Here is a 144179-nt window from a genome sequence, read left to right on the forward strand (position 1 = left end):
CTAACTGATCCTTAACACAATCATAAAATTATATTACATACTGATTAGTTAACACAACTTCAGTAGTTAACAGACTTAAGTGTTAATAAAGAATTACCTATTAGTTCTTCATTAATTCCTTATTAGTTATGCAGTAAGTAAGATACAGTATTCTAAAGTGTTACCCATTTTTCTTATACTCATTATGTATTATTATGGACAAATGTATTTATCATTTACACAACCATGACATCTATTCTAATGCCCAGGTTGCATATACAATTATAGAAAAGCAGGCATATAGTTCACATGGACATATAGATTTAGTAAAATAAAATAAATCCTGTTTTCCATGTTAAAGACTGTAATTTTTTAAAATAATATTTGTGATATTTTTCTAATAAAGGGACTGATGAGATGACCTTCAAGTTTATTCAGCTCCGTCTGAGCACAAAAATATGATTGCTCCGCATGGAAGGACATCTTGCAAAAACAATTGCAAACAAACTTTTTCAATTGAACTTAGGATAAAACTGATCTTGAATATATTTAATTGATCTTGACTATATCAGGATGAAAATCTCTTACTCCTGGCCTTGGCCTGTACATACTCTTCAGTTTTATACCCAAAGAGTAAAGAAAGAAAATACATAATTAGTAATACTGCATTCGGCTGGTTAACAGCATAAAGCATTAATTCTATTACAGAGGTTCTAAATCCTGATCCTTATGACCCACTCTGCACATTTTGTATCCCTGCATCCATATGTCCATACTATCACTGTTAAATAGCATGTGAGATTAGAATAAGTGAAAAAAAACCTCTTTTTATTTTATTCTGTCTGAATAAAAATGCTTTAGCCTACAAAGAAAAAAAGTATTTGAATTCCATAAGTAATAAATTCATGATTTATTGTTGGTACCATATTCCACAGATATAATAAATTGGTACGGGTTCATGCTGAAAGCACATAAATGATGAATAAACACATTTGTATTTTTCGCTATCGTTGATTGCATCCGTTCCTGCCATAGGATATGCTAAAATAAACCGAGCCATACAACAGTAATGTGGTCTATAATATGGAAACAATTTCATCTACTTTGTATTGACGCATGTTAAAGGGGCGTGTATACTTATTGAAATTTCTGCAATCACCCAAATCGTGTACGCGCGTTCATGGGGAGCTCTGACTGAACCAGAGCCGTTTTGAACATCACCAAGCGTGTGCGCGCTGCAAAAATAGCCAACGGGAAAACGGAGACGCGGTGGTTTTGATTAAACCGGGAAACGAAGTGCTCTTCTGAATGAAAATCAGATGTTTGTTTTTTTAGGTTATTTTTACGACAATGTGCGACGCCGACGCCTCTTGCTGATGTTCCAGCTTTCATTTGATCTGCTCTCGCTCGTCTGCGGAAGATCCGTAATTGAGATCTTGACAGCATTACAGCCGATGAGAGGTGCACCGGATATGCTATTTATACCCAGACACATTGAGCAGCAATAATGCGAATTGTCGATATTGTCATAGACATTTACTTTGCCATGTAATCTCAGTCGTTTCGCCTGCATTCTTGCACGGAGAGCGGAGGTGGAAAGGAACAGAACGGGGTTTTTTTTCATTCACCGAATGCATTATCAAAACGCTCCAATCAATGATTTTTGTTTTTTGATCCTTGTTTCATGATAAATTCTGATGTGACAAGGACGTACTGTATCTGGTAGGCTAAACAAATCAAGGAAGGACACCGTTTACCTCTTTACTACTTCAATCAGACAAATCTTTATTTATCTCCAGTGAGTGGACTCGCGGCAGAAGCGCATTTCTGAGGGTACCGGTGGGGGAGATAGGGGGAGATAGAGACGCCGGAAATAGCAGAAACAAATCACAGGAGAGAGTAGACGGTTGGGAGCAAGCGAGAAAAAAAAAATGCTACCTTCGCAAGAAGCCTCAAAGATTTACCATGACAACTATATGCGTAACTCTCGAGCCATCGGTGTACTGTGGGCCATCTTCACCATCTGCTTCGCTACCATCAACGTGGTAGTCTTCATCCAACCATACTGGATCGGGGACAGCGTGAGTACACCACATGCCGGTTATTTCGGGTTGTTCCATTACTGCGTGGGCGACGGTAACTCGAACCGGGAGCTGATTTGCCAGGGAACATTTTCCGACTTCAGTTCCATCCCGTCCGGCGCGTTTAAGGCGGCCTCTTTCTTCGTGCTGCTGTCCATGGTGCTCATTTTGAGCTGCATCGGCTGTATGGCGCTCTTCTTCTTCTGCAACACCGCCACCGTCTACAAAACCTGCGCTTGGATGCAGTTGCTTTGCGGTGAGTATTTTTTTTTTATTACTGACGGTTTTTGTTGGGAATAGATACATCTTGGATACGGCATGTATATTTTCCTCAAACCTGATGTAAACGGTTGTTGTAAGAAATGATATGCTTGTTTATTTGCATTGAGCTCATTGTGGGAGCCTGTGTTTTCATGAGGTTCAATAAAGCTGCCTTCTAGATCATGCCTTCTAGATCTGAGCTAGAGCAGAGGGAAATGTTGTGTGTGTGTGTGTGTGTGTGTGTGTGTGTGTGTGTGTGTGTGTGTGTGTGTGTGTGTGTGATATTAATATTACAATATGTACTGTTGGTTATTTCTCACCTTTCTCCCAACAAAACAAACAAAAATCAATAAATCACTGTGTTTTTTTAATTTTTAATAATTTCAATAATTAATAATTAATTTCTGTTAATTTCCACATGGCAGTGTTATAATTTGCTCTAAGACAATAAATCTTCTATTACTATTTTATGTTCCATGGAATTGGTCATTTAACATTGTGAAAAAAAGTATAAGCCTGTGCACCATGCTGATTGTCGTGTTCTGAACATTTGTTGTGTTAAGCTATTTCAATTACTTTTATTTGAGTTGGTCATTGCAAACAGCTGAAAGTCTGTACAATAGGGTTTCAGCATCAGCCATAAGTATATTCATCTGATCTGGGTCCAAGGTTTTGTTTGAAGAACATCACTTAAACAAACCGATTTGAACAAATCGATCCTGTGGATGAAGTGGATAGCTGTTTTGGTGTTAGTATCCAACTTCCTTGATCATCAGAGTAAATTGATTTTTTAAGCTATGGCAAATAATTCAAGATATAACATTTTAATTGACAGCAGTGGTCCTTAAGGCAAAGTTGTTCAGAGTGAGGATGCAAATCATATGGTATTAATTATGTGTGACAAATGCTTTGTCACATGTTGCATGTATAACAGTGGCAAATACATACATTTATATATACAGTACATATGCATGTATAACATGATATGGTATTGACTTGCACATTAGTTGTTCTTGAATGTACCATCTGAACCATCAGTTTGTCCTACTCTTTAGGTCATATAACAGTAAGATTAAAGCATTTAAAAATGGTATATTCTTTACTCCAATTATTTAACACCACAGTTTGACATTTAGATTTCCCCCCAAACTGATTAGAAATACATCATGTGAAAGTTTCTGACTATACAAATCATGTGAATATTTTTTGAGGCAAGGGACATTCCAACTTATTGGTCAATTCTTTGTTGCTAAACAATTATATTCAGCTTTCAGAAAAGGTAGTTAAGGTACTTTTTAATGTACTTTTTATCCCACAATTCTAACATTTTTCCAAGTTTAGTTCTCACTATTCAGACTCCCATAGTTTATCAATAAATAATAAAAGGTAATTGTGACATTTTAATCTCACAATTATGACTTTTTTTTCTCGCAGTGAGTTTATAACTTGAAATCCAGACTTTTTGTATCTCAGAATTGTTAGATATTAACTTGCAATTATTTTGTGGCAGAAACAAGCTTCCATACTCCCAGGTGACTTTGGTTCCTACCGATATAAACTTGCAATTATTTTTTATTTTGTGGTGGAAACAAGCTTCCAGACTCTCAGGTGACTTTGGTTCATACCAAGGATTTTTTCCTCAAAAAAAATCCTGTTGCATTTGGTAGCTGTTTGATCACTGGGGTAACTTGAGTTGAGATGCAACTTCATGAATGTAAAATCTTCATGAAACTGATCAGGGTGAGTAAGAACTAAGCCTGATCTTGAATTATCTGAGAAATAGGTCTGACTGTCAAATGGGTAGCCCAAGGCAATTCTGTAGTGTAGTACATATTGTCATGTACGTAGTTATATTGTCAAGCTACATCATTCTAAGCATATCAATAAATATTAAATAAACCTAAATAAACCAAAAAATCAATAAACCTTTATTTCTAAAGACTATTAAACACTGAAAATGGAAAACATTTTAAATGAACAAAACAACCAAAAACAATAAAAGCAATTGACTCTCTGTTAGCAAAAAATGCACTTGAATAAATACCAAAAACAATAAATAAAATGGATGAAAACAAAACCCAACCTCACCCTATGATAAATGATTTGTTATTAAAGTAATAGCACACCAACCACTGTTAATTTAACATAAAAGCAAGCAGGCTACATGCCATGGTTTGGCATGACTGAATGTGTGCAAAGTGCGCTCCCTTAATAATTCCTAAAAAGCTGACAGTTCGTCACAATCTCACACATCTCTGTTATTATCAATGAAGCTGACTGCACAATGAATCTTTCATAATATCCACACTTTGTTTGTTATAATTCGAGGATTTGCCAGCATACAGAATTCAGCACTGAACAAAAATTCAGTTTTGAGCGGTGACGGAAGTCTATCTTAAATGCTTCTGATTGGCCTTTGTGTTCCTAGAAATCAACATGTATGTCTGTGATTGGCTACATCGCTCAATGCTGCAAACATGTTATGAATAGAAACTCTGGCCTGTAAATAGTTTCTATTTTGTTTTAGTTGTTCTTGTTGCTTTTCAGCAATAGATTAACACAAATCAATTAGTTTGTATATGTTTTATTCCTATATATTTCTAGTTTGCAGGAGTCCCGCAAATTGTTTTATTCTCCCGCATTTTGCACAGTGTGCACCCACAGAGTGCATATACCGCCCGCACTCACACTCGACCATCAAATCTAGTGCCGCATCACACTCTATTGCGTTGTGAGTGCACGTCTCTAGATCAAGGGTCCAGCCCGGCCCGGCCAGAGTATAGTGTCGGAAAATATCGGCCCGCGGGTCGGGTCAAGTTCAGAGAATCTAAGCTCTAGTTCATGCTAAGGAACCGAGAGTTGTTATCCAGTCTCTTTGGTAGAGAGAGAGATGAGGAAAACAAACAAGCATGCAAATGGAAATTATCGCACCAGAAAAATGATCAAGCTTTTATATTTACATTTAAGAGTCATTAAATCATGTTTAATTTTGACTCCTCTGTGCATGCTCTTTGAGGTGAACTGAGGATGGACCCCCTAAACCTGCATTATATGACTGATAGACAACAACAACGGTTTGACCAAAAAATATAAAAATTGAAAATACTGTGGAAACAAAGACACCTACATCTTGGATGCCCTTGAGGTAAGCTAAAACATATCAAAAATTAATTTCAAAGTGAACTATCCCTTTAACGCAGACATTTTCCCACTCTAGCAAACGCACTCCGAACAGTAATATATAAGATTAACAGCTTTTCCAACATCACCGGTTGGCTTTGTAAACTGTTCAGCAGTAAATACAATAATAATGTGTCAGCGAGTACAGCTACCACAATCTTCACGGGGAAGAAAGTGAGAATGATGTAGCAGTGGGCTGCAGCGAGTTATCGCTGTAACGATTGGTGGTGCTGCACGGTCTGTCATCCCTGCTCCCATAGTGAGATACCGAACGGTTGTTAGAAAGAGAACTGCGATTCTATGTATACATTTTTTTTTCACAATACATATTGCTTTACAGCAACTTTACTAAAATTAATTATGTTTTTGCTTTTATCAATCATGTGATATGAATTATTTGTGACAAACACGTAGGAGTATAGAGCTATATACACTCCTCACTGCTGTGTGTGTGTGCACAAATCCCGAGTACACGTACAATATTGGCTACACTTCACGTCACTTCACCTCCCTGGGTAGTTTCTCTGGCTGTTAATTAGATCCATATCAGTCAGTCATGTTCAGTATTACATCAGAGTGAACTGACGAATTGGGATCTCAAATCTCAATCACATTTGAGTGTAAAAGAAACAAGCCAATGTACATTGGGGAGTGAGATTTGCATCGCAAACCATGCTCTGTGAAGCAAGTGTGAATAGAAGTGTGCTGAACTCACCCATTCAGCTTTTGCTTGGGAGCCGAGCGTTTCGCTGGATTCTGCTCTGCAATCATTGTTCAATCATCAAGTGTGTACAATGAACCAGGAAGAAGCGCTTTAGAGAGTGTTGGTGTGTCGGCGGTGGTTGCTTCTAATTGAGCTTAATTTTAATCCATTGCAGTTATCCTAAAAGACTATTTCACATGCTGCAGTGCTGACTGCCTTAAGTGGGTCTTGCACGCCATGTAGCGACCGTGCCTGCAGTGCGCTTCAGCACTTAGAGAGCTTTTTCCCAAAAAAGAGCAAGTTGATGGCGAGCGTCTTTTTAAAGGCACGGGTTGTCACTGCAACCTAGCGCATCATTCACCACTCTGGATAGCCATGCTTTGCTCGGGCAGAAGTACCCCGTGGCTAAACCTTGCAGAGGTGCAAGATGTCGACAAAGTGCGCTTTCTTTATAGACCCCTTTTCAGTTGGTAAACATGGTGATGTTTTTTTGTGGGGGGAGCTTAGGTGGAGGCAGAACGATCCCTCTGGCTGCTTCACTAACGCTAGTTAGCAAGGATTGTTAGCTTGTTTTTTAACAATGACTGGAGAAAATCTGATATTATCTTAATGTGTAAGGTCACTCAGTGTCCAGGACCGCGATTGTTATTTCCAAAAGTTTTCTTTAATAGACGGAACCAGATTGGCTGACCTGTAGCCGCCTACACACTCACTCAATGCATGGATGATCTGACAGGATTGACGTACGTTACCTCGGTTGAGTGGCCTGACTTCTACACCTACCTTATAGAGAAACCGATCGTAAAGAGAAACTGAGGGCATTTAAATCTTTAGATGCCTATATGGTCCTGTACAAGACTTGTGTGTATGATCCGCAGTTCTGCAGAGCCAGCGCCGAGACCATGATGATGTAAACAGTGACATTACAGTGCGATTTTAATAATGTGAAAATTTCTAGAAATAAAAGTTCCAGATACAGCATATTCATTTTTCATCAATTCTTGCACCAAACAACACAACAAGATGACATAATAGATAATAATAGTAACAATAATTTAAGCTCCTTATTATGTAGCCGAATCTGTGCTGTTTTGTATTGGCCGTCTCCAGTTTTCACTTTGTTTTGCCTCCAGCTAGCGCCATGACGTAACTGTGACGTCGGCGCAAAAAGGGTCTATATTCCCATCTCACAAGGTGGTCTTTTAGCAACACTGTCGGACATGCCAAGGGCGTCCGTCTCCCTGTGGTAAAAAAAAGCAAGTGTTCAGAGTCACGCCAGTGACTGTTTTGTCGATGAGGCCTTCACAGGGCTCTATTTGGTGTCTAGTTGAGACAATCTCTGCTGACACTTCAGGGATGCATTGTGGTCATGTTAAGATAACTACCTAGGGTTGTCTTTGTTTTCTTCTTAGAGAGTTGAAAAATAAGCAGATCTAGCAGTTTTTAAGGCTTTTCAGTACGCAATTGTGCTCTCTCTCCATGATATTCGAAAAACATTTTGTTTTCTTCCAGTAGCTGTCCATTTTCTGGCTGTTCTCTCAAGGGCCAGAGCTCTTGCAGCTCTTTGTACCACAGTATCGGACTATTTTCTTTAATCTTCTTTAAGCGCAAAGGAACAACTGTGCCTAAAGTGCTGGAAAGGAGAGAGTCTGAAGTTTCTGTCGCAATATTGAGTTCTTCTAAGCTATATGGGATGCTGAGGAGATCAAACTGATCAGATTCAGTAATATTATTAGTGGCAGAAGTGATAGTTCTAACATATTTGTAACATGGAGTCGGCTTTGCAGCCTTGGCTAAATTAAGTATACACAAGACTAAATAATGATCTGAGATGTCATCACTGTGCTGCAGAATTTTAACGCATTGACATTGATTCCATGTGACAATATTAGATCTAATGTATGACAATGAGTGGGTCCTGACTCCTGACACGATGTCAAACTCCAGTAGAGTTCAGAAGGTCTCTAAATGCTTTTTAATGTTTTGTTTTTTTTAATGTATATTAAAATCACCAACAAATAGGACAAAAAAAAAACTCAGCAAAGATAAAAAATCTGAAAATTCTTTGCTAAAATCTGTATGGTGCCCTGCTGGTGCAGTACCTAGCACAAATGTCAAGCGTGATTTATCATGTACACTAGCTAGTGTTAAATTAAGCACCAACACTTCAAAATAATTATATTTGAAACTAGACTTGAGTAATTTTGAAGATTACAGCAACAACACCCCCTTTTCCTTTCAGACGTGGCTAGTTTTTATAACAGTAATCTTGGGGGTGGACTCATTTAAAGTAATGTAATTAGCCAGGTTTCTGTCAAACACAACACATCTAGATTATAATCTGTAATTATATAATTAACAATAAGTGCTTTTGAAGTAAGGGATTGAATATTCTGCAGCCTGAGCTTTGTAGTTTGTTCATCTGTATTATATCTATTTTTTGTTTGTTCTTTTTTAACATCAATAACATTTTTACCGTTAAATGGGTTTGTGAGTTTTTTGTATTTCCTAATTCGGGGAACAGACACAGTCTCTGTATAATGATATCTAGGTGAATGAGTCTCTCTGTTTTGGGATTTATCTGACCTCAGTGATGTGAGACAGCTGGCAGACGATCAGTTTAGCCAGTCTTTCTGCTTCCTGACCTGAGCCCCAATCATGTTTGAGCTCTAAGATGTGCCATATCACTAGAAGAGCGGCACCATCCCAGGGGGGATGAATACTATCTCTTTTCATCAGGTCAGGTCAGGTCTGCCCCAAAAACTTTTCCAATTGTCTTTGAATTCTATATTATTTTGCGGACACCACTTAGACAGCCAGCCACTGAGTGAGGACAGTTTACTAAGTATCTCATCACTACGGCGAACAGGAAGGGGGCTAGAGCAAATTACAGTGCCTGAAATCGTACTTAAGAGTTGGGATGCAGCGATTACCAGATTTCACAATTAACCGTGCTTTAAAACGTCACAGTTAATTAATCGTAAAGACTATGCTACACCGAGTGTTCTGCACAGAACGGAAATTTTGCAACTAACACAAAACGAAAACAAAGTTACACCAGCTGCATGTGCACCAGTGCCGTGCTCATAGTCACTATGGCAGAGGGACTAAGCAGTGACGTTCTGTTTCCTCTTTTTCCTTCTATAGATCTGAATAAGAGTGACGATGCAAAAAAGAGCTCTATTCGGTACGGTTTTCTGTGCGCACACACCCGACCCGACGCGTGCAGCTGTGCACAATAGACACATACAGCGCGCGAGTATTGAATTGAGCTCTCTTTCGTGTCTGAATAGACAAATACACACAACATTATGGGCTCTATCTTGCACCCGGCACAAATGACTTTAGACACTGACGCATTTATCATTCCTAATTTTCACCCGCGCAAAGCAGGTTCTTCTCCTCCACAGACGCACGTCGGAAATGAACTTGCGCTCCCTGGGCGGGTCGGCACAAAAAGGAGGCGTGTTTCGGCGCAAACAACCCCTGGTGCTATTTTGCAGTTCTAGAAAACAATTGCGCCAATGACCAGAAAAACTTGGTCTAAAGTCATTGGCGCGTTGCACTGTCCGTTTTGGACAGTATTCATGTAAACTATGTCGGTAATGTCTTAACCCATTTGTGACGGAAGCTGCGCGCCGCAACATTACATCTACCGCCGGTTACTGCGTTGCGCAACTCTGAAACTCCCGCCGGCTGCTGCGTCACGCAGCATTTTGTATTCGTCAAACTTTTCATGACACGTGCAGCATAAAACGCACAGTCATTGGTTAAAATACACATGAGGTGGGTCTTGTCGATTGGTCTCTCATAAAATGAATTGTTCAGTGTTGGCATGTTTTAAAATATTATTTGTGATATTTTATATAATTGATTTATATTTTTTATTAAATTTATTTTTTGAGAATTTTTAGAAAAAATGTTTTGTTATACGAGTTCCAAGGAAGCATGTTTAAATAAAAGCTGTGATTCTTACCTTTAAAATGTATTTTATTTCATATTTCTAAGTGCTACAGAGGCTTAGATATTAAGGTTTTAGTAGACGTTGACAATTCTTAGTATTTTTTCAGAAAACCCTCAGGAGATAAGGACATTTATCCTAGAACAACATAGGTTTTTATAGGCGCTTTTAGCTGACGTTTTAGGAGTAAATGGGTTAAACAGTTGTGAGTGTATCATGTGCATCAGTGCAGTTGGATCCGCATGTCACTGGAAATGATCCAACATCTTAAAGTGATAGTGGAGAATAAACCTAATGCGGTCTGTGTCCTTAATATTGATCAAGCAACAAAAGAAAAAGAGAAAATCATTATATATCATTCATTGAAATGTAGACTGTTTTACTAGGAAAAGTGGTTTTAATTTGTTTTCTTTTAAAAGAAATACATGGTTAATATTTATCTTACATTTAATTCAATAGATTCAAAGACTTTGTTTATTCTTATTTTCATTGTAATTTATTATCCCTTTACAGTATTATTTATGTTTTTAAAGGGTACATATCATGCTTTTAAATCATTAATTTTTACTTATAAATCATACATTTGTGGTCTATATAAAGCATAACTGCAATGCTTGGGTCTGAATTCCTCATTATTATAGCTCCACAGGCCCCTTTTCTGACCCTTTTCTAATGTGCTTCTGTGAGCAAGTCGTTTTAAAGCGGCCCCTTTAAATAAAAAGGAGTTGCGTCTTTTTTGTTGCGTGAGTTCACAGTCGGTTCAACTCCCTGCGCTCGGCCATTATTGTAGTTTGATAAGAGATATACGATTACTATAGCTTCAAAGAACATTTTTATTCACACGTTAACAAAATGTCAACAACGGAAGACTTGTACATCAAGCCTTACATATTCGAGCCAAAGCGAGCGAGTTGAAAAAGACGACGACGAACCTGCTGAACAACGTCTTCATATGGATGTATGTATTGCAGTGGTATGTAACTTAAGTTAACTATTTTGTGTTATTAGTGAAAGTCGACTATTTCAATTGTTAAAATAAGCACACTGACAAGAAAAATGACTACGGTCTAATCTTACCACTAAAAATCTGTATTGATAATGATAACTTGTAGCATTTAGAAAAGCATCAGAAAACACAGCAGCTAAAATGACCCCTCATTCAGACGAAGTCGAGGGATTCTTGAAGTGTTTCAGGTCACTACATCCAACGACCGAACATTTTGACTTGCCCTGTCGTAGCTTCTGCATCATTGAGTTCGGAGAAAATCGGAGCGAGAAATAATAATGGCGGATTGCTAGAAGTGTTGGACCGGTAGTCGATGTCCTTATTTGGCAATTCCGCTGCAAATACTGTGACGTAATTGTTCAAAAAACGTAATAGAGAACAGAAAAATCTGAACAGGTTGAAAAATTTGACCAAAACAGAATATAAAGATATAAACGAAGCACCTGGAGAGAATAATTTAATCTTTTCTGTACTCCAAATATACAACAAAATGCATTTAAGGGCTAAAATGGATTTTGCATGATATGTCCCCTTTAAGTCAAATACCAACAAGATAGTGTTTTATTGTTTTACCTCAGGTTGAAAATAAATTTAGAACAAACTAAACTCTTAATCATTTTGCGATCTATTTAAATCAAAGAGTTCTGCAGCCTTTGACTTAATTTGTTATTTTTAAAAGGAAAATACTGAATGTTTACAAAGCACTTCTCTATAATTCCAAAGAAAGAGATTGATTATTGTTTGTCATTTTATAATTTTGTACCATGTTGTGGCAGCAATAAATAGCACAATAAAATAAATAATAAAGAAAATCTAGTGTTGAGTGTTCATGTGATATTATACATTCGTAGTGTTGTGAAATTAATTGACGCATAATAATCGTGATAATCGTTAAATCATGATTATTTCTCAGACAATAATCGTACTTACAAAATCTGTAATCGTTGCATCCCTACTTGCGAGTTCACACACCTCTTTAACATTAATTTTAGTGATTTCTGATTGGCGAATTCGAACATCATTAGTGCCGACGTGAATAATAATCTTAGAGAATTTACGATTAGCATTAGCCAACAAATTTAAATTTGCTTTGATGTCAGGAGCTCTGGCTCCCGATAAACATGTAACTATGGTGGCTGGTGTCTCTATTTTCACGTTCTGTGTAATAGAATCACCAATAACAAGGACACATTCAGCAGAATTAGAGCGTCTCATGGTCACCCAGTTGCCCTGCTGCACGGGCTCTACAGCCGGAACCGAGCATTGTACAGAGTTCACTAAGCTATTCGCATCCAAAGCAGTATCTAAAGCCCTTGCATTCTTACTATCCTCGATTAAAGTTTGGATGCGTATAAAAGATAAAATATATTTTATTGTCACCGAAGGAAAATTCGTTTTGGACTCTGTACCTTCCGCAGTTTTTACATAGACAATACAAAATACAGAAAAAAAACAGACGTCTCTCAACACATCCTCTCACAAACATGTTCTCATATACATTAGATAGGTATGTATATAGTAGGCACATTAACACCTTTCATTGGCAGGTTAAAAAAAAAGAAAAAAATTACAACCATTATTGATCACAGCTCCCATATCGCACATCCCCGGTGGTATACATATTGCACATCCCAAATAGTATACATATTGCACGTCTCAATGGTATACACATGGTATACATATTGCGCAATAAGGTATGATGGTATATTGCACAATAAGATAATGCACAACCCCCCCTACCCTACAAAATGCACAACTGACATATTGCACAAACCCAATAAAATACAATACATATTACACAGATGACCTAATGCACAGCTCCACAAATGACCTACAGATTGCACAACTGACATATTGCACATCCCAATAGCCTACAAAATTGCACAGATGACACATTCCACTTAACCTAACCATTACCTAATGACATAATGAACAATCCAACAGCCAATGCATTTACCCCTAGCATATTACATCACCCCCAACCTACTTATTGCACATAGCCTACGTATTAATATTAAGAAGTTTAACGGACATAGGCAAAAGCGCGTTTTTATATCGGTTTAGCCTGCATTTAGGAACTCTGAATCTTCTGCCATAGGGTAAAAGTTAGAATTCTGGGTGAAGAGTGGGTTGATGTGGGTTGGATCGGGTTACCATAACAGGTTGTAATGCCATATTTTAAAATACTCTCTAAAATTGCATGATAGAACAACAATATACATGTTTGTTCCATTCCATACAATCTAAGTCTTTGTAAAAAAAATGCATCCTCTGCTGGAGTCTGGAACAGACAGTATTTACATGGACCTTCCAGGTCAATGCATTATCAATATGTACACCAAGGTTTTTTATAAGAGCTAACCAGAGTAATGGGTACGTTTTTGATCACTATGGACTAGGGGTGTAACGGTACACAAAAATCACGGTTCGGTACGTACCTCGGTTTTAAAGTCACGGTTCGGTACGTTTTCGATACAGCAAAAAGAAAGAAATGCCAGAGAAATTTCCTATTTTTTTAAGAAAATATATATTTTTAAATAAGTGAGTTTTCCTAGATCTTGAAACTTTCAGGTTTATAAATGGGGGTCATCTTTGAAGGATGAACAAATAATGTTTTGGTCATCACATTAAAAATAACATTTAAATATATATTTATTTATATAAAATTTGAATTTTGAAGTGCTGGAAAAAGATGTGTGAAGTACTTGAAAGCATTTCACCATTCCAGCCAAACTGGTTCCAGTTAGTGTTCCTATATTAAATCCATGGTGAATGTTGCTGGTCTGTGGACGTAAAGTACTAGTTCATTCACGGGTCAATGTTTCTCCTGGTTTCCATGACAGCGCTATTTGATCTAATAGAGATCTACGGTTAATAACGGAGAAATGTGAATGCTTCTCACTAGATCTCGCAGCGATGTTATTACCTCAGTGGCGAATTCAAATTTTTTCTTTACCGGATCTCTTAGCGCTGTGTAGTAACAGTGTTGCTTGATGGAGATCGGCTCGTGCTGCACAGATGTTGCTGGTCCGAACCGATGAACGATCCGTGAAGCACATAACGAGGAGCGCAGTTTCGTTCTGCTTTCATTACGCTTGCCATTTGATGTTGCGTTGGCCGCGTCAGCACGAATTTTGCCGGCAGGAAAAATGGTCCAAGCAATCGTTCGGTTTGTATGCGTACCGAACCGGAAGCCTCGAACCGAAACGGTTCAATACAAATACATGTACCGTTACACCCCTACTATGGACCTATTATTGCCTATGGCTTTTGGGTCAAACTCCCCTGCATTTATCATATGTGTAGTACTCACTGCTGACAGAGAAGGCTATACTATACATGTGAAATGAAGTGCAAGTGACAATAACAGAAGACATTACTCACCGTGTTTGTTCACTGATCCTACTCGCCACAGTTGTTTGATGGACCCGTAAAATTAGGCACTGAAAGGGCAATTGTGGTGCTTTGGCAGGGATCCCAATTCGTCAGGTCACTTCTGACGCAACGTCGAACTTGACTGACTAATAGGGAACCTATAGGTTACTAATGTAACCCCTGTTCCCTGAAGGAGGGAACAGAGACATTAAGTTCCATCACCACAATTGCTGTACCACCACTTAAATGGCTGGGACACCATCTCAGAGCAAAGGTTGAAGGCGTGGGTTTTAGCACGATTGCATTCATACCTTTGCAGGGGTATGGTTTGCGATGTAAATCTCAATCGTCAATGTCCATTGACTTGTTTTGTTTACACTCAAAGGTGATGGGCTCTCAGACGAGATCTGCAGTTTACTTCTGACGTAACGTCTCTGTTCCCTCCTTCAGGGAACGGTGGTTAGATTAGCAATCTAGACATTTTCATACACCTATTACTGTTCTCCCTGATTACATTCCCTTTGTATTTAAGGTTCGAGTTCATTCTGTTCAATGTCAAGTGTCTCTAATGTGGCTGTGTTCGAATTGTTTTCCTGTTATCTTCTCTGTGTTCCTGGTTTGATTAATAATTTAAGACTTAGTGATATTCATTTGTTGTGCGCTTTTTACAGCCACTTCTTGACAGTATTGGGCATAACCCTAATTGTGTGGACATGTCTAATTGTCCACAATAAGCAGTTTAAAGCTGGGCAATAGCATAGTAAAAAAAAAAGTGGAACTTTCTAGAAAAACCTTTCTAGAAAACCTAACAATAATAAATATTTATTATTTTGTTTTTGTTGTTGTTGTTGTTGTTGTTGTTTGTTATTTCCACTTAGTTTCTGGTCCTTTGTTTGAAATGTTAAATCTTTTAATTTAAGACTTCAGTGTGATGCCTACTGTCATGCCTACTGTACAGTTACAGCGCTGTTGCTGTTGAGTTTCTTTATTTCTTTCTTATTTTTGTTTAAGATTTTCTTTATTTTTTTCTGTTTTAAGATTTCTTCAGTTTCTCCCGGTGGATTCTCAGGCTGCCATCTCACACAACCATACTGAGCAGCTGGTCCTTGTCCCACTGTCTTCTGCTGGTGAACTTGAAACCCTTTTTTGCTTTCTGTCTTGAGATAGAGGTGCTATTATTAACATGCTTATCTAATGTTCACTTAAGCAAAGCTTTGAGGCGTATCCGTCATCATTTAATTCTGTAAGTCAATCTCATTGATCTCATCAATGTCAATCTGTTTGTAGATTTTAGAATGGCATGTTCCTGTAACATTATATAAATCAATGAGCATTACAATAGTGAATTTAACTTCAAGTGCCTTCAAAACAGTAATTATTTTGAATAACCATATTAAAGACACCATTAAATAAAAATTGACAAATCGTAATATATATATATATATATATATATATATATTGAGCTATTAATTATAAATAATTTATCCTTCACATTATTTTTTTTACTTATCTGTGCACATGGCGGAGGTTGCTGCAGATGAACTGTACGCACAGGCAGTGTTGTAGTACTCGAGACTCGATTTTAATGGTCTTGGTCTTGTCATGGACTCGTGTCCATTTGGACTCGGAATTGACTCGTACTCGAACATTTTTTTTTTAGGACTCGGAATTATTCCCGAGTCCACTCGAGTTCAATTAAAAATATTTTTCATGATTATTAATGTATGTTAATAAAATATTTCTTTAAATTGATTGACACGCCCAGTGATTGGTGATTTTCTAGTGCGCAACTGCGCATGACAAATTGTAATAAAATTACTTTTAACACCACCTACTATGTGGTCTTTTTAGCCTAAACTGATCAAATTTTTTAAACTCTAAGTAAATTCAGTAAAAAAAAAAAAAAAGATTTCTCTAAGTAAATAGAAGTAAATTAGGTAATCAAACCTCACTGGTCTCGGTCTCGACTCGGACTCGACCGTCTCTGGTCTCGGACTCGACTCGGACTGACTCTCTATGGACTCGGTCTTGACTCGGACTCGACTCTCTCTGGTCTCGGTGTCGACTCGGACTCGAGTGAGGTGGTCTCGACTACAACACTGCGCACAGGTTACTGTTGACTGTTGATCGCACAACGGCTGTTCTGTACTCGAGTGCTGAAGTTCAAAGCGGAAGTCCAAAACTGAATATAAATCAAACAGGCAAAAGTTAAATTTAAGAATGACCACACTGCTGATGTGATCTTATTTCTAGCACTCCTTGTACATGTGAGTTACCGCAGGCACATAATCAACACGGTATCTTAACGGTAGACATATGCATAATTTTATGCTGCTGGTGACTAAGATTAACAACAAACTCTTGCTTGAATATAATTTTGTGTACTGTATATTTATTTTTGTTCTTCCTTGTCATTAATTCAATCATTGCTTTATTTTATTTTTAAGCATTATTTTGCTTCGCTTCAGCTATCCTATGATAAAGAGACATCTACTCTTGCATGTTTGTGCATATTGGGGGCCGAGAAATAATGGGAGAGTTGTGTTTGTTTGGGATGAAACGAAAATCGCAGTGTATGGCCACCAGCATGATGTTATGTTCACTGAAATAAACTTACGTATACTTTCAGTAAACAACTAGCTTAGTAGTTGTATACTGCGAGCATACTTCAAAGTGTACTTTAAAGCTAAAATTGTGCTTCAAGTATTTGACAAGTAAACATCAATAGGTGAGCGCGAGGTACAACGTAACGCGGGGCTAGTTGTAACACACTTGTTTTAATACTTCCACACATGCTAGCATGACGAAACTTGGTGTATTTACCAGTTTCCATTTCAACACTATATAGAGAAAAAATTGCTCCAAAATTCAGAAATCTTTGTAAGACATCACTGAACATTTATTAAACCATAGCAAAAGTACATTTCTTACTTAATTTTACAAGTACAAGTTAATTTTTTAATCTCTATTTTTTGTGTTTATTTAAAATGAGACAAATCTGATATTATTTTAATCTCCAATCTGTTGTTTAACAGTTGATATAGTTCTTTAATGCTTCACTAACTTGCAGAAGACACTAGCAGGGTTTAAACCCCAGTTGTGTTGTTGGGGCATTTTCTAACACTGTGCTACAATGTGCCCCTATTAGAAATATGCTATTGTATTCTATACTTTTATGAATTCTGTTGAGAAAACAAGAAACATGTAAATAAGGACTGAGAGTCAATGTTCAGAAATTATTAATTATTATTTTGTTTTGAACTATGCTGTATAGTTGTGTTTTCCGGTGTGTTTGTTGTCAAACTCAATTTTTAAACTTTTTTTAATTATTAGAAAATGCCATTATTTTATATGACTAAGTTAATAATTGTATTTTATTAAGAAAATATTTTGGTTTGACTTGTATTCATTCGGTTCACGTGACGTCACTGTAGCTTTGCGGCGCCATCCTTGCGACCGATGGTCACCGTCTCATTAATGCCCAGCCGAAAGAGGAACCCTGAACTGGTATTTTAATCTATAGGCTACTAAAAGAAGAGAGAAGAGAAAATCATTTATTTAAAAGATTTGAAGTCTCATGTTGCTGGTTTGTGGTTAATTATATTTCTTTTAGGCGATAGCCTAGCCTACTCTCAGTTGCCAACATCGACAGAATGTTTTTCTTCATTTTATTTGTTGAATCTGTTTAAATGCACTTTATCATGGTAAGTTATTAGATTTGGGGTTATTTTGAACATACTGTAACTGTCTGTCTGTCTACCTACCTAAATCTAATAAATATTTTCTGAAGTTCATAAAGATTTTGTCTTCGTCACATGTGTTTTAGATGCTATATTTTGTGTAAGTAATGTTAGCTCTGGAGACGATCTCAGCCTTGAAATGCATATTAAAGGACGAACGTTGGTTCTTCCAAAAATGATAATTCTAAAAATGATAAAAATGTGCAAATCCTTAGTTTACTTTCCGTGGAAGACAAAGGGACATTTTTGAATATGTAGCCTAATGGAGACTCATGTCGATGTAATGAAAGTGAATGAGTATCATTAGCCGACTGGGGGCTGTCACGCAAAAAAATAATAATAATAAAAGACAAAAAAAACATAACAAAAGTACCATAAAAGTGATCTAATATGACTCGTCCATTATATTAATATCGTTATTTATTAATATGATAGCTTTATGTGACTAACAAACTGCAATTTAAGTCGTTATATTATAATCACTGAAGAGCTTTACCTCTATGGATTTTAATCGCAGCTAAATCTTTCAAAAAGATTCGACTCGGAAGACTCTTTCATTTCGATATCTGTGATTATTAAACCTTCTCTGTAACTGAACTTCTGTTCTTTCGGACAGATATGGCAGTCTTGACTGATGTCTCTGACTGTGCTGATGCAGGTCTCTCTCTCAGTGCTGCTGATCTGTTTCGACCTCACTCTGACCGTCACTACGGTCTAATAGGATGATAACCTTCGTTCCGCCTTCTCTCGAGACCATATGTAAACAAAGTCATGCACATGACCCCGGAAGCGGAACGTCACGCACTATAAAAGGCGATTTAACTTCCGGCTCGTTCTTTTACCTTTCTCGCCTAGAGACTCAGTACAGGTAGGAACCGATTTAATATGTATTCACCATTCAATTCATCACCCAAGTGGCGCAGGTGCCTTGTGCCCCTGTGAATTGTGGTTTTTTATATTTGTATATTTATATATGCTATATCACCTGTTCTTGCTGTTTGTGCTTGAATTGTGATTAGTTTATTATTGATATTGATGCTAGTTCTACATACTAGCCAGTCAGTATTTCAGTGCAAGCACTCAATTCATGCTATACATTTGTGCTTATGAATTGAGAATTATAATGTATATTATACATTAGAATATTCATATATTATGAAACTAGTTTCTAAAACATACTAGCATTCAATATTATGGGTTATTTCTGTTGTTTTTTTTTCAGAGTATCCATCAATAAACTAGTGAATACACTTCATTACAAATGAGTATTGTTGCCTTGGAGCCCTATATCACTGTTCACAGCTGTTGGGGTTTGATAAAGGCCTGCTAAATACGTTCGCGTACTATTGCGGGTATTTTTAGCTTTGAGTGTGCTTGATATATCCTTCACTACTGTGCGCAGTCAGTGGGATTGTGCATGGCATGGCCTCTCATTGCTGCCGATATTGCCAATCATCAATGGACCCTCGTGATGGGCATAGGGAATACCCTTCATGTCTGGAGATGGCTCATTTAAGAGAGGATGGGGATAATCCCTGCAGTGCGGCTTGTGACCTGCCCAGAGGGAAACGACTTCACCGCGCTAATACAGTACGCAGTTCTGTACCTGAGCGTGGTAGGGAAAGGGAACGCTCATCGGACAGGCATCGGACAGGCATAGTCGTAAGCGCTCCCAAAGTTTAGCACAGAGGATGGACAGAGTTGAAGCCTGTCACTCATTTTCACCATCACTACCTCCTAGTCAGGAAGGCGTTCCTCCAGCTGCACGGCAGGGTAATCCTGATAGTGACATAGAAGATGCTGATATATTATCTCTCCGTGCTCCCCACTCGCTGGTTGATGATGCACAGCAAGCAGAAGAAGGGAGCCAAGGAGAGGAACCCCACTCCGAAGTGGATGGCGAATCAACAGGGAGGAATGATTTTCCAGCAAATACTCTTGTTGCTAGGGTGTTTAGTGCAGCAAAAATACAGGCAATGCTTTGGCTATCCTCTTAGCAGCCTTACGGAAAACAGTAAGTGCGGAGGACCAGGATTCTAAGAACCTTGTTGATTCTGCTCTGGCTGCCCACTCACAATTGACCCATGATGTGGGGGATGCTATGTCCTCGTCTGTTTTATGTCGTAGACAGATATGGCTGGCACAAACCTCTTTGCCAGAGACCATACGAAGCGAACTAATGAACTTGCCAGTAGTTCCCGGTCATGTTTTTAATTCAAATTCTCAGGAGGTGCTGGATAAGGCGGAGCGCTCCATTGCAACCAGAGAAGCTGTTCAGCGGGCTTGTCATAAACCAGCTCCAGTCTTCAGACCAAGGGCTCGAGAAACACAAAGACCGCAACAACCTGCCTGGTCTAGACATGGGAGTGGCAGTCTGGCTAGTGTTCAAGGGCAGAGCTTTCGTCCCCAAAGACAAAATTCTGCCACTTATCCCCAGAGGAGATTTCAGTCCCGTGGGGGAGCCCAACAGAGAGGTTCACGAAAGGTCACGGGACGTGATGGTGGACCTGCATAGGGGTCAGGGGCTGGCCGTCGACTGTGCCTCTCAACTTTCATGGGCCAGTTGGGAGAAAGTGATATCAGACCAGTGGGTTTTATCAACAATAACTCACGGGTATCGGCTACAGTTTCGACGGCGCCCCCCACCGTTTTCAAGGGTCAGAATGACTATTGTCAAGGACCCACTATTGGAGCCCGTATTGAGGGAAGAGGTGCAAGCTCTTTTGCAAAAAGGAGCAATCACAAAGGTGCCCTTCAACGCACAGCAAACTGGGTTTTATTCAACCTATTTCATAATCTCAAAAAAAGAGAGTGGTCATCGTCCCATTCTGGATCTCAGGCACCTCAATGAGTACTTAAAAATTCTTCCATTGAAAATGATTCATACAAAGATGGTAATGCAAGCCATACGTGCAGGAGAATGGTTCACGTCCCTGGATTTAAAAGACGCATATTTCCATGTTCCAATTTGTCCAGAGCACAGGCCTTTTCTCCGCTTTGGTTTTCAAGGCCAGGTCTTTCAGTTCCAGGTTCTGCCATTTGGCCTGTCTTTGGCACCGAGAGTTTTTACTCGGGTGATCTCAGCTGCCTTAGCTCCCCTTCAGCTGCGTGGTATCAAAATTCTGCCATATCTGGACGATTGGTTAATTTGTGCTCCCTCTCGAGAGCAGGTGATCAGGAACACAGAGGAGGTACTAGCTCACATTCAGTCCCTGGGGTTCACAGTGAACTGAAAGAAGAGCAGCCTCCAGCCTCAACAGCAGGTGAAATTCCTGTGGCTATATTTCAACTCTAAGACAATGGAAGCATGTCTCCCTCCCCAGAGAATAGACAGCCTGGAGAAGGTGTTGGGTCACTTCCAGAAGGGGAGGCTTGTGACAGCCCACAGGGTTCAGAAGCTGGTAGGACTGATGGCGGCAGTATCAGTGGTGATTCCTTTAGGCCTACTGAGGACACGGCCGATATAGAGATGGCTCAATTCTTTTTGTCTTCATTCAAAAAAGGACAGAAGAACAAGACTGTTGGTGACAAAGGCCTGCATGTAGGCCTTACTTCCTTGGAGGGACAAGGACTTTCTCAGCAGGGGCTCTTCACTGGGCAATCTTCCTCACTGAAGATCAGTGATAACAACAGATGCATCACTGACAGGCTGGGCAGCCGTTTGGGAAGGCAGATCAGTAAGGGGCAAATGGGATCCCCCTTGGTCATCAGAACACATAAATGTGCTCGAACTGCGAGCTGTTCATCTCGCTCTCAAGGGTCTGTTACCATTTTTTCGCCACAAGCATGTGCTAGTGAGAACAGACAGTACCTCAGCGGTTTACCACATGAATCACCAAGGAGGGACGAAATCATTACGCTGTATCCAGGTGGCAACGAACCTGCTGACATGGACTGGCCACGGCTGTCCTCACTGAGAGCAATCCACATCCCGGGGGTGACAAACAGAGCAGCCGACATTTTGTCCAGAACAGGGCCTCTCCCAGGGGAGTGGCGGTTGCACACAGAGGTAGTAGCCCAAATTTGGACCCGATACGGGACAGCTCAGGTAGATCTCCTTGCTTCCAAGGAGACGTCCCATTGCCTGGGATGGTACTCCCTCACGGTCCAGGAGGGCAGTTTGGGCCTGGATGCTCTGTCACAAGACTGGCCGAGAAGCTTATTATATGCTTTTCCCCCCTTTCCTCTGATTTCTCTGGTCCTCCAGAGGATCAAGGAGGGTCATTGCACAGTTCTAGTTGCTCCACGCTGGCCGGGAAGACCATTGTTCCCGGACCTAGTTCAGCTGGTTCAGGGTCCTCCGTGGCAACTTCCATCACAGGCAGATCTCCTATCCCAAATAGACGGGCAGATTTGGCATCCAAACCCGATAGCACTTCATCTGTGGGTATGGCCTCTGCAGAGTCCATCCCTCAGCAGCTAGATGAAACGGTACGTGAGACACTGAATAATGCCAAAGCTCCATCTACTCGGGCTAATTACTCCATAAAGTGGAGAATTTTTGCTGAGTGGTGTTTAGGCTTGAATGTTGATCTAATAACCTGCTCCGTCCCACTTGTCCTTAGATTCCTGCAGGCTCAACTGGATCAGGGAAAAGCGGCATCAGGGTTTATTCTGCATCTATTTCAGCATCTCATCGGGGAGTGGATGGCCAGCCATTAGGCCGACATCCTTTGGTAAGCCAGTTCCTGAAGGGAGCTGGTCGTTTGTGTCCAAATCGCACTTTACGGGTACCCAATTGGGATTTGCCTTTGGTACTAGACTCTCTCACTAAGCCCCCGTACGAGCCTATGGCAGATGCAGATTTTAAAGCTTGGTCTCTCAAGACAGCTTTTATCCTGGCTATATGCTCTGCTAAAAGGGTAGGAGAATTGTGTGCACTATCTATTAGTGAGGATTGTTTACGTTGGAGGCCGGATGGCACAGGGGCCCAACCCTGCATTTTTACCAAAAGTACTTAATTCTCAGTTCAGGAATCAAGTCCTGGAGGTAGTACAATTTCAACCCCCTTCACAGGCAGATCAGCAGAATTTGCTAACCCTTTGTCCAGTAAGGGCATTACGCACATATGTTAATTTGATTCAGGCCTTGAGGAAGTCTCATTCTCAGCTTTTTGTTTGCTATGGAAAGGCCAGACTAGGGTGTCCACTTTCTAAGCAACGTTTGTCACATTGGTTGGTTGAGGTTATTTCCCAGGCTTATACAGGCAGTGGGTTACCAGTTCCTATGGGAATACGGGCCCACTCAACTAGAAGTGTAGCTACTTCTTGGGCTGCACTAAAAGGAGTCTCAGTGGGGGAGATTTTTTTTGCGGCAGCATCATGGTCTACACCATGTACATTTGCAAAATTTTACAGAGTTGACGTAACTAGCACAGCCCCTGTAGGCAATGCAGTTTTGATGTCTGTAGCCCAGCGAGGGTTGAATAGTTCAGAGTCTGTAGTTCCTCGCGACCCTGTTGACATGAGTCATCCTATTAGACCGTAGTGACGGTCAGAGTGAGGTAGAAACGCATCGTAAGTTATGAATATAACTATGGATCTGTGAGACCGAAGGATGACGTCACTATCCTTGTCGCTCGGAACACTAGGGCGTTCAAGGTTAGAGAACGAGCCGGAAGTTAAATCGCCTTTTATAGTGCGTGACGTTCCGCTTCCGGGGTCATGGGCATGACTTTGTTTACATAAGGTCTCGAGAGAAGGCGGAACAAAGGTTATCATCCTATTAGACCGTAGTGACGGTCATCCTTCGGTCTCACAGATCCATAGTTATATTCATAACTTACGTTCGGATTAGAAAGATTCATTCATGCCAGCCGAACTGCTGCAGAAGATTCATTCATGACATCGCCTCGACTCTCATGAACGCATGCGCTCTATGACTTATGTATTTCTATATCATGAAAGGCCAATTGAGGCAAGCCTGGGCCCTGGGGCAGATAATAATGGACTAAAGAAAACTGGGGGTAACAAATAAGGATCGGAGCCTAAAATTGAAATTTTCTCCAGGTATCTCTGTCTCTCTCTCTCTCATTCAAATAGGCAGTTTGGGCAGCCGTACCGGGCGAGTCGGTCGCAAATATGGCGGCGTTCTATTTGTAGTGACGTAGGTGGCATCTTTTTGTGATTAGATCAGATAGCATTTTAAGCTGTCAAATGGTGATGTTACAATGTGCCCCTCACACGTTACAACCTATGGGGCATTTCACTTCCATTCTTTCAGGCTAAATTACGAAAAAAGTATACACTGTATTAATAAAACAAAACCACATAATTGTACTAGACATGTGGGAAAAAAAATATACCCTAAACCCTAAGTAGATTTACACAAACTGAGAAAGTCAAAAAGCGTTACGTTGTGCCCCGCTCTCCCCTACCTATGTTAAAGGGGAAATGAAGCAGTCAGTCAAGTTTACATGATTTACAAGATGGATTTCCACCATAATCAACAATTATATAAGAAACATGACAAATGTAAACATATAAAATAAAAAAATAAAAAATGTTATATCTTTCGCCGCCAGAGCGCCGCCATTATGCAGTATTCGAACATGTGACGTCACAGGGTTGGTTGACTTTAGTTAACAGGCTCTGGGCAGTGAATATCCCGACATCAAACTGTTTACACCACAGTGTTTTGACCGCGAACAACTAATGCTAGGTACAGTCATTATTAGCTAACAGCTGTAAGCATGAACTAGCTAAAGCTAACTTAGTGTTTAGCTAACTTAGTGAAGTTTATTAGTACCGGACAAAAATACGATGTCTAATGTTATATGTTAACAAACTGTACATAGAAACATTGTTCATGATGTCTGCCATCATATTCCCGTCTCGTCAACACCATGTAAGTTAGCATGTATTTGTTAAAGGGCAAATGAAATGTCCCTGCTTTCACACTGGTAGTAGCTACATATATTAGGAAAAAGTGTCTCCGCTCTGATATCCTTCAGGGAAAGCATTGTCGCTTCCAACACATCTACCTCCCGGCACAGCATGGTAAACGTGCGCGCCATGGTGATGCAGAATTGACCACGCAATACAATGGTCAAGATCACCTCTTGACAGGAGATGGACTCTGACAGGGTGAGCATCACAGTAGCCTACAACAGCCACACTGACACCTGGTAGCATTGCCCGCTCTTCGCCCCAAACCACCACCGGCTGTTCTACACAGCAACATAACTTGCATGGTGTCGACGAGACGGGAATATGATGGCAGATATCATCATGACGGCAGATATCAGATATGATGGCTTTTTGTCTGATACTAATAAACTTCACTAAGTTAGCTAAACACTAAGTTAGCACTAGCTTGTTCATGCTTACAGCTGTTAGCTAATAATGACTGTACCTAACATGTTTGCAGTCAAAACACTGTGCGGTAAACAGTTTGATGTCGGGATATTCACTGCCCAGAGCCTGTTAACTAAAGCCAACCAACCAAGTCACATGTTAGAATACTGCACAATGGCGGCGAAAGATATAGCGTTTTTCTTTTTTTCTTTTATATGTTTACATATGACATGTTTCTTATATAATTGTTGATTATAATGGAAAATCCATCTTATAAATCATGTAAATTTGATGGTCTGCTTCATTTCCCCTTTACCTTGTAGTATAGTTGCAGTACAATTGAAAAACTTATTTGTAAACTGATTAAAAAGTGATTCAATTAGTATTGAATCAGTACACCTACAAGTATATCTCTAGTACACTGATATTTGTATACTTATTACATAAAATATACTTAAAAATATACTTTACTAATAATCCTTTTAATATAGGGGTGAGCAGGACACAACCTAAAATGGAGTTAGTTGTAACACACATGGTTAAAAAGTTTCCACACATGCCATCATGACAAACGTTTACAAAGGCTATTTACTAGTTGCTATATCAATATTATACAGAGAAAAAAATTGCGCTAAAATTAAAAATCTTTGGAAAATATCACTGAACATTTATTTAACCATTTTTGCTGATCGAACCAGCAGAAGACACTAACAAGGTTTAAATCCCAGTTGTATGGGTGAAGCACATTGTAACACTGCGTCACGCTAGAACTATGCTCTTTTATGATGTTGGTGATGTAATTCACATTAACAACTTATGAATTCTATTGAGAAACAAAGAAAAATCTATTGAGAAACCATGAGAAAGAGGTGAATAAAGAATGAGAATCAATGTTCAGATATTATTTGCTTTGATTATATTTTAACTATGCTGTATAGTTGTTTTGCAGTGTTTATTGTAAAAAAAAAAAAGTTTTTTAAAGGTGTGATAAATGGCCTTTTTCACAAGATGTAAAATAAATCTTTTAGTAAAATAAAAGTTTTAGCCCAAAGTACCCCACAGATATTTGTATAAACAGCATGTTAAAATTGTCACTTTTTGAGTGTGAGCAAAAACGCACTTTTCCCTTTCGAAAAGTAACTTGCACTACATCAAAGCACTACGGGAAATGTCTCAGCGTGACTGATGACCGAAACACTGTATAATCACGACAACCTTGTTGGCCGGAGTTAGCCATGAAGTCATGCTCTAGCACGACCAGGAAGTATAAAAGGGTACCTAGAGAACATGTCATCCTCTTTTCGTCTTCAGGGACACTGTGAGTAAATCGAAACTATGGCAATCAAGCGGTTTAGGAAGTGTTCTGACCATAGACTGTAAAAATAGATGGACGACGCTCCTCCGCTCTTTTCCATCAGAGAGAACTGAAGCCGCCAATGTCCCAATATGGCGCTGACATCTTGGGACTTGAGTCTGCGCACTTGCGTTTTCGGGACCAGTCATGCGCAGTCGTGAGCAGGAAGAAATCAAGGCCGCGCCTTCACTCTCACTGAATCTTTTGCAAGCACACGCCCTGCACTTTTCTTAAGTGGCCTGCTCTCCAAAGATGTTTCCTGATTGCAGTACCTCGTTAAAATAAGGTAAATACAACTACTACGTGCACCGTTTTTATAGCATCAAATAACGAACTAAATACAAACTTATTTTAAAAACAAACATTTGAAATTGCATCAGCGTTAAATAAACTACAGTAAATGACAGAAACTATCTTTGGGAAAAGGTTATGTGAAGTGTATTTTAATTGTTTAGTGGTCTCATGTCCCGTTGAATAACATGGGGAGGCGGGGGTTAAACGATCGAGACGTTTTGGCTTCACTTTTGAGGGCTTGTGCGGCACGCTTGGTTCCGACCTATGTAAGAGGTTTCTCACACCTGGTGACACTCACTACCTTTATGTGCTTGGTTTGGGTGAGGAGCACTGTGACTGTTTCTCAATAATAATGCTCCATTGTCTGTCTGTTTTTCTTCTCGAGAGAGAAGAGGGACAGTCATCTTTGCTCCGCGGTTCCAGTCCCACTTGTGCCGAGGCAGAGAGGAGACTCAGATCATGGGGATCTCAGAGCGAGCTCGCCGATGAGTTTAAGAGAGGAGAGAATCTCTCAAACCCGTCGGAGGGTGACGAGAATATGCTATTGGGCGGGGATGCGTTCTCTGAAGCATCCTCTGGTCCAACAGCCAGTTCTCTATTGATGAGCATTTTCTATTGATGGGGCTGAAGCAGGTAAAGATACGGAAATGGCTGAACCTGCCAAGCCCCTCTGCCCCGCGTATGCGGAGCTGGTGGAGGTGATAGAGTGCTCCACCGCTAGGCTTGAGTTGCCATGGCAGCGTGTCACAGGAGAAGCTGCTCGGAGAAAAAAATGTAGCCCCACAGTGCTGTTAGCAGGGTAGTTGGCAGTAGGTGCCTCCTCCAGTTAAAACGAGTGTAGACAGCCTCTTCCCCCCAAAAAAATAAAAAATAAATAAAACATACGTTTTATTTGCTGGGTAATTCGGCCTCCATTCCTCTCCTGGATAAGATGGGTTTCCCTTACGGTGTGGTGAGTTTGTTACAAAGCCTTTGTTGCTTATTGTTTACTAAGTTTCTGGTAGCCCTGATCTGAAGTCGGCTAGTATTGCAGCAGTGATAACCACAGGTAGCAGGTTCACTCCCTGTGGGCTCAGAGGCATGGTTAGGCTTCCTCTCACTCCAGAGAACCTGCGTGAAGTTGGCCCCCCACCCAACGCAAAACGTCGTCAAAATATGCTCAATCGTTTGTGCTCCGTTTGTGCTGTAAAAAGTTTCGTTTGTGCCGCTTCGGTTTTTTAGATAGTAAAATAATATTTTTAGGTCATTCTGAGGTCACTCAGCCCCCCCACATGATCAAAATTCACCCAAAATAGTCTCATTCGTTTGTGCTGGATTGTGCCGGTAAAATTTTCGTTTGTGCTGCGTCGCGTTTTAAAATAACAGACTTTGAATTATAGGCGATGACGTCACTCAGTCCCCCCACATGCTTCGAATTCATCCAAAATAGTCTCGTTCGTTTGTGCTCCGTTTGTGCTGGTTTGTGCTGTAAAACGTTTCGTTTCAGCTGCTTCGGTTTTTTAGATATTAAAATATTTTTATGTAGGTCATCTGAGGTCACTTAGCCCCCCACAATTCACCCAAAATAGCCTCGTTCGTGTGTGCTTCGTTTGTGCTGGATTGTGCCGGTAAAAGATTCATTTGTGCTGCGTCGGGTTTTAAAATATTAGACATTAGCCTACATTATTATTGATGACGTCACCAGCCCCCCACATGATCCAAATTCACCCAAAATAGTCTTGTTCGTTTGTGCCTCGTTTGTGCTAGATTGTGCTAAAATTTTACTGTGTGCTTGTGCTAAAATTTTACCGTGGCGTTGGGTTTTAAAATATTAGACTGAATGAGAGCGAATTATAGACAGTAGCTTAACTTCTCCAGTCCAGATATTTTTTTTATAGCTAGCAACAGTTAAAGGAAGACCGAAACGGCAAACCAAATCACACTATTTTGTTACCTGTGTGTAGCCTATTCAACTCTTAACGGACACTGAGGATTGGATGTGTGGAATGTAACACAAACTCCAAGGTAGCCTAAGTGTTTTTACATATTATGATGTTTTGTTAATAGCCTAACATAAAATGAACATTGTCAAAAATACATGCACCATAATCTGTTTTGTTGTGCCCTACAAAGGCAAAGCGCAGTAAACACATTTAGTCAAAAATGAGTTAAGACTTGTAAAGGGCTTTATGACATGCGTTCTGTCTTGTGAAAAAATATCTGGATTAAATTATGTCCCGTTTCGGAGATGCATTACCACTAATCTACCCATAACATGTTTGACTGGCTGGTATAAAAACTTTAAAGGCTTTTTTCTCCGTTTCTTTGTTTGCGTATTTACTGCACTTTGCCTTTGTAGGGCAGCGTGTATGTAGGCTATAGATCTATTATAGGCTATACAGTACAGGTCAAAAGTTTGGATATTTTTTTAAAGATCTCTTAAGCTCACCAAGCCTGATTTTTGACAAACCAAGATAGTTGACTCTGTCTTGTGGTACCCTTGCCCTTGAGCTGGCAAGCCCTTCATGTGATTCACGGAGTTCCCGCCTTGCTTAGCATGGAGGTTGGGCAGTGCTACTGTTAGCCTGACATGTAAGCATTAAGGGGCTTTAACTTTGAGTTAATGTGTTTTTGCTTGTAGCCGTAGTTGGTAAAGCATCCCCTCAGCATGGCAGCGTGTGTAGATCATTCCCCTAGCGCTAATTGACGTAGTGAGAGTTCCTTTTCGAAAGGGAATGTCTCAGGTTATGACTGAGGACAGGGAATGAGACACTGCATCTCTTCGCCATGCATCAGGGGTGCTTCTCATTTCTTATTTGTGCATCCTCGTTTCCTTTCCTTGTTTCCTTTCCTTGCGTTTCAGCTCCACCCCCTGTAGGACGCGAGGGAAGGAAGCGAGGAAAGGAAAGGAGGACAGAGGAATCGAATAAAAGCTTTTTTATATCCATTGGAGTACTTGATCACTCGAGCGTCACTCCACAGTGTCATCAGCAGCGCTAAAAGGATCTGCCCTTATGATGTTGAAGTTTGGTTATTTAATAAATTCATAATAAATAATAATAAAGATAGGCTATACTGTTGAAATATCTGAGATGTGTGGTTTATATAAACTGCAAAGGTAAAGTATAAATTAAAATGATTGTGACCGATGTGAAGGGGGAGGAGAATTGACACGTGCATCACGTTTAGTCAATATAACAGTTCCGCGTAGGATGCACCTGTGTATCCTCGCTTATGACTCCTCAGGAAGCCTCCTATCTCCTCGATCCTCGACTCCTCACGGTGCAATTAGAGAATTGAGATGTCCTTCAAGATGGCTGAGCTCGATCGGTTTCCGGGTCATAGGAGGGAGGACGGAGGAGCGAGGAGACGAGGAGGGATATTGAGAAGCACCCCTGGTCTGCTTTTACAGTCCCTTCAGATGAAGAAGTGAATGACATGTTCTCTTGGTGCCCTTTTATACTTCCTGGTCACACTAGAGCATGACGTCGTGGCTGACGCCGGCCAACAATGTTGTCGTAAATGAGCTGCTGCTCCCAGCACAGGGGGCAGAGCAACAACAGCTCGTGTCCTGAAAATTTCTAAAACTTTTAGCCTTTTATGTTCAAACCGGAGTCAGACAAAGATGAAAAGACTCAAGAAGAAGTGGCAACATTTAGACAACATTTCTGAATTGTAACTAGTGGTTAGTTCTGAATTCATGTAGCTTATGTGTAGATATCTTCTAGTCATTGATTAGCATATTCTGTCATAATAAACTATAAATCGAGTTCCCGGGGGTGGGGTTTATGTAAATTTTAGGGTTTGTGATGTCACTAACCAGGGAGGATTTTTTTATTTGACCTTTATTTAACCAGGATAATGTCTCTGAGATTAAAAATATCGTTGACTGGAGTGTCCTGGCCAAGAATGGACAGCAGTTACAATCACAAACTTAAAAATCAAAACAACAAGTATAAAATTAAAACAATTGCACATCATTGAGTCTTCTTCAAGTGACCGAATAATAGATTAAAAATGTTCCATAGGCACCGGAGTTTGTAATTTCAGTTTTGTTTGGAGTAGCCTGCTCTCCCCTACTTTAGAACTTTACTTAAGTATACTTAAAAAAAACTTTTTTGTAGAGGTTCAGAGGTCCATGTTTGTGGACTCTTTTCTTCAGCCCAACCCACAGTTTTTTTTATTATTATTTTTTTTTTATGGAGTTTGGGTCAGGGGAAACCTTCATTCGTTGTCTGTGGACCTTTCTGTTGTTGTTGGTGGTTTTTTTTAATGTGCTTTGGATCTTTGTCCACTGATCACGCTGGAAGATCCAACCACTGCCTAGTTTAAGCTTCCTGACAGGGTCAGTCAGGTCGTGATATGCTATCTGGTGGTTATTAATGGAGTTTATGATGCAGTGTATCCTAACAAGTTGTCCAAGAAAATTAGCTGTTTCTGTCTATTCCAAATCCTCCTCTGGGCCCTGATGTATAAATGTTGCGTATGCACAACAAATGCATTGAAATGTGTGTAAGCAATTTTCCATGCACATATCAGGATTAAAAAAAACGTAGAGTAAATATGTGCGCACTGTACGAACACTAGACCGTGCAAACACACTATTTTACTGGAGTGAGGAAAGTAATGAAGGAAACAGAATGATTCAGATTCTGTTTTACATCCCTCTGACCTTTACATCTTAATATTCCACTCTCATTAATGGAGTTAAAGGAGTCATAACCTAGTATTACCTTGGATACCCACGCTCTATTATAGTCTTTCAGGCCCTTCTAAAAAAGAAAAGTGGAAAAAAAATAAACACAGAGCTCCTCTGACCTTTATTTCTGAATGCATTATTGTCTCGCGAGATCTGATGCGATATTTTGGCTGTCGTGGACGGTCATTTTAATAATGCAAATGAGGGGCGCGTTGATTGGTGGCAGGAAGGAGGGGGCTTGACACTGCAGGTAACTTCAACATATCATTCCAAAATAACATCATGGCGCAAGTTGTGAATGAACCTGACTTTTTTTTTTTTTGTGCTTTGGCAGATACAGACTTTAACAGTTTGTGGCCTGTGAGCCTATCGTGATCTGCAGCTACTCAGATCTAAGAATATGGAATAAGTGACAATAAGCATCAAGATATCACAGTTTTTTTGCTAAGGAGATGTTTGTTTAGTCTCTTCTTGAAGGCCTGAATACTCTTTGAGGTGATTTCATCTACTACATTAGAGGGGAGGCAGTTCCAAGTTGTTACAGCTGAATGAAGAAAGCTCCTTCCCAAGCATTTTGTGTTAGACTTGGGGAATTTTAGACTTGCTCGTACTCTTCGAGTGGTTCGGCAGACGAGATCTGGTGGGGGTAACAGAGCTTTGAGATCCTCTGGACAGTTTTCAGTGTGCATTTTGAAAAGCACAGTTGTTGCTGCAACTGTTCACCAATGGCTGAACTGATTGATTTGTTTATTTCCTTAGGGCAGTTTCCTCATCCACCCCAATGATTTTCAGTGCCTTTTTCTGGATGTTGTCAATCTGCCCGAGGGTGGTCTGTGATGCGTTCATCCAGGCAAGGCAAGAGTACTCCAAGGTACTCCTGACTTGTGCCTTGTAGACATTGGCCCTACCTTTGACATCAAGCTTGTTGGCCAGCCTGCGCAGAGCTCCAAGACACTGTCCAGCATGCTTACAGATGTTTGACAGGTGACTAGTCCATAGCAACTTCTTATCAATACATAGTCCCAAAATATTCAACTGCTCAAAGAGGTCTATTCTGATTGCCCCAAAGAACAGATCCGGACGGGATGCTGCCACATTGGGACCATTAAGTGCTGTTACTGGGGCATAAATGATGTAATCATCTGCATATAGAAAAATGCTGTTATTGCACTGTTCTACAACATCGTCAATGAAGATGGAGAATAATAGCGGGCCGAGAATGGATCCCTGGGGCACCGAGGCGTTGATTGGTTTAGGTGATGAGGACTGACCAGAGAGCACGACCTGGGTGGACCTTCCTTCCAGATAATTCTGTAGCCAAGAATGTAATGGCCCAGTAATGCCTTTTGCAGAAAGCTTATCCAGAAGACCGTTGTGCCAAACCTGGTCGAATGCTCCTTTAATGTCTAGTGCGACAATATACACCTCACCCCCTTTGTCTAAGATGTTGTTCCACGTCTGCGATAGAACTGTAAGGAGGTCTGCTGTGCAGTGGTTCGGTTTAAATCCATACTGTTTATTAGAAATTAAATTATGACGGAAGAGGTAGCCCTGGAGCTGTTTATGAACTGAGGATTCCATCACTTTGCTAAGGACTGAAAGGAGGGATATGGGACAATAATTTGTTGGATCTGATTTAGAGTCTCTTTTGTGTATTGGAATCACTCTGGCGTTATTCCATTGTTTGGGGAACACGCCATGTGAGAAGAGAATTTGAAAGAGACGACTGAGGGGGCTGACCAATTCCGCAGCACATTCTCTAAGGACTTTTGTTGGAATTTCATCAGGTCCCGTTGCCTTTGCTGGATCAAGGTTACGAAGAATGTTTCTAATGTCTTTGGATTTGAAGTGCACATTGGCAAAAGAAGATGTTGGTTGCTGGCACTGAGGCAACAAATGCACAGATGCATCGGGCAAAGTACACTTCTCTGCGAAGGTTTGACAGAAAATGTTAGCCTTTGAACTGGCACTGATGTGGGTGGTACCCCGGTGTTCAATGACTGGGATGTCTGTGAAACCACTTTTGCCTGAAAGTGAATTTACTATGCCCCACCATTTTTTGAGCTTAATGAGTTGTCTGCAAGTTCATTCCTCAATTTGGTGTAGCTTGACTGAAAACTGCTCTTGCCTTGAGGAACTTCCATTTCATAGCCGGGTCATCAGAGGTCCGCATGTTGTAATAAAGCCTGGACCTGGCCGCGACCTACGGAATTCAACCATATGTTTGAGCCAGACTCTGAACCAGAGCTGGAAACGGGAGATATAGAGTCAATGGAAGGACGTCTACATCTAGCCTGACTACGTCAGACTTCCTACTTCCGCTAATTTCATTTCGCTCCTGTAGTCAGTCTGAGATAGCGGCCTATCTTTCAGTTTTCCACCGGCCTGAAAACAGCCGGCCAATCAGCGAACAGAGGGCGGGCTGAGAGCCGTGACGTAGACACTAAGCACCGAGTGTACATTGTAGGTTAGAGAAATCGAAAACCGAAACAACCGCAGAAATGGGAAACAAGACACGGGATGCAATTCGCTCTGTTATGGAGAACATTCCGGGGTTTTTCAAACTGAAGCAAAGGTCATTTACAGCCATGTTCACTTCGGTATTTCGCTCGCATCATCAGTGTTTACAGCTAGGACCGGCGCGTGCACGAGTGTAAACAAATATAAGTTAACACTTTGCAGTTTGAATAATGTCCTACAGTATATGAACAAAATGACAAGGTATTAAAAACACACAAAACAACATTGTTTCCACTGTTCGATCACACACACACACACACACACACACATTCCAGCATTGCAATCTCAGATTATGTCCCTAAAGAACCCGTGTATAAAGTAGTTCCGCATTACATTAATGAATTTGCACGCGAGTTGATTATTTTTATATTCATGCACCGAACCATGACGCCTGCACCAGTTTGTTTCACATGTACAGCTCCGCCCCTATTCTTCAGTGTACAAATAAGTACATGCATATTACAGAAAGCACTGGGGACTTTTTTAGAGAACATAGGAATTAAGTTGTGCAGGCTATGGCTTTTTAATAGACAGATAGTCTAGCATCACGCTACTTCGCTATAATGACTAAGTTATTTTTCTATTGATTGCACTTGAGCAAACGTCACCAAACCAACCCTCGGCAATCTGATTATGCCTCCAGTGATTTCCAGGCTTGGGGATTGCTCACATGTGTAAAAATTCATAGCCAATACCAGATTACATGAAAATACAGTATCTGAGGCAAAGCTGCATAATCAGTGCTCATTGCTTCCTACTGCATACGGATCCACACCAGAATGCAATTTTCGCATTGTACTTCTCTCTGTCTTGTTTTAATAGTCTCTTTATAATTTATTTCACTTTGTCTCTTTATTATTTGCGTAACATTATGAACAGAAATTAATATTTGTTTGTAAAACAACATTCTCTGATAAAACTTGGTAAACACCTATGGTAAACAGCGCAGAAATGCCCTCAAAGATGGCGTCTCCGGGGAGGTGTGGGAACTATGTATTAAAATCTCGTATTTGAGTGCACGTGGGCTGGTTTACGAACCCTGGGGTAAACAAACGCTTCACTTTTGAATATCGGCTTCCCGGCCAATGTATAATCGTTAGGCAATCATAACATACATTGATTCTCATGGAAAAGTGAAAATTACAGGTTACGACTCCTTTAAGCACTGAAATTTCATGAAATCATTTTCCAACAGTTAATTTTTTAATTAAAAATAACTTTAAAATAAACCTTTTTTTATTAAATAAAAATATTTGTAGTGAATTTGCTGCTTTTGAACACTTCCTGTGGCATGCTGTGTTTTAAAGTTTTAAAGGGGTCATGAACTGGCTTTTTAAATGTTATTATATTGTTGTCTGAGGTCAACTTATAACGTTCGCTTGGTTTTTTAGCATTCAAAAACATCAAAATGAACAAGTAATAGGCTATTTTGTACCCTGGTTGTGAGCCTACCTGAAAAACAGTCGGTTTTTTATGGGCGTCTCGCACTGAAGACTTGGAAGTAAACGCCCACTGCTGTGAGTGGATAACAGTTTTGCATATTATAATGAGTTTAACTCACCCATCGGTGTACGTGGGGGAAAACGTCCTATGTTGTCAAATGGCAACCGGATTCGCCCATACAGGTTCGACCCAGAGTCCGTGTGTTGCACCATTCCTGTCAGATCCAATATAGACGGCACAGCACTTTCTTTACTCTTAATCGGTCTGCAAATCCAGTCTTGTTGACAAAACAATCCTCAGTGATATGAAGCGAACAGACGACGATGTTTTACCTCATCAGCTGGAACGTCATTAAAAATAAATTTTATCCATGCAGTCCTATTGGAATCCACAGGAAGCTTATGCAGCGACTGTCTTGCACAGCCAGGCACTGCACAATATTCTGTATTGCTCGGTAGGGATCCAGTTTGTCATCACGAGGTAAGCATGTGTACATGTATGATACTTATGTGTGTAATGCGCGAATCGGTGGACGGGGCTAAACCTGCCGTGTTGAAGCAGGCGTTGATCATCTTCTGTGGGGGTGGTGTTTTATCCTCTTTGTCGTCATAGTTCCCCACTTTTAAAAACGAGTCGTTTTTAGAGGCTGGTGTCAATAAAAGCTTTTATTGGACTAACAAGGACGTTTTCAGTTCTGAAACTTACAGGATATTCTTATAATATGATGACCTCTTAGATGTCAAAAGCTCAAGGAAAATTTGATTTCTCAGTTCATCACCCCTTTAAATACAGCGAGTGCTTGGTGCATGATAATTGCTTTAATTTGTGTTACACATAACAGATGGTCTAAGAAAGTATTTCCTCACAAATAATAACTAAGACTAATTACTAAGACACAAATTACTAATACAATCACAAGTTCAATATCGAGTACCGCAAGGCTCAGTACTAGAACCGTTGCTTTTAACCCTCTGCATGCTACCCTTGGGAGATATCATTAGAAAACATGGAGTTAGTTTTCACTGTTATGCTTATAGCTCTATATTTCATCATGGCCTGACAAAACACACCAAAATAACAGATTGCATTGTCGGTACAAAAAACGTATATTTTAAGCCGAAGCTCTGCCAAATGGGTTTTAGGTCTTTCCTGCTTTTATTACAATCTTAGAGGCTCATGGAGACTTCCTTGTTTACCTGTTTGACCTAATTTCTCACCTTGTTGGATTATCATTTCATCCACCTGTCTATTTAGTTCTGTTCTTTTGTCTGGCATCAAACTTACTATGTGTATGTGTTACCCCTGTTATTCAGACCTGTATCCTGTGGATTATTTTATTAAAGCATGTTTTATTCCCCATCTTTATGTGATTACTATAGCAGCCACACATTACAAGTAGATTTCATGTTCTGGTTTGGCCCTGTGCGATCCACTCCTAAAGGTCCAGTCCTTTCAAAAGAAGAAAAGAATAACAGCAGGTTACTTGAACTGGCTGTGAGTATAATTGGTGTTTTTGCCTTAATGACATATATACTGTCCAAATATGTCACCAAATATGTTTTTTAGTCTCCATGTCTCGTTATTACCTAATTCAATTTATTTGTAGACTCCAAAACCTGAAATATTTATGTTAGATAAAAAATGCATAACAAATGTGAACACTCTTTTAGGACTATAAAGTGTGAAACTAAAAGAAGAATAAACTAGAGATAATATGCATTAGTTTCAGTACCAGTTTTGGCCAAAGACCTTGTTATAGGAGACATGCCAACCTTTTTGGCTTGGGGGGCTGTGCTTTTGCAGGAATACGAGCAAGGCTAAGACCTTTGTAGTAGGGGGCTTAGACTATTTGAAAGAAATATACAAAATAAGATTCTTATGCATAGATAAGCATTTTCGGAAAACTCCAGGAAGTTGTTTTTATGTGCCTATGTAGTGTTTACTGATAATGATCAGTCTGTCTTGACACTATATGGAATCCGGTCAAACAGATTCTTGGGGAGAGTATAGAGAGATAAGAATGTCTACCTCTGTTCAGTTTGAGGTTGCAACTCCCACTGTTGCTTGAGTGCAGACCATTTGCAGAAGCAAGCGTTGTCGGACCCTCTTGTACAGGGGCGGAGTGAGACCAAAAAATCTACCGGGAAATTTCGTAGACCACCGGCCCTCATCGCCAGCACGATTTTAATAGCCGATAGCATTTACAGTTTTACTGATTTAAAAGGAACTTTGTTGTACTAGTATGCTGGAGTAAAGTTCATAAATGGTCGTTCTTTCCCATAGTAATTTCTAAAACTATGTTGGGAGGACTCTGTGCCTCTAGGGGGGTTGGGGGGCATGCTCCCCCGCAAGAAAATTTTGGACATTTTAAGGTTATAATGCATCAATCTCGTGCTCTCTGAGAGATCGAAATTAAGAGCTTTAACCCATGAACTGCTCGTTGAACAAAGAAAAAACATTAATTTGTACCAGGATAATAAAGAGGGCTCAAACATCTTTTTAGTTATGAGAGTCTCAGTCTGCATTACATTATCAATGGTGTTTGAGGATGCCAAACAATTATTATAATAATGTAATAATGATTTATAATTATTCCTATGACGTACTGTAAAATCCATTTATAGCCTATAAATGTACTATGTAAATGAAAATGAGTATTTCAAAAGTATATTTTAACCTACATTACACTATAATATAGGACAATTAAAATACTTTTGTCCTAATTTCTTTACTTGCAAGAAATAAACCCTTGAGCTTTTATTTAGGAGAAAACACCAGCAGCTTGACCATGATGATCGCGTGAGCAAAGTAATCACGCAGCACAAACTGGATGCTATTCTAATGTCAGTTATTATAATGGCGCAAGGCCCTATATATTCATGGTTAAAATTTTACTTCCCTATATATTCATGGTTACAATTTTAGTTCGTTGGCAAAATATAACGCTAGAGACCTTAATGTTAGGTTTTACATTTTACATCTTTACATATCTGTGTTGGGAAAAGGGAGAAGAGAGAGTTCGGCAAGGCGGATTCAAACTCGCGTTCAGCGCATCAAAAAGCTGCTTTCAAGTACTTCACGCCCTACGACCTACGCCACTGAGGCTGTTTCAAGATGGGTGTCGTTTTGCTGTAAAGACAGGCACTTAGTGCAAATATATGCTCCGTTATAGAAAATGTAAAAAAAAAAAAATGTTTTCTTCCCTTAGCTTGGGCCATGGCGAACTTCCAATAAATATATTTAATCAGACCGGGCCGGCCCTCGCGGCCTCGAAACACTACCGGCCCACCGGGAAAATTGCCACTCCCGATTGCCACTCCGCTACTGCTCTTGTACCTTCATATCTCACTTACAGACATCCTTGAAGCATAGATGAGGGTGTCTTTGACTGCATGTCTTTCCAATGACTAGCTCTCCACAGAGATGTTCTTTTATGATCCTCCCTTGATTCAGTCAGTATGTGGTGAACTTTTTCTTCTAACGTGTTTGAAAACTCAGAAGCGAAGACCAGGAGGTTCATAATTATCTTTTTAAGCAGGGTACTTTATTGTTGTTGCATTGCTGTAGTTTGCTTCTTCCAAAAATCATAGCCAAGTCTGACTAAAGGCAAATACCTTGTGATCATATACCTTTTTAAGGGGGGGAGGGGTTACAAAGAAGTGGAGAAAATCTGACAAATGGTCTCAGTGATAAGGTAACATGGTTTTTAAACCTGCTCAGCATGACTCTTCAAAAGTTGAGACACGCGAGCAGGAAGGACAGGTCTTCTCGTACTGAGACGGGACAGTCAGAAATATCCCGCTGGGAACCCCCAGTCTGACCAGATTTTCTTGGTCTCATCATTTATGCTCAATATAAAATACTATTGTATTGGAAATCTAAATTAAACATTTAAATAAATTTGTAATCCTACACTAGGCACAGTAAGCAAAGTCAACTCCTAAGGAGCTCCTGCCTAAGGAGCATGAACAAGTTTGGGTTGTTACCACTGTCCAAGACCTCGTAACTCGGTTGGTCGACTTGCTGCCAAGAATGCGCCACAATACAACCATAACATGTGACAAAGGTTTCAATTTTTCTTGTTTTCAATATAGGGTCTATTGACAGCCATACATCAAGGTTCTTAGAGCACATGTCAGTTTGGTGTTTTAACAGATATGCATTTTCAGCCTTGCGAGTAATGAAGTCTTTTGTCCTGTTTTTCTCAGCGTCCATGCTGAGGTTGTTTGTTATATTAGAGCCAGGGTACTGTAACTCATTATAATTGTTAATGGTAATTGAAAGGGGATCTTCAACAGCTAGGCACATCACATTTGTCGTCTTCATATTAAGCGGCTCATGTTATTATGAATATATTTGCGCTTTAGAATGCTCGGGTAGAATAACATAACAATAGATGTGCCGTCTTGACTTACTTGCTGTCATTCATAGCTTTCGCTTTAATTCTTGTGCTAAACTGAACATCCATAGCTTTTACTTTAATTCTTGTGCATTGACTCATTTACTAAACTGAACATCCAATCAGAGTTCCCACTCTCCCCGACGGCCCAGACACCAATTCAACATCAGGGAAAATTGCAGCTGACATTGGCACTGTATTCTAACAACTCCAGGCGAATGGGGTGTTAAAAGGTACAACCAAATCCCTCAAAAGTGGACTGCGTGCAGCCGTGCACAACTTCTCCCAGACATGTACTATCATATCACTCAACGTACTACTATGTGTGTGTGGATTCCCCTACTGTATTCACTTATGTAGGATAGGAGCTTAACATTCCTCTGACCAAACCTTTGAACCTCATACATCATTGTGCATATTGGGTTAAAGACATTAGTGCAGAAACACCAACAAATCATGAGGATATGATGAACAACTTTGGGCCGAAGACACTACAATCAGAATCACGGACTGGGACCAGACTAATCTCCTCTCTAGGTCACTCATTAGTTGGGGCAGAAGACATGTCAGTGGGTTGATGATTAGCATTGTCATGCTAGTTGTGTCTGTGAAGTGTCAACCAGCATAGTACCAAGACAGTAAACTAGAGGATATGCCACTCCTGCCTGACATTAAATGAGTCAGCAGAGCTGTGTCACTGTGGGTGTACATTTGACGCGGCTGGAATTGGAATCACAGTCACAGTAGATCCCTCCCTACCCTGAATGCAGATGTGTCCAGCTTATCTAAAAGGCTTATGAGGTTTGTGTGGGCAAGGAAAATATTTATAAAGATTTATCCATATTACAATTAGACACAAGATTACTGATTTTGGTCTTTCTTCTGCCTAATTATTTTTATTACAGTCCTGGAGTTCTTATGAGTGGGATGGGATTATGGATAGGAGAGAGTGTGAAAGAGACTCATAGTGATAAGAGTAATGAAGTTGACAGAGGGTTGTAGTGGAATAGATAAAGAGTTCTTTGTCATGGAACTAACTTAAATTCTTTAAGGAAATTATGTGAATGCTGGCGTTATTGAAAAATTAGTTGGAAATGGAAACTATTGATTATGAAGGCTGAGGTGAACAGATTAAAATTTAAGGCAGCAGCAAGGTGGAGGTTCTATTTGTTTATTTATAAATAAAACTGAGGGGACTTGAAATGCACATTATCGTCTTCACAACAGATTGATATTCGGCTAGTAAAGTGCCAACATTATTGATATTGTAAATCTCATAGGCTTATCAGTTTAAAGATAGCCTAATTTATCGAAGAGGTCTATGTCATTTTATATGTTCAAGTAGGTATTTCTGAATGCATGACCCAGTGTTGTAGTACTCGAGACTCGGACTCGGTCTCGTCTCGGACTCGGTCTCGAGACCATATTTTAATGGTCTTGGTCTTGTCATGGACTCGTGTCCATTTGGACTCGGAATTGACTCGTACTCGAACATTTTTTTTTTTAGGACTCGGAATTATTCCTGAGTCCACTCGAGTTCAATTAAAAATATTTTTCATGATTATTAATGTATGTTAATAAAATATTTTTTTAAATTGATTGACACGCCCAGTGATTGGTGATTTTCTAGTGCGCAACTGCGCATGACAAATTGTAATAAAATTACTTTTAACACCACCTGGCCTTTTTACCCTAAACTGATCATATTTTTAAACTCTAAGTAAATTCAGTAAAAAAAAAAAAAAAAAAAAAGGATTTCTCTAAGTAAATAAAAGTAAATTAGGTAATCAACCCTCACTGGTCTCGGTCTCGACTCGGACTCGAGTGAGGTGGTCTTGACTACAACACTGGCATGACCCCTTTAACTAGTACTGATTAATCACACAGATTTTGAATCTGACACCTGCAACCTTTTCATTATCTAAAAATAGTTGTTACAATTTATTTTAGGTGTATTTAACTGTTATGTACTTACAAACATTTTTTTTTTTTAATTCAGTGTACTTAATGTATTCATGTTGAATTTTAAAACACTTGTGCTGCTATTTCTATTTTGAGGTGGATATAGGTAAGATTAAGGACAGGTTTGGTGGTATGGGTATAGGTTTAAGGGTGGGACGGACAGCTGTGTAACTATAGATGTAACAAATTAGTTACAAATGTAATGCAGGTAACTAAAATAATATAAGTACAATGTAAAAACATGTATGTAGATAATAAGTACATTCTCTCAAACAAGTCATTAAAATGTTTGACCAAAATAGTTATCGGAGTGCTCAGTCATCATCAAATTTGCTGGACACCTGCTCTACACCTGTACAACCCCATATTTTAGGAACAACCCAGGACTTTGAAAACGAGTGTATTGAGGTGCATTAAAGCAACATCGTAACAGCATAAAGTAACAGCATTGTAGTATTATTATATGGGCCCTAGTGCATTTCCCTACAGTTTCACTACCACCCCCACACCCTCATTATTTATTATTAATTAAATGAACTACAAGCAGTTGCTCAAAATAATTACAAATTAAGAATGTGGAATGAATATTAAGAATTAGGAATTAAGAATGAATATGTACTAGTGCAATATTACAGTATTTTTACAGCTGTGTATATACACAGAAACAAAAAAAATAAAAATAAAATAAATGATGATCAAATATTTTTTTCAAGCTGATATTGAATTTTTGGAAAAAACTATTAATTTTTCTTAATTGATGTGTGATTAGTGTACATATAAATCACACATCTACTTTTTGTAATGTATATTCTTTTTTGTTACCTTTTTTTGTTAAATCATCCTTTGTCTCAGTCTCTCAACCTTTCTCTCTTGGCAGCTGTGTGCCTGGTGCTGGGCTGTTTAATTTTCCCAGATGGCTGGGATGCAGAGGTCATCCGGGATATGTGCGGAGAGGAAACAGGAAAGTACACACTGGGAAACTGTTCAGTTCGCTGGGCTTACATACTGGCCATCATCGGCATCCTAGATGCTCTCATCCTGTCCTTTCTTGCTTTTGTCCTCGGAAACCGCCAGAACGACTTCATGCACGAAGAAATCAAGGCTGAAAATAAAGGTGAGGGGTGGCCTACAGTTTACTGTTTATGCATGCAACCTTATAAAATAAGCAGATAACATCATTCATAGCAAATCAATAAAGTGGTTATTGATTGATATGACAAAACAGTTGCAGTGTTGCTGTGTATTTTTGTGATATGTTTGGGATAGCTTCAAGCCAAGGTGCCATCATCTTGTTTTTTTTTTTTGTTTTTTTTTTTCGCTCCTCTTTGTAACTCCTCTTTGTAAATGATGTGTAAGTAAGCTTGAGTACCTGGGGATATTTACACTTCGCCATCATAACTTTTCAACCATGAACAGACCAATCCAAGATGAACAGACCCATCCAATTGGTATTTCAATCCAGTCGTTCTGGTTTAAGAAGAATTTCAGATGCAACTCTCAAATGTAAAAGCATCTGCTTGTTCATGTCACATACCCTGTAGGCCTACTCCTTCCAAATGGGGATATGTAGGCATGAAGTATTGGTAGCCCTAGAATCACATGCGAGTGAGAAATAATGGATAAGACTTATGGAGAAACCGCAAAACTCAAACATTATCTGAAGAATAGAGTGTTATCATCAAACACACCCCTTCTTCATTGCTCCACCTCTAAAACTCACAATCCAATTCTAACAGCCCTTAGACTTTCACTAACTGGACTCACATAATCCAAGTGTTATGAGGTTGAAGGATAAACCCAATTGCAGACAGCAAGTAACTCAAAATAGGGATTTATTAATGACAAAAACAGAAAACAAAACCCACGAGGGGCAAAACAGGACTGGAGGAGAGTACAACTAGACTAAGACAAACTAAGACTCTGATTTGACTGGAAACAAACTCACAATTCTCACAAAACAGGTTTCAGACAAAATATTCACAGCAATAAACTCACAATGTATCGACACAGGACAGAAGACATGAGGGGATTAAATAGGGAGCAAACTAATCAGGAACACAGGTGAAAACGATGGTCTAATAATTACAACAAGGAGGCAGGGTTAGGTGACAAGAAAATGCAAGCACACAGCCCAAACAAATGGCCATGTGCTTGCTCATAAAACATGGGTCTGTCATGATCCTGCCACAAGACTAGGACAAATCAAGGAGATGATGGCAGAATCGTGACACCAAGAGTGGATGTCTGTTTATACAGAAGTGCAATAGAATAATGCTTCTTGAAAAATAAAGCACAGATGATGAATGAATGACAAGAAAGCACACAAAAATAATGTACATTATACAATAGTAATTACAGACAAGAGTTGGTTGTTAGTTGCCAACAGCACAGTAGCTCCAGACACACAATGATACTCAAACCCAGTGTTGGACTCACGTGTGGACCCGAATCAATTCAATATCTGCATCTTCTTTTCAGGCCTTCCCACGTAGCTCTCTCCAGCACTGGAGAGAGTTTCTAATATTAACATGCATCCTAAAGCTCTTGCCCAGACATAATCCTTTATTTTACATGATTTTTTTTTCTGAGCTTTTCTCTTTTGTATTGTGTCTCATCTCTATTGCTGCAGTCTTTCTTCAGTTAAGTTGAGTTTGAGACCTCTGCTATAGGCAGCCTACAGACTGGTACAGGACATTGCACACGTAAATATTTTTTAACGCCACTAGATGGCGGTCTTCTACTTGAACTATTTTTATTTTTTTTAATAAAAGATTAGTTCACCCAAAAATGAAAATTAAGTCATTAATTACTCACCCCAATGCTGTACCAACCCCGTAGAGCTTTGTTCATCTTCGGAACACAATTGAAGATATTTTTGATTCAATTTGAGAGCAGGATTATTACCACATAAGCACCCTAAGGGATAGAAACTTGACGGCCCAGAAAGTCATTGAAGAAAATGTTTAAATATTCTGTGTGACTACAGTGGCTCAAATATAAGCAAGCGACGAGAATACTTTTTGTGCGAAAAAACAACAACAAAAATAATTACTTAATTTGACTATTGCTTTTCTTCCTTGTAGGCTTGAATGTTCAAGAGATTTCTATGATGCATGCGCGAGAACTGAACAAGGAGTAGAGTTAGATCGCAGTTCTCGCGCATGCGTCGTGGAAATCTGATGCCTGAGATCGAAGGATGGGCTTGAGGCTGCCGTCCTTTTTGACACGTGTGATATGGGCCTGTGTGAGCTCTCTTAGTCCCGTTCCTTCAGCCCTGTAACTTCATTTTTTGTCCATCTCATGCATCTCACGCTTTAAAGAAAGCGGCACATGAATGCAGCGAGACGAGGTGCTGCATTTTGAACACAAACGGCGGGCTAAAAGATGCTCTTTAAGAGAAATAAGCTCTGTTAGACTCACTTGATAGTAGCAGGGGAGGAGCGTCATTTTCAGCCACCGTCAGCGGAAATGCACAGAAATTCGCTCTCATATAGTAATCGCCAGATTGCCACAGGGGATACGCTGAATAAGCTTGCGTGCAGAGTACAACCAATCAGCTTGCTCAAAGAGTACCACTTATTAGCTTGCTGGTAGACCGTCAGCTTGCTTGCAGGGCACTGCTGGGTCAGCCTGATCCATTGCGTGGCTTGTTTGACAACAAGGCTTTTTATGACTTGTCTCGGAGTCCAGCGAAAAGAAGATCTTCGTCGCTGAAGTAGTTCCTACGGCTGAATGCTCGTTTATATAGACAGGTAGCCCCGCCCATTTTGGCAGGCTTCAGCTCCATAGGCTCGTGCAGCTCCGCTGTGTAGCCATTGGTTTGTGCAACTCCACAGCATAACCATTGGCTCATGCTGTTTCACTTCGTGGCTTCAGTAGGCTTCAGTAATCTGAGAAAAATTAGTTTTCCCCAATGCAGCTAGTGACGCAATACGAGTGAACCGCATCGATAAAGAACTGTATATTATATCCCCTACCCCTAAATCTACCCATTACAGAAATTTTTATATTTTACATTTTTTTAAACATCACTTATTATGATTTATAAGCTGTTTTCCTTATAGGGATAAAAATATCCCCACAAGGACAAGGATTTCAGAAATTGTCATCTTTGTGGGGACATTGTGTTCCCATATAGGGTTCACCAGGACCACACACACACACACACCTTACTAAATAACCACTTCTATTCTGTCTTCACAGATTTGGCAGTATCCAGGGTAAGTTGTTCTGCTGCTATGAATCTTGTGGTTGTGTGAAGTTGTTGTGGTACAAAAAGTCTCGTAGTGTTGTAGTACCTTCCTTATTATGTGTACTCTTTGTTGTTGTGGTTAAAAATTAGCTCAGATTAATTAATCTTACCCATTTTAGCACATATGATATTTATAAATGTCACTCAATAGGTAGACAATAAACCAAAAATCATATCAACACATTTCTTGTTTATCGCAGGAAAAAAAGTGCATGTTTCAAAAGTTATGTTGCAGAGCATGGAATCAAATATCTGTCATGTCCTGTTCTATACTACATGAATATAGTGTTTTTGAGTCTAACATGCACAAGACTATTAACCAAAATTGATAAGTAAACGTTTCTCTGTGCTAATAAAAGCTTTTACAGTATACAAAGGCATTTAACACACATGCACACACAATATTATATTTGCAGTGTTAACAACTCATTTGGTACACCTTATTGTTGGTATTCTATGTATACAATAAAAATGTTATCAGAATATTATTAACAGGAATTTTCATCCCCAACAGCCTCTACTTAGGCTCCTCTCTTCATGTGGTATGGATTGTTTCAAAGCAGCTTTACAGTTATAATAGAAATTACCATTACAGATTGTTTAGGCTTTACAACAGCATTTGGATAAAAGTTATTGTCCAGCTGAAGTTAGTTTTGATTCATTCATTTATGTTGCGAAGATCATTAGTTATGAGTTATTAACTTAGGGGCCGCTAACTCGACACGGTTCTAACAGAAAAACTCTTAAAACGCTCCTGCCACCCATGTGTATAAAACAGTGCATGGAGTCTCGAGAACACACTCCCTGAAATAGGTTCGAAGGTGCAAATCGTTTAAAAAAGACCAAAAAAAAAACGTTATACGTTATCTCTACATAAACCTCAAAAACGCAAACCTGTGAAAATGCAGACTACGCGCACATGTCCATAGGTATACTTGTTTGAAAATATATGTGCACAGGCGCGTAGTCCTTCTTCACAAATCAACCCTCAACAAACCACCTGTCTGATCTTAAAAATTTACAATATAGAAATTTTTGTCATGTTTGCGTAGCCATGCAAAACGGAATTATCCTGACAATGTTTTCTCTGTACAGAGGTAAAGGGAGGGAGGCTTTCACAGGGGAGAGACTAGTTGACACTTCAGGACTGGGTTGTCCTCATATCCAGGCGCTGGTCCTTTATCAGATCTGGATACGGCCTGGATCCAGTGGACTGCGGTAAACCTCAGGATAAACAGAGAGACTATTATTAGCGTAGATGCCATCCTTCTTGCAATGTACCAAGTACATCAGTATTTATGGGAAGTGTTCCCAGTTCCGTCTGATCTAACTATGCATCCTAACATTTAATTATAAAAGTCTATAATGTGTTATGTCTATGCTTGTTAAGCCAAAGAGATGTGTTTTTAGTCTAGATTTGAACTCACAGACTGTATCTGCTTCCAGGACAATGTTAGGAAGATTGTTACAAATTTTTGGTGCTAAATAGGAAAAGAATCTACCACCAGTAGTTGATTTTGGTATTCTAGGTATTATCAACTGGTATCTCTAGCGTCTGCATTTTGGACCAGCTGTAGTTTTATTTATCAAACGTGCAGGGTAACCACCCAGAGTAGAGCATTACAATAATCTAGCCTTGATGTCATGAACGCATTAACTAATTGTTCTGCATTTTTAATTGAGAGCATATGACTTAATTTAGTTTAGGAGCGCAGCACACGCAGTCAGCTCTCGAGAGTGCTGCCTGTGATCACTGTGAAGCACTTCCTATTAAAGTGCTGCGGTCCCACTTGGCTATTTTATTTTCTGATGATGGCCAGGCTCGCGTTCGCCGTGATTCGGCTTAGATTGCGGGTATCATGAAGGATCTCGCAGATGAGAACGAGACTGCTGTGGCACTTTTTCATTCATAATCCACAGATTCTATAACACTCGTTCATGACGCAGAAGCCCGCAATGCGGCTTCTTCTGCCTGTGACGAGTGCCTGTTGCTCGAGCTATCTGTTTCTGAGGAAGTAGATGAGCTGAGCATTGGGAACGAGCAACATGAGTCACACTATTGCCTACTTCGCTGAGTTGAGAAGATCCGCAGATTGTCTCTCCGGGCTACTAAAGATACTAAACGTGCCATAGTTCTATGTAGCAGCTATGGTGGCTTTGGAGAGACATCTGTGGCTAAATTTGTCCGGTATAAAAGAGAAAGACAAATATTTTCTGTTGAACGCTCCGCTATCACCTTCTGGCCTGTTCTCCGACGCTGTCACTTCAGTCGTCGACAGGTTTCAGGAAACGAAGGAAAAAAGTCAACGGCGTTCCAACAGTATCTCCCTCGCTGCTCTAAATCTGCATCTAGGAGAACTGGTCCAAGTGGCCAGCCTCAGCCGTCAGCAGCAGGAGAGCCCCTCCTGCGGGAGCCTGGCAATAAAGAAAGTGCTCTAGAGAAAGTCCTCCAGCCAGAAGGGTGACCTGAGGGTCGTCCGTCAGGCGCAGAGGGCTTCTGGAAAGAGGTCCTATTGTAGTGAAGGACCTCTCAGGGCTGCCCTCCGCTGTGGAGTAATCAAGGTTGTTCTAGCAGCAGGAGCCCTTGGGGAAAAAGATGTTGTCCCGCCGTCTTGAACGCTTTGGGCTACATTAATTTCCAGCGAACGCACACCATGGCATTCACCCCAAAAGCTTGCAACCGGGCACTGACTATGGTCACAAAATCTTAGAGAATAGTACTCTAAAAACAGGCTGGTCTCAAGGGACTGGTTCCCTTAGTAGATTCTGTAGAACAATGGCAACGCCTTATGAATATATCTATATGGGTCCTGAATAATTTAAAATATGTTTTCAGATTGCAGTTCGGTCACTGACCTCCCAAGTTTGCAGGGGGGAACACTGCGTACTGACTGCAGTCAAGTCAAGTCACATTTATTTATATAGCGCTTTTCAAAATACAGATTGTATCAAAGCAGCTTCACAGTGATAAGTAGTACAACACAGATCACTAATTTTGTTAAATATTAAATATTCCCAACTAAGCAAGCCAAAAGCAAGGCAACCAAAACTCCATCAGATTGGATGGAGAAAAAAACCTTGGGAGAACCCAGGCTCAGTCGGGGGCCTGTTCTCCTCTGGCTAACATTCATATTGTTTATATATAAATATTAAATATAAATATTGTTTATATGTAAAACGGCGCCATAACGCCGGCGTTAAGTCGTCTCTTCACAGGCGTTGGTCTTCTCATTACAGGCATTGGGGCATCCGAAATCCCCGTGAGAGGCTGGATACAAAACTGGAACTGACGAACGCCATTTTTCTCGGGACAAGCGTCCCAAGATAACAGCAGAAAGGCTGTAGAAACTCAACCATGCGCGCCGACCCGTTTGTCTAAAAGGCTGTCGAGCCCCACTGGTGCGTTAAGCAGTTTCAGTGGCAAACGGTTCCGTATGGCATAACAGAGGACTAAAAGGTAAGCATTATGTGAATGCACTGCAATATCACTGACCTCCCAAGTTTGCTGGGGTGCACTGCGTACTGACTGCAGTGGTTCCAGAAAATATTTGTCTTTCTCTTACATACTGGACAAATCTTCCAGTGGTTATGAGATAGATCTAAAAGATGCTTATTTTTTATGTCTCCATCCTTCCATGTCACAGGAGGTTCCTGAGGTTCGCTTTCAGGGGCAAAGCATACCAATACGTTCAATACGAACCCCCACGTTCACTATGTGTATGGATGCAGCTCTGGATCCACTGAGGCTTCAGGGCATCTGTATACTGAATTACATCGACGACTGGCTAATATTGGCCTAGTCTTGAGAAATGGCAGTTCTGCATAGAGATGTTGTCCTAGGCCACATTTAGAATTGGGGGTTGAGACTCAAAACTAAGAAAAATGTGTTGCCAGATAAGAAGACTACTCTTCTGGGCATGTTATGGAATTCGGTCACAATGCGGTCACAATTAGGGATGCACCGATACCGATACCGGTATCTGGTATCGGCCTCGATACCACATTTTCTAAAGTACTCGTACTCGTTAAAAGTCCCCCGATACCGGGGACCGATACCATGTTCTGAGAAATGGGTTAATCACAGGCGCCGAGTGCCCACCCCCAGGCTCCGGCTGCAGCTCAGAGCGGGGAGATGGGGAGACATGTCAGCCGTGTGGAACAGTGATGCGCGGGTCAATGTATAAACAACCCGCACACTACCAACGTACTCGGACCGCAAAAAAAGTAAGAAAATATTGTACCCGACCCTCTTCCTGACCGTATTTTTTAAAAGTAGTACATGCTCATCGTAGCGTCATTGGGCCATAAACGTGTAACAACACAGCATCGCAAGAAGACGTAGCCTACATATAACAAAGGCAGCACTTTGGTCATCATCTTTCATTATTTCGGTAAATGTCTCCCACACTTACTCTTTCTATTTGTGTATTTGCGGAGCTTCCACTCCCCAGTCTTCACCTTTTCTCTTGTCGCCTCCATCTCTCTGCAGACTAGTGATCATAGACATGGCCGGTTCGTGAACGAATCGGTTCTTTTTAATGAACCGGTCGAACCAGTACGCTAAATCGAACTGAATCATTCGCAACAGTTCACGTCTTGCATCAGTGCTGATCCACAAGTTACTACAGTTATTCACTTTCAGACATGCCTGACAGTCCCTCCGAGTTGAAATAAACCAATATCCCGAATTATATTTTACTCCAGTAACTCTAACAGTTCACTGAACTGAGACATGATGTTGCCACAGCTGAGAAAAGTGATGAGCACGAGCAGCTGATACTGCGCATCCGCGTAGTAACGAATGCAGAGGTACAGCGGTTCTCGGATCACACCAGTACAGAACTGAGAACTGTTTAGACTGAGCTTGTGTGTCATCTTCGTGCCAGTTATTCAGCCAATAAATAATTTCGGCCTATATATTTCATAGAAAATTGTATCTAGTACTATATAAATACAAAGGTTTAATTGGCATCTTTTTCCAAACGACCTGACCGACCGCGACCCGAATATCATTAAAAATATTTTTGGATGACCCGTAACTGCGGGTAACCGCGGGTGACTGCGGCGCAGGCACCCGCTCATTTTGGATCAACCTGTGCATCACTGGTGTGGAACAATTTCAAAGTGAATGGCTTTGGATTAGGAGAATAAGTTTACTTGTAGTCGCCAAGTTACTTATAGTCAGTTGAATGTCTGTTGGGGGACCAAATAAATAAAGTGTTATCAGATATTAAGCTGATCGTACTAATACTCTAGTCTACTAATACTCTAATGACAGTTAGTTGACATGTAATTGAAAAGTTACTTATAGTTAGTAAAGTGGACTATCGAAATAAAGTGTTACCCAAGTAATTTAATCAAGGACCTAAAAACCCGTATATAAAAATATTTAAATCATGTTTTTTAATTTTTTTTTATTAAGTACTCGGTATCGGTATCGGCGAGTACTGAAATGCAAGTACTCGTACTCGTTTTCCAAAAAAGTGGTATCGGTGCATCCCTAGTCACAATGCGGGCACGTATGTCTCCCGCTCGTATTGAATCCATCCTGGCCATGGTGTCTGGGATAAAGCTAGGCCAGGCCATGACTGTAAAGCAATTTCAAGGACTGCTGGGCCTCATGGCAGTGGCATCCAACATTATATATTTGGGCCTTCTACACATGAGGCCCCCTCAGTGGTGGCTGAGAGCCAAAGGATTTTCCCCCAGGGGAATCCGTTTCATATGATCAGAGTAACGCGCAGATACCTTCATTCTCTATTAATATGCAAGAAACCTTGGTTCCTGTCCCAAGGGCCAGTGTTAGGAGTGTCATGTCGCCGTAAAACCTTTTCGACAGACGCCTCCCGCACTGGCTGGGGCACGGTCATGGATGGCCGCTTTGCCAGGGGTCTGTGGCAGGACAATCATCATTCTTGGCATACAGATTGATCTGTACAGATTGGCGCATCAGATTGTCTTCTGGTCCCAAGGGAAAATATTGTCTATCAGGGCAATGTATGTTCGGGGGGTTCAGAATCAGGGAGCATGGAAAATGGAGACTTCATCCAGATGTGGTGAAGTCGATATGAGAGATGTTTGGACCGATGGAAGTGGATCTATTCGCGTCTCGAGAGACATCCCACTGCCCACTTTGGGTCTCCCTCTCAAATCGAGCCCCACTGGGGTTTGGTTGCCATGGCACAGGCCTGGCCGAGGCTTCGCCTGTACACTTTTCCCCTGATCGCTCCCGGGAGTCCTGGAGAGGGTCCGTTAGGAGGGCATCAGTCTACTTCTGGTTACCCCAAGGTGGCCGGCCCGAGTATGGTTTTCAGACATAATTTCACTCCTGATAGCTCCGCCGTGGCAGATTCCTCTGAGGAGGGAACTGTTGACTCAGGCGGAAGGCACAGTTTTCCACCCTCGCCCGGAGCTGTAGAAACTGTGGGTCTGGCCCCTGAGAGGGTTAAGTACTTGAATGCTGGTCTATCAGCCGGGGTGGTTGAAACCATACTTAGCTATAGGGCTCCGTCTATTAGGAAATTGTATGGCCTCAAGTGGAATGTGTTTTCCACTTGGTGTAGAGAACATGAGTTATATCCCGTTAACTGCCCGGTGGCTTCAGTTCTGGAGTTTCTTCAAGATCGTTTCTCTGCGGGTTTCTCCCCTTCCATGCTTAAGGTGTACGTGGCTGCCATTGCGGCTTTCCACACGCCATTGAGTGATGGGCCTCTGGGGAGGCACCAGCTGGTAATTCGTTTTCTCTGTGGTACTTGGAGGATGAGACCGACTAACCAGGTCCAGGGTTCCTGCCTGGGACCTGGCGGTGGTTTTTTGAAGGGTTATCCCTGGCCCCCTTCGAACCCCTTCAGTCGTTCAAATTGTTTTTTCTCTTAGCTATTACCTCTCTTGAGAGGGTGGGAGATCTCCAAGCCCTGGTAGTGACACCAGCTTGCTTGAAGTTTGCCCCTGGCAAAGCTAAGGCCTTTTTGTACCCGAGACCGGGCTATGTGCCTAAGGTGCCTTTTAATATGGTACGGTCTACGGTCCTGCAGGCATTTCATCATCCACCTCCTGTGTTGGCAGAAGGATCTCTGCCTGTCAGAGCTTTGAGTATTTACCTCGAGAGGTCTGAGCATGTGCCTGAGATCAGTTTCACTCTAGGGCAGGCCTGTTTTGGTGCATGGCCTAGTGGGCATTCGTTCCCCAAAGAGTCGTTTTCAACGACGCAGAGCGAGTTCCCTCGAAAGGGAACGTCTCGGGTTATGACTATAACCCTTGTTCCCTGAGAAGGGAACAAGACACTGCGTCGTCCTGGCACGCCCATCGAGGCCTGAGAGCGTCTTGCTTCATCTCGAGGTGTGTGTGTGTGTGTGTGTGTGTGTGTGTCGGCGTCACTTTTATGCATCCGGTTATGCCGTCACATGTTACGTCACGACACAACACCAATCAGGATTAAGGGAGTGTCCCCAAAGAGTCGTTTTCAACAATGCAGTGTCTTTCCCTTCTCAGGGAACAAGGGTTATAGTCATAACCTAAGACGTTTTACAAATACTAGATACACGACTTTCAAATGAAAGAATAGAATCAACTATTCAATAGAATAGAAAAGAGCACATCCAGGTTCCTAACCGATGACAAGGACTTGATAGATCAGCCACCCAGTGTTAGACAGTATTCTAGGTTATTATGTGAGGGCTTTTTTGTCCAATAATTAGAATCTCCGATTTTTTTCAGAATTAAGTAGTAGGAAATTGCTAGTCATCCAGTTTTTTATATCAGCTATGTATTCCGTTAATGTTGAGGATTGGTAAGTTTCATCAGAGCGTGAAAAAATATAGATCTGAGTATCATCAGCACAACAGTGAAAACTAATGCTAAGCTTCCTTATGATATCTCCTTAGGGTAGCATACACAGAGTGAACAGCAACGTTCCTAATACTGAGCCTTGTGGTACACTATACTGAACTTTTGACTGATAAGACATCTGTTCATTTACTGCTACAAACTGATAATGGTCAGATAAGTATGATTTAAACCATGCTAGTGCAATTCCACTAATGCCAACACAATTTTCGAGTCTATTTAAAATAAAGTTGTGGTCGATAGTTTCAAATCCAGCACTAAGATCGAGTAACATTAATAGAGAGATACAACCACGATCGAATGATAAGAGCAAAACTTTTGGAGTCTCGACTTGTAGGCTATATTGCGTGTAGTCTCAGCCTCAGACGTCACGCCCACAGAACGTTGGCTAAACGTCTGATGCATATGGTACACTTAACTGGAAACACTTCAGGAATGTCTAAGTCGTCATCTGATTGGTTGAATTTTATCGGATTTCCGGGGGGCGTCAGTGTCGCGTTTATTTTCGATCCGCTGGGAAACAAAGAGCAGACGTGTAATTGCGGAAGAAAAACTGTTGTGTTTATATGAGTGACAAAGAGCATTTATCAAGATCAGCTAAACATAGTTGTATGTCCCCTTCTATCTATTATGGAAGATCAAGTGAAGTACCTAACTGCGAAGGGGATATCAGCCGCGTTTGTGGGCAAACATGAAACAACAGACGCTGACATAGCAGCTGGCTGATTCATTATTCATATATAGGGCGCACTGGATTACAAGGCGCATAAGATACTGCAGAGTCAAACGTTTGACTGGGTTTGCATTATGTATCCACTAGATGTGCTAAAGGGAATGTAGCGAGTATGCGGCGCCGGAGGTGAGGCGTTTATTTAGTAGGCGTGGGCGCACTGGGGCGGGGACGTAACTTACATTCGCAGCCTGACTCACGTGAGTATTCAATGTGCGGCGGCTCGCTGACAGCAACAGCTGGAGACAACCCGGTTACTGTGAACGGTGAGCGCTTTATGAACATTCTGTGACGCACGAGCAGCGCCGGGGACAGTGTGTCTGTTAAGAGTGAGCACTCGTGAGTGGGCACGTGATTTACACACATAACATGATTTATACGAGGTTGAACTGGCCGTGTGACAAAGCGGGCATAAGATGGGCATGAGTGCGAGTTCGTGAGTGAATTTAATAACGCGGAGCGTTGTTAACCAATTTATCCATATATGAGGCGGAGCGCCTCCGGTGACTGCTGCTGACTGCTGACTGACTTGGTGCACGCCGGTCTGTTGTTGTGGGGACATTTCCATGCCCCGAAACGTGACGCTGAATGAAACGAACTGTAATTGGTTGTTTGACGGGCCTTGGCCAAAGAAAGCTGCTACTGTATGAATTCCAGACCTTCAGCCGTCAGTCTGAAGGTCTGGCTACGCGAGACTATATTGCGTGTGAGGATGATGGAAGTGGAGATTTATAGCCTTTTCGCACAGCACTTGATATAATTAAACTTACCAATTTGATGGGGGATCCAGAAAGGTTTAAACAACAATCACCAGTGACAACAGATACAAGATACAAGACTTTGTTCTGACTTCAGAGTGGCTACAGGAAGAAAGAGACTGCAACCAGACCCATACGAAAACAAGGATGCATATCGGAAGGACATTATATGTAGTCACGCAATGCTGACGTTAACATTAACAATTTGAGAACAAAGTATAATTTGCATGGTTTTGCGTGATATGATAACTTATAAGCGATTGTTAGATTTAATCAGTGCAATTTACTGCAGTGTCAGAACCAGAACAAAAGTGGATGTTTCTTACTAGTTCAGATGACATTTTCCGCTGAAAACTCTTATGTTGTTGGTCATACTTCCAAAAAGAATAATCTGTGATTCTGAATGTCAGTATCCACACCAGCGCGCTGACTGACAGCCTCACACTCTCCTCAAACACTGTGTTCATCCGCACTGTGCCGTGTCGAGGGTAACTACAACTGATACTGATACAACTTGATAATTCCGCGAATAAATGCAATTACAGATTTCGAACAGAGATGGCGTCAAAGAGTAAAAACTGTGGACTGCAGTTTAACCCGACCAGAGCATGTGTCTGTTTAACAACCTATAGAAACTGAAACCAAATGGCTAGCTCAATCATTCTTTTTGCATGCAAAACCAGAGATGTAACATGATCAGATCAAGCCTCCAACATGCTCATGTTGCGTTGTTTTCACCCTCTAATGAGTCTGTACAAATTGCGTAAATTGCGTTTCACAAAACTGTTCACAAAAATGTCTTTGCACACATGTTCTGTAGATCTGCGATTGATAGTTACGCCTTCCAATGGCGCATTGACGTATCACGTTCGGTGCACTATGACAGATCATGCTCATGTTGCGCGGTTTTCACCCTCTAATGAGTCTGTAATATGCGTTTCCAAAAAAAACACACAAAAATGCATTGCACGTCTTTGCACACATGTTCTGTAGATCCATCTGGCTCATTGACGGATCCATGGATGGATCGCGTCCTGTGCACCATAGATATGTATATAAAGGCTAGATGTGTTACGGCGGAGTTTCCATCGTCATCACCGCTGGCCATCTTGTCACAGACAGGCTTTCTGGCGGGCTCTGTGGTATCTGATGTAAGAAATACTCTTATCTCGTCGAAATCTTGACGGATTTACAAACGGTTTGGTTTCTTACAAACGTTATTAACGTGGCTATAATTCTGGATGATTATTTATTTATACACTTATTATTCATAAGTATGCAGTATCATAACTACATCTCTGCCATTTATAACAAACCAGACTGTTTGAAAATCGGTAGAAAATTGAGCAAGTTACGGTGATTTAAAAAGTACATGCACCATTAAAACAATGTTACCAATGAGCAAGCTGCTTGTGATAAGATGGCCGCCAGGTGCTGACGTCGACCTTGGCCAGCTGCGCGGATGACACATCTAGCCTTTATATACATATCTATGCTGTGCACTATGACCCCAGCGTGTGTCGCATATAGTGACGTCAAAAGCTGCGTCTTTTGGCCATGCGTTTGACTCAGAGGTTTGACTCCCACTTAACTACCATCTGCTATATGTTCCTTCTTATCGTTATTGTCTTTTTACCATTGCTTCATTCTATCATTTCTTTCTCTTTTATACACTCACAAATACAAGCACATTCACACACACACACACACACACACACATACACACACGTGTGCGCGCGCATGCGTGCAACGTTATGTCAAAATAAAAGTACACGGACGCACCGAACTCTCCGTCTGCTCATCGCCTTTATTTATTTTATATTTATTTTATTATTAATTGTTCTGACAGGGTCTATTTAATTTATATTCTAACCAATTCAATGTTCAATCAAAATTCAAAAGCGAAATGTTATCTGTTTGACCACTAATGTAATTGAATATTTTACATGGCATTTTGCTCTCTTTTTTTGAATGAGTGTATCTTAAAAACTAATTGATGATCAAATCAATTCTGTATAGTTTTAAATTGTTTCATACATGATTTTTCACATTGACAAGTTTGACGTTGACATTTATCTTTTTTTTTGTATTGAATATGAATGAATTCTTTTTGTTTATTGCACTTTTGAGATATTTATCTAGTTACTATTGATTTATTACAAACATAGCCTTCAAGTTGGGAGAGTAAGGATTATTTTGATGTATGGTATATGAAAATGCTCAAAAGAATGACAGCACAGCATGTAAAAATAGAAAGTTATACTCTGGTGGAGTAAGGTTTAATCTAATATACTGTTCTATGGCAAGTCATAAAGGTTTAATCTAATATATTAATATATTTATTATAGCCTATTAATTGACAAGTCGCATTAAACTTTTCTTTTAAAATAATATAAATATAATACATGAATTCAGAATGATTTTAAACAATGTGTATTTATTTGAGCTTTGTGAACCTATAATTATTAGGCCAATTTCTTTGATTTACGTCATGCATTGATAAAGTCAGATCTTTTCTTTCAGCTGCCTTCTCAAACTTTGGCGGCAGCAGAAATGTTTCATGATAATTTTTAAAATGATCTCTAAATCTTCAGAAGAGAAGTGAATTGCGCCATCTCTCGCGAGAAGTGAATCAAACTGATGCTCTCCAAGTTCTGTGTAATTGGCTGACTATGTCACACTTTTAGGTGCACATGCTTCAGAGTTAATCGCAAACTCTGAATCAAACCTGAGTTGACAGAGAATGTTTATACCGAGCTTTGTGAGATCACTGAACCTAGTTTGGATCTAAACCAGGTTGGATTTGTCAAATCAAAACCTACTGGTCTGTTAGATAAAGAAAACAAACAAAATGTGCAGAGCGGTGGTTCCCCAGGACCGGTGTTCAGAAATACTGCATTAGGGAGTTTAGGTATAATGTTTGTTATTTATTATGTCACATGCATCTGTTTTTACATATAGACTCCCAACCTTGTGGGCAATTCATCATTTATGTAATCACTCGTGTCTGCCTTGTTTCACCTGTCTTGCCATTCCCATTCGGTTAATTCCCCATCCTTTGTCTTTGTGTTTCATTTGTTTTTAGATTCTGTTTGCATGCCTTGCTGCCCTGCAGGACCCATTGTTGGCAGCTCTTTCGGTTTGCCTTTTTCTAGATAATTCTCATTCAAATCTGTGAACTGACCATCTGCTAGTGATTCCTCATTCAAACTTGGCATTACAATCTAGCCAGCATGGAATCAGAGGAGGGCTGTCCACTGAGGCTCAGCGGGGTTATGGGAAATTCTGAGATTTATGCAGCCAGTCTCATCAGTCTCAACTAAGTTGATTCCACTTTGAGTGTTTGCTGGTTTCCATCAATCAACCCTCCAAACTAAGTTCATTAACATCATCATGCTGATTACTGCCGGGAGTGGCCGTGGAGGAAGAATTTTTCCGAATTCTCCAAGGAGATGAATAAGTATTATCATTAGTTTACTGCAGGAAACGTCTCAGGTTAGGTATGTAACCCTGGTTCCCTGAGAGGGAACGAGACGCTGCCAAGAAGCGGACATTTTTTCAGGAATCTCGCGGGTCACGGGATTTGGACGGGAGAGAAAAAAATGTGAGCGGGAGTGGGCGGGACCGGGACTTGTTATAAAACTATGATACCCGCCTTTATACACAAATATACAGTTTCTATAAATACATTTTGAACTAAATTATATTTGCCACATCTCTGTATGCTCTCCTGTTTGCTTTGGTGTGGCTGGTAACGTGAATGACGTGCTCTACACACCCATACCAGTTGGTGGCTGTAATATAGCTGCCAACTCTCATGCAGATTGGCCGTGAGACAGACACATTTGATTGGTTTTGCACGCTCACACGCCACACCCCCGATTTCTCATGCTAAAGTGTCAACCTGGCCGGTCAAATGCCTGGAAGATGAGTTTTTCTATACATCTACCAATATATCTACCTGTTGAGCCACTCGCGATCGAGTAGTTATGCTGCAAATTAGTTAAATTCACCCGGAATCTAGAGCGAGAACACCTAGAATCGAAGCTAGAACGAATTCAAAACACCTAACGCGTGCACGCACACAAGGCAGAGAGTGGGAGTGGGACGGGAGAGTTTCGAAAATCCACTCCCATGTCACCCTCTAGTTTGAACGTGGTGGGAATGCTCTGCGTGATTGCGTTGTGAAGCCTCTGTACAATCAGTCCAATGAGAGAGCAGGATGTCATGTGACGTCATAGACCAGGAAACTATAGCACCCCTTAAAATCAGACTGTGACAGCTTCTGAAAAGGCCTGAAGCAAGTCGATCAGGGCATGCAGGAAGTATGGCAGGCAGAAACGCAGCGTCTCCTTTCAAGGGAACTTCGAGCCGAGTTTGAACGAGGTGGGAACCCCATACCCACTATGCCATGCTGAGAAATACCCGTTCTGTGTGAAGACCAAGCGCACACTAAGAAGCAAGCAACTAGCCCCAGGAGTGGAGGGGTCTAGGTCATAAAATCTGACAAATGTATGCGGTGAGGACAAACCTTCCGCATTACAAACGTCCTGAAGGGAAACACCAAAAATCAAAGCCTTAGAGGCAGCCATACTCCTAGTTGAATGGGCGCGGACATCCATAGGTGAGGAACGTCCGACTGCATTATAATCAATTGAGATAGCCTCAACTATCCACTTGCTCATCACTTGTCTCAATGCTGGACAACCTTTCTTGGTTGAGCCAAAACAGACAAACAATTGCTCTGACTTACACCACAGGGCAGCTCTGTGAGCGTAGGCATCCAATGCCCGAACTGGACATAGCAGATTGAGACTTTCCTGATCTTGGGTATTAAAAGGTGGAGGACAGAAGGCCTGCTGCACAATAGGACCCATCACATTAGTAGGGACCTCAGGAATGTAACCCGGCCTAGGGTATAAAAATGCTTTAACCATACCAGGTGCAAATTCCAGACATGAAGGAGCAACCGACAGAGCTTGCAGATCTCCAATTCTCTTAATGGATGAAATAGCGGGAAGAAATAGAGTCTTTAGAGTGAGAAACTTTTCTAAAACCTCTTCGATAGGCTCAAAGGGAGCCAAAGTCAGACCCTCGAGTACAATGGCCAGGTCCCAAGCAGGTGCTCTGGAGTGCAAAGCAGGCCTCAGCCTCAATGTTCCAAGGAGAAAACGAGTGATTAGGGAATCTCTCCCAAAAGAAGAAGCCCCCACGGGGGATTGAAAGGCAGATATAGCCGCAACATACACCTTCAAGGTGGATGGAGATAATCCAGAAGAGAAACGATCTTAAAGAAAATCGAGAACTGAACCAGCCTGGCAGTTAACAGGATTTAAAGCACGTTCTCCACACCATGTAGAGAATAGTTTCTATTTCAAATAATACAGTTTTCTCGGGGAGGGAGCTCTGGATTGAAGGATGGTCTCCACGACCTCAGTCGAGAGACCGGAACTTACGAGCTGGGCCCCCTCAGAGGCCAAGCCCACAGTTTCCACAACTCCAGGTGAGGGTGGAACATCGTGCCCCCCGCCTGGGAAAGCAGGTCCCTCCTGACCGGAATCTCCATCGGAGAGCCGTCCAAGAAGGACACTAGGTCCACAAACCACACTCTGGTTGGCCAGTGCGGGGCTACTAATAACAGATGAGCCCATTCCTGGTGAACCCTTTCCAGAACTCCCAGGAGCATCGATTTCGGGGGAAAGACATACAGGTGTAGCCTCAGCCACACCTGCACCATAGCGTCCAGTCCGAGAGGAGCTGGCTGCGTGAGGAAGAACCAAAGTGGACAATGGGTTGTATCGTGAGATGCAAAGAGATCGACCTGAGCTCGACCGAAGTTCTCCCATAGGAGCTCCACCACCTCGGGGTGAAGTCTCCACTCCCCGGCCCTCAGCCCCTGTCTTGACAGAATATCTGCTTCCACATTCTAACACCCTGGAATATATACTGTCCTGAGTAACAGCGGTTTCCCTTGGCCCATAGGAGGATCTGTTGAGCCATCTTGCACAATAATCTGGACCTCAGAACCCCCCGATGGTTGATGTAAAACACCACCAATGTGTTGTTCGTGCGGACAAGCACATGATGGCCTCTCAGGTCTGGCAGGAAGTACTTGAGAGCCCGAAATACTGCCATCATCTCGAGTCGGTTTATATGCCAAGACTGTTGATGGTCCTGCCGTAGACCTGTCGCCGAGCGGCCACTCACGACCGCCCCCCAGTCTGTAAGGGAAGCATCCGTCGATAGCGTGATGCGTCGACGGAGGTGTCCTGGGCCCCGGGTGAGGAACCAAGGTTTCTTCCACATGACCTAAGGCACGTAGGCATTGCCACATGACCTTGATCGTGCAAAACGGATTTCCCCTCGGAGAAAACCCCTTGGTTCTAAGCCACCACTGCAGGGGTTTCATGTACAAAAGGCCAAGAGTAATACGTAGGACACAGCTGCCATGAGCCCCAACAGTCTCTGAAACTGTTTCACAGTGAGTGACTGGCCTAGTTTCACATTCTTTACGGCTGTGAGAATCGCAGAAATACGTGCTGGAGACAAGCGTGCTTGCATAGTTGTCGAATCCCACACTACTCCTAGATAAGTGGTCCTCTGTGCTGGGAGGAGCACACTTTTCTTGGCATTTAGCCATAACCCGAACTTTTTCATGTGTGAAAGAACGACATCTCGATGCCGAACCGCCAACTGCTCTGACTGAGCTAGAATCAACCAATCGTCGATATAATTTAATACGCGAATGCCCTGGAATCTGAGAGGAGCCAGTGCTGCATCCATGCATTTCGTAAAAGTGTGGGGTGATAGACCTAGCTCGCAAGCGTCCCTTCAGCCCGAGGCACCGTCACATAACCATAATCAGCAGCACCCAACACATTACTACAGTTAGATGTCTGGGGATTAAACACTAAACAATGAAGCTGGTTTGTTCCACGATATCGACACTTCAGTGTGGAGATCGGGAAAGAACGGTAGTCCTCGACGTGGAGGTGGTGTTCTGGATGATAAAAATCTTTCATCAAGCAAACTTTTCTTAGAAACACTCTCTGATTCATCGGTTGGCCATTCAATATTTAATCTAGCAACAGCGCAAGATAAAACCTCCAAAAGCTCCTCATCACCGGAATTATGAGCTGGCGAAGACTCATAATCCCCCATATCAACGCTGACGACATCCAATTCCTCAGAACTGGATAGTCTCAGCATTCATGCCTCGACCTGGAAAGGAGAAGCCGCAGTGCAGGCTCCTTCCTGGGCATAAACACCGGATCCAGCAGGTAAGGGCTGAGAAAGGCCGGAGGCCGTCTCAAGCCCCGCTACTAGATCCATGTGCAAACCCTAAGATGAAAGCCGCCTCTGTGCCTTGGCAACTGCGGGACCCGCACCTCGGGGAGTGTGAACCGAATCGTCCTCCTCAAAGAACGCCCGGCGGGAACGGAGCGTTCTCATAGATAGCTTCATGCAATGCTCACAGTCAGCTCCCTCGAGAACTGACTGGGAATGTTCCACTCCCAGACAAGCCACACAAAGCTGATGTGTGTCCCCACCCGTAAGAAAACGAGGGCAAGGAACAACACAACGCTTAAACTCTTGATTCGCCATAATAATGATGTGATATAGTGTGCTTGACAAACAACAATAAATAGACAAGGACAGAGTACAAAGATCGCTTGCTGAAGGCAACAAGCTGTCGCGGTCTGATTTCAAGGGTGCTTTGTAGTTTCCTGGTCTATGACGTCACATGACGTCCTGCTCTCTCATTGCACTGATTGTACAAAGGCTTCACGACGCAACCACGCAGAGCATTCCCACCACATTCAAATGCAGCTTGAAGTTCTCTTGAAAGGGAAGCACATCTTTTTTTTCACCTTCATCAGGGGAGTTGAATATTGTCATTGAGTCTAAATGATTGTTTTTGAAAATTAAGGATAAGATACTCATCCGTAACTTTGTTTGTTTATGTTGCAGAAAGCCATAATTGGTTGTTCAGCTGCAAGCTTTGTTAAAGATGCTCAAAGCGTAATTTCGGGAAGAGTGAACCCATCTAATCTTTTAATTAACCGCCAGACCATATAAGCAGCCACTCACCTTGCTCTGACATCAGCTGTTTTGGCATCCCTCACCTCCCCAACTCCAGCAATATATTTAGGCATCTTGCTACCATGCTTATCATCCAAGCATTAAGTAATCTCACTGAGGGGTATATCTAAGTTCAAGTTGAAGCTGCTTCCTAGACCCCATTCACTCTGGACAGCAAGCCAAAATATGCTTAACCTTATTAGCTTAAAGATTATGGGCAAAGGAACTTGTGAACTCTGGGGTTATTGATAACTTTTCTCAACAACACTGGCAGACAAATAGGGGCGCTATCTCGCTAGAGTGTGGAACTGAGAAAAATTAAGTTGTCCCGCCAAATTAATTATAAGTAGGACACTGAAAAACTGGCAATGAGATGTTAAAGTAATGAAATTTATCGACATATCAAAATTTTGAGTTCAAACTTGACTTTTGACCACTATTTTAAAGTTACTGTACTCTGCCTTTGTATTGTCAGCAAAAAGTGAGAGGTCATGCCAAGGCAAAAGGCAGTAACTTCCACATTATCAATATTTGGTTGCAGATCACCCTTCACAAAATCAGTATAGTAACACCTGTATAAAATCTACTGATCATGGTATTTATTGTGTATGATTTACAATTACCTATAGCCTTTTGTGCAATAAGTACCAAAGTATGTATTGTGCTTTGGTTACATTCTGGTGGCCCTATTACTATAGACATGACAAAATACCCCATAGCTATATTTATAGGCCCAGGCCAAGCCCCCATTGGATCTGACATCACCAAGGGCCTCTCTGCAGGAAACGCTCAGTTGCCGCAGGACCGCCAATAGGCACTCGAGCCGCCTTGCCTATGTCTGCATGTTGCCGCAACAAGTTTTACATTAATTCAAAATAAAGGATAATTTGTTGCCTTCAATATCTTGTGGAAAAGAGGTTTTCCCCTAGTGTAAGATATTATGCAGTACTCATTCCCTCTTCTAGAGAGAACCAAGGTTACATTAGTAATAGAGTACTTTAGGTGGTAGAATGATATGTTATATGTTGGAATGAAACCTTTCCCTTCCTCTGTGAATTTGTGCTGACCCAGGCTATGCCATACTACTCCTGTGTCATCACTTGTCCAGTTCCTCATTTGTTTGATGAATGTTCCCAGACAAGTAAATATTACAAATCAAAACGGTATTTAGTATAAGCTCACTTATTTCTTCTGATTAGGTCAGTAATTTTATGCTGTACTAATTCCCAGGGGTTTGGATAGTTGCGTTGGGTTGTGATCTTTACCAAAGGGATGTTGGTTTAATTATGTATAGCTGAAATTAACAGATGTTTAATTTTTTCTCATTGGGCTTAAAGCAGAGTTCCCCAAACTCAGTCCTGGAGGGCCGCTGTCCTGCAGAGTTTAACTCCAACCCTGATCAAACACACCTATCTATGAGTTTACAGATTCTGAAGACTATGATTAGCTTGCTCAGGTGTGTTTGATCAGGGTTGGAGCTAAACTCTCTAGGGACAGTGGCCCTCCAAGACCGAGATTGGGGAACCCTGGCTTAAAGGGATAGTTCACCCAAAAATGAAAAAATGTTCACCCTCAAATAATTGAAAACTTATATGAGTTTCTATCTTCTTTGGAACACAAAAGAAGACATTTTGACAGAGGTTGGTTACCTAAATATTTTGGTGACCACCGACTTCCATTGTATGGAAGAAAAAAAAAGTGACGTTTCTCAAAATATCTTCTTGTGTTCCACAGAATAAAGAAACTTATACAGTGTGCAACAACATCAGTATGAGTAAATAATGGCAAATTGGGTTAACTATCTCTTTAAAGTATATTTAATTATTATTTTTTTTAGGTCTTCATTGATCTGTATATAATTAATTCTCTCTCTCTCTCGTATGTTTTAGATTGAGATCCGGGATACCAGGGACCCTCGATTCGGTGTCCAGCGGTTTCCGTAATGAGACAGCATCCTCCCTACGTTATCTACTCCTCCATCCCTCTCTCCTTGTCCTCAGGCCTGTGTCTCTAAACTCAGTCAGGATGCTGCTAGTGCAGCTCTTTGTAATATAGAAAAAGACTGGAATAAACTTCAAAAAGAGAACATATTGAACATACACCAGTTTAAAAATCATGTGAAATTAAAACCAATAAAAAGAAGAAAAGATCAGCTTTACATAAACCAACAACTCTGGGAAAGTAAAAAGTTACACAAATTACTACTGTTATTTAATAATGCTTTGATGACAATTATGATGATAGTCATGATTATGCTTGCAACAGCGATATTATGTTCAGACTTTCATATTTTATCTAAAATGGGGAACATATTTATAGCTTTAAGAAAATATAAGGGAATCAATGCATATGTACAAGAGTTTGGGTGCTACTTTGGACACGCAGATGAAAAGGAAAAACATCAAGCCAAAAATTTAAATAAACAAAAAAAATAAAGAAAAAAAATAAAAAACATTATAAAAACATTTTGTACAGCACCAGATGTAATTTTGAAGACCATCTTTTTCTGACAAATTTTGAATTGCCCTCTTTGTACATGTGGTCAGCAATCAGAGTTAATTGATGAATTAAATAGTTCAATTGTAAATTCTATATTTATATGGATACAGGGTACAGCCATTAAGCATTTATTCACCCACATCATATTCCTTCTACTAACTGGAATGGATTTAACAGATTTATTATTTTATCTCTCATTTCACCTGAAGGTACCAATGATCATTCTATGACTGTGCTGCAGAAAACACTGAACAACAGCTGAATACACCGCTATCCCACATACATCTAATTTGGCATGCAAATTCCTTTTTACATTTCTTTATCAATTAACTGTTATGAGATTTATGATTAGTGATTTGCACATGAACATTCTTTGGACTCAGCTACATTAATTTCATAATATGTTTTCTTCAGCTTTTTGTGTTCATTGGACAAATAATTTTTTCCCCATCAATCATTTGTCTTGAGGAAAAGCCCTGCATGCTGCATTTTACTCAGGCCCTTATCTGCCATATACCACACTATAGAGCATAGTGGTACAGCACAAAGTTAACCATAACACATCTAGCTGACCCCTGGTAAAAAAATATAACATATAAAATAGCTTGAATTTCATGTTGGCATATTCTAGTTTTAGCTGATAAAGTGATGGTCTAGCTGGTGGACCAGCATAGTGATGCTGATCTCAAACAAAACAGCATGGTCCACCAACACTCCGGCTTCACCTGGTGACCAGCAATGCTGTATTTTTCAGCAGGGACTCCTGAGACTTGGTATAGTGTCATGATAAATGGCATGATCTCTGTTTCCAAGATGTGTTGCACAATTATTCACACAATTTCTTAGCATAAAGTCCCATTACATTAAATGGACTGTTGTCCCTTAATTCTTCACATATGCAAAATGCAACAACTGATTCTCGTAGTAGAAATCAACGAATAAGAAAAATCTGAATATTTTGTTATAAATTCCTTAAATATTTGAATCATGATGAACCATTCAAACAAAATAGGAATTTGTGTGCCTAAGGTTGTACTTGTGTTTGTGTTTTTTATCAACACCTCCCTCCACTTTGTGTTAAACTTTATCTTGTTATGGCAAAATTTCTGCTGTGGCAGTGGCTGGAGCAAACAAAGACCATCAAGGTGAACTGGAGAAGAAAGCTTACACTAATTAGGATCATCTCAAGAGGAAAGCCCTGTTGGGGGTATGTCTGGCCCCTAGTCTGCAGCCCCTTTCTGCCGGATTTTGGAGATGACATGAAATGGACATACTCCATGGTGCTTAAATCCTCCTAACCCTTATGAAAAGACTGCTTTGCTGCTCCCCATCTACCTCAGTCTTGAACCCCTCCTACTCTATTTTCTTGATATGCTCCACTGGGAAACCAGAGATGAATGCTGAGATCAGATGGAGAGTGAGGCTATGAGGAGCCAGAAGATTAGACTGCACTGGACTTGGCTTTCTATTCTGTAATCCTAAAACACATTTTCTCCATAAATTCCCATACATTTCTACACTACTATTCAAAAGTTTGGAAATGCTAAGATATTTTTTTTCAAGAACCTGAGTCATTGATTCACCTAGGATGTATTTAATTGATCAGAAATGAATATATAGGCATTTACAATGTTACAAATGCTGTATTATATACAGTTGTAAATGCTTCACTATTTAAACTCTGTTCAAACGCTACGTTAGCATTCAGTTTATTAAAATATTCAATTGAAGTTTCCTTTCGTTGTCACTCTGAGTTCCGTCAGATGACGACGAATGGGGTTTCGCTTAGAAAGCCTATCGACTTTGAGTATTACAAAGCGAGCCAATGGCAAAGAAATGCCATGGGTCTGCGGATTTTGCATAGCGTATCTCCGCCTTACCTTGTGGATATAAAAAGGAGGACGCCGTAACATGCAGGTATGTTTTCACTTCAGAGCCAAGAGTTTTCTTCACTCCTGCAGCCTATTCTCGGACTATTTTTGAGAATCTTCTAGACGAGCAGCTTCCAGCCGGTGTTGGTGTGATGGCGAGTTACAGCGTGTGTGTTTCTCCCTGGGCGCTTCAGCACTGCTGCAAGCTTTTCTCCCACAAAAAGACTTTTCTCTCTTTCTAAAGACGATCTGCCCTTGTATTTCTGAGTGCGGTATTCTGATAGATTCAGCTGATGGGTGCGAGCGCTGTTTTGACGTGTTTGGGCTCCGTTTGCACTCAGACAGCGCTTGTGGGTGTGTCATGTTCTCCCAGCGGGAACGTGACCATCGCAATGTAATGGTTGAGACTCGATGAGCTCAATAGAGTAAGAGTCCTCTCATCCACACCCCGATCTATTTTTCTCCACGTGAGATAATACTTCGGCTGCTGGCCAGGGTGACCTAAGACGGCAGGTCTGGAACTAAACTGACGAAAATTCCTTGGTTCACACCCCGTCTTTCACATTGCAACACGCGTGGTCCCAAGTGAGTTCGCAGGCCCGCCTGCGGGCCCGTGGTCTCATTCAGTCCCCTGGCTGATGAAATCATGTATATCGCCGCATCACAAGGTGAGCTGAAGTCCTCTAGTGATGATGGCTCGTCAGTGCTGCTGTCCAGTTTGAAGTTTGATCCAGAGTTCATAGCTATGCTTTTCTGGGTTGTCGCGAGTATCGGGCTTGTGTGGAACCATCTGCCATGTCCCGAGCACTTAAGGCTGGTGATTGGTTTTTGGGGGTGGCGAACCCAAATCCTTTGTAGCAAATGCAACATTTAATAATATACATCAAATGTATTTAAGGGCCAATTTAGCTCAAAGGGAAATGATTCATTGATTTGCAATGAATCTAGGGAAACGAGCAAATGACTCGTTTGGAGTTCATTTGAACGGGCAGTAATTTGCAAGGATATAAATACCCAATCTACAGTGAAACACTATGTCTTAGCAAGGTAACTTTAGATCGAACAGTACAAGACATTAAATCTGCAAACACGACACAAGGCAATTATCTTTTCAAATATATGGAAGACTTTATTAGCTATTCTAAACACAAAACTAAGGTCTAAACATAATCACACACACACACACACACATTCATACAAGGCGCAGAGGAAAAGAGAGCGAGAAAGAGTGAGAGAGAAAGTTTCAACTTTCTATATGCACGTAAGACATGACCTGAAAGGACCACCAAGCATTAATTTAAACCTTCATTTCCTAGAGAGGTTATTCAATTAACATTAAAGCACCAGTTCAGTTAGAGTATGAAGGGTTACTTGCAAGTTCATGCGTGGCTTTGGGAGTTCCCTTTGTCTGTTTCAAAGAAGGGGTTTCCCTGCCGGGTCCGTTGCGTGGCTGTCTTCTCGTGTGCCTGGAGTAGGGAAGTCTTGAGCTGCCGGTCACGTGTGGTCGGCAGACGAATGAAAGTCTCGGATTCGAAGCGCGTTGCAGGAGAGCCGTTTGAACGAACTTTGCAGCAAACTTAACTTTGAAACGAGACTTTTACGAAAAAGAAAATAAAAGGAAAGAAATGAAAGTAAGGCAAGTTTAGATGGCTTGAATGAGCTGTTTTAACCCCGATCTGGATGGGTAATTTTGTTTGCTGGTCGAATTTGGTCTAGTCGATGTAGAAGCGTGCGAACACGCTCTTTGTTTCAGAGAGAAGCGCGAACAGGAACACTCTCTTGCTGTTTTAGAGAGAGGCACGAACTTAACAGTTACAAACTGAACGAACGAGAAACGAACGAAAACTCAACTTGAGGTCTTGTTCCTTTGTTCGGATCTTTAAGTTAAAACTCAGTCCAACCTCCCAGAAACTTCTGGCCAATGGGACCCTGGCTTAATTTCGGAGGTGGATCTATCTTCTGCTGATCATAAATTAGGCATGATCTGTGATCTTCTCGCTTTACAAGAGACCACATTTTAAATATTATAAATTTAAAGGAATACAAAACATTTTACACAGATTTCAATCAAGACATCTTTTGAATCAAGAGAATACGATTCTTTTGATTGGAAACGATGCATTTACACTCTAGAGTTATAAACAATCACAATAGTTAATAGTTAACAACGATTACATGAATATGTGATGTACGCAGAATACATCAACATATGAATTGTAGGACCAGAAGGGTCCCACTTTATATTAAGTGGTTTTAAGTACTATGTATTTACATTGAAATTAACAATTGGATACAATGGACTTATTGTGTACTTACATGTTTTAACATTGTACTTAAATTTTAAAAATACCTGCATGTAATTACAGCTGTAATTAATTTATGTAATTACATTTGTAATTACACTGTTGACCCTACCCTTGCACCTTAAACTACCCTTAAACCGACCCATACCACCACACCTGTCCCTAACCTTACCCGTATCACACCTCAATAGCAGCAAAAGTGTTTTACAATACAACAGGTACACAATAACACGTTGTACTTATTTTTCGATGTAAGTACATAGTACTTAAAGCCACTTAATATAAAGTGGGACCTTATCTTAGTAAAACATTAACGCATTGACAGTTCTTCCTGTTTAGTGCCCATATTTTGGGCCTGCGGCCATAAAGGAAAACGGATCTGGGGGTTTCCTTGTCCCAAACCAGACACTCTGGAGCCATCCCGTGACTCTGGAATGTGGTGTTAGCTCACATGGGTTCCGTTGTGTTTGGTTCAACTCCCCCATCAACTCCCCCATATCCACGGTTCTCGGCCGCCCAGAAGTGGACTGTCGCTATTTGGTCTGACCCCGCGGCCATCTGCTGCCAACCAGCCACCGGCTCAGATGCCTCAGTCCACTTGCCGATCCGCTATGCAAAATCCGCAGACCCATGGCATTTCTTTGCCTTTGGCTCATTTTGTAATACTCGAAGTCGATAGGCTTTCTGAGCGAAAGAATCCGACGGAATGTCTCTGTTCCCTACTCAGGGAACGAGGGTTACAGATGTTTTATCTCGTTTTCTATAACACTAGGTGTTTCTTGTGAACCTCGGCTCAACACTTCATCCATTCACTCCTCTCTTTGTGCTGGTTAGATTCAGTTTTCATTTTTCTTTCAAGACAGCAATACAAATAATAGCCTTCATCTTTCCAAAGAACAGACTGATTTTGTTGACTGATACAAACTCTACTGTAGGCCATCAAATGGACTGCTGTTTCCACACATCATTAAGCTGCACAATTATTTTCAACTGTGCAAATACTAAAACAAATAACTCTGTGAGTGCCAAACAGACACATTCAAAGCAATTCTTAAATATTAGTATAACACAAGGTTTTCTTAACGGACCGGAGCAATGGCTTTGCAATGCTCTGATCAAAGATAAAAAAATCATTTTAAAAATAGAAGAGTGATTTCAAACCATGTTAATAATTTACATATCACTGGTTTGTTGTATTTTGTTTTGATTAATTAAATGCTACATTGGTGAAGAGACGGATGAATTTCTTCTTTAAAAAACATAAAAATGTCTTGGTTTTGCCAAACTTGGTAACGTATTTCTGTATTCATCATTCACCGTAGGTCATACATACAAAGAAATTCAGAGCCCAGCAAACAATACATATTCAATAGTAATTTCATCCTGGGTGCACTGTGCTGGTCAATCTTTTTTGACAGGAAAGACACAAAGCAGAGACCCCAATGACAACTAGTTATTTCTGAAAATGTACACCTCAGGGGCAGTGTATATCTGCAGTATTCAATATAATTTCTTCTCTAAGCCATTTATATTTTGTGTTTGTCTCACAGAACATTAACATGACCATTGCCCAGATGTTTTTTACAAATTGACTGATTTATGTAACATTTTTGTCTACATACACAGGAAACTTTTAAGAGAAAAGTACCAGTATCCTGATCATAGTGTAAAACTAATTTGATATTTATGTGTTTTCTTTTTCAGTAAATCTCATGTGAAACAACATTGTCATTCGACATCTAGTTATTAATATTTCAATTTAAAAAAAACAGTCTTTGATAGGCCCATGTTACTGAAGATTTAGTAGTGTTTGTTTCATTTATTTTGTATTTTTACTTTCTTTCCTGTCTTGCAACACTTTTTCTTAATCTACCATTTTAAAAAAGAAAAGAAAGTAACAAAAGAAAGAAATAAATGTGCCAAAATGACAAAACAAGACTATGGACTGTGGAAAGATATGAAAAGGTTAATTTCTGAAGTTTACATTGTCTTTTCCTGTGCTTCACGTGTTTAATGCCTCTCTTTTGGAGATTATGCTTTTTGCTCTAGTTGTAAATGTTTTTTTTTCCCCTCTGATCTTTCTGGAATGCTGTAATCTCTAAATTAAACAAAAATGTATAAAAAAAAATGTCTGCAAGTCATAGGGGAGTGCAACATAAACTGACATCGTCACCATCACTGAAACATTGTTGGTGTTGTTGTTTAAAATATATAAAAAAAAAAAAAAAACATTGAATACCATGTCATGGGATTATTTGGGGGGAAGATACAAATTTACTCAGGTATACAAAAAAGGGGGGTTTGGTGCCAAGCAAAACAGATGGAAAAACATCAGACTCTGAAAGGATTCCTAATCAGTGCTTCTGATCCACATCCTGAATGATTTGTCCAAGTTTGTTGTTTATCTTTTTGCATTTTAAAAATATTATGCTTAGCCTAATCTCTAATTCATGGCTGTGCAACATACAATTTACAACCTACGTACAACCTCATACAAATCATGCAGGTAAAATGGCCATATCTTAAAATCCACGCACAAAACACAATAACATCCCATTTAACTCCCTGTAAAGTAGAAAAAAAAGGGTCCACACGACTGACTTGTTTATTTTGATTAAGTATGAATTTGAGCGAGTGTGTATCATGCTATATTTAACTCTGTCTGCACAATAAAAAAATATGCTGGAAGCCTGTTGCAAATTACATAACAATTATGAACAAATGTTGTCTGTGTTCCCAGTCAGGCAACCTTTGGCAGAAAGCCACCTCCTCTATTTCTCATTAACAGCACTACAGGAATGAAGGACTAGATCAAACGAGTGAGGGATGATGAAAAGGAAAGGCTGGGCACTGGCCAGCACAGACAGGATGGGCTATGGCCAGAGGAGGTGCCAACATATCAGCAGGCATTAAACGCATATTTGGTACAGCCAGGTGCAGCAAGCTGTGCTAGAGAAACTCCTCCATCCTGAGAGTAATTACAAGTTGGCTTCGTATGAATGCCAAAAATGTGACACTGCCACAGTGTGTCACAAAATGATGCATATTGCTCCAGTACACCAAGTATTGCTTTATATTCCCCATTTATTGCTATTTTTCACCCATAATTTCATGTAAACATAACTTGAGGATTGTATGGATCACATGAAGCAGTCACACTTTATATTGGGTGTCTTTAACTTTTATGCAATGTACTTCTTGTGTTCTTATTGTATTGCAAAATACTTTTGCCACTATTAAGGTTGGATACGGGTAAAGGTTAGGGACAGGTTTGGTAGCTATGGTTAGGTTTAAGGGTGGGTTAAGATGTAAGGAAAGGGTAAACAGTGTAATTATACATGTAATAAACAATTAAATGTTGATACATAATAGACATGTACTATAAAATGGAACTCATTAAACTATAAATACAAATGTTAATGAATTTCATGAATTATAAACCAAAATTAATCCACAAACTAAATTTGATTTTAAATGGAACACCATGTCTGTAACAGTGTTATACATGTTGCAAAATGTCACAAATAAGTCTTCAGCTAATACTAAATAAAACAGTCCTTTTTTAATACTTGATATGCTAATCTTAAGGTTCAATATCATGATGAAGGAAATCTGCAATAATTTGCTTCCTGTGATTTTTTCCCTCCACAGCCCTTGTTCTATCTTTCACATATGTGGCTGTTGCTTATTAAAATACCATTGCTAATTTAAGAAAGCAAGCTCAACCATAGAGTCAGTGGTGTCGCGGTGGTCATCAAAGCAACAAGATTTTCCCATGAAGCAGATTGTGGTGAATGGGGTATATATAATAATTGTTTTGTTAATTCTGATGTCACGAGTGAAGGAAAAACTACAACTACTGACAACAGACTCTTCACAGGTACATGTAATATATATATATATATATATATATTCTCTGTCAACTCTCCTGCTAACATGCCTTGACATTTTCAGCATCCCTCCACCACTCCAACTCCTCACTCTTGGCTTGTTTTTCACTGTCAGAAATACGAGGGGAGTACTCTGGGTTCAGGCCGAATACCGAGCCCGGAGCCCTCTCCTCGGACAGCACGCCAAATGTTTCTTTTTTATTCAGTTTTTATTCATTTAGCTGACGCGCTATATGTCAGAGGTCACATGCCTCTGGAGCAACTAGGAGTTAAAGGGATAGTTCACTTTAAAATTAATTTTTGATATGTTTTAGCTTACCTCAAGGGCATCCAAGATGGGGAACGTTCCATATTGGTTATTTTACGGTCACATAGCAACATTACAAAGGGGACATAATAAGGACGTTCCCATATGGTTGTCTGTTGACCATATGAGAACTTTTTGTGACTAACTTACTGAGAACATTGTAATATGACTCTAAGTTGTTCATAAAAATAACCTCCCTTATAGGACTTTAGGGGAACGTTCCATATTGGGTATTTTATGGTCACATAGCAATATTACAAAGGGGACATAATAAGGACGTTCCCATATGGGTGTCTGTTGACCATATGAGAACGTTTTGTGACTAAATTAATGAGAACATTCTAATATGGGTATAAGTTGTTCATAAAAATAACCTTGTTATAGGACTTTAGGGGGACGTTCCGTAATGGTAATCTTATAGTCACATATCAACGTTACAAAGAGGATGTAATCAAAACGTTCTCATATGGGTCTAAGTTGGTCATATTATAACGTTCCTTAGGACTTTAGGGGGACATTCCGTAATGGCAATCTTATGGTCACATAACAACGTTACAAAGAGGGTGTAATCCAAATGTTCTTATATGGTTCTAAGTCGGTCATATTATAACGTTCCTTATAGGAATTAAGGGGGATGTTCCGTAATGGTAATCTTATAGTCACATATCAACGTTACAAAGAGGATGTAATCAAAACGTTTTCATATGGGTCTAAGTTGGTCATATTATAACGTTCCTTATAGGACTTTAGGGGGACGTTCCGTAATGGCAATCTTATGGTCACATAACAACATTACAAAGAGGATGTAATCAAAACTTTCTCATATGGGTCTAAGTTGGTCATACAATGACGTTTTTTTATGTGACTTTAGGGGGACTTTCCATGTTGGTTATTTTATGGTCACATAGCATAAAAGGGGGTGAACCTGCTAGTGTTGCGGAGCGGGCATGTAATTTTTTAGCAATCAAAAAGCATATCTAATTAATTGAAATCATGTTTTATGAATTTTTTTAAGAAAAAATAAATGTATGAAAAAAATTCCACACTAATTCTGTGTTGTGTTTTTGTTGGTAATAATTTTTTTTATTTATCATAAACTTTTTGTAAAATAACATGCTGCACAATGACTGTTAAAATTAAAACATGGATTATTCCTTAAATTCAGTTTTGTTAAAAAAATCATGATTTATTTGGATTAGTGTATTATTACATTAGGACATATATAAATTCTACTGTACAACAGTAATATATTTCTGTCAAGTTAAACCGAACTTTTATTTTGACGGGTTGCCGCGAAGACCTTGTGTGTTTATGTCATGATGATAGTTTCTCAAATGAAGCAGTAAAATGGTCACAAAATGACTTTCAGAGTGGATCTAGAGCCTGGAGAGGAAGTTCATGAATTTCTGTCTTCATATAGGCAAAAAACAGCGCAAGCAATGCAAACAATGGTAGCAACACTGTTTGTTTCAGAGTGTGGTTGGCTAAGACTTGGCTAAGACTTGACTTGATGAGGACTGCAGCTACCAACACCTTGTGTTTCTCAAGAAAGAATCTTGCTGAAGATACAACCAAGTCTTGCTACACTTTAGAAGAAACAGTTCACAACACTAGGTGTATATGAAGCTAACGTAAGCGCTACCCAGCTAGAAATTTTACGTCCCCAGAACGTTCTGAGAACGTCCCCGCTGGTGTCAAGGACGTTGCCTGGTAAGTTAACGTTCCCACAACGTTCCCAGCCAGACACAATGTGGAGTTCTTTAAAGGGTTTGAGGACGTTATTTGGAGGACCTTCAGCGAACATTCAGGATATTCTGGGAACGTTTAGAGGACAATATTTAATTCAGAAATCCAATATTTCCAAAACATTCTGAGAACGTCCCACTGGTGTCAGGAACGTCGCTTGGTAATGTTCCCACAACGTTCCCAGACAGTCACGATGTGGAGTTCTTTAAAGGGTTTGGGGACGTTATTTGGAGGACCTTCAGCGAACATTCAGGATGTTCTGGCAACATGTAGAGGACAATATTTAATTCAGAAATCCAATGTTTCCAAAACATTCTGAGATCGTCCCACTGGTGTCAGGAACGGCGCTTGGTAATGTTCCCACAATGTTCCCAGAACATCTGAATGTTACCCGGAATGTCCTCCAAATAACGTCCCCAAACCCTTTAAAGAACTCCACATCGTGACTGTCTGGGAATGTTGTGGGAACGTTACCAGGTGACGTTCCTAACACCAGCGAGACGTTCTCAGAATGTTTTGGAAACACTGGATTTCTGAATGAAATATTGTCCTTTAAACGTTCCCAGAACATCCTGAATGTTCGCTGAAGGTCCTCCAAATAACGTCCCCAAACCCTTTAAAGAACTCCACATCGTGTCTCTCTGGGAATGTCGTGGGAACGTTACCAGGTGACGTTCCTGACACCAGCGGACCTTCTCAGAATGTTTTGGAAACATTGGATTTCTGAATGAAATATTGTCCTTTAAACGTTCCCAGAACATCCTGAATGTTCCCTGAAGGTCCTCCAAATAACGTCAACAAACCCTTTAAAGAACTTCACATCGTGTCTGTCTGGGAATGTTGTGGGAACGTTACCAGGCAACGTCCTTGACACCAGCGGGGACGTTCTCAGAACATTCTGGGAACGTAAAATTTCTAGCTGGGAGTTCGGTTCAGTTGGATATTTGATTCAGATCAGTTCGACGTAGAGCTACAGCTCTGTTAACAAGAGGTAAAAACTATATAAATACTGTTCGTTTTCTCACATAAACCGCTCGTTTGTGTCTTAGGCCATCAGTGTGTACTTACATTTACGAGTCATTAAATCATGTATAATTTTGACTTCTCTGTGCATGCTCTTTGAGGTGGACCCCCTAAACCTGCATTATGACTGACAGACAACGGTTTGACCGAAAAATGTCAAAATTGCAAATACTGTGGAAACAAAGACACCTACATCTTGGATGCCCTTGAGGTAAGCTAAAACATATCAAAAATTAATTTCAAAGTGAACTATCCCTTTAAGTGTCTTGCTCAGGGACACGTTGTCTGACAGTGGATTCAAACCCAGGTCCCTCACACAAATGGCATGTGTCTTATCCACTGCGCCATCACCACCCCCCAAATACGCATTTATATCTGACTTAATAGTAAGTGTGAACTTGTGAAACAAGTTTCTGTTACAGTAGCAGTCTGCTCATTCATTCATGTGTATAAATCTTTCATGTAAATGTTGATTATGTTAATTTTTAGTATCAACTTATTATAATTTATTAATCTATTCAACTAATAATTACTGTGAGACAATTCATATGTTTGCTCGTCAACGGAAAGTAAAATAATTCAAATATATGAGAAAGAAGGTCAGCGCCACTTTTACGCCACAGTTATTTCAATGTAAAGCCATTCTAGCTAGAGGCTATGAGGTAGACAGGATTTTTTTTCAACTATAGACCATTTCACAAGATGTAAACAACACCGGTCCAGAAACATTCCTGTTTCAGTTTGTAACTCTTTTCTTTATTTCACATGTAAAGAAAACATCTTAAAGATGTTTGTTTAACTTTTTGATTCAGTTTTATATGTTCTGTTGGTTGTATTTTATCCCAGCTTTTATGTAGTGTTTAAAAACTGAAACAGGAAGTGCTTCTGGACCAGTGTTGTTTACATCTTGTGAAATGGTCTATACATAAAAAAACTATTTTTTGATCATTAATTACATTTTACAAAGGTTTACTATACAGAAAAGACATGTACATGACTAGAATAGTGTCATGGTTCATAGGTCTTTGTGGTCACTCTGTCATGTCTTTGTGGTGTTTCTATCACTGGTCTAAATGCCTGTTATGCCAGTCGTTGCCTGGTTACCAGCTGCACAGACAAGCTAATCAGACCAGCTGCACCTGCAGCTCATTGTTGTCTCCAATATCTACCCTTGTGTTTGCTGTGTTCGTTGTCAGATTGTGCTCATGTCTTGCTGTTCTGTTCCCTCAGTCTTCTATTCCTGTGTTTTTTTGCTTCCTGCTCGAGTTCAGATTACTCTCTGCCTTGTCGTTTCTGGATAATCACTGAGTTTGTTGATTGGCAGACATCATTCAGTCCATGGCAGTCTTCTCGTTGCCAAGACCTGCAGCTATTCCTGCAGGACTACATCTGAATACCCTGCCTTACTTATTTATCTAGTTTATTTCCAATAAACTGTTAATTTGCATTCACAACTGGATCCTCTTACCCTGACATAATGATTTGAACACAATGGATCCAGCGAGTGCTTTGGAAATGATGGAACGTCAACAGTAAATGATCGCTGCGGGTCATCCAGTTCAAGCCTTTGTAGCGCAGGTTTCAGAATTGACAATCCAGATCCAGTACTTAGAGACCAAGGGCCCTATTTTAATGATCTAAGTGCATTCTCTAAAAAGCACGGCACAAGTGCACTTAGGGTGTGTCCAAATCCACTTTTGCTAGTTTACAGTAACAACGGGTTGGCAATATTTTTGATCGCACAAGATGGCGCCTATATGCATGGCATGCCGTCTGTGCTCCAGTCCAATTTTTTTTCTACTAGTTGTTTTAATGTTTTTTATATGCTCTTGGGCTCAGCTTTCTACACATCGTGTGGTTTATAATCGTCAAGCGTTGTTGGATATTAATCATGGAATGTCTGACCGTCTTGACACCACTTTGACTAGTCTATCTAAAAGTCAACACCCGCCCTCGCTGCTCTGCCCACCTCACCTGTGCCGACTAGCGTGTGACTTTTGTCGAAGTAAATGGCGTAGAAAGCGTGGGAAACGAGGTGGTGTGCTGGTGGCGACGAGGTTGCGTCTAAGAGCGATGGAGGCGTCTTGCTCGCGCCGTGTCCTTGTTGAGCTGTGGCCGGTCACTTGCGGAACCTATTCCTGTGGTCCGCGTGAGCGTATGCTGCAGGGTGTGGAGTGTCTGGCTGCTGACCTGGACAAGGTTTGCAATTGGTATCGGTCTGCACGCCCGGTTGGACGGGGAATGAATCCGGCGATTCATTAGAGAAATACCTCTACTACGTCAGGCGCGAACTTCAAACAAAGGTGGACTATTCCCGGACTAAAAGACGTCTGACCCTGATTAATAAGGTCTTTCAAATAAGACATTTATACTGCATGAGTTTTTCAAAGCTAAAGAGTTGGATATACTGTTTCTGACTGAAACCTGGATTTGCGATGGAGATCTGATCCCCTTTTCTGAAGCAGTTCCACAAAATTGTGGAACTGCTTCAGAAAGTAAACCCAGACAAACGGGCTGTGGAGGAGGTTTGGCAGCTATTTTTAATAACTCGTTAAGCTGCAGAATCATTCAGACTGTAGACTACGCAGCTTTTGAATTTAAGTTGATTCAGATTAAGGTGCAGACTGGATCCTTGTGTGCATTGATCTATCATCCTCCAAAGTTTATCAAACATTTTATTCAGCAGTTTACAGAGTGTTTAAGTGGACTTTTATGCAACTATGGCTGTTTTTTGGTTTTGGTCTTCAATGTGCATGTATGTTGCCCTTCAGACCCATTAGTTAAAGACTTTTTAAATCTTGTTGAGTCTTTTAACTTAGTGCAACATGTTCATGGCTCGACACATATTCATGGTCATACATTAGATCTTGTTTTATCATTTAATCTGTCAATTCTGAGTGTTACTTTTAGTAGGGAGGTTAAGCCCAAAAAATAGGCCTTTGACTTCAAGTCATGATGCAAAGGTCTCCTTTGGTATGGAAGTACCTTAGGGTCATACAAATAAATTTATCCTAAGACACAAATGAGATTACATTTTGTATCAGAAATAAACATGTTTTTTTTTTCAAAAATGGCCACCAAAGCGCCGAAAATACTATAGAGCCCATATCTTTCCTTCTGTTATCGCCATAATAACAAATTTAGTGTCAAAGTGTACATTTTTGGGGTCAAGGAATCCAATGAAATCGGTTTCAAGTTTAAAAAAATAATAATTTTCCCCATACCATGACAGTTGGGGGTAAATATGCACATTTCACATAAAAATGATGTCATCAGTGTGACTTTACATCCCAGCTAGCAGGGAACATTCTCAGAACTTTGGCTAACATTCCCTTTAGGTTTGGTTAATGTTTTAAATAAAACATTTGAATGTAATGTTTAAAGAATGTTTTAAGGATGTTTTCTCATTTCAAATAATGTTCCTATAAGGTTAAATGTAAACTAAGTAAGGGTTAATGCCCGACGAGGTGTCCATTGTCAGGTTTTAATGGACGACGGCGAGGCGTAAACCGGCCGACGCGCAGCGGAGGACGGTTGCCTCCGCCGAAGTCCATTAAAACCTGACAATGGACACCTCGGAGGGCATTAACCCGCTTATACCATGGTCACTTGCCAAATAAAACATTTTTAAAACATTAGTTTATATTTTAATTAGGCTAAATCTAGTTTTTACAAATAATAACTTGACTGACTGTTTATCTAGCAACCGGAGATATTTATAGTCCGCTTAGCTCGTATCCCTTCAGGTTCACAAATGCATTTTTTTTTCATGAAACACAAAGGTAGGCATAGTTTTTTTTATAACACCTAAAACAATTAATCAAACAACAATAAAAAAACAATTAGCTCTGAGCTCCAGCGATTTGCGCTTAACGTTATAGAGGGCAATAAATTAATCAGATCAAAGAGAGGGTCATTTGCCTCAGGCTCCTTAGGCTTGAAACGCTGTAACGTTCAGCCTTCTCCTGCCTTGGTTGTCTGGACAGCTGCGTAAAACTCCCGCAGGGTCTCATTCAGGGGTGCGTTTCCCGAAAGCATCGTTATCCAACTATGGTCGCAAGTTACGTCGTTACCAATAGAGTTCAATGGAACAGAGCAGCAGCGGTGTAATTTTCTCCGTTTTATTTACATTTTTTCTTTCTTCAGCAGCATACCAGTCGTCAAAGTTGCCATAGTCTCCATAAATGTTAAAAGAAATAGCACGAAGTCGCGCATTGTTGTATTAGGCTATAATATCTAACGTTAGATGATAGAGCATGTGACTGCCTGTTGCTATGGTTACTCACAGCCGTTGTAGGCAGCGCATTTATTTATTCATTTCGAATGGTAAACAGGCAGTTTCACCAGAACTACTTTACTAGGTGTCCTCTATCACTTTTTAACGGACACCCTGCAGCCAATCAGAATCGAGTATTCACCCAGACCATGGTATAAGATATAACATTTTCACTGTAACATTTTGAGGATGTTTTGGGAATGTTGTTGAGATAACAGATTATACAATGTTCTCAATAAAACATTAGCACAATGTCTCATAATAACAGACGAGGAACTTTTTTTTCTTCTTCTCCTTATTCTTTATTGTTTATGTACCTATATGTCAAGCGTCCTTGGGTCTTGGTTTATAGAATGATCTTTTATAAAACATTGAAACAATGTACCATAATAACAGAGGAGGAACATAATCAAATTAACGTTCGCAAAATGTTTTGAGGATATTATTTAATCCTGAGATGATGGAATGTTTTTTTATAAAATGTTCTTGTAATGTGACGTGTTTAACAAAACTAGAACATTAACACTGTAACATGTTAAGGATGTTTTGGTAATGCCACATCCTCCAAATAGTAGAGAGGTTAAGCGACTTTTGACTTCAAGTCATGATGCAAATATCATGGCAGAGATGGGGTTTGGGCATTGAGGGCATTGTGTACGTAATTAGATTTGTTTTGATCCAGACACTTTTTATTTCACCTACCTTTTGCCTTCAGCATTCTCCTTACCCATGTCTCCCGTTATTCCTTCAGACTCATCCCCCAGAAACAGTCCCACTGACCCGGCCCCAAACCCCATCTCTGCCATTATAATTAATAAAGTACTTCTTCCTGTATTAATGTTCATGGGTAGCCTAAATAGGTTCCATTCAGACCTTAACATTAAGTCTTTTACTGTTATATGTCAACAAGATTTAAAAAAAAACATTTTCACCTGCTATACCCAATGTTTAGATCTGTTTGGGTAATTATGCAAATTAGCTAATATGTAATTATATTATGCACTGTTTGTCCATGTTAACAAAAAATTTCGAAAAACTTGTAATACATTTTTGTTTGTCTTGATGTAAGTAATCAACTCATAGATTTTCATGATGATATCTAAAGGTAAAATTTTTTACCCTATTCACGTGAGAAAAAGAATGAATATGAGTATGAATAGGATATATTTGGGTCTTTTTCTAAACTTTCCCCTAATGGGATTCTTCGGGGCTTTTTTTTTTCCTTACTCAGGACATATTAAGGATACAAAATCAGTTGAGTTTGCTTCTGTTGCAATTTATTCAAGGTTGACCCCCATTTTGGCTTAAAATGACTGGACTATATGTTATGTACCATGCACAAAATACAAGCAACGGGGTGATGGGGCCTTTGCTGTAGCTGCCCCAAAGCTATGGAATACGCTACCACTTTCTATTAGGTCGGCTCCGACTATAGGCGCTTTTAAAAGTCTTTTGAAATTGTATATACTTCATATGTCCTCTTCAGGTGTAGAGGGATGAGCTCTTGTGCATTATGTTTTATTATGTGATTCTGTGTGGTGTTGTCCTGTGCTTTATTCTGTATTTCTTGACTTTATTTTATTTCATATTTTAGAATTTTTGTACAGCACTTTGGTACAACTAACTGTTGTTGAAATAGTGCTTTATAAATAAAGAAATAATAATAAGAAGAATGGCAGGTTGCTATTTACATGGCGGAATTTGCAAGTGGAAAGACTGAACATGTCTCCAGAGAGCTAACGGATCTGCTCGTTTGCGAGGCAAAGCATGCAAGCAGTCCATCTATGGATTCCACCATATCTTTATGTACACAATAGTAATCATTTTCATTGTAATCCTTTTATTTTTAACATTTGGCTATTTTGTGTGCTGCTAATTGCGGTCTATTTCAGTTGCCTCATAATAGCAATGCACATGAACACACTTCGTTTTCAGACCAGCATGCCCATGGGGCACAAATGGGCTCAAATGCATTTGCTATTCAATTAATGTGGCGCAGGACGTAAAGATATAACTCTGTCGGACTGAAAGCAGTGGAAAACACTTGCATCACGCCTGGCACTGCATTGCGCCAGGTGTATGATAGGGCCAAAAAACACTTGCGTCACGCCTGGCACCAAATGGTAAATGGACTGCATTTATATAATGCTTTCATAGACCCAATGGCCACCAAAGCGCTTTACATTTTTGCCTCACATTCACCCATTGACTCAGTCATTCATACACTGATGGCGGTGTCAGCCATACAAGGCACCATCCAGCTCGTCGGGAGCAGCTGGGATTAGGTGTCTTGTTCATGGACATCTCGACACTTGGTCAGGTGGAACCAGGGATTGAACCACCAACCTTTCGGTTTGTAGACAATCTATTCTATATGAACCACTGAGCCACTGCCACCCACTAATTGTGCATCCTGTCTACCAAGTGTATGATAGGCAGGATGCACCATTTCTCCACTGGCTTTTACCATGGCAATGTAAGTAATCATTAGGGCATCAAGATGGATAGTAGGAGGAGAGTGCTTGGCTTCTGGGATGCGACTACCTCCAATTAGAGCATACATGGATGACATGACAACTATGACTACAACAGTAGCCTGCACTAATCAGTTATTGGGTAAGTTAACTGATAACACTGAATGGCCACGAATGCAATTAAAGCCCTCTAAATCAAGGAGCATCTCGATAGTTAAAGGAAAAGTAGTAGATAAAACATTCTTCATTAATGGTGAGGCAATACCAACAATTTCTGAGAAGGCAGTGAAGAGTCTTGGTAGATGGTACAATGGGGATCTAAAGACATAGTTTGAGTGGGAGAAGTTAGACGATAAGCAGTGGAAGGGTTGAAGAGCATAAACAGCTGTGCTCTACCAGGTCAAGTAAAACCCTGGTGCTTTCATTTTGGTCTACTACCAAGGTTGCTGTGGCCACTGACTGTGTACAAGGTTTCTTTGACAACAGTGGATATACTGTTGTAATACTGTAATTATTTCATACATCAGGAAATGGTTGGGAGTTCCACGCTGCCTCAGCAGAGTGGGACTTGATAGTAAAGGAATATTGGAGCTGCCAGTCTCTGCTTTAACTGAGGAATTTAAGTGCACCAAGTTCAGACTGGAAATGACCTTACTAGAGTCACGCGACAAATGTGTTAAAAGCTGGTAGAAAGTGGTCAGCAAAGAAATCTGTGGTAGAGGCAAAGGCTGCCCTTCAAATTGGTGATATTGTGGAACAGGTACAGCATGGAAGAGAGGGTTTTGGGCTCAGTTTAGCTCCTTCTAAATGACACAAGGCAGGCCCAGCTCAAATGACAACATGACATCATGACTTTTGCGTAAACATATACGCCACTTTCGAGTCAGGTGGTGTGTTATCTCCACGCATTTTGTGCTATTCGCGTGTATGCGTATATGTCTACGCCATTAACGTCCGCGTCATTCCGCGTGTCTGAACACGCAGTCAAATCTCCAGTCATAAATGCCATTAACCCCAGTGACGGTTAAGTTTAGGGACGGGGTTGAGGTAAGTCATATATTTATATAACGTTAAGTCAATGGCGTTCATAAACACGCTGAAAGGCGATTATGCGTCTTGATAGCACGCCAAAAATGGAAATACGAATTGGCGTGTCATACACACGCTACTTCATGAGATCAGTCTGCAAATGAGGAAGCTGGTAGTCAACGAGGTGTGAAAGCAAGAGGAGAGGATGAGGTGTATAAAGGCCATTTCCCAGACCAAGTAGTGGATGAGATGGAAGAGTGTGGAACAACGCAAGATTGGCTGGCAAGACCTTTGCTCAATGGAAGAGAGTAGGGTCAGTTTCCTTATCAGGTTAACATATGATGTTCTCCCATCACCACAGAACCTAAACCTCTGGGTAGGAGAAGATCCCTCTTGTCCTTCGTACTCATCACCAGCCACATTAAGGGACATTTTGACAGGATATAAGTTGGCTCTTAACAAAGGTCGGTTTACTTGGCACCATGGCCAAGTACTGCAATGTTTGGCTTTAGCATTGGAAGGCAATTGTAACATGACCAATAAGTTTCCACCTGTTCTAGCAAAACATTACACACAGAAGACAATATTACTGCGCCCAGGTGAGCAACCACCAAGGAAAGGTGTTAAAACCAGTTCTCGCCCAGGTCAACTGGAAGCTGCTAGGGACTGGAAAATGCTGTCTGATCATGATCAATGGCTTATTTTTCCACCTGAGATTGCCACCACTAACCTCCAACCAGATATTGTTTTGTGGTCTTGATCAGCACGCATTGTTCAACTGATTGAGTTAACAGTACCATGGGAGGATGCTGTAGATGACGCATATGAGAGGAAGAAACTGCGGGATGCTCACCTGGCCACTGAATCAGAGCAGCGAGGATGGAGAGTCCAGGTTTATCCAGTGGAAGTGGGTTCGAGGATTTGTCGCACACTCTACAACCCGGTTCCTCAGAGACATCGGATTCAGTGGCCAAGAGTTGCGTCACACAGTAAAGAACTTATCTGAAACAGCAGAGAGGAGCAGAAACTGCTGTGGTTGAGACTGAAATATTCTGGCTGGCTGTGTACAGGCCGCCACGCTACGGTTTTGCAGAATTCTCGAAAAACTCAAAGAGTCTGTTGTTTTATTTGTACAGTTTAATTACAGTTATTACGTTCCTGTGTATATTGTGTGAATGAGGGTTGGTGTTTTGGCAGATATTGCGTTTTGCGGTAGGTAGTATGCCATACGAAGCAGTTGCCACTGAACCTACTTTAACGAAGATAGTGGGGCTCGACAGCCTTAGTCAAAAAGGTTGGTGTGTATAGTTGGGTTGTGGAGATATTGTGGTTAGGTCACATGTCAACTATGAGGAATGAGCAACCTCAGCAGTAGGAGGGATGTAAAGGTCAGTAAGCTGGGCTGAGTTGAGGGGCGGACGGAGGGGGTGACTCTGGGACGCCAGAGTCACTGTCGAGCCCTCTTGAGGTGTCGTGGGCTAGTCGACGAAACACTGAGGATGGAAGACCCTAGAGATGTCCCCTACTCAGCTCAATCCAGGCGGTTATCTTGCTGGTCCACTGGGGAGACCACACTGTTTGCAGCCGTTGTGTGTGCTGATACGCCAAGTACACTGCTGCCATTAACGCCGGACAGAAGGAGATTCACATGACCATATGGAAAGAAGCGTAAATGGATGGAGAAGCATAGGTTAATGTAAAGCTATGTCTTAGCTTGTGATTATCTTGATGAAAGCTGAGTACAAATCAGCGTGAAGTTTTAACATCTACTCTTGTGTAATGGAAATCCCCAACTAAGCAAGCCAAAAGCCAAGGCAATAGTGGCAAGGAACCAAAATTCTATCAGGTGACAAAATGGAGAAAAAAAACTTGGGAGAAACCAAACTCAGTTGGGGGCCAGTTCTCCTCTGGCCAATGAAGGAACAGTGTATGATTCGGGCAGTATTACAAGTCAGATTGGATCAGAACATTTTGAGAATTTATCCATTTCCATTTCCACGCCAGCATGGACACAAGTTGTTGAGGATCAGTGCTGATGGCTGTCGTGTCGATGAGGTCTTCACAGGGCTGATGAGGATGGCACTTAAGGATGAGTTGGAATGGGTCCAGGCACAGGTCGACCATAGAAGGTCCCTTTTCTAGATCAGGATTTACGGGCCATGTTCCCGGTTCCGGCTGATCCAAATTATGCAGCCTAATTTTGAATTAAGGAATTCTGTACTGAGTTATGTGCATGCTAGGCCAAAGAGATGTGTTTTTAGTCTAGATTTGAACTGACAGAGTGTGTCTGCTTCCCGGACAATGTTAGGAAGATTGTTCCAGAGTTTTGGTGCTAAATAGGAAAAGGATCTACCGCCTGCAGTCAATTTTGATATTCTGGGTATTATCAACTGGCCAGAATTTCGAGAATCCAATAGGCATGAAGGACTATGTGTTAAGAGCTCGCCTACTGGGGAGCTAAACCATTTAGTGCTTTGTAAGTAATCAGCAATATTTAAAAACATTATACGATGTTTAATAGGCAGCCAATGCAGTGTTGACAGAACCGGTAATATGGTTATATTTCCTGGTTCTGGTAAGAACTCGAGCTGCTGTATTTTGAACTAGCTGTAGTTTGTTTATTAAGCGTGCAGTGCAACCATCCAGTAGAGCATTACAATAATCTAGTCTTGATGTAATGAATGCATGAACTAATTGTTCTGCATTAGTCAATGAGAGCATATGGTGTAATTTAGCTATACTTTTAAGATGGAAAAATGTGGTTTTACAGATACTAGACACGTGATTTTCAAATTAATGATTAATATCAAAGAGCACACCCAGGGTCCTAACTGACAATGAAGACTTAACAGAGTAGCCATTTAGTGTTAGACAGTATTCTAGGTTATTATGTGTGGAAGTTTTTTTGTCCAATAATTAGAATCTCTGTTTTTGTTTTTTTTTCAGAATTTAGTAGTAGGAAATTTTATATCATCTATGCATTCCATTCATTTTGTGAACTGGAAAGTTTCAGTTCATTTGAAGATGTATACAGCCGAGTATCATCGGCATAACAGTGAAAGCTAATTCCATGTTTCCTAATGGTATCTCCTAATGGTAGCATACAGAGTGAACAGCAGCAGTCCTAGGACTGAGCCTTGTGGTACTCTATACTGAACTTGTGATAAGACATCTCTTCATTTACTGCTACAAACTGATAACGATCAGATAAGTCTGATTTAAACCATGCTAATGCGGTTCCACAAATGCCAACATAGTTTTCTAGTCTATTTAAAAGAATGTTGTGTTCAATTGTGTCAAATGCAGCACTAAGATCGTGTAACACTAATAGAGAGATACAACCACAATCAGAGCAAATAATTTGTGACTCTGATGAGACCAGTCTCGGTACTGGTATGGTCTAAATCCAGACTGAAAATCCTCGCAGATATCATTTCTTTCAAGAAAGGAACACAGTTGTGAGGATACTACTTTTTACAGTATCTTTGACAGAAAAGGCAGATTCAACACCTTAAAGTTTTTTGGTATGTATTCTAGAGACAAAGACGAATTAATGATATTAAGAAGAGGATCTATGACATCTGGAAGCATCTCTTTCAGTAGGTTAGTCGGAATAGGGTCTAACATACAAGTTGTTGATTTAGATGAATTAATAAGTTTGCAAAATTCTTCCTCTCTTATAGCAGCAAATGAACCAAATTTTTCCTCTGGGAGACTACAATGCACTCCCTGATGCGATACTGTAGTAGACGGTTGCATAATTATAATTTTGTCACTGATTTTATCAATCTTCTAAGTAAAGAAATTCATAAAGTCATTACTCATGTGTTGCTTGGATACTTCTGGGCTTGAGGCTTTCTTTTTCATTAGTTTAGCCACTGTTTCAAATAGATACCTAGGATTATGTTTACTTTCTTCTAATAGGGTTGAAAAATAAGCAGATCTAGCTGTTTTTAAGGCCTCTCTGTATGCAATCAAGCTCTCCTTCCATGAAATCCGAAATACCTAGTTTAGTCTTTTTTGAGCTACGCTCCATTTTTCTGGCTGCTCTCTTAAGGGCCTAAGGCCCCGTCCACAGTACTGCGTTTTCGTTTAAAAACAGAGACCTTTTGCTACGTTTGCACCTCCCGTCCACACTAAAACGGGAAAAACGAAGACCTAAAACGGAGAAGTTTAGAAACGCTGCAGCTGCGTTTTGCGTTTTGAATATCCGGAGGGCGTTTTAGTGTGGACGAGACAAAACGGAGAACTTCAGAAACGCTGACGCAGAGGCTGACGCTTGGCTCTATGATTGGGTGTTATCAGTCATGACGTATCCTTCCCTGATTCGTCATTCACTGTTTACACCGGCACGCGCATGCCCAGTGTTGGTGAATGGTCACGTGATCCGCGTTTTCAGTCGTTTTAATGTGGACGGAGATTGTTTCTAATACGCAGATAAAACGCTGGTGTGGACGGAGATCATATTCGTTTTAATTCTCCGTTTTTAAACGAAAACGCAGTAGTGTGGACGGGGCCTGAGTGTGCTTGTTGTTCTTACTTAGGCAAGAAGTACCTCTTGGTGCTACAAAGAACCTTTTGTGCAATAGAAAGGTTCCTTGGATGTTAAAGGTTCTTCATGGAACCATATACCCCAACAAAGCACCTTTGAAGAACCTTTATTTTTAAGAGTGCAGTCGGTTTTCTAACACAAAAATCCCAGTTAATATAAAAGCTATTCCTCAAGATACCTAGCTCTTGAAAGGGCTCCTAGGCGAGATCTGCTAAGAGCAGGGAAGAGGACTTTTAGTGGCTTAGGAGTTCCCCTAAGCAGCTGCACAAAATTTCTTTTTTTCCTTTTTTTCCTCTATTTTCTGTTTGTAGGATATTTGTTAACAAGCCTTCATAAATAGACCAGCCAGCAATCACAGACATTGATAAAAGCTGAGCCGTGTTACCCTCGTTAAGACAACACTGAGTTGTAACGTTGCAATTTCTACTTCATTAAGGACATTCCCTTGAGATAGGCCATCTTGTTTTCAATGGGGTCCATATGGAAGTGAAAGTACAAAATATGTCAGCTAGGATATTAAAATGAGCAAATAAGACACGAATCATTATTTAAACAGGGTGTAATGAGCTTAAGTTTTCACAAATTTTAGATTCTAATAACCCCTACAGCTTACTATTCATTTTCCAGATATTTTCTTGAATGTGAAATATTATTTACAATTACAGTCTGCATAAGATTATTAGAGTGTATAATTATGTTTATTGATTTGAGGGTACATCCTTTGCTCATTATCACCAAAAGTTCATTTTCATCAAACTTGTAGGATCAACCAATCACGGCTTTTGAAATGATGACTCATACCTAGCAACGGGGTCAACCACACCTCCTCACTAAGATAGGATTTTTCATCCATTCCTTGCTCAGAGTTCACTGAAAATGTTCTGGAATCACTTCTAAGGGAAACTCCTACTGATGGTTTATTGTGTAATATTTAATGTTACTAATGATATTAGTAGGGCCCTAATAAAAGGATTAAAACATTTGCTAAACTTTTATTTGATTACCACCGTTTTTGATAATATATTTGTATTAAATAATTAAAAAATTGGAATAAAAAACATTTAATAGAACTCAATTATTTTTTAAACATAATTTTAATGTTATTAATGATAAAAATAAGACGTTAATCTTATTAATAATCAATTATTGAAGTTAGTTGATTACATATGTTTTATTGAACACATGTTTAATTTATTTAACTGTCATTTTAAGAGATGATAATAATAACCGTAATTTAATAATGCAGTTTATATCTTTAATAATTGTTAAATACCATTAACCGTGATATTTTCTGAGACGCTTCTCATACTGTGAAACTTTCCCCACATGGGGGAGTCCCCCACCCCACCCCTGCTGTTAAACAAGTTACTCAACTTATTAGTTAATTAACTACTTTTTACTTGGGTAGATTTTTAGACTGTTATTTTACTTTTACTTCAGTAAAAATTTATCAAAGTAGTAGCCTATTTTAGGTTGAATAACATTCTTCCAGTTTTACCTCTGATATTAAGTTACTCTAAAATAGTTATGAATTATTAACAACAAATGACATCTTCAATGGTGTAGTTAGATTAATGTAATAATTACTATCTCTAGAAAGTATTGGTCTACATATTACTAAATCCTATATCAACCTCAACCACTTGATTAATACCAGGAGGACAGACAAGAAACTGCACTTTTAATGGTTTCAAATTAACAATACAATTGCATGAATTATTCTTGAATTGATCAAAGTGTGTAGAGGGAGAAGGTTACATAAAAAATATACCTTTTAAAAATGTATGTTAAATCCACTATTGTTTTATACTGAATTGGTCTATAGTTTATGCAGTAGCCTATTTAATGTAATTGCATCATATTTTATTTTAAATTACAGAAGAATTAAGAGTAATCCCTTTAATTAAATTACAATATTTAGATTACTTGGTAATTAATTACACCCAACATCTCTTTTTGTCTGGCGCTGTTGCCATAGTGACTCATAATATCTGCGCTCCATAATGGCTTTTTATAGTTGTGGTGCACGCGCTTAAAGGATTAGTTCACTTTTGAAAAAAACGTTTGCTGATAATTTACTCACCCCCATGTCATCCAAGATGTCCATGTCTTTCTTTCCTCAGTCGAAAAGAAATTAAGTTTTTTGATGAAAACATTCCAGGATTTTTCTCCATATAATGGACTTACATGGGAACCAGTTGGTCGGAGGTCCAAACGACAGTTAATAACAGTTTCAGATGCAGCTTCAAATGTCTTTAAACGACACCAGACGATGAATAAGGGTCTTATCATGAAAAACGATCAGTTATTTCAAAACTTATTCCAAAAATCTAACTTTTCTAAGGACAAATGCTAGCATTGCTCCATTCTGTGAGGCGCGTTTGTAACGTCACATAATACGTAATTACGTTCAAAAGGTCACGGGCGACGTAGCCAGAAGTACAGAGTCAGAGTGTTTACAAGTTGAATGCATAGGTTGAACGTGCAAACTAACTCAAACGCCGTTTACAAAAAAAGGAATTAAAAGGTAAAACAACGATGTCGGACGATTTTGATTCTGTACTTCCGGCTACGTTGCCCGTGACCTTTTGAACGTAATTACGTATTACGTGACGTTACAAACGCGCCTCACAGAATAGAGCAAGGCTAGCATTTGTCCTTAGAAAAGTTACATTTTTGGAATAGGTTTTGAAATAACCGATCGTTTCGCATGACAAGACCCTTATTCATCGTCTGGTGTCGTTTAAAGACATTTGAAGCTGCATCTGAAACTGTTATTAACTGTCGTTTGGACCTCGGACCGTCCGGTTCCCATTGAAGTCCATTATATGGAGAAAAATCCTGGAATGTTTTCATCAAAAACCTAAATTTCTTTTCGACTGAGGAAAGAAAGACATGGACATCTTGGATGACATGGGGGTGAGTAAATTACCAGCAAAAGTTTTTCAAAAGTGAACTAATCCTTTAACTCAAGAGTCAGTCAACTCAGAGTTGATTGAACCAACTCATTTCAGCTGTTCTGTAACCAAAAACTCAAGAGTTTCCCATCTCAGGGTAAGTCAACTCAGAGTTCAAACTTTAACTCAGAGTTGGTTGAACCTCCTTATTGAAACGGGCCCCAGGGATCAGAAAGTAAAACTCCTGCCTTCCACCCATGACCTCAGCCAGCTGATTTCACTAATTAGTTCTCCTGGCTGATAAGCAGTGCTAATTACCAACCCATGTGATTGGAACAAAATACTGACGACTTTTAGTTTCTGAACCTGAACCTTACACCTCTGCTTTTTAGGGTAACAAAGATTATATATTGGAGTTCAATAATGGGTCTCAAATTCATAGCTCTTCAATAAATTCTTTTAACCATCTATTAATTTAGGTTTTGTTGATCACAGACATCAACACCATGCATCTCAATTTTTCTCAAGAAAATTTAAAATATGCTTCACATAAATTGTCAATGCTTTGTTATATCAGAGACACTGAAGAAGTTCTGTGAAGTGGTCTGCATGTAGGCTATATGTAGGTCATGCACTACTCCACTTATTTCAATCCAACCGGTAAAGCTAAAAGTAACCAGTAAAGTTTAAGCCTTTGTTTTTAGCAACTAATTTGACTGCACGAGTATTTATACTGTAAATGCTATGTGCTCACATGCATTTTCTACCACCACAGAATCTGGTAGAAAGTAGTGATGGTTTTGGACGCCATTTAACACCTGTATTTAATATTGTCCAGTTGTGACTGGATTGTCCAACACACTTAATATCAGTAACATGTGGGCAATTTTTTAATTGACTTATTTTGTAACAGGGTGTGTTTTTTTACAGTTACATTATCTCTCAATGTCAATATCTAATGCAAACGAACCTTTATAATATCACACTCTCAGCTCTCTTTCCATTCAGCAATGTTAAGCAAATGCTTAAACTAGTTATAAAAATGTTCACAAACATTTTATTTAAAAAGCAAAATGTGATGCATTTTATGTCATGAAAAGGGGAAGGGTTCAAATTAGGTTGAGAAAACAAATACAACAAAAATATGCCTATGGATGCTAGAAAAGTGCCAAATGTTTGTGGTGTTAGGAAGAGGAGAATGTCAATCAAAACCGTATACCAAATAAACCCAACCCTAACTGTTACAATGACACAAAAGAAATATCATGCAGCAAATTTGGTGTACTATATTTCTCTGAGAACAGAATGACACTTCACCCAGGTACACATGATCATGTAGTTAAGGTGCTGGTAGATTTCATTTTTTCTTTTTTTCTTTTTTCAAGATTTACTCTTTCCATTATATGTAAAAGACATTCATATAAACCAGTGAACTAAGGCTGAACACATTAACCCGTCATTTCAAGGTCTTTTCACGTTAGGTTAAAACAAAAACAGACATAATCTCTTTTTTTATATAGTTGTATTGTATAAATCCACCAAGCAGACAACCATAGTTCTCTAGATGCAACAGGGGCATTGGTTTTGTTTGATATGGGGTCAATATCCCACTACTGTGGTCTTCATTGGCACATGAATTGGTGACCTTACCATTTCTAAAAGGTCCCATCCAAGGAAGGTACAGTATTTTGATAAAAAGGCTGTCCTGTGAGCAGCCATATTTAATTATTAAAACACTTAAATTTGAGAGACCACAGGAGCGGCACACTTGCTTTGTCTTTTTTACTGATCAAACCATTTTTCCTCTCTTCCTTTCCAAAATGGTGGTTGGAATGCAATGTCTGGTCAAAAAGGAGAGTAAATTAAATATGACGTGAGAGAAATGAAGTATACACTTTACAGGATTTAAAGGGCTTGGGAGGGTACACATACTTTTTTAACGGAGTATAAACAAAAACATTTCTGCAATTTTTTTTTCTGCAAAGTTGTGTGCTTTGCTAGTCACAAAGAGGGGCGTTTTAACAATCATTGGAAACAAGTTAAAAAAAACAAAGTTTGAACTGACAATTGCAAGTTTTTACCTAGAGGCAATCATGATTACATTGGGAAACAAAATAAACAATTCAAATGGACCAGCTGAAGCACCATAAGTTCTGCTTGTCAAGTATTATATATCAAGTGAGTAGTGATTTTATGACACTAACGAGAATTCAACAGGCCAGAGGCCCGTCGGACCCCAACGATAGCTAGACACTGGAATGATTCAGAGTGAGGAACTAACTCACCGTTCACTAAGAATTGCTTTCACGTGCATTCAAAAACACATTTCTCCGAGTCAAGTGTGCCATCTATGAGCACGCTACAAAACTGTTCTGATGACGACTACTGATGAAACTGAAAAATCAAGCTTGTGAAGCATCTTAAAGTAAGAGTGCCATTTCATATGGTCATAATACCATAATACATTAGACATGAAGATCAGCATGATCACTTTTACTCTTTGATAAGTCTTAAACATGAGAACCCTACTTTAAGAGAAAGTTGCATTTCACCACTGATGCGTAACTTTCCTCTTAAAAAATCAGCATGAACACATCATTGTAGCATTTGGGTGAATTTTCAAAATACATTTAAATCTGGTTATATAGTCCAAACTAGTTACTTTAATGTTCCGTTGATTTGATTGTTATGAAGTCCACACTAAGTTACATGTAACCGCAGAAATTCAGTTTTTGGAAAAATATCAAAGGAACTGGGAAAGGTAAAGAAAAAGAAAAAAGTAGACCATCCATATAGAACTCAATACATCAAATTTCTGCTAACAACGCAGAGCTTCTCCACAGGTAAAAGTGAGGAGGATATCACACACTTGTCTTTCTGACACACACACACACACACACTGTGGGTCCTAAAAGGTCCCCGACTGTGTCCATACCCCTGGACCCTGTAAATTTCGCTGTGGATAGTGCTGTGCTCCAGAAGCCGTGAGATGTCTCGAGTTAGCCTGACTGGGTCTGTCTGTTCTCTGGCTGTGCACTCTGGACGACTGGGCCAGTTTGGAGTCACGAGCACCTTGTGTGTGTGGTACTGCAGTGCTGTCCATTTTAAGGTGGCCTAGACCTCTGGTGGGTAGAGAAAGAGCAGCTGACAGGGTGCTGTCCAAAAGTTTAGCTTTAAGGCTTGAGGTGTCCATCCCACCTCCACTGCTGCCGTGAGGCTGTGGCGCACACATTGTTGAGTCCACTGAGGAGATGGATACTGTAGAAGTGGGCGGGCTTTCTTGGGCGAGTGGGCTGTGTGTGGGCAGCTTTGAAGGATAGTAACTGGGCCTCCCAGAGCTGCAGCGGGGAGGAGAGGGGCTTACAGGGGGACAGAATGGAGGAGAGGAGCTCTGCTGGTCGAAGACGGGGCTTTCCGAGCGCTGGTGGGATTCTGGCTGGAGAGGCAGCATCTGCTGGACGATCATTAAAGACAGATTTAATAAACTTCCGACCAAACCCTTGTAGTGTATGGGTTCCATGGCATTATCTGAAATATCGGTTTCTCACTTGTGCATTGTGAATATCCTACCTGATGTGGGTGTATAGAAGGACTCTTTATGGGAGAGGCCAGAGATGAGCCCTGAAGATCATACCTGTCCACCTCAACAGCATCTATCAAAACACAGAAGTACTCAAACTCTGCAGGTCACAGCATTCTCAGTTTAGTTACTGAAAACATGCAGTCCGATTCATACCAGTGCTCTTATCACGGCTGCTGATTTGGTCATTCATTCCGGCATCTGCTCTTTTAAGGGCACGCTCTATGTTTAGATTGCCCCTCAGGACACGTTCCAGAGCACCCTGTCCCTCCCTCAACCGCTCAACTGATGTAGGGACCATCCTGATAAACACACATTCACAACAACCGTTCATTAGCAGGACCAGGGGTTTCATTGTTCCATTGAACTATTTAAAAAACATTAATTGAAATTAAAAATATATTTCAGGAAAAACTTTGAAAATTAGAATTGTTGCCTTTGCAACTAACTGAAATAAGCTTAGGTTAAAGTCCCCGTGAAATCGAAATGGACCCAATTTACTTTGTTAGCGAATTTTACTAGTCTTGTGGTGAACAATTAATCCGTGCAAGTAACTATATATTAAAATCATTTTTTTTTTTACCATGGTAATCTTTCATCAAAATCTAAAAAGTTACTTCCGGTCTGGAATGGAAACGCTGGAAACGCTTAAAGGGTAACTAAACCCCTGGTCAGAGCCTGACTCCACCCACTGGCAATATTTGAAAAATGCTGGAAAAGTGGGCAGAGCCCAGGGGAGGGGGGCGTGCACCTGAGACGCATCTCTTTGTATGGAACTTGCCTACGTCACCAACAACCGCTGTGTCACGTACCACCGCAAACATCCAATAGGAAAATTCAACTGCAGTAGCCACCGTTCAACCTGAAGAGGGCAGCACTAAGACGTTTTTACACCATATATTGTAGAAATAGAACACTTTATAAACAAATGCCATAAAAGTTACTCGAATCAATGACTGGTATTAATAAAGATCCATTCTTACAGATCATTAACTAAAAAAAGTTGGTTAAGTATTTAGTTACTCTTTAACCACTCCCCTCAAACCGTTAGTTTGCTATGAGCGAGAGATGGAGAGGAGGAGCGCTAGAGTAAAACACTGCCCTCTGTATTTTCACTTGGAAATACGTCACAGCACTGGAGAAAAGTCGATTGCAACTTCCGGTTCACGGGTACTTTAAAGCCCTAACATTGATAACTAGATATAGAAACTAACACTAAAATTAAAAATAAATTATACCCAAATCAGATTGACATGGCTAATGTGTATGAATCTGTAATTTTCTCACCAGTGGTTGGACTCTGGTCCACCCAGTACTGTGGTCTGTGTGTGGTTTCCAGACCGGATGCCAGGAGGACTGACCTCCTCTATCTGTGGGAAAGTTTGCCTTTCTGGAGAGAACGAATTGTGCGGAGAGACTGAAGGTTGAAAATGCATGAGCGGCTGTCCTGGAGACTCTGTGCGAGGGCAAATGGAGCTGATGTTTGTGACGAGGGGCGCTGGGTCCCGTGGCCCTTTCTTTCTTTCCCTGTACTCTAGCAGAGAAACCTAGATGGAAAGAAGGTGTGTAAGAGTGACTAAAAGTTTCACATGGATGATGAACTGGCATGCAGTTGTGTCCTTCAGTAGAATTTCTTCGTATACACATGCATCGTAACATTCACATGTTCACAGAAAGCAACACATGCATGATCAATTGATGTACAATGGTATCATCTAGAATTTCAATGAGTATGAGAAAGATACAGCATGCAGTACCCAATGCTGCCATTTAGAAAAGCGCCACACTAAATACCACCACATTAAATGCTCATATTAACACACTCAAATGTTGTATAATAAAATACATGTGCATTTTTTATTTCATTGCAAGAACCCTTGCAAATAAAACATACCATGATAAAAGTTTTAAACTAGGATTCTAGACTCTAGAACAAAAGCAAAGAAAAACCCACATACAAATACAGACAGATTCACCATGAGAAATGTTTGTAGATTACAAAATGAAAGCATCTGTGTCTTTGAATGAATACAATTGGCTCTGCAGCTGCTAACTTTTTTTTTTTTTTGTTAAGAAAATTTGCTCAATACAGATGAAGGAGTACATCATCTGGAGATGCAAATGTTATGGACATGCACACTTCTAGATGGAGGCCACTTATTTCATATTCACCATGTTTTGCCCTGGCTTGAACTGGCCCCTTACAGCTAATGCCTGGTACCCAGACAAGCCAGCCAGCTGACTACCAGCACTCACCATGACCCTCTGCCTTGAGAAAAGGGTAAAAGAAAGATTTTGCAAGAATTTTAAGAGTGAAGAAAAGAGAGAAACAGGGAGCAAATCAAAGACAGAGCAAGAGATTCATGCCAGATAGAGGACCACCGTTCATGATTTAAATGTATGTGTTTTTCCCCAAGATTTTAGACCAGTTCTTATTTTAAACTAACAGAAAGGATATTTCTTGACTTGGCATAATTACATTTGTCATCTATACATACATCTATATATGAGATGATAACTCCAAATTACGAGAAATAAAGTCAGGATTTTGAGATATAAACTCGCAATTCAGACTTGTTTTCCTGCATTTGCTAGCTTGTATCTCACAATTCTGTCTTTATAACTCGCAATTTCAAGAACATTTTTTTCAGATAAAAAAGCTTCCATAGTTTTGAGGTAAAACAGCCTAATTTATTGTCATTGGGTAATAGTGATGTGAGAATTTATTTTATGTTGGAAATTAAATTATGTCTGTTTGTTAGAGGGTGATTTCTGAACAGAAAATGTAATTTAGATCTGTATAGTATGACAAAAAAAAAAAGAAAAAAAAAGTTTTTTATTTTGAAGGGAAAAGTAAATAGTAGACACTTGGAGTAAAACCCCCCCAACCTCACCCCCATCCAATTACAATCAGATGACAGTTGGGATAAAGACATCGATACAAAGCAATCAAAATCACAGAATGAACTGATATGATGTCATTTTTGAACAAAATCACACCAAAATGAAGTTTAAAACAGCTTGCCAAAGTGAAATTTATGGCAAAAACTTTGAACCATCATCGGTCCTTGGTGATTATGTAATAGGTAGCTGTGCTTTGAGGCTCCACCTGCTTTTTGACATGGAAATCTCCTATGGTTAATTTACTCTGTTCAGTTTGTCAAGGTCACACATGAGTAAAAACATGAACACACTGAAGAATACTATAAAGCTGCTTGCGTTAAAGCAATCTATTGTATAAACAGCTATTTAATAAATGTGATGTGACTTTACAGGAGAGCTGAATGGCAGAGCTTGTGCAAACATGCACATCACTATGGATCAAATGCTTCCTCAAAGGGTAGGGTAACTAACTGGTCGCGATATTTTTTTCCCCAGGATGGTAGGGGAAGGTTGCGCCTTTTTCGCCTCTGATTGGCTAGAAGGGGTCTCCTCCGATTGGTTAATTGATTTGTGTGTGTGTTGGCTTGGGTAAGTTTAGGAGTAGGGTTAGTGTGTGTGTGTGTCTTTTGGGTTGGTTTAGGAGGAGTAGTGTGTGTGTTGGGTAGGTTTAGGTGTGTGTGTGTCTGTTGGGTAGGTTTAGGAGTAGTGTGTGTGTGTTGGGTAGGTTTAGATGTGTGTTTGTGTGTTGGGTAGGTTTAGATGTGTGTTTGTGTGTTGGGTAGGTTTAGGAGTAATGTGTGTGTGTTGGGTAGGTTTAGATGTGTGTTTGTGTGTTGGGTAGGTTTAGGAGTAGGGTCAAAACAGACTAGACGGGCTTTGCTAGCAGACAGCCTGCCATGAACGTGAGATGACGTTTCACGGCCAAATCAAATAACCAATCGGAGGAGAGCCCTTCTAGCTAATCAGAGGTGAAAAAGGCGGGACCTTCCCCGACCATCCTGGGGAAAAAAAATATCGCCCCCTGGTCAGAGCCTGACTCCACCCACTGGCAATATTTGAAAAATGCTGAAATAGTGGGCAGACCCCAGCAGAGATAGAGGGGACGAAATAGATGCTAAAACACTCTATCCTGATCATTTTCAATACTCGCAATTCCAACTCAACAATTCCTGACTCGCTACAGTGGTTTTGATGAAACAAGCTGTTTTTTTTATACTGCCAAGGCCGTAGCTCGTACCAAGAGCGTGGTGAGCAGAAACGTGTACACGTCACGAAGAACCGCTAACATCCAATAGGAAAATTATACACAAATGTCAAAAAAGTTACTCGAATCAATGACTGGTATTAATAAAGATCCATTCTTACAGATCACTAACTAAAAAAAGTTGGTTTAGGGTTTAGTTACTCTTTAAAGGGGAAATGAAACAGTCAATTAAGTTTACATGATTTACAAGATGGATTTCCACTATAATCAACAATTATATAAGAATCATGACAAATGTAAACATATAAAAGAAAAAAAGAAACAACGCTATATCTTTCGCCGCCAGGGCGCTGCCATTGTGCAGTATTCTAACATGTGACATCACAGGGTTGGTTGGCTTCAGTTAACAGGCTCTGGGCAGTGAATATCCCGACATCAAACTGTTTACACCAGTGTTTTGCCCACGAACAACTAATGTTAGGTAAAGTCATTAGACAAAAAGACGATGTCTAATGTCTGCCATCATATTCCCGTCTCGTCAACACCATGTAAGTTAGCATGTATTTGTTAAAGGGGAAATGAAAGTCCCTGTTTTTGGGGACAAAAAAGTGTCTCCGCTCTGACATCCTTCAGGGACAGCATTGCCGTTTCCAACACGTCTAAGTTACCTCCCGGCACAGCATGGTAAATGTGCGCGCCGGTGATGCAGAATTGACCACGCAATACATGGTCAAGATCAACCTCTTGACAGGAGATCGACTCTGACAGGGTGAGCCAACACCTGGTTTACAACAGCCACACTGACACCTGGTAGCATTAACTCGCTCTTCGCCCCAAACCACCACCGGCTGTTCTACACAGCAACATAACTTATCGTACATGGAGTTGACAAGACGGGAATATGACGGCAGACATTGAGAACAATGTTTCAATGTGCAGAGATTGTAAACATTAGACGTCGTCTTTGTCTAATGACTGTACCTAACATTAGTCATTCACGGTCAAAACACTGGTGTAAACACAGTTTGATGTCACGATATTCACTGCTCAGAGCCTGTTAAACTGAAGCCAACCAAACCCGTGACGTCACATGTTAGAATACTGCACAATGGTGGCGAAAGATTTTTCTTTTTTTCTTTTATATGTTTACATTTGTCATGATTCTTATATAATTGTTGATTATAGTGGAAATCCATCTTGTAAATCATGTAAACTTGATTGACTGTTTCATTTCCCCTTTAACGGCTGTTCTCTCACCACTGTCTTTTATTGAGCTTATTTTGTTGCTGAAAGGAAAGTGCACAGCACATATTTACATATTCATCTAAAGGCCGCTGCTAACAGTATTCCTTTTTTTTACCCCTAAGCAAAGAGCGAAAAAGAACTTCGCTGCGAGTATATCAGGGTCTTAAACTAACCCTTGGGGTCATATTACCCCAGTGGTAGGTCAAAAAAATTTAAAAGAAGAACTTAATTTAAAAAATCCATTTATTTCCATAATATGCTAAATTAAAAACATATGACTTGTAAAATGACAAACTAATGTGGGCGTAGTACTTGCCTTCTTCTTCTGTGGTGGATTGCTAGGGTGAGGGGATGTGCTGCTCTCTGAATATCCGCCTCCAAACTGTGTGTCCAGATACAGCGAGAGAGAACCCGAACCCGCCTCCATCAGCGGCCCCTGGCTGCTCATTGTGCTAAAGTCAGAGTCAGCTGTGGAAAAGCCCTCTGATTGTGGGAAGTGTCTGTCACTTACGGGACCAGTGGGTAGACTGGCATTGAGGGGAGAGCAGGTGTAAATGAGGTTAAACTCGGTCCTAAAAGCCTGTTCTCGGGCCTGTGCCTCACTGGCATGCGAAACCAAGGAAGAGTCACATAGAGAGGACACAACAGCTGAGCTGCGGGGAGTCCCACCACCAGATCCATTGAGTGAGTCTTGAGCAGCAACTGAGAAGTCTTCTGACACAGGAGCCGGGCTTCCTCGGCTTGTGGAAAAGTCAGGGAAGGCAGTGACTCGGGAAGTGAAGTCTGGTCGCAAACAGGGCTGAAAAAAATAAAATGAATAAAAAAATTAGGAAAATATTTCATTCTGTTTCAAGTATTCTAATGAAATATTTAACTGGAATTTCAGTCCACGAAATATACCAAGAACGCGAATTATGCGCAAAAGCGCCCACAATTGGATTCCTGACGAATAAGGGAGGTACATGAGCCCAGGTTTACTTGTATAGCGCATTTCCCACATGCCTGTTGTCGTTTTCGCTTTAAATTCTCTTATTGTGTTTATAATGTTTTCAACTACCAGTATTTTACATTACTTCTGAATGAAACAATAAAAGGTAATACACATATGATACACAGTTATTCACCAATACAACTTTTTTTTCCCCTCTTAAACAATGCAATTTTGACCTGGTGTGTTTTTTTCAGAAAATAAAATGTTAGATACTATGCTTTTTGGAGAAAAAAATTAACAATCTACGCAGTTTTCTCAATTTTAGTCAAACTACACTTTCTGCACAATTTCATTAGAATCTTAGCATACTGACTCATTTGATGTGTGAACAAAACTTCACTAAACATTTGCAGCGCACCATCTATCCAATAATCGCAAATAAGTGTTTCAACTAGGGAAATGGTCAATAAAACAGCTTGTAGGCTATACAATGTCCATAAACCTATTGGTTAGCTAGAAAAATAACTCCCTTTGCCAAATATATACACTATTACATAGGGCTGAGGTAAACGATTATTAACTAAACGATAAGTTAGGCGATTATTCTAATGACTAATTGGATGACTAATACAAAGAATGTTTTTTCTGCTGCTCAATTAATAAAAAACAAAACAATATCTCAAATAAATACTAGCATACTGAATCAAGATACTATAAGCTGGCTAACGTTAGTCTAATGTTATGTATTTGAACACCATCATTATAACTCTACAACCGCCAAAACCGTGTTATTAAAATATTTTTTACAAACATTTTTTATCATAGAGAATGTTTAAATATTAATATCAGCTGAGGAGGGAAACGGAGGCGGAGTTAGTGGTGCGATCGGAGGCTGCTACTGATGGAGATGAATCGGGAGAGGTTTCTGCACCTACTGATCAGAGCGCGTGCTGACACGGATTAAAGCCTTGTTTATACTCGACACGTCCGCACGAGCGCGAACGTGCGCACGGCAAAAATGACGCATTGGGTGCGCAAGACCAGGAAGACTGTGGCTGGCTGTGTGTACGCCTTTTTTTTGTAACAGCGCGTGCGGCGCCGCGTCCGGGAACGACTTCAAGCCGAATCTGCCCGAGCTTGTACGTCTCACCACACGGGCACCCAGTTTGCGCATCTAAATTGCAATTTTTTTTCTTAAGGGTTTGTTTACTGTGTGTGATTCATTTAATGGATAGCACATTCACTTCTAGTTGTCTTCGTCCTCTATTCTGCAATGTTTCGGTCTCCCACGTGAGTGTGGCAAGCTGTACCGCCGGGAACATGCAAAAAATAAAGAAGCAATTTTGACGTTGAATCATTGACGCGCCGCTACAGCACTACTATTACATATTCATTATATTTTTATAACTTGTGGGTGATGTCTTCATTGTTAAATGTATGTTTGGATAAATCTGTCATGAAAACAATTATTCCTTTTTCTTGTTTTTTAAATGTTAATATTACACCAAACAACTGGAGTAGATAACAATTAAGTTATTAAAAAGTTCATTTAAACTTTGTACAACTCGAATTTTCATTTAAGTGCATCCCTACTCTCAGAAATGGCAAAGCCAGACTTCCAAATTTGAACATGCTACATTACAAGTAAGCATTAGCCCTTCCATGTGCATGTAACTTACTTCTGGAGTTAGAGATTCTGATCTGTGCACAGGAGAAGCCTCAGGAGAAGAGATGTTCTGTAAAAAAGAACCAAGTGATTTATATATATATATATATATACCTACAGCAAATCAAAACAAGAGAGAAGTACATTTCATGTGTGTTCACCTCAAACTGTAGAGGTGTATTGCAGCGGCTGGTGGGCCGGGATGTGAGTGGAGAGAACGGAAGCATGGTAGCATTTAGCTTCTCCACTTCCCCTCCTAAATAAAGCGAGCAAGGATTTATGAGTGAATGAAGAGGCGTCATGGGAAGTTCAGAGGGCAGAGGTGGGGTGATGGGGGACAATGGTCGTAACAAGAGTTCAGAGGGTGGAGCTGCAATTTCTGATGGACACTTAAATTTCCTCTTCTTAATGGGTCCTGTCAGCTCTGAACGCGAGGCAATATCAAAAACAGAAAGAAAAAAAAAAACATGAATTAGAACCCAGAATATAATTCACATTCCGCTTTCTCAACAGTGGAGTGAGAGCCATTACCAGGTTTAAGCTGGAGAGAGCTGCTGGTGCTGCTGCTGTTACTTTTGTGGGAAGAATTGGACTCCGTTCCATCCTCCAACAGGCCAGATAACATGCTCTCATCCAGCGCTTGTTTCATCCACCTCTGCTCAGACAGACAGACACAAAGGTATGCAATGTAGCAACAATAACGTTGAGTCCAGTAAGTCTTTGGTCAATTCAGCTACGTCTAATTCAAGCTATGTCTAAAAAAAAAACAGATATGAGCTGGAGAACTCAACAAATTCATTTTCAGGGGAAACTTGAATGACAAAGCAATTTACTTGATTACAATTTACCTTCTTGCAAGAACCATATGCTGGGTCAATCATAAAGGGTCGCCGGCGTCTTTCAGGGTTAAAGGGGGAACCAAAACGAACATAGTGTTTGGGGGTGGTACAGATGAGAGGTGAATGAGATAGTCCTGGCAGCATGTTGAGGGTTGTGGCCAGAACTGTGGGGTCAGTGGTGATGCGTAAAGGGCGTTCCACAGACTCCTCCACCCGCTCTGGAACCTTGTCATTTAACCACTCGGTCACCAGGTACTTATAAAAGAGAGAGATAATCAAATGTTAAATGACTACATTTACAGCTCTGAAACTTAGCCTGACCACAGTATGAATATAACAATTTTTTAAAAAGACACCATGAAATCAAAATTGCCATATTTTTTTATGTAATATTTGAGCATTTATTATAAATGATTTATCCATTCATCTCATTTTTTTTAAACATTCATGTGCCCTAATAATATTTTATCAAATACATTGATATCCCTGATGAAATGTAAACTTTGCTCAATACCAGGCAATAATCCCTCCTTCACAAAGCAACCTGTCACTCACATGAGATCGCAGCAGTGAGCAAATGACAGCAATCCAATGATCCAATCTATTCCTGATGGACAAAATCAAGTCCAGTGCTACATTTGCTGCTATAAATCAAGTCCAGTGCTACATTGCAAACTAGAAGTATTGAAAAAGATGCTTGGGATTTCCCCATTGATAAGACAAGAAGTTTGTAGAGGGGATGGAATGAATAAATAGTGTTAAGGCCTGGACACACCAAGCCGACGGTCGGCCGGCGGGCAATATCAGGTCATTTGAGCGTCGGTCGGCTTAGTTATTTCGGTGTGTTCCACACCATTGGCTGTAGCCGGACACAGTGAGTTTTTTTGGGCCGATTCAGCATGTTGTATCGGTTTCGGGCCGTTGGTGAGAGAGAGTCAGTGCACGAGAATAACAGCAAAAGGGATGAAAGCAGGCAAATAAGTTACAGATAGAATATGATTTTATAGAATTTAAATTATAATTTTAGATCATCTTTCCAGAGCATTTGAATGCACAAATATATGTTCAAAGTGATAAGAATAATTGATATTCAAAATAGTAAGCAAGCGCTCTTTGTTTCCGGTTTGTACACCTGCACTGGCCGACAAGAGGCGAAATTGTGTCATCATTAACTCACCCTCATGTTGTTCCAAAAGACTATGGTTAATCTTTAAAATACAAATTAATACATTTTTACAGTAGCACCTCAACGCAGTACATGAGATCCACGGGGAGGAGTCGGATCAAGATAAAAGGGGTGGAGATGGGTAGGATTAGGGTTGGGTTTAGGGATCAGGATCAGTAGGTTTAAGTGTATGTAAGGTGGGAGGAGTTGGATCTGGATCCGACGACTCCCCGTTGATTTCATGTTCCGCAGTAAGAACCATCTCCATTTAAGGAAACCGTCAGGTGCAGTTAACCAAAAGTTAGAAGATCCAAAAAGGTCAAAGCATAAAATTAATCCATATGAATCAAGCGGTTAAATCCATGATATAATCGCTTTATATGGTGAATGGATTTATTTTAGGCTTTTATTTTCATATAAAGCATGATCGACACGCGTATAGAGCATGTCACATATGGTAAACATGGAAGCTCAAACATGATTGTGTGATGCACAAGTTTAATTTTGGTTACTTGGACTTTCAATGGAGGGACAAAAACCTCTCGGGTTTCATTACATTTTTTTAACTTGTATTTCAAAGATTAACCAAAGTTTTATGGGTAGTAACAACATGACAGTGAGTGAATGACTGAATTTTCATTTTGGATGCCTCTAAAGCCACAACACTGCAGTTCTGAACAAGATTTATGAAACCCACACTAGAGTGGCTCAGAAAAACATGACCATGAACCTGTGTAGGATTTAGTGTGTGAAATGATCTCACCTTTTTGGTTTTTGGGTATCTGACATGTGTCTTATTACCCATCCCTGCAGAGGCAGCTCCATACAGCTCTCCATCTTGAAGAGGGCCATAGTTTGGAGCTCCCTCTCCCTGGCCCTGCTCCCTGAGGGCTGCCCCGGCACTGCCCTCTTCACCCCCCACCAGAACTCCCTCCGCTGCTTGCTGGGAAAGAGCCTGTCGCTGTCTACGAGCACGCTGAGCTGAACTGGAGCGGTACCTGGAGATACGGCTCTTAGGACGTGGTTTGGAACTACGGGCAGGTTGTGGTTTAGGGGCAGGACTGGGTGTAGCAGGGGGCTTCTCCGGGTCAATGTCTGTTGTGTCCTAATGAAGAGACAAGTAAAAGTGTGTATGAACACAGCTATTATGAGCAAAAATTGAAAGTAAAAAAAAAGTAAAAAGTAACTACCACGGTGGCAAAAGAGGTGCGCCGTGTGCTGACTCCTCCAACTGCTCCTGTATTTGGTACACAGTTTCCTGCTGTAAGTGAGGGCACGTCTGCCTCCCCCGCTTCCAGTTTGTTTTCTTCAGCTGTACCCTGCGCTGAACCCTGACCACGTTTTTTTCTCCTCTCAAGGTTCTCGAACATGTGCATTATGGCCTCTGCCTTGCGTTCGTCACGAGACTGAGTGGGGAAAAAGAATGAGTGGTTGATTTGGTGAGTAGGGCCCTATGAAATGTATTTCATCTCTACCCATATTCCTTAAAACCTGTTTACCATTTAAATTCCATTTTAATAGTTCTGACAGTAAAGTCGAAATGAAACTTACAATTTATTAACATCTTGAACATTGAAAGAAGAAAATTCCATTTTCTTCTTTCAATGTTTTCCATTCTTTTATTTTTCTGGATTGTGTTTTAATGGTTTAATTTATAATAATCAAAAAGCATGTCAAATCTATGGATTTCATAAAATGTGTAATAATATAATCATTTATTAAATTGGTTAAAATTGGTATTACCAATATTCATCAAAATAATAAGGCTTTTTGAAAAGGTTTTCATGTAAATCAATTCAGAAAAAAACAAACTAATGTATTATGAAAATTGGTGGTAAAACCAATGAAGCCATAAAACATAAACAATCTAATTAATCTTAAAAAAAGTTAGCAAATGAAACTTTAACAATTCCTTTTATTTTTGGAACAAACTCTTCAAGCATCACTCATGTTTGAGAATGTGTAGTAGATGAAACTGTGCCACATCTTTTTTACCTTTAATATTCACAGACACTGGTCCACTACAGCATTTTGATTAAGTGTACTGTCCTAATTTTGATATATCCTTCAAAAAAAATTTATTACTGTATTTTGCAATTTCATACGTGTTTTCCACATTTTGGAAATCATAGGGCCCAAGTTGAGACAACAGGATCTGTGTTAGAATTAGCCAGTATGTATTGATTCATAACCGTTCTCATATGAATAAAGCTTACACGTCTGTTTGGTATTGGCACTCCATTCTCATCTAACTCCTCTCCATTCTCCAACTTCACTCTGTCAATAAGAGCATCCTGTAGCACAAAAACAAGCAAAGCTTCATCATCATGTGCGATAATCATCGTAGTAGACATTGAGAACTGTTATTGCACAAACATGCACCTCTGTATCGCTAACTCCCTGTGTCTCGTTTGCATCTTCCAGCTGGTGGTTGCTCTCGTCGGACACGCCGGTTACGAGCCTGTCCCCTTCCAGCTCTCTGCGTCGGGCTCGTCTTTTCCGTGTTTCTATTCCAGGCAGGGCAAATTGTGAAGACTGAGGAGATGGTAGTTGGATGGGGCAGAGATTGTGTCTCTGCACAGGACAATCCTGATTGCCCTTATGACATGCACAATCTACTTTATAATTACTGTGGGAAGAATCGAAGGAAAAGAGTCAATACAAACAGCACCAAATCGCAGTTTATCTAAGACTCATACTAGATCTTAAGAAACGTATTAGAGTGACTAACCAGCAGCTAAACTCGTAGTCAAACCCGATAGTGACTTCAGAATCTTTTGAGATGTGAGCAACAGCATAGATACACAGGTGAATCATCCCCTCTGCAATCATGTGCCGCACCTGTGTTTAAGCGTATACAGGACAAAAAGAAACAAATATAATCAGGCTGTCACACAGAAAAGAAACTGTGAACAGAATATGCACTAATACGTGTAGGTGATGCAACTCTACGACATCAGCAGTCATCAGATAACACCGGAGTCATCTCACCTCAGCGTTGGGTGTGCATGATCTTCTGATAAACCGTGCATCATTGCCAAATGTCCGGGCATCCACACACATCTCCACTTCATTGAACTTGGAGTAGAACAGGACAAATGGATATGGCCTGAAGTGGAGTTAATAGAAGGACATAGGAAGGACAGTCAATTTGCAATAAACATTTTACAAATGCACGGTTAAAATCAGATGACATTTTTTTAATATCATTTATAATGTTGAATTATTAAAATGAGATCAAGATGATGTTGATAATATACATAGATACAAATCACACAGAAACACTTACTTTTTGAAAAAATGTCCATTGACTTCAAACTGCTGTCTGAGCATGACTTTGCCTCTATATTCAATGATGAGTGTTTCTGGGTCTAAATTCCGTGCAGCTCTGAGAATCTTCCTATGTTTCTGCACACGTGTTACACGCCCCAGCTGTAACTACAAAAGAATTATATATAAAAATAATTATTAAATGAAAAAGAACACAACATTTGGAAACAAGTTTTTAAATCAGTAGAAGTCACTATACAGGGATGCACAGTTAAAATAAATAAAAATTGAGCAACATTATATGTGCCAGACTATCCCAGATTAACAGACTGGTACACATTTGTGGCCTTAAAGGTTCTATATGCAACTATTTTTTATAAAATGAATCCTTTTTTTATTGCCTGTGTTTGAAGGGGTTGTAATCACACATTGCAATGATCCACTTTTCGGGTTTTTCCCATTACCTCTGAAGGCCAATATTCATATTTATAAGTGAGGTCTCCGGGTCGGATTTCCTGCGAAATCCATCAGATGTGACGTGCATGCGCGCTCCCGAGCCTCTCTATCCTACAGTCTATGTGCGACCAACGGCACTTCAGCTGACGACATGGAGTCTGATAACCCCCCAAAACGTCCTGCCTCCAGCACAACACAGACTCAAACACAAACTCCACAGAAATATAAAAAAGGTTTTATCTGCTCAAGCTCGTCAGGCAAAATGTGAATCTGATCGGACGAAAACGCGGATCAACATAGTAAACTCAAGTGAAATAGCAAGGCAAACTACATGAAACATGACATGAATACAAAAGAATGTTCCAGGATAACAAAAAGTCGGTGCTTTAGGATGCAACTTATTTTATTTACTAAATCTACTGACTAACGTCGTCATCCCACTACCATATTGTTTATACACATTTCCAGACACGTTCAGTACAGTATTGTTACTTCCTACGATCTTACTTGATACACTGAAACTGTTCAGTTTAGTTCACTAACCGTTTTCGTTATCATATTATACATTCACCTATGTTAACATTGCTGATTGACTGTGAAAGATAAACGAATAGTTAGAGAAATGGCTTATGCTGTATAACATCACTTGTCAGCTAAATGCAGTTTATTGTATCATTATCATGGTACGAGCACAGAGCATTAGTTCAATGTCAAGCTGATAAAAGTAGGCTATTATTGTAACTGCAGTGGGAGTTTACATGAGTTTCCAGCATGTTGTGTGATGATTTCACCGTTGCGTTGAAAGTCTCCCTGTGGCTGGTAGTGAATGCTTGCTCTTGAGATTGAGCACGCACAAGAGTGTTGCATTCTGAAACATCACCGCTAGAGGTCGCTAAAAATCACATACAGCACCTTAAACTCTGCTTATCAGTACTATCTCCAAGTTTAAAACGCTCAAGATATGTTTTCCACGAGCTAGTTGTTTTCCACTAGCTGACTAGTTCCAGTCATTCAATTTGATCGGCTAAGTATCAGTTCCAACCAGTGCCGATATGAGAGTCCAACAGCTCTGGGACTTTTGACTGTGTTCCAGACAAACAGTCAGTCTGTCCATTAATGGTGGCCATATGTCAGTGAGCCTTTCTGCAGGTTACATTGTTACACCAGTAGGTGCTGACTACCTATCTTTATTAGCAAACACAGACTCAATTGCTTTATTTAACACACCATCATGTTGCGTTGCTCATGCATTGGCATTGTTTGGAAACATTTTCACTAAATGTTGGAGTCTAAAATGCATTTTACTCCGTGTATACTTGTTATTTTGTTATAATTGTGTAAAAACAAAATATTACACTCAATGGTTACAAATTTTACTATGAAATGAACATGGAGTGGGGTTTCTGTAGTAGAGAGTGTGGTACCAGAATGGGGAACAAAATGTGCAATGGAGATCTTGTTTGATTTAGTCCTCAGATGCAAGTCGCTTTGGATAAAAGCTTCTGCTAAATGACTAAATGTACATGCTAGACCTTGAGAGATAACATTAGGAAGCATTGCACATTCGTTTTCACTGTTATGGTGATGATACTCGGCTCTACATTTCTTCACACTCCGACGAAACTTACCAATTTACAAAATTAATGGAATACATAGTTGATTTGAAAAATTGGATGGCTAGTTATTTCCCACAACTTAATACAGAAAAAAAGGTTTTATTTATTGGACCAAAAACCTTAACAACATTATGACCTAGAATGCTGTCCAACACTTTATGGCTGCTCTGTCAAGTCTTCATTGCCAGTTAGGAACTTGGGCGTGCTCTAATCTAAATTACAACATACGCTCTCAATGACAAATGCAAAAAGGATATTAGACCGGTTCTATCAACCCTGCATTGGCTAGCTTTTAAACATTGCATGGTTTAGCTCCTCAATACTTGAGTGAGCTCTTAATGCATTTTAGTCCTTCACATCTATTGTGATATCAAAAGTCTGGCCATTTGATACTGCCTATAATAATAAAATCAACTGCAGGCAGCAGCTCTTCCTATTCATCACCAAAACTTACTTAGTCTTCTAAGCTTTTTTCAGAAAACAGACACAGTGTCAATGTAAATCTAAAAACGCATCTCTTTAACCTAGCATACACAACACGTTATTACATTTCTATAATTCACATCCGTTAAAAGATTGTTAGGCAGCATATATTAGTTCAACCATAACCGGGAACACTTCCAATAAAATCTTGTTGCATGTTACATTGTAAAAAGAATAACCTCTACGCTAATATTAGTCTGTTTATCCCGAGGTTACCGTAGTCAGTCGTATCGTGTCTGTATCCAGATCAGATGGTGGACCTGCACCTACACATGACCAAAACGCAGCCCTGAATGCAAACTAGACAATGCCCTGTGAAGGCCTTGTCGATATGACCGCCATCAGGTCTGGTTTCTCCAAAGTTTTCCTTTTCCATTCTGTCAATTGATGGAGTTTGGGTTCCTTGCCTCTGGCTTGCTTAGTTGGTACTTGCTTACTGTGACGAAATCTCGCAAGATTAAAATGTGTCAAGATTTCTCGCCAAGGTGAAAAGCTGTCTAGTGATATTGCCATGACAAGAGTGTGAGGGTGAAGTTAGGATAAAATATGCTACGTAGTTCCATCCAGCTCATCCAAGATGAGCCGCAGAGTCGTATGTAATGCAGCAGGATTCAAAGGATTCGTTGCACAACAGAGCCTAGCGCCCGTTTCACACATACTCCGCTTGCAGTGCATATGCGGTCCGTATTTTTTTCCCGTACCCATGTTAAAAGGTTAGAGCTTTCACACTGCACGCGGATGCAGTCCGTCGATCCGTTCCAGGTACGGTGCGTAAACTGCAGTGCAGAGATCGTTTCCGCACAGAGTCTATTTCGGCTGTGCTGCAAACGCTGAATGAAAGTGACCGTGCACGGTTCGTCGTCAAAATGAACAAAGATTGACCTGAAAATGTAGTTGTTTCACCATAATGCATTTAATTAAATATAATGTAGCAATGTAGCAATCTCACCATAGATGTGTTTAATTAAACACTACTTTTCATCTTTTTACTTTAAGACAGGGGTTTTAAGCAAGGAAAACTACAATTTACCTCAACAACGACATATTGTCTAATGCACAAAATTGGCTGTTTTAGTCAATTTTAAGTTTTAATTTAAAATGTTTTTGATTTTAATATAGGCTAAGTACATGGTTAAATATTTGATCACTTGCTTGAGAAACTTCATATATATATATAGAAGTAATACATGGAATTATAGTCCTACATTGTTATTATTGTGTTTAAAGGGGTGATGAACTGAGAAATCAAATTTTCCTTGAGCTTTTGACCTCTAAGAGGTCATCATATTATAAGAATATCCTGTAAGTTTCAGAGCTGAAAACGTCCTTGTTAGTCCAATAAAAGCTTTTATTGACACCAGCCTCTGAAAACGACTCGTTTTTAAAAGTGGGGAACTATGACGTCGAAGGGGTTAAAACACCAGCCCCGCAGAAGAAGATCAACTCCTACTTCAACACGGCCGGTTTAGCCCCGCCTGCCGATTCGCGCATTACACGCATAGCTAAGTAGCCTAACAACTTACATGCCTACCTCGTGATGACAAACCGGATCGAGCTACCGAGCAATACAGAATATTGTGCAGTGCCTGGTTGTGGAAGACAGTCGCTGCATAAGCTTCCTCTGGATTCCAATAGTTTTTATATTTTTAATGACGTTCCAGCTGATGAGGGTCGTCTGTTCGCTTCATTTCACTGAGGATTGTTTTGTAAACAAGACTGGATTTGCAGATCGATTAAGAGTAAAGAAAGTGCTGTGCCGTCTATATTGGATCTGACAGGAATTGTGCAACACACGGACTCTGGGTCGAACATGTATGGGCGAATCCGGTTGCCATTTGACAACATTGGACGTTTTCCCCCACGTACACCGACGGGTGAGTTAAACTCATTATAATATGCAAAACTGTTATCCACTCACAGCAGAGGGCGTTTATTTCCAAGTCTTCAGTGCGACACGCCCATAAAAACAGACCGTTTTTCAGGAAGGCTCACAACTTGGGTACGAAATAGCCTATTACTTATCCATTTTGATGTTTTTGAATGTAAAAACCAAGCGAACGACATAAATTGACCTCAGACAACAATATAATAAAATTTAAAAAGCCAGTTCATGACCCCTTTAAACATGCATATGTCCATTCAAGTTACTAAAAGTGTACAAAGAGAATCGGCAATGCTGACAAAACTTTTTTTTTATAAACAAAAGTTGCTGCATAACTTCTTAATTTGAAATAAAAATAGTGAGTAGCCCTATGTGTTTGAGCTATAGCCGCGGATCAGTAACGCACTGCAAACGCAGTATATAGCACGTGCTGCTCCTGTACCGGATACGCACTGCAAAAGGCACCGCATACACACTGCACACGGACTCCGAAGTATGTGTGAAACAGGCATATGTGTCTTATCTTGTAGAATCCGTATTCAGCACTGCCACTCCCTATTCACAGAATACACACGATCGCGAAAGCGCAAATAAAACGCGAGCATGCATTCAAACGCAATTTCAATACCCTGCTCATCTCGACCTCGTATAAACCCAATCTCATGAGTAAACGGTCTCGTTAAACCCCTATGAGTTGGGGACGCTTGAGATTCAACAATATTTATTGATTTGACTGCACTGACAGTATTGGACAAGAATTCAATTGAGCTGTACGATGAAATCACTGTGTTCAGCAGATCTGCTTTATAGAAGTAGTTTAATAATTGATGATCTTTTCAATGGAACCGAATCAACACTAAACTGACTTCAGCTGAACAATGACACTATTTTCTGTACAGCCCAAATGAACTGTTTGCATCATTGAATCCTTTTCGTGTTATGAATGTAAATCTGCTTTGAAACAATCTGCATGATATAAAGTGCAATATAAATAAAAGGTAATAAAATTAGCTGTCACTACATTCTTTGCCCAAAGCCATGAATCATCTTAATTGACTCTAGTTTGTTCCTTCCCAAATTTAAGGTGTTTGAAAACGGACGTTATTTGTGTATCCTATTTATGATATTGATGACTTGACACAGTCTTAAAACCTCAAGACGATCCACGAAAACCCATCTATACCTGCATTTGTGAGCCCAACACAGTGTTGTTGCAAGCCAGTTCTGTTCGATTAATGGTGTCCATGGCGACAGTAGACGGGGATGGGGACGAGTTGCCATTGGCACAGTAGTGTTCGAGGAGGGTCTGTACGTCAGCACTGTACTGGTTAACGAGAGCTTCCTCATACTGATCAGTCCACTGCCGAATTCGTGTCTCCCATCCTTCTGTTGTGTTCTCATCCAGAACACTGGCCTCAGACGCAGAGTTCTGCAACAATCAGAGGATAAATTAGATTAAAGATTAATCAGATAACAAATGGAGGAAGAGGAGGATTTCAGTCTTTGACTATTTACAAGACTATCTTAACTATTGCAGCCATTAAAAATACATTAACATAAGCCTGCACATAACATGACAGAATTGCCACATTGTTTTATGTCAAGATTTCTAGAAAACATGTTAACCCACTTGCAGATGTTGCACTGAATTGCACAGAAAATGAAAAAAAATTTTTTTTTAAAAATCTGGTAATGAGAAGGGACAGTTCACCCAAAAATGAAAATTATGTCAATCACTCACCCTCACGTCCTTCCAAACCCAAGACAAAGACTTTCAATCATATTTTTGATGAAATCTAAAAGCTTTTTGTCTCTCTATAGACAGCTATGAAACTACCACTTTGACACTTCAAAAAGTTCATGAAGAGACCATCAAACCATGGTAAGGGAAGGTCAACTTTATTAATTTGTTTCACACCAAGTAGTAAACCATACAATCAACAAAATAAACACAACACCCCAACACATATACACACACAGACAAAAAAAAGATTTCCATAAATAGATTACCTAGAACAATTTTAAAAACCAATGGCAGCTGGTACAAAATTTTTAAATCGATTTGTCTGACAAAATGGAAGATAATATCTCGAGTAGAGGTTTATACCAAATGTTATGAAGAGATATGACGGACACATTTAAATCTGCAGTCCGTAGCTTCATTGGGGTTAAGAATTATCCAAAATAGATATGAGAAAATACATAACCAGCCAAGTGTTCAAAACTCACTGCTTGGCTTAGCTCAAATCAAAGCAGTAAGCTTGAAAGACTATTTTTAAATCCAGTGGTACTGGTGGATTCCGCAGGAGATTTGAGCATGTTTTTGCGTCATTACGTGTGTACACAAAGTTTCAACTAGTAGACTACATTGGCTGTGAGGGTGCTGGAAGTGGAGAATTATAGCCTTTTATAGCATTCACTTGATATAATTAAACTTATCAATTTGATGGCAGATCCAGAAAGGTTCAAACGATAATCACCAATGACAACAGATTCACCCGATGAAAAATGCAAAAGACTTTGTTCTGACTTCGGAGTGGCTACAGAAATAAAGAGATTGCAACCGGCACATGCGAAAACAAGGAAATTACATGTCATTGACAATTTGAGAAAGTATAATTTGCACGGTTTAGCATGATACGATAAGCGATTGTTAGATTTAATCAGTGCGATTTACTGCAATGTCAGAACCAGAACAAAGGTGGATGTTGCTTACATATAATCTGTGATTCTGAATGTCAGTATCCACACCGGCGCCGTGACAGACAGCTGCACACTCTCCTCAAACACTGTTAATCCGCACTGTGTCGTGTCGAATTACAACTCACATAAAGTTGATAATTCCATGAATAACTGCAATTCCAGATTTCGAACAGAGATGGCGACAAAGAGGAAAAACTGCGGACTGCAGCTTTAATTTAGGCCTTTATTCACAAATAAACATTGATTGGTGAACAGACAAGCTCATGCAAAACTGCTTGAAATGCGATAACAAACCTCTTGCGGAGGCTTAAAATGACACACGAGAATAAACTTCATTCACAGCTTGAGCTTCCGTTGGGTTAACACAACTGATGTGTGTGTTGATTGTTTACATGTGAATAAAAGCTGAATGAATCTGTTCATCATATAAAGCAATCGTGTCTCTACAGGAAATTTTGGACTAAACTCAATTCATATGGATTAGTTTTACAATCTCTTTATGACCTTTTTGAAGAGTCAAAGTGATTAATTCTGAGAGCTTTCCGTCCCTCCATAAACACAGAATTAATCATCATTTGTCTTACAGGCTTGGAACGCCATGAGGGCGAGTAATTAATGAAAGAATTTTCGTTTTTGGGTAAACTATACCTTTAATGAGTCACCAAGCAAACCATCTTCAAAGGAGATCCAGACACACAAGTCAACAAACTGAACTGCTCTTCCCAGTTTAAGACAATGTCTTTAATTGTACATATTACATACAATAATATTTCCTAAGAAGATATAGAGGTGGATCATTAGATAACATTGCATATTTGAGTCCATACCTTCATCCTCATGGATTTTCTGGAACCCTCTCTGTAAGCCTGTAATGAGAACATACATTTTTATTTTATTCATTATCCTATAACACAGATGATGGGAAAGCTCTGACAGATGTGGCAATTAGTCAGTTACTGACTTTTCAGATTAGTCATTTTTTGTAGGCAGCATTGTGTGTGTATTTGTTGTTCTACCTTAACTTTCTTGGCTTTAGGGGTAGTGCGCGTTTTCTCTGTGCTCTTCTTTCTCTTCTTAACTTTGTTATGTTTGACTCTTTTGACAGTGAGAGTGATGCTAGTGGGTGTGTGTTGGGTGGCTGTGTACGACACGGCAGAGGCTGACATGTCCTCATCTCCACTCTCTGTAGCACTGCTCTCGCCCACTGTAAAGGAAGAAGCACATAAGAGAGCAGATACATGTAGAGCAGTGATGCGCGGGTTGATCCGAAATGAGCGGGTGCCTGCGGTCACCCGCGGTTACCCGCAGTTACGGGTCATCCAAAAATGTTTTTAATGATATTCGGGTCGTGGTCGGTCGGGTCGTTTGAAAAAAAGATGCCAATTAAACATTTGTATTAATATAGTACTAGACACAATTTTGATGAAATATACAGCCCTACACATTATTGGCTGAATAACTGGCACGAAGATAACACACAAGCTCAGGCTAAACAGTTCTCGGTTCTATGATTCGAACCGCTGTCCCTGTGCGGTCGGTATAGTATCAGCTGCTCGTGCTCATCACTTCTCTCAACAGTGGCACCAACATGTCTCGGTTCAGTGAACTGTTGGAGTTACTGGAGTAAAATGTAATTCAGGATATTGATTTATTTCGATTCGTAGGCGACTGTCAGGCATGTCTGAAAGTGAGTAACTTTAGTAACTTGTGGATCAGCACTGACACAAGACGCGAACCGTTTCGAACGATTCAGTTCGATTTAGTGTACTGGTTCGACCGGTTCACTAAAAAGAACCGGCCATGTCTACAGTCTGCAGAGAGATGAAGGGGGCAAGAGAAAAGGTGAAGACTGGGGAGTGGAAGCTCCGCAAATACACAAATAGAAAGAGTAAAAGTGTGGGAGACATTTGCTGAAATAATAAAAGATGATGACCAAAGTGCTGGCTTTGCCTTTGTTATGTGTAGGCCTACGTCTTCTTGCGATGCTGTGTTGTTACACGTCTATGGCCCAATAACGCTCAGATGAGTATTTACTACTTTTAGAAAATGCGGTCAGGAAGCGGGTCGGGTACAATATTTTTTTTACTATTTTTTGCGGCCCGAGTTGCGGGCGGGTAGCTGAAAACAACGGTCGGTTGCAGGTTGTTTATACATTGACCCGCGCATCACTGATGTAGAGATATAAAAGAGAAATACCCAGAAAAACCCTTAAACTTCACTCCACATTTTGTCAGAAATGTCAAAATAGAGAAGTGAGACTTTTAAATTTTATTTCCATACTAAATTACATTCATCTGTTCAGCTGTAATTGTAATTATATTTGGTACTACTCAATATTCAGCAATATTATATTGATTTGATAGCACGAACACTATCCACAAGTTTCCGAGGGGCGCTCATGTAAAAAATAAAGTGGGTGAAACTTCCGGTGACGCGGCGGAAGTAGCATTCCAATGGTATTTTGTGTGTTAGTTAGCGAAGAGGCTAGCTGTTTTTCGGAGAATTATTTTACTATTTAAAGACGCAAATCTTTATGAGAGATGTCGTTACGGAGCTCAGGGACAACATGCGCTGTTCGCGGTTGTATGTATAACCGGACTAAACTAATTCAGTGGCTTAAACGTGATTGTTTTGAACATAAGATGAAAACGAAATCACAGTGATACCAACGACTGTAGTTTCCATCACCTCCCAAAAGACAACGAATCTTCCTGTGTACATTTGTTAAAATTCTTAATATTCTATAAACTCTATCAGCATGTGATTGGCTGTTCGCTTCTGATGTTACACCTAAACTCAGGATCAAAGCCTGAGGTGACAGAATACCAAATGTGCCAGTTAATGTATTCAAGCAGCACATTCATTTATAATTTTGAATAAACTCCAAAGCACAATGACTAAGTGTGTATTTTTTATTTTAATTGTTTGTCAGCTCGCACAACTGTCTGTCACCATGCCTTGATGAGTATTGATTATTAATAATGTTATTATAATACTCCCAATCAACTACTGCGGAGGGTAAAGGTACTGTTATTTCACCCTTTTTAATTTCGTTGAGGTTGTGTTCCCACATCGTTAGCTAGTTTGGATCGCTATAACTTGAATGACTGTCAACTGTTGAATGAACGAGTGTCAAACATGTCAAGTAGCGCCTTGTTTACTTCAAACCGGAAGTCGCGCCCACTTTTGACGCAAGGTCTAATGGGGCGTAGGAAACTTGTGGATAGACTGAGAATTGAAATGAGCTGGATGATGACATCACTGTTTTCTGCAGCGCTGCTTTATAGCTGAATCAAACTATTTGATGATCCTCACAACGGAACTGAAGAACTGACTTCAGCTGAATAATGACACTCTTTTTAGAGCTGCTTCACAGCAGAATTGAACTCTGCATATTTTTTTTTAGTAAATCACTGTAAAGCTGCTTTAAAAAAGTCTGTATTGTAAAAAGCGTTATGGAAATAAAAGTGACATGACTTATTCGCTATTATCAGTGTTGATTAGTGACGGACAGTTGTTTTCAGGATAATGTATGGTTGATTGAAAATGCATCCTATATGAAATAAAAGGATTAGTTCACTTAAAAATGAAAATTCTGTCGTCATTTACTCACCTTCAAGTTGTTCCAAACCTGTGTAAATTTCTCTCTTCTGTTGAACACAAAGGAAGGGATTTCGAAGAATATCTGTAACCAGACAGTTGACCGACCCCACTGACTTCCATAGCATTTTTTTCCTATTCTTGAAGTCAATGGGGTCCATCAACTGTCTGGTTACGGACATCCTTCAAAATATCTTTCTCTGTATTCAACAGAGGAAAGAAATTCACACAGGTTTGAAACAACTTGACGGTGAGTAAAATAACAGAATTTTCATTTTTAGGTGAACTACTCCTTTAAACAAACACACTAATTTTCACAAATATATGGTAAATTAAAGCTATATAATATACTATGGAAATAATGTCTATAAAAATATGTAAAATGTTTTAATAGGCATTGACATTTGTTTGTGGTGTTAGGTTGTATATTGTGCGTTGGCCACTACTTATAACATCCTGGGAAGGTCAGTTGCAGCACATCTCAATTCTCACAAGGATGCGTTCAGTCCTTCCGAGTTTGTTCTTTCAAGGTAGCCTGGCATGGCCGATTTCCACTAGAACGTGAGTCCATTCTTTGTGTTCTTGGAATTGAGAAACAGCCACTTTTACCTGAAAAATTCTCTCCTTTTCTGCGTTGCCCGTCTATCCCTTTCTTCTTCTCCAGACCCCTGCAATAAGAACACATTCAGTACAGATTCTCCATCCATTAGATCAATAACTGATTGCCATGATTCGCAGTGAAGTTATTGGCCACTGTTCTTATGAGACCAATAACTGCCATGATGATTCAGCCCATCTACATTTACACATAGCTGATTTAAAGCCTAGACATTTAAGACCGGGCACAAATGTGAAGATGTAAAAAATGAAACCATGGACCTCTGCAAATGTTCCAAAATATACAGAAAGTTTCAAGTCCAATAAAGTGATTAAAGTTTTTGTCATTGGTAATTTATTTGTTTTTAAGGTGGAAAAAGCCTCATCAACCAATAATATATAAGCTTAGGGGAACATGTTGACTTATAATCAAGCCATCACAACATTTTTCCAACATATCGAATATATTTGAGAAATGTACTGTGCTTTGCATTAAATTAAGTGAAATACGCATTTTCATATGGGGTGAAGTCATATGTTCATGACTGAAGTGGACTGTACTTTTCTCAGGTATGTAAACTGTTCTAAAAAAGGGGGTGACAAAAAAAGGCTGTAAATAGTTGATGAAAAAATGCCCTTTACATATACCACTAAAGCACAGTTCCATCTGAAATACAAATCACCTACCTGCAATTCTCACACTTAATGAGGAAGCCATCCTGCATTAGACGGCACTGACACCAGGGAGGTGGAACTGCGCCCTCCACAACCTCCTCCTCCGATGAACTCTCGCTGTCGGCAGAGTTGTCTGGTTCATCGGTGGGCAAACAGGGTCGTGATCGTCCCAGAGTGCCATTGCGTTCCGTGTGGGAGAAAATGGTCTGGGAGAGTGGGGAGGCAGGAGGGGTGGGAGGGGGTGGAGCTCCATAGTTATGATCCTGACAACACACAACGGAAGACTGTTGCATCTTCAAACAACGGTGTTCAGGCACAACAAAAGAGTAAAGGAAAGAGAGGGGGGTGGGGGGGGGGGGATGAAAGGTGGGGAGCAGGGAAAAGGGGCAGGAAGAAAGAAGAGGTGGGAATGAAAAACAAAAAACAAAAAAGTTGCATTCTAAAGTAAACAGTATTTAAATGTTGCCAAGAATGTATGAGCTAAACTTTCTTAAACTGAAACCATAAAAAACAAAAGGAACTTTAAGTAAACTTGATTTTTGAAAAAGTGACGAACACTACTAAAAATATTGTAGGATCCTGCATAAGACAGACTCCTTGAGATGTTCCTCATTTGTGAGTTGCGTTGGATAAAAGCATCTGATAAATTCAAATTCAAATATAATACCTGTCCAGGATGGTTTGTAGTAATGTTAAAGAAAGAGGTATTGAGGTAATGAGTTTGTGGCTATGGGTGTTATACAATAAACACTTTTCATTATAAATGCATGATTCAGTTTAATTATGTGCACAAAACAAAAGTAGCATTATGCAAGAGTTTTTTTTTTTTTTAATATGATTCAGCTCTATGCATTACTTAGGTGCTATTAGGTTACATCAGTGGTTCTCAAAGTGTGGGGCACACCCAGCAGGGGAAAACAAAACTAAAAACTGAAAAGCCGCTGCAACAGCGTTTAAGAGCATGAATAGTGGTTGCTGCTCTGCTTCAAAGTCCTTTTAGGCAAGTCCTGCCACTTGGCCACCATCTTGGCAACGCCTCAGATAGCTATTTCGGACTGACAAGACCAGGTTCCTATCTAAATGAATGGGCAGAGAGTCAGAACTGCATTTTCACTGGTCTATGTATAGAAACAGCAGTAAAATATGATAAAAATCGCTGAAAAAGTTTGATGACTTTGCCCCAAAATAAGGTTTAAAATGCCCTTTCCACACAGGTTATATTTTTATACGGTTCTCATCTCCGCTGTCGCAGACATCAACTGTGCGCATGCGTCAGTGGAACCAGACGATAGGCTTAAATATTTCCCGGCTTTACTGTTAAAATCAGATGATTGGCTTTCCAGGGGGAGGGACGGGGCATGTGCATACAACCGCCATCTTTAGCGTTACGGGTTTTCCCTATATAGTTGTATTGAGGATTTAGGAAGTGGCATGTCTCTATATAAATTGTCTCTGTCTGCTTTTATAAAGTGGAATTGGAATTGGTGTTTTCAATTCAGTGGAATTGAAAACACCAATTCCACTGAATCGTTCTTTAGAGCTCTTCAGTGGACAGCATAACAAGCTGCTATTACAAACACACTGCTCTGCTGCCATGTTTTCAGTCGAGAAGACAAAAGAAGCTGAGCTTGTGAGCCACTGATTATATACCGTATTTTCCGCACTATAAGGCGCACCGGATTATAAGGCGCACCTTCAATGAATGATCTATTTTAGAACATTTTTCATATATAGGCCGCACCAGATTATAAGGCACATAGATACTACAGTCAAACGTTTGACTGGTTTTGCGTTATGCATCCAAGATGTGCTAAAGGGAATGTAGCGAGTGCGCGGCGCCGGAGGTGAGGTGTTTATTTAGAAAGCGTGAGCGCGCTGGGGCGGGCACTTAACTTTTACATTTGCAGCCTGACTCATATGTGTATTCAATGTGCGTCGGCTCGCTGACAGCAACAGCTGGCTGTTTTGAATGAGAAGACCCGGTGACTGTGAACGGGAGCGCTTTTTGAACATTTTGTGACGTGCGAGCAGCGTCGGGGACAGTGTGTCTGTTCGTGTGTCTGTTAGTAAGAGTGAGCGCTCATCAGCGGGCCACGTGATTTACACACATAATCTGATTTATACGAGGTTGAACTGGCTGTGTAACAAAGATGGACACAAGCGCGAGTTCGCGGGTGAATTTAATAACGCGGAGCGTTGTTAACCAATTGATCCATATATAAGGCGCTCCAGATTATAAGGCCCACTGTCGTTTTTTGAGAAAATTAAAGGCTTTTAAGTGCACCTTATAGTGGGGAAAATATGGTATTGTTCTTCCAAAGAATTAATGAAACATTTACATTTATTCTTTATTTAAATTCAAATGCATGTTCTGCACTATTTTTCTCTCACTGTATTTTTCAATGATATTACAAAATTAAACTATTGCAGGTGTTACTGTTTTAATTGCACATTTTTAATTTAAAAAGTTTTTTTTTTTTCATTTGATTGTTTTTTAGAGAAATTATGCATGTCAGAGACGGAGCCTGATTAAAAAAAAAATGGAGGGTTTGGTGGTCACCAAATAAGTTTGAGAACCACTGGGTTACAAATTGATGCTAAAATGACAAATTGATGCTAAAATGACAATAACTCATAACATAACTATACTCCATAATCTATATTATAGGCTAATCTGTTAAAATACAAATAAAGAATAAAAAGAACTTACAGCATAGGGCAGGCCACCATATCCATGATTCTGTGTGTTCCCACAGCTGCGACTTGAGTAATTTTTCTCGTTTACTGCTGGGCTTGCTTCAACTGACTCAGGACTGAGAGAAAGAGAGATTTTTTTAAATGATTGGAAATAAATCGCTAGTTAGTTACACAAGTAACAGTGGTTCTGTAAACTCCAGATGACCACAAGAGGCAGTGTTTGGCGCTGCAATGATCCACTAGTGCTAATCAGATGGGCAGAAATAGGCTTGTCATTTTAAAAATGACAAAGATCTATGCCAGTCCCTTAATTTCAGTTTTCAATAAAGAGAACCACTACTGTTGTTTCATTCCTCCTGACCACCAGAGGCAGTTCTAAGCACTAGTAGATGACCCATATCAACACAGACACAAGGATCACTTCTCAACTGAAAAGTAGTTAAGATCCACTATAGTGATCTGCAGAACTGAACATGTTGAACTGAAAGAGTAAAAATGAAATGGTGGAAGGAGAAACCCAGTCGCCAAAAAAACGAGACGGTTCTAGTAGAACGACAAGTGATAGCACTAGGTATGGCCACCGGGCCTTCCTCCAGATTAGAGTGATCACCACTTCAAGACGTGGTTTGAGACACATTCCAAATGAAACTGGACAAGTGTAAATGTATCTGGTTGTTGAAATCACATGTAAATTTGACTCCTCCCAAAATGGTAAAAAATAAACCTTTAAGAGTGTTAGGCTACCGGGAGATACACTGATATGGACAGCGCTACACACAGCAACACACGTCGCCACATTTACAGAATGCCACGGAAGAGTGAGTATCTTTTCAGCAAACCAACGTGCAAACTGTCGAAAATGAAACAAGGCTGAGTGTCGCATCCTGAAGCTTAACGCACAATTACCATTAAAGGTAGTGAGACTTAATTTATCTTGCACTCGCAATTTGAATTTGAACTCCAATTTGAACTCCGTGTCTTGATTATTGTCTGCTATATTTACTTTTTATTTGTTAAATCTTGGTAATTTGTAGATGAAACGTTGATTAAAATCAAGATACAATTAATGCAAAATGAAATTAACTTTAAATAAAGGCTCAGTGCTTTCTGTTTGAGGTCTCTGTGAAAGTTTTAAACTAGTCTTTGGGTGCCGCTTTCAGGGAACAGTCACATCTGTAACATTGTTTTTTCCTCATAAATCTGGTGGGTAGTATTACTTTAGGATTACGCAGTGTAATTCACAAATTTCACAGAATTACTAAAAAATATTTAGCCACCAAAAAGTTAATGATTTTTTGTGTCCCTCATGAGTATTTCCCTCCTATCAAATATAAAATGCATGTGTTATATTTTTCTAATGTCTGAACTATTTTATTAATGGAGTATGATATATAAACAGAGGTTTCAATAGCCTAAATGGATTTTCTGAGAATTTATATTTGTCACGTCCATAACACTGGAATCGCCCAATTTTAAATAATTTATCCTCAAATAGTTTTGTGGTGTAAGTCTACGAATTTTATAAATTTAACTACTACTAAATTTAAATACTAATAGTAAAGATATGGTAGCTATATTGGATCTGGACGGGAAGGATATCTGAGGGAGTTGGAAGGGGTGTGTCATGATTCTGCCTTCCCTCACTGCGACACAGGTTCGTGGATATGAGTATCGTGATTTCGCTTTTAATTAACATGATCCTTCTTTATTATTATTTAGGAGCAAATGAGGGTCTCTGTTTAAAGAAACGCCGGCTTGCAGCTGCAGTCCAGAGCACCGCAGCGCATATCTTCAAGTTAAGTAGTAACCGAAAGTCCAGTTTAACTGCCACAAGTTGAATGTAAAACAGAAATAATAATAGAATACTATACTAGGGTGATCATATTCATGTCTCAATGTTTTATTATGACAGATAAAAAAACAAATGAAATGATGATAGAAATAATGTCTTCTGTAGAAAAATAAATACATAAATAATAAATAACTAAAAGAAATGCCTCCAAATGTAACAAAAAATAGCTCTCACAAACTTACAAAAACGAACTAACAAAATCTATTTATATCTTTAGTTTTCGTCCTCTTTATCTTGTTTTTCTTCCTCATTCACCTTGTTTGCCCATCTATATTTTGCTGTAGAGAAATGATCTTTCCCAGCAGTTTTTTTTTAAAACCAGGACATTTTCATCACTTAAAAACAGTCAGGACAGGACGTGGAAACAGGACATGTGTAACGCAAAGTTAAGATGTTGCCCAGAGATAAAAACATAGCAGTTGTCGGATGAACAGATGCACGAGAGACGAGAGTTGTCGTATTTCCCCGCGTTTAATAAAACCACTCAAACGTTACACTCGTCCTCATACATGGTATCAAGCGAGAAAAAAAAACACAAACAAAGATCTGGTCACAATAGAAAAATAAAATAAAAGAAAGAATACAAAGAGTCGGCAGAGCGGTTATCTATCTCCTCTCCTCACTTGTCAAAATCTAATAAAGCACAGTGACCGTTTTACACATGTCCCGGGAAAACAGGACTGGTCACCCTATACTATACTATTATTACAGAAATACTAATATAAATATTATCATTTAGCTCTTTATGCTCCGAGACCAGCAGCTCATCATCTTGCCCATAGGTATCTTATCTCTTCTTCGCCGTATGTGTGCTCGGCAAGACCGTTTTGTGTTTGAGCGCCCCCAAGTTGTGTTTTACTGTAACTTCAGAAGTACCAGACACGTGAGCAAACCCGCCAATCTCGTTGGTCGGATTGGTTTTGACGCGGCGCGTCAAACCAAAAAAACGAACCCGAGCCGTTTTTTTAAAAATTACGCTTTTACGCGTGGCGTTTTTCGCGTCGGTGTGAACACTCACATTGGCGCCCATTGTTTAGTCACGAGGCGTTAAACGTCGACGAATATCGCGCGTGAAATTCGTCCCGGTGTGAACAGGCCTTTAGTGTGTATCTGTACTTGAAACATTAAGTATCTGTACTTGAAACATTAATGACATGGTTTTGTTCCCTACAGTTCAAATGGTAGCAAAGCACAAAAAACAAAGATAGCTGGTAATATCTTATGTTTAAATTGTTTAATGGAAAAAAAAAATGGAGGATGTAGTAAAACAATGAAGTCTGCACATTGCCCAGCTAACAAACAAGACAAAAATTAGTAATTCTATTTCTCTCAATTTAAACAAATTATTTTGCTTTTGTCCACTGTATATTTCACATTTCTCTCTGAGTGAAACAGATCCACTCACTTAACCAAGGTGAAACAATTATTCAATTTGAAATGTAATAAGCTAAATGACAATGCAATATGTAAAATGGCATTGCATTTTGTATTTAAATTTACATTTTTAATTACCATTCTAGCAATCTTTGGTGCAAAATGAAAATGAAATGACATAATTTACATTTGCAATTTCATACACTCGTTTTAATATGCATAATTGAAACGCTTTATATGTGGCAAAATGAAAATGCATTACAGAAATGATTAGATATGTGTAACATGTTCAAGCAAAAACTGTGGCAAAATTATCACTCAAATGCTATTTTTATTAATTGCATTTACACTCACAGTCAAGACACTCGCGATTGCATTTTCACGAAATGCCCCGCAATTGATGAAGCAAAATTCAATGTGCACATTGAAAATGCAATCCGAGCCGACCACGCCCCCTCCTGGCCTGTCAATCACTGCATCAAGGCGGGCCTCGGCAACAACAGGTAAACACAGCATATGGCTATCTCACGTGTTTTGAGCTGTTGAAAAAAATTGCTGCGGCAGAGCTAATACGAGCATTAAATCATTTAGCAGATAAAGTGGAGCGTAAACAGAGAAAAGGTAGTATTTCCGAAGATTATTACGTGTATGTAGGTGATAGAACAGTACGTTGTTGGAACGTCTGGGAGAATTTTCTGCCTTATTAGGCGCCGACACCCGTTTGGCTGCTGACCTCTTAAAGGTGGTGGAAGAACAGTTGTAATATTCAGATAGGCCTAGGGGAGCGGGGAGGCCACCTGTGGAGATCCCTGGCGAGTCCATAGAGATGTATGGGTTAAAAGTTAAAGATATCACGGCCTTGTAAGTTATGGGGTTAGTCCATGGACGTTACATCGCCAAATGCAGCAGTGTGGACTGAAGTAAACAACAACTTAATTATATTTTAATATACGCGTAATAATCTTCGGAAATACTACCTTTTCTCTGTTCACGCTCCACTCTATCTGCTAAATGATTTAACGCTCGTATTAGCTCTGCCGCGGCAATTTTTTCAACAGTTCAAAACACGTAACATAGCCATATGCTATGTTTACCTGTTGTTGCCGAGGCACGCCTTGATGCAGTGATTGACAGGCCAGGAGGGGGCGTGGTCGGCTCGGATTGCATTTTCAAAGTGCATGAATTTTGCTACATCCATTGCGGGGCACTTCATGAAAATGCAATCGCGAGTGTCTTGACTGTGAGTGTAAATGCAATTAATAAAAATAGCATTTGAATGATCATTTTGCCACAGTTTTTGCTTGAATATGTCACACATATCTAATCATTTCTGTAATGCATTTTCATTTCAATTTTGCCACTTATAAAGCGTTTCAATTATGCATATTAAAACTAGTGTATGAAATGGCAAATGTAAATTATGTCATTTCATTTTCATTTTGCACCAAACGTTGCTAGAATGGTAATGTAAAATGTAAATTTAAATACAAAATGCAATGCCATTTTACATATTGCATTGTCATTTAGCATATTACATTTCAGATTGAATAATGCTACACATAAGCTTCCATAGCAAACAACCCAAGTTGTTTACTTTTTGCAAACAAAAAAAAAAGTAAACAACCCTCATTAAAATGGGGTTTTTCCATCAAAATAGTTTGCTTTCTGGTGCCAGAACCCATTCTTGGCTAGTGCTCAGCCGGGCAAATTAAGCCTTTTTAAATCCAGCCCTATGATTCCACAAACTTGACATAATGGGTTTTGATGCAACGTGTTATGTGACTGTCTAAAAACAAATGTGGTGTTTTATACAGTTAGGTAGTACTGACACTTTTATGTGGTCTTGTCTCTCCCACTCCAAAAAGGTTTCGAGCAAACTAATTTTTAGACTTTTATGCTGTATAAACCTATGGAATGGATTAAGAAAGGACACCGATCAGGAGCCCACATCAGAACCACATTAGAGGAAAAAGTGCTCATAACTGAAACTTACTCTGATCCAGCGGCCATATCGGTGTAAGGTGTCTCAGGTGTGGTGACTCCCAGTGTGATTACTATGCTCATGACGTCGAGAGCAGCAACACAGGGAAGGGGATGGGGGGAGGGGGGGCAGGGAGGGGTGAGGGGAGGGAGAGGAGAGGAGAGGGGAGGGAAGAGGAGAATCAAGGGCTCCTAATGACAGCAGTGAAGCACTCCTCAGATGGGGCGCTGCTATACCACGTCACACACATCAGGAGACCTAAAATCAGACACAACCACAAAAACAGAGGATTAAATACGTCATGTGTAAATGCCGTTAAAAACCGTGCAAACATTAGCCACTTTTCCACTGTTGGGCCGAACAGTTCTAAGAAAGGTAAGGAAAGGTTCCAGTTATTTTTCCACTTGAGCCTGTTACGGCACGATTACAAACCGTTCTCTGCCCAGAATTCTCAGCATGGTTGCTGCGGACCGTGCTGATAGAATGGATGTAGTGACATCGGCACTTAGGATTGGTCACTTGTCTGTTGCCTGGCTAAACAAGCTATTTGAGCAGCGTAAACAAATTAATAATAAAATTAAAAGAAAAATCTGATCATCCTCCTTAACGTGGTTGCTATTTACATCTAATAGCATCTGTAAACTCTTGCATCATTTCCGCATTAGATTGCTGCTCATCATGAAATGAAATGGTTAGGCAAAGAGAACGGTTTGGCCCAATGGTGGAAACGTGGCTTTTATAGCACCCACAAAAAAAGAAAACACTAAAACAAATTATTTACGTAGCTCATCAAGGAGTGTGCCCTTTAGATAATTGCAATTGTGTGTAGCGGTGGGTGGTGTACTACTTTAAACCAAAAACTGGAATAGAAATTTCAAACAGCTGTTTTCGCTTTTTAAAGGGTACATAATATCATGCTTTTAAATCATTCATTTTTACATATAAATCATACCGTTGTGGTCTATATAAAACATAACTGCAATGCTTGGGTCTGAATTCCTCATTATTATAGCTCCACAAGCCCCTTTTCTACCCCTTTTCTGATGTGCGTCTCTGAACGACCAGTTTCAAAGCGGCCCCTTTAAATAAAAAGGAGATGCGTCATAGCCCGCCCGCTCTCCAGGTCGATGAGTTCACGGTCAGTTCAACTCCTCACGTTCGGCCATTATTGTAGTTTGATTTTGTAGGAGCGCATACATTATGAGTGCAACTAAGTCAGTTTGACTAACTGTCAGTTTAAACATAAAGCGCAAGAAGACTAGAACTTGCGCAATGTTTTCTGTCAGCCTTACTGAGGTGTATTTTTGTCCCACCAAAGCCTTTTTTGACCGGTGAGTGATGCAGAATGTAGATGACTGACTGCTGCGCTTGTTTAACTGAGAGAATGAGCAGAGAGTGAAAGCCCCGGTCACGTGGTCGCCGTCTTCTACATATATATATATATATATATATATATATATATATATATATATATATTGAACGTAACATATCCGTAACGACTCACTCTCTCTCTCTTTTTTTTTTCTGAACTACCACTGGTTGTGAATTGGGCTAAAATAACATTGTCTTATCTTCTCTGAAAAGCTTTTTCCACACATTCAGATGACAAACCACACTAAAAAAAAAAAAAAAAAACTACTACAAAAAAATCTATCTACTGATGAAATGTTTTCTGTGTTGGACAAACCTTGTGCGATGTCTTGAACTGCCTGGATAATCACACAACGTGTGTAGTGGTCCTTAATGAAATGTCCGATTCGCGAACTAATGACTCATTTGAACCGATTCACTTTAATGAATGTCCAACACTCAACTCAAGACAAGAGACATAAATCGGAAACACTTTACAATAAGGTTCCATTTATTATAGTCTAGTTAACTACATTAGTTAACATTCTATTAATATTAGTTTCTATGCGGATTTACTCAATGACAAAACCAGTCATTCTAGAATGATTCATTCTTTCCAAATAGAGCTCTTAGACTTTAATAAACGGAACCTTATTTATTTGAATGACATCTGATGAGATTGAAATTTTTTATAATCGCAGACAAATCAAATATCCCAATGTCATTTTTTTTTAACAAAAATAGTGCAACCATAATCCTCCCTCTGTTTTCCATGCAGAGATATCGACATCTGTAAATATCGGTATCGACCATAACAGCCATATTAATATCGGTTATCAGTATTGGCCACAAATTCTCACGTCGGTGCATTACTAAGCCTAGTATTAGTTTCTGTACTATCAAAAGTGGCATTAAGAATTGTGAAATAATAAACAATATAACATAATAGCATGTCTTCAAACCTGTGTGTTCAAAAATTAGGTCCTTAAATTTACTCTCAGAACTGAAGACAAGCAGCAAGAGAAGAGAGCAAAATAATGGGAAAGTGTTAAATAAAAAGCACAAATTAAAGCTGCAATACCTAAGATTTAGATGCCGCTAGAGGGCGCTACATTCAAAACAACAACAACGGCTTTGCTTGATGACGACGTGGAGGAACGCGGAATGATGGGAACTGTTGTTTTCAACTCCACCGTGGATAAATCAGTCAGACTGGAATCGAAAATTAGTTGTCATGGATGAGGTAAAGTTCGATTTCTAAACGTTGCGTTTAATGACATGCTTGTTTTTCATTAAACTGAAACAACCGCAAGAAAAGTCAGGTTTAAAAGTAAATTAGTTATTGTACGAGTCAATGGACGAAGCTATGGTGGAGAGGGTTTGAAGGGGCAGGACTCTTGCAAGGAGTCGACGTGGCTGGTCCTCCTTGGTAACTTTATAAAAATCAAAAATCAATTTAATGTACATTTGACACATCTTTTCATGTCATGTAAGTATTCAACCACAGCTAGTTTTTTTTTTTTTTTTTTTTTTTATAAGTATTTTTATTAGGATTTTAAATTTTACAAAAAAGCAAAAGAAAACAAAATACATTTAGATGTATACAACTCAATGAATGATAAAACCACAGCTAGTTTCACAAAATTAACGTTAAGGGGGGGTCGCACACCGGACGAGAAGCTGCCACATCTTTAAAATTCGAACACATTATTATCTATAAGTGTACACATACCGGCGGCGCCATTCGGCGTCTACGCGGCGCCCAGCTACGGCTCAGGACCGTGTTCAAAATCCTGCTGCGCCACAGAGCGCCATTTACATAGTTTTAAATAAAATTTTAATTATTTTTGTCTCAAATCGTTGCTAATGGATCCTGACTTCGCCCTATGCTGCAATATGCATTTAGTTTTGCAGTCATTTACAGAAATCAGTTGCTTGAATGACAATTGCTGATGTTATTTTTAGATTTTTCAGCTGAGATTCTCAATTCATTCAGTTAACGGATGCTCTGAGGTAAAGTTTTCAGAATGCAGACTCAGCAACGATTGTATTTAATTGTACAGTACAATCATAACATAGAACAGACATTATCTTCATTTCATGTCATTAAACATAACAATATTGCTGGCCATACACTGATGAGAAAGTGCGTGTCCAGTGTTCGATACTGTGGAGTTGTCCTAAACGTGGCGCGGCGCTTCTCGTCCGGTGTGTGACCCCCTTTACAGCCAACAGTTCACATTCCGAGAATAAATGAAAAGAATAATTGTGCTCCATTCTATAACAAATGCGCGAAACAAGCTGACGTTTGTTGCTTGATAGACGCTGTTCGCACAACTACAACTACCGCATTTGTCCAGGACTACACGTAGTACGAGCGGAAACCGAGGTAAGCGGATATGATGCGATTGACTGGCGACTCCCAGCTCACCCCTGCTCACACGCCCCGTTTCCTTGGTTAAAATCTCAATTTTCTCACAATTTAAACTTTGTTTGAAACATTTGGAATATTGTGCGTTATCATCATAACTAAATATATAACACTGGCCTTGTGATTTTGGGATATTTTAATGCAAAAATCTTAGGTATTCCACCTTTAAAGGTCACAAAATATAGCTCTTTTTTATTCATAAGATATAATCCCATATTATTTTGTGTACTATGTGTGAGCTAACGTGCGAGTGAAATTACAAATCATGAAAAGATATTATTGCCCTCAGTGCTGTAGAATTTGGAATTACAAAAATAGGGTGAAACTGCAGAACTAACTACCACCAATCTTTATATCTTGCTTCACATGCTGTTCTTTGCTCGTCCTGAATTATACAAGATCAACATGTCTGCAACAAGCTATGCATGGGTCGATATTCTTAAGCACATAGGCTACGTTCACACTGCAGGGCTTAATGCTCAATTCCGATTTTTGGAAAAAATTCGATTTTTTTGCAAGGCCGTTCACATTTCCAAATAAATGCGACCTTTTGTGATCTCCTGTGTGAACGTGAAATGACCCAGAAGTGACCCGCATGCGCAGAAGAGAAATCAACGGTCAACGACGTCACTTGTTGTTTGTGGAATAGTTCTTTTTTTTTTTCATATGTTGCGAGCTTTTGTTTTATTATTATTATTGCCACAGCCCATATACCAGGGTTCCTCAATAGGCGGCATCCGGCCCGCGGGCCGCCTATTGAGGAACCCTGGTATATGGGAAAGGAAAATGTTTGGCCCGCGCTCATTTCCAGGTTGTCATGGTAACCATCAGTGTAAGCAAAAATTCAAACGCAGTATCTAGGCATTCGCGCGCAACGGAAATATGGCAAGTGCGAAGAAAAGAAAAGTGGACACAGAAAACAGACGATTCAAATCTGAATAGACTGAACAATTTTGTTTTATTTTGCCTGACCACCACAACGCAAAGCCAACGTGTTTGCTATGCACGCAGACCGTGGCTGTCTGTAAGTCTGACAATATCAAACGCCATTTTAACATCTGCTCAAAATTTCTTGAATAAAACAGACTCGTTTGAAAAAGAAAATAAAAAATAAAAATAAATAAAAATAGAATAATTGGGCTATGTGGTGATTTGTAACTCTTTTTAACAAAACAACAACAACAAAAATAGCAGAGCAAACATTGAGGTCATAACATTGTGGTTGGTGGCCCTTGGCTCTGTATTGTCAGCAGAATTTGGCCCTTGGTAAAAATTAATTGAGGAACCCTGCCATATACAAACACAGACAACAATTATTTTATCGACGGGCAAAGTTTGCACATAAATGTACGATTTTTCCGATCATCACCGACCTCGTCATAAAACCCGTTTAATTGATAGTGCGTGTCCGCGGCGCTCCTTGCTTTGTCACCGGCGGCCACAGTGCGACACTGGTGGCTGGTGTTGCCAGATTGGGTGGTTATTCGCTACATTTTAAGCCATGTTTACATGTGTTTTAGCCAGGTTTGCACCTGGAAGGCTCTATATCTGGCACCCTACTGTACAAAGTTATACTGACAGAGAGCGCACGTTCACAGACACCAGAATGAACGTGTTCACAGTAATGTTCATCAGGCAGTAATACAGTATGTTTATTTTGGGCGAACGTGAACTGTCACGTTCGCCCAAAATATGAACGCGTTCATGCACTATTGTTCATTGAACGCGTTCAGGCACAACACTGGGGAAGAGACACGTCTGCAGCGGCCCATAACAGTGAGGAAACGCGTTGGAGTTAGCGTGTATTGGCTGGCTACAGGTGCGTGCAATGACGTGCGGGTCGGATATATGTGACCTGGCCGTTCAGATTGAAGTCGCATTTCAAAAGATCGGATACATATCGGATTTAGACCACATACCCAAGTGGCCTGGGTCGCATTTGAAAAGATCGGATCTGTGTCGTTCAGACTGTCATGAAAAAATCAGATACAAGTCGCATAAGGGCAAAAAAATCGGAATTAGGTCGTTTTAGCCTGCAGTGTGAACGTAGCCATAGACTTCTCTAATAATATAAGGGAAACACTGTAGTCAAACTGCAGTTAGTTACACATATTAAAGTGAGAGTTGTCGAGTGCCATCAATTATCGTTTTACATTTTTTACTATCACAAAAAAATGTAAGAATTCTGTTGTATCCTGCTGTAGCCTGACTGTGTCAGACTTTGTCCTTCCGCTCTTATTCAGTTTGCTTCTGTACTCAGTCTGAGACATCATCTCTCAGTTTTCCTCCGGCCTGAAAACAACCAGCCAATCAACGAACAGAGGGAGGGCTGAGAGCCGTGACGTAGACGCTTCGCACCGAGTTTAAGATTGTATTTTAGGTTAGGGAAGTCGAAAACGACTGCGGATGGAGACACGAGATGCAATTCGCTCTGTTGTGGAGAATATTCCCGGCATTTGCAAACTGAAGCCCAAACAGGAAGAGTGTTTGTTAAATATTTTAAATAGACGTGATATTGTGGCCCTACTCCTGACAGGTTTTGGGAAAGTTGAATTTATCAACTATTACCAATCGTCAGCAAGAAACTGGGAGGGGCCAAAGGCTAGCAAGGCGATAGTTGTGATTGTGCCCCCCTTGGTTGCACTCATGGAGGATCAGGTTAAGGAGGCAGCAAAACTCAGTCAGCAATGTTCACTCTGGTATTTCTCTTGATGGTTTCCTTTTCACATCATTCATGTGTTTACAGTGGAAGTTTGATGTGGCTGAGCTGGTGAATTACACATTTCTCGCCCCTGCGAGAAAGAAAACACTATTCAATATGCCATTCCAGACTCTGTCTACGAAACAAAGCGAAGTAGCAGAGTTTGGTATCATCAGGCTAATCCTGCTGAACCAGCTTGAAAAATATGCAACATTTTTTATGCAAATTCAGTGACTGTCAGGAGGTAACAAGACATTATCTCAGATAACTCAAGTACAGAACAGTAAATTGGCTCCAATAAGGTAAAACTACTAAAAAATATACAGATTTTCTGTCAAACAAATGTCTTGTTTTCTGTGGGTTTATTATGTTCACTTGCACTAATCTTACTGTTAATAGGATGTTTTGTATAGAAACATCATCTTAGTGCCTGTTATCTGAAGAGAACGGATGTGTGCTACTTCAAATGATCTGTAGTGTTGATATCCTTGGTTGAAATGGCCTTAAGGTGGCAGTTTACAGACAAATCCACATACAAGCACCTATACCTGTATGAACAACGACTTGACTATTGACAAGACACAAGAGACAAAAAAAAAAACAGTTTGTGTATTGTGAAAATCAATTTACAAATAAACATAACATTTATTGTTGAAATTGAAAGGAGGAAAAACACTTCCATCCACAGAATATAGAAGTATACAAAGTATACTACACTGTATTCATACACTTGTTTTATAGTGCGTGTTCAATGCGTTTTGCAGTTGTTTAACAAAAAAAACCATAAAACAGTTTTGAAAATGACATGTGATCAAGGACTATAATCAATTCATGTCTATCCCTACAGCCTGTTTTGTCTTGGTAAAATTCAATATGGTGTACAGCCTAACTAAGTTCTATAACTTGAGTTTCCATGGTCTCAAATTATTCAGAGTGAGAGTTTTTGTTGGTGAATGGCACAGTCTATTGAAGTTGCCTCAAAATAGCAACGCACCAACAACGCACCCGAACACACCCCATTTTCAGACCAGCACGCCCGTGAGTGAACAGATGGGCGCAAATGTATGCCTTTTAAACAACGTGGCGCAGGATGTGAAAATGATAAACAGCGTCAGGCTGAAATTAGCAAAGAACACTTGCGCCACGCCTGGCGCTGCATTGCACCGTGTATGATCTGAGCATGATCCTGTTTCACCAATTGTTCCAACCCAGATGTAATGCTACAAACAATCATTATCTGTCTCTTTGATGGCGATCCATACATGATCCATTACAGAATATTTAATATCATAAAAATCATTTACTGAAAAATAATTATACGTTTTTAATTATGTAAACAAATTTTAGTTTTGAAATTTTTGAAAAAGTTTTGTTTTTAATGTGCCATTTATACCAAAAGACCTTCTTTGGCAAGAGCTCTTTTCATCTTACTAAGTGTTGTATATTCTTGGATTTTTTTTTCTTTGTGTTCTCCTCCCTGTTACAATAATATACAGCCATTTGCCTGGCAATCTCCTCATCAAACTAACACAAATACAGAAAACAATATCTCATGAATTCTACTTGACAACTATACTGGAATCTAATCTTTCAATCCTCTTACCAAATCCTCTATTTTCACAGTCTTTATTCATATCAACTTTTATTTTCATTTTTATGACGTGAAAAACACTCAAAGTCCCCCTGTGGTGAAAATCAAGTTTGTCTATATGTGGTGTTTTTACATTTTACAGACAAACTGCAAACTTGTAAGTAAACACCATTGCTGAGTAATTTTCTCCTTAAAAATGTAGTGAACCAAAGACTCAAAAATCGCAGCTTGAAATCGCCAGTGTTTTTGATAGCTCAAGCTACCTTCTTGTTACCAATAATGTCAACGAGTGGATCTCTGACCTGGTGCGATTTTCGTAAACTAAATAGAACTAGCAATACTAAATTAGGCAAGGTTGTAGAGTTACATTCAAGCTATTTTAAGGCATGAAGAATTTTTTTCCCAAGGAAAAAACATTTAAATACATCATTTAGGTGATCAGAGATTCGTTTTTAAGGTATACGATTATAAACAGGAAGTGTTTTAATGTAATACAAATGTGATATTAAAGATTAAACTTAGTACCTTTTTGATAATACTTACTACATGCGAGCAGATGAGCCAGAATACGAATGCAACGCGCTAAATGCGAATGCGTGAAACGTGCAACGTCGTTTTCTTTATAGCTTTACTAGCCGAATGGTTTTCTAAGGAAAAACATAACAAGTTGCATTTATATTCTGGGTTCATCTCAGATCTTTAGTAGTAGCCCTAAGCATCATTAATAAGGTGTATTTTGAATTAGGTCTCTAATGGCACTTTTCCATTACCAGTACCAGCTCAACTCGCCTCGCCTCGGCTTGACTCAGCACGCTTTTCGTTCCGTTTTCCATTGCAGACATTAACGCCACAAATAGTACCCGGTCGTCATGGCGACTCATTTCGTTTCTCGTTGCCCTATCAATCTCTCGCAGGATCCTCTCTTCATTGGTTCGTAATACTACAAAGCAAACCTGATAAAAATTACTGCGGCAATGAAGTAAAGCCTTGTTTTGCCCTCCTTTAAGGATAACATAAAAACTATTAATAGAATCATGCATTTGTAGACAACCACAGATAAAACCATGCATGGCTCCTCACTACCACACACACAGACAAAAAAAAAAGTTCTATAATGGTATTAATAAAAAAACAAAACATTATCATGACAAGAGAAATCAAATTCCTTAATCTTTTGACTAACAAGAGGTCTTAAAACAACCTGCAACATAGCTAAAACCATCCTTGTCAGCTCAAAAAAACAAAAGCATTATGTAACCAAGTCCCAAAAAAATGGATAATTGGGATGTTGTAAGGTTTGTGACATCACACAGACAAATACATTTGTCTAGCTAGAGGCAGTCAATAGTCACTTTTACATCATTCACCATTGACATTTGACACCATGTTCCTACTATTTTTAGTGTCAGGGCTTTTAAGAATGTCAGTGTGGTTTCATCTGGCTTTAAACTAGTTCACATCACTGAGACATTTGGCGTCTGTAACAATTCTGCATCAAATTCAAATGCTTCTCACTGGATCTGCAGTGCAGTTTAGGTTATGTCTACATATAATATGGTTTCTATCCACACAACTATTTAAAGGGTTAGTTCACCCAAAAATGAAAATTCTGTCAGTATTTACTCACCCTCATGTTGTTCCAACCCCGTAAGACCTTCGTTCATCTTCGGAACACAAATTAAGATATTTAAGATATTAAGATCGCTCCTGCATACAGTCCATAGGCTTCTTGAGGGACTGGCTCTTGCTGTCCTCGAAAAGTCATTAAAGACATCGTTAAAATAGTCCAAGTGACTACAGGGGCTCAATCTTAAGTTTATCAAACGACGAGAACACTTTTGTGCGCAAAAAAACAACAAAAATAACGACTTTTTCAACTATTTGTTTATTTCTCCCTCTGCGCGAGTCAGGTTACTAGTTTAATAGCGTAAGCTTCTGTTATTGTACGTCACCCGCATCACACACACATGACCAGCGTCGGCCAATAGTGAGCCTACGTGTGACGTAGCTCTACGCAATCACACTACGTTAAAGGCCAATTTATACTTCTGCGTCGAGGGTACGCCGTAGTGTACGGCGTTGGCTACGCACGTAGGCGACGCCGTTGTGAGCATTTATACTTCTGCGTTCAGGTCTTGGTTGCTCTGCAGTACTGCTCCGAAACGCTAGTTGGCGGCGGAGAGTTTTAATGTTCCACTGTGTTTAGATTCCTCGCGGCTAGGTTACTACGAGTGAAAGAGAGCTGATCATGTTGGAATTGGAGCTTATTAAGGTGGAAAAACAGTTCACTTTAGTAAAATTACTAAAACTGAAAGGCAGAAATGAGAGAAGACTTCGGAGGAGATGAAACTTGTGGAAATCATAGACAGTGGTGGAAATGCGTGAGAAGGTACGTGCGGAAATGCGTAGGAGGAAATGCGATGCTACCAAGCCAACCAATCACCGATCTTGCGGTCCGCGTCGTCGCGACATGTAGTTACATTTTTGAGGAGGTGCGCGTCAGGCGACGGCGAAGGGTACGCGGTATGGGACGCGTCTGTGCGTATGCTACGCCGTACCTACTGCGCGCACCCTACGCAGAAGTATAAATTGGCCTTAACCGACTTACAGGCTCATGGAGAAGGAAGTGATAGTTGAAATAAAGTCGTTATTTTTGTTGTTTTTTTGCGCACAAAAGTGTTCTCGTTGTTTGATAAACTTAAGATTGAGCCCCTGTAGTCACTTGGACTATTTTAACGATGTCTTTAATGACTTTTCGGGGACAGCAAGAGCCAGTACCTCAAGAGGCCTATGGACTGTATGCAGGAGCGATCTTAATATCTTAAATATCTTAATTTGTGTTCCGAAGATGAACGAAGGTCTTACGGGGTTGAAACAACATGAGGGTGAGTAAATACTGACAGAATTTTCATTTTTTGGTGAACTAACCCTTTAAGCATTTTCCAAATGTTTCTCATCCACACTGAAATGTTGGGAAAAAACTTAAATCATCTTAATGTGCAAGTATAACGTAATAAAAGCTCATTGAGATTATACCGATACCAGAAATAATGTTCTCACGTTATTCTTCAGGTACAATCATTATATTAGCAAAATAGAAATTTTAGTCTCCAAGTCCATGGAAGTGAAAAAAATGTATTGTAGTGCCTTTGGATGTCAGAATCGGAAAGCGTGGTCTTCATTTGAATAGAAAAACATCAAATACCCTATTTGAAGCTAAACACAGACTGGGCTGACAAAACCTGTGATGATTACCCTACTATTAAAGCATAAATTTGATGTAAACAAAAATAAACAATGATTTAGCCAATAGCCATACAGTAACAGCATGAAATAATTAAACCATTTACATAGGTAACATTTAAACCCCACATCTCCAAATTCTGATTTTACTCGCAATTGCGCATTTATATCTCCCAAATCAGACTTTATAACTCACAACTGCAAGTTTTATATCACAAAGACAAAAAAAAAGAAAAAAAAAAAGAAATTCTGATTTTTCTTCATACTTGTCAAAAGCAATAACTCATAATTGTGAGATATAAACTCAAAAAAAAATGCTTTTTTTTTTTACTCTTATTCTGTGGCTTCCAGATATATATGCAAATGCAGAGCTGTCATTTTCACCAGTGCAGGTAGGCTCCGGCCACAAAAAAACACCCAGTTTGCAAACACCCAACCAAATGGTCTAAAGACCTACACAGCCCCCGGTGCCTAAAAATAACTATTGTTTTTAAATGATTAATAACTTTTATAAATACAAAAACCACTTTTATTTACTATTATTATATGTTTCTATTTATTTTACTTCCTGAACTTTTTAGAACACATCTACATTGTCAGTAAATAAAAAACACCAGCTTTTCACTGAAAAATGACCTATAATAAAGTTATAATAAATGGCTATAACTTGCTTAAGGATTGTTACATGTAGAATATTTCATCTGGAAATATAGAATATCCAAGTAAAACTTTCTAAAGGAAAAAATCCAAACTTCAGGAGGTTTGAGTTAAGTAAACAAAATTGTTTTGCATTTTTCTTAAATCTGGTATATTCATCTATTCTAAAACAAAATATTGTCTTTTTAAATGAAAAATTGGAAATTTAAATGAGCTAGATTGAAATTTCAAGTTCTCCTGTTTAATGAGATATATGGCACTTGATGCTGATTGCTATTGATAATGAGGAGTTACGTGCCGATTTGGGCGGGGTCTGAGCCGGTCGGCCATGATGGCAGGAGACGCTATCGGTTACCAGGGGCAACGCCTTTAGAACCCATAGACGCGACTAAACATTCCAGAGCTCTTTAATTTTCGCGCATTTATTATTTTGGCAGGACAGAGACGGATCTAAGAATACGAGAAAAAAAAAGAAAGAAAGTAAAGCAATGCTAAAAGATAGGCGGGGACCTTACAGGAACAAACTCACACAAAGTGCAAAAGCAAAACAGCTGTATTTGGAGAAGCAGCATCAATATATTTGTTCTTTTGCACTAATAGCAGTATTATTATTTTATTATTATTACTTATGTTGTCCATGAAACTTATGTTGTCCAAATAGCCTATATATTTCAGTTCTCAATAAATATTGTTAGGCCATATCAAGTTGTTTCAAACATTTATTTCAATTAAATAAAAAAGTAATAAACAAGGCACTCAAACAATACTTCTGCATATGTTCGTTAAGGCACAGCAAACAGTGAAAATCATATACTAAAGGCATCATCAAACCCAGCAATCCGCGTCTCCTCGTCAGATCAGACTCTCCCTGATGCTTTGTCCATTTCGGTAACCCCAAAAACTTAATTCCATTGTTCCTATGTTTTCCATATGTATCGTGTGAGTTACTGGAGGAGTTCTTAACACAGAAGTTACTTCCAGGCATGGTAAAACAGTGCGGTATTGCGAGAAACTCCTCTACTACCGAGCTAAAAACACACGTAAACAATACTGTTTTGCCGTAGGAATCCTACCAACATGGCGGAGAGGGGAGGGGCTCTGTAAAATGATGTCAACTCCTCATTCTCAATAATGAGTTAGAAAAACTAAGAAAAGAACAGAAGAGTCAGGTGCTACAAAAATGTTTAAAGGGGGGGGTTGACTGCTTTTTTTTCTTTGCATGATTGTGTTCATGGGGTGCAATATAACATGTATTCGTGGTTTTTCGTTTTTAAAAAGTCTTATTTTTCATAAACTTCACGTTTATTGTCAGCCGTGCTCTCCTCTGTCCTCGAACGAGCGGTTCACTTCCTGATTCTATATAAACCACTCCCTCAGAAACACGTAGTGGGCTCAGATTGGTTAGCTTGCCCTGGTGTGTTGTAATTAGGGATGGGTACCGAAACCCGGTATTAAACGGGCCCCGGTACTGAATTTTGAAAGACCGCTGTATCGATAAGCTCGGACGTTGTCGGTTCTGCTGTCGGTACTGCAGAAATTATTTATCATTCCTATAAAGACGTTACCTTGAACATGTTTATATCGCCAGCCTTTTCTATATATAAACTATATTTTAATTAAACCATTTGTCTGTGATGCAAATTTGAAATTCGCAGTTCAGAAGAGAGAGAGAGCGATCTCCCACGCAAAGCCACAGCACGCGCAACACGACAGCCCTTGCTAAACGAGTGACAATGAGGACAGAACTAAACATTCAACGTGGTTACACTTTAGATGTGGGATATTATTCTAATATATTTTGGATTTCGGCTTCCAAAGATTATAAAAGAAGATATTTGAGATAAAACCGTTAAAAAACAAGACGCATGATCTGTCCAGCTTAACTTCCTTTAGCCTACTTCACAGCACTGCGGAGCGCTGTCAGTTCTTCCTTTTAGGAAGTTCCTAAAACCCAAACGTACCGTCAGAATCAGCAGCACGATCGGCGATTGTTGCAAAATGCTGTCTTCTACTGTTGCAAGATCAAAAAATGGCTATTAAAAACACAAAAGCCTGCGCAAGAGACGCTGTTCACAAGGCGGTGCACGCTCCTAAACGGACTGCAACGAGACAAGAAAAGTAGCCTATACTTTGGGCTTTGTGTGTCCTTAACTATCAAATATACATAAAAATGTCAAAATGACCAGCTCTGAGATTCACTTAAACACAGTTTATTCACTTAAACACATAAAAAATAGGGAGAAAATGATGGTGCTTCAGTAACAGATTAGATTTGCTCTCGGTCTTAAAGGGGCAGCAGTCTAATAGCCTAAACCTGCTGACGATTTAGCCATTAATGCAAATCAAACACTAAAAGGCAGAGAAAATCACTCACAGCTTTTGAATGAGTAACTTTAGATTTAATAAGCATTAATCTATCTATGATAAACTATACAGTGCTATTTTATATTTGATTACTAAATTAGGTTTCTTTTCAGACAGAAACAATTACCTGAAAAGATATGTTAGTACACCTTCCTGAAATTAAAGCACTTTGTATATAATTTGTATCTTGGATTAATTGTATTCTTGTGTTTGTACTTGTTTTTTTTTCTTATGTGTCCTTTTTGTATATAAAACAAAAAAAGCCTGCACATTGCTGCATAACAAAAATATATTTTTCTTCGTTTCGCTTTTTCTATTTTACATTTCAAAATATAGTTTATGTTCTTAATTCTTAAAAAAAAAAAAAAAAAAAACACC

The 144179-nt window shown here is 39.8% G+C and overlaps 3 protein-coding genes and 1 pseudogene across 9 annotated transcripts in view; 2 read left to right on the forward strand and 2 right to left on the reverse strand.

Moving 5' to 3' along the window:
• The first annotated feature begins 1126 nt into the window (after nucleotides 1-1126).
• On the forward strand, nucleotides 1127-71802 carry lhfpl4a (LHFPL tetraspan subfamily member 4a). Of its 4 annotated transcripts, XM_089133965.1 has the most exons (5): nucleotides 1127-2316; nucleotides 43109-43345; nucleotides 46435-46451; nucleotides 58902-58955; nucleotides 65788-71802. In XM_089133965.1, exons 1-5 carry the CDS (start codon nucleotides 1911-1913, stop codon nucleotides 65839-65841), a joined length of 768 nt encoding a protein of 255 aa, XP_088990091.1. In that variant the 5' UTR covers nucleotides 1127-1910; the 3' UTR covers nucleotides 65842-71802. The 4 variants fall into 4 exon arrangements, with proteins under 4 accessions (XP_088990091.1, XP_088990092.1, XP_039511600.1 ...); XM_039655666.2 differs by lacking the exon at nucleotides 58902-58955 and having other exon boundaries at nucleotides 1131-2316; XM_089133966.1 differs by lacking the exons at nucleotides 46435-46451; nucleotides 58902-58955 and having other exon boundaries at nucleotides 1129-2316; nucleotides 43109-43352.
• Nucleotides 8782-19944, reverse strand: LOC148977658 (uncharacterized; annotated as a pseudogene).
• Nucleotides 19517-22956, forward strand: LOC148977659 (uncharacterized). The gene is made up of 2 exons (XM_089133964.1): nucleotides 19517-22717; nucleotides 22852-22956. The coding sequence occupies exon 1, from the start codon at nucleotides 21594-21596 to the stop codon at nucleotides 22707-22709; it is 1116 nt and encodes a 371-aa protein (XP_088990090.1). The 5' UTR covers nucleotides 19517-21593; the 3' UTR covers nucleotides 22710-22717; nucleotides 22852-22956.
• Nucleotides 71803-94031: 22229 nt separating the features above from the next.
• setd5 (SET domain containing 5) overlaps nucleotides 94032-144179 on the reverse strand; it is a 58443-nt gene continuing 8295 nt past the window's right edge. The window contains exons 2-25 of one of the 4 annotated variants that reach the window (XM_039655630.2): nucleotides 129477-129722; nucleotides 124271-124373; nucleotides 121573-121823; nucleotides 120898-120956; nucleotides 117705-117892; nucleotides 117516-117554; nucleotides 115169-115414; nucleotides 109568-109716; nucleotides 109270-109387; nucleotides 109010-109119; nucleotides 108661-108907; nucleotides 108495-108572; nucleotides 107469-107684; nucleotides 107042-107383; nucleotides 105123-105368; nucleotides 104806-104929; nucleotides 104436-104698; nucleotides 104288-104344; nucleotides 101994-102476; nucleotides 98518-98610; nucleotides 97633-97892; nucleotides 96502-96647; nucleotides 96336-96418; nucleotides 94032-96219 (exon numbers count right to left, since the gene is read on the reverse strand). In XM_039655630.2, the coding sequence (XP_039511564.2) occupies nucleotides 95674-96219; nucleotides 96336-96418; nucleotides 96502-96647; nucleotides 97633-97892; nucleotides 98518-98610; nucleotides 101994-102476; nucleotides 104288-104344; nucleotides 104436-104698; nucleotides 104806-104929; nucleotides 105123-105368; nucleotides 107042-107383; nucleotides 107469-107684; nucleotides 108495-108572; nucleotides 108661-108907; nucleotides 109010-109119; nucleotides 109270-109387; nucleotides 109568-109716; nucleotides 115169-115414; nucleotides 117516-117554; nucleotides 117705-117892; nucleotides 120898-120956; nucleotides 121573-121823; nucleotides 124271-124373; nucleotides 129477-129547 (4518 nt within the window). In that variant the 5' untranslated portion in view covers nucleotides 129548-129722 and the 3' untranslated portion in view covers nucleotides 94032-95673. Of the gene's footprint in view, nucleotides 96220-96335; nucleotides 96419-96501; nucleotides 96648-97632; nucleotides 97893-98517; nucleotides 98611-101993; nucleotides 102477-104287; nucleotides 104345-104435; nucleotides 104699-104805; nucleotides 104930-105122; nucleotides 105369-107041; nucleotides 107384-107468; nucleotides 107685-108494; nucleotides 108573-108660; nucleotides 108908-109009; nucleotides 109120-109269; nucleotides 109388-109567; nucleotides 109717-115168; nucleotides 115415-117515; nucleotides 117555-117704; nucleotides 117893-120897; nucleotides 120957-121572; nucleotides 121854-124270; nucleotides 124374-129476; nucleotides 129723-144179 lie in introns of all 4 variants that reach the window. The other 3 variants (XM_039655628.2, XM_039655627.2, XM_039655631.2) reach the window with 3 other exon arrangements.

This window comes from Pimephales promelas, chromosome 8 (genome assembly GCF_988280905.1).
Source record: "Pimephales promelas chromosome 8, fPimPro1.hap1.1, whole genome shotgun sequence".
In the NCBI taxonomy this organism is placed as follows: domain Eukaryota; kingdom Metazoa; phylum Chordata; class Actinopteri; order Cypriniformes; family Leuciscidae; genus Pimephales; species Pimephales promelas.

What these genes read in the sequence shown, in the direction of transcription:
- lhfpl4a (XM_089133966.1), top strand. Translation starts at nt 1,911, where the DNA reads ATGCTACCTTCGCAAGAAGCCTCAAAGATTTACCATGACAACTATATG. An exon ending in TTGGATGCAGTTGCTTTGCG is followed by an intron (nt 2,317 to 43,108) that starts GTGAGTATTTTT and finishes CTCTCTTGGCAG; the next exon opens with CTGTGTGCCTGGTGCTGGGC. An exon ending in GCTGAAAATAAAGGTGAGGG is followed by an intron (nt 43,353 to 65,787) that starts GTGGCCTACAGT and finishes CGTATGTTTTAG; the next exon opens with ATTGAGATCCGGGATACCAG.
- LOC148977659 (XM_089133964.1), top strand. Translation starts at nt 21,594, where the DNA reads ATGTCTCCCTCCCCAGAGAATAGACAGCCTGGAGAAGGTGTTGGGTCA.